Genomic DNA, 126,417 nt, shown 5'->3' on the forward strand with positions numbered 1-126,417 from the left:
AATTGATGTTACTTCTGTTTGATTGTCCTTTCAGGAGCAGTGATGTACTTCACTAAATGAATAAGCTTGGGCAACATTTCCAGAACTGTTTAAAACTACAAAATTAGGCAATTGCAATTCATGCAGTCTATGACAGAAGTGTTATTACTGTCAGAGAAACTACAGAACTTATGACTACAACTCATGATTTATTCTGCAGACTCAGTTGCACACAAACCAGTTGTAATATTTAAAGCATATTATCTGATATGTGTAAGAGAGACAGTCCAGATTTGGATGACTAGCAAAGAAAACTCCAACTACTATCACATTAGGGACATGAAGTACTTTTAACTGAAATAAGAAATTTTGTAGACAGTTCTTAAAAGTTGTTTGTACACAAATCCCTTTCTCCTGACGGGGATACAGTTACTTTGTTTAGATTCTAGGCAAAGAGCTTACAAACTGTCTACAAATAGGTCGTCAGTCCAGAAAGCATGGAAAAAGAGCAGTGACTTGCTCCAACTGCTCTGCAGTGGTTAGAAGAAATGAACATTATTCCCAGAAGCAGCTAGTGGAGTATAATGCTTAAACTAATGTGCCCTACAAAATTAGTTTGGGTGGGTGCAAGCTATAAGGATGCAGCTACACTGTCACTGTCTCCAGGCACACTTCATTTGCCATTAGCTGAACTATATTTGGACTATTTTCACAGCTAAATGTACAGCGTGTCCTATGTTTTTACAGTCCTTAGCAAAATGAAGCCCTGCTCTTGACTGACCTCTAGACTGCACAATGATACTAATAATAAATACCAGGGAAATAAATGATGACTTAACACATTTGATATATTTCCTCCAGTATGGAAGAGGAATATGAATATGTACACCAGCACACTGTAAGCAGATTCTGATATAAACTATATATTTTTAGCACAATGGCCTCGATCCAGACATTTATGACAACATCTTCTACTGTCTTTCATCATTTTGCAGTGAAGTTATGTCAGGTACTCTAGATTTGAGGTAGCTGTGGTCTAGAATTAAAATTAACGTTGGATAAAAATGTAGTTTAGTAGCACCCTTTCGACAACTGCTGTGCAAACAACTGTTTGTTAGCAAAAATAAATGACTGAATAGATGGCACAAATAACTTGTCCCACTGTTCATATGTTGTGCTGCAAAATAAACATAAGTCTAAAAGAGAAATTCACTTCCTCTGCTGCCTATTTTCTATCCTTTACTGTTTGTAAATAATTGCTTTTTTAAAAACTAATAAGAATATTTAGAATTCCATTGCTGTCCCTCTTATGATAAACTGCAAAAAACAGTTCAAGTAAATTGAGATGTGGTTGAGGACTCATGAAAAAGTTAAATACTGGTACTGATTATAGCAATATTTCTTATGACCTCTCATGAAGGGAAGTTATGGGACAGAAAATAATGAGATTGGTAAAGGAAGAATACTATTACTTTATTTAGCTGAGATGTAGTCAACATCCTAAATTGTCCTCATTCTCACTGTGTATTAAAATGGTCCTGAGAGGTTCCAACCAGGACTTAGCATTGGAGCGATACCGTAAGATTTTCACCAGTTTTACACACAGTCAGAGCAGGAATAGAGAAAAAGGGATTAAATGTGAAGTAGTTTTACAATGGGCCATAAACTGCTGTTAAATCTGTGGGTGGTATTTGATAATACCATAGTCTGAACTGGGAGAACTGATGAGGAAGAGGGAAAAAAAAGAATTGCAAGGATAGCAAAAAGGAAGTGCAGTTAGCAGGAAGTGAAGTGAAACTGAAGTGACTATACCCAACTGATCATTAAAAACATAATAATGTTGCAAAGAAAAGTACAGGAGGGAAAAAAAAATCATATGGTGATATTGTCAGTGAGTGCCTGATAATTCTTGCTGAAGCTGTCTCAGTAGCTTCATGTGCCAACCTAAAGCATCAGACAGAAGAATAACTGCCTGTAACAGCAATCTTGATTTGGTTCAAGGTGAAGCATGTGTGCTTTGAAGATGTTTTATCTTCACCTGCCTTCAAACACAAAAGAAAGGTGCTGTCAACATCTGTGCCAGTTTAAAATTATTCCTAGTAATAAACTTCTATTAGTCATCTTCAGATAAGAGTACAGAAAAAAATCCAAACAAAAAATGGAGTAATGATTAGAATTTCATGTACATAAAGTTATGACTTTGATTTAAAACACTTTCCAGGCACAGGAGTAAAGATATTCTTCCAAAACATCCAAGAGATTAAGAAAGCTCTCAGCAGAGATCAAAAGGAGTAGCAAAAAAATGCCAAAAATAAATAAGAGTTTTTACTCATGCAATTTGGCTAGGAAAGAAGTTCGTAGATCTGGTGGACTTGCTAAGGGTGCTTTGTGAGTACATGTTGCTTGACATCCTGAGTGTTTTATCTGGACTACTAACACATTCTCTTCCCTGGACTTACAAGATCCGACTCATCTCATATGCAGGCAAACTGCTCCTGCAGTTTTTTTTCTTTAGATCATCACTTTGGTATCTCACCTTAAGTTTGCCAAGCTCACTTAGTACTGAGGCAATTCTTTTTTCCATTTCGATCTTCACTCTGCATCTTTAAGAAGGATGATGGAATTAAGCCCCTGATGCCAGTGGTTGACGCTCTGCTCTCTGTCACGAGCAAACAACCTGGGTACATGGTAAAGAGTAGCCACTTGTTTGTGCAGTAGGTTGAAAGCACCTCTGCCAACACAGATATTTGAGTTGTTTGGAATCGCATTTAATCTTAAAAGATAATTAGTGTTGTCTTCTTTGTTATGCAACTGAAATCTATGGAAAGAGACTGATATCACATCTCACAGCTACAGCTGTAATTACTGTGGGAGGGTTAGAAGTCCCTGTGTGTTCATAGGCTTTGTGTGGTGTCTGTTCATAAAAGCAGTAATGCGCCTCAGTAGCTACAGACCTGACTTCCTGAGCATTCCTTCAGTGCCCCATTGTTAATAATTAAAAATAAAAAAAGGAATAGGGATTGCGTGCGTGAAAAAAAGGCCACCTGAGGTTTCACTGAAGAAGTTAGTAAGACTTGTGAGTAGAAAGAAACGTAAAAGATTGTTGGCCAAGCTGCTGTGAATACTTTACTTATTTGTATAAACCTATAGGCTATGTGTTTTTCTTCCATAAGATGTTAATTTTGTGCGCAAACTCATGGCTTTGGAGGGATGAACACTCATAGGCTCAAACTGTGACTGGACAAATGTGCTGAAGACCAATCCATTGAGTACTGTTAAACTCAATGATGCCATCTCAGGGTGTTTCTTCCCAGAGTTGCAAAGCATTCATGCTTGGCTTGTTAACTTTTCTTCTTTCATGACAATTATTAATGCTGAATCTTCATCCAGATGCTCACCCTTAAATAAACATCTCCTCCCTTTCAAATGAGACATCCTCCCAATATATTTCTCTTCCTCCCCACATAGATGGGGATTTGCATACAAATGCAGGAGAAATCACAGAACAATAAATGAAAGGAAGTGATATCAAGTTGTGACAGAAAAAGTTATTGGACATTAGGAATTACTTCTTCACAGAAAGGGTTGTCAAGCATTAGGACAAGTAGTTGACTCACCATTCCTGGAAGTATTTAAAGGATATGTTAGATGTGGCATGTGGGGACATGGTTTAGTAGTGGACTTGGCAATGCTGTATTTTCAGTTGGACTCAATGATTTTTAAGGGTATTTTCTGACCAAATTGGTTTCATGATTCTGTGAAAAAATGAGATGAATGAGAAGAAACAGCATAGAGCACTCTTCATTGCAATGACTATTTGTGGAGCAAGAGCTTAGGTCTGACTCAACACATCTGCTTTCAAGGTGTAGCTATAAAGCCTTATCAAGACAAATTAACTTTAGCTTTTCTCAAGAATGACAATACTTTGTTATTCCAAACAAATGGTTCTAGTCGAACAGGGTCAATAAACACTTCTCATGGTCTGCCACAGGCACTGCAAAATTAAAACTAAATATAAAAATTGCACTGTGAATCCCACTTGCTTTTGACAACAGATAACTAACTATGCAGCAGGAAAACGGGCAACCGTAATCGAACAGGAAGCGTCACAAAGAATTTCCACGGGGTCCGTAATTTTGCATCTACAGCAGTTGCGTTTTTTGTGCTCCCGCGGTAATTTTTCGGTCTCACTGTTGAAATGCATATTCGGAGGTCAAAAGCACAGCAGCCGCCAGCTGCCGGAGTACCCCTGTGCTTTACAGACTGGGTTTGGATTCAGGCAGTTTTACTCAGGGCGAGGAGCCAGGGCACTCGAGCTCCCGCTGGAGTATCCTGTGTGGGCCGGGGATCTGGGCGGCTCAGCCGCCGGGACATTCACCCGCCCTCCCCCGGATGCGGCCTCAGCCTCCGCGGGTGGCGGCGGCCGCCTCCTTGGGACGGGGCGGGCCAAAACCCGACGGCTGCGGGGGGACGGAGTGGGAGGGGAGGGAGGAGGTGACGAAGGAGGAGCCGGAGGAGCCGGCAGGGCGGTCCTGCGCCGAGCCGAGCGCGGCGGCCCGGGCCCGCCCCCGCCGTCTGGGGGCCGCCGCTCCGCCCCGCTCGCCCGCCCGGCCCGCGGCTGCCGGGAGCGGCTCCACGCGCTCGTGCCGGCAGTGCGCAGCCGCGGCGGAGCCCAGCCGGGAAGAGGAAGCGGCGCGCGAGGAGGGAGGCCGAGGCCGGCGGCGGTGGCGGCTCATGGCTCGGCGGGCGGGCGGGCGGCCGAGGCGTGCGGGCCGCTAGCGCTCCCCGAGGCGGCGGCTCCGGCGGGAGAGGAGACGAGGCGCCGCCGGCCCCTCCTGCGGCGGCGGCGGCGGCAGCTCCGACTCCGTGTCGGGGGCGCGGCGGTGGCAGCTCCGGCTCCGCGCCGCCTCCCCGCGGGCGGGTGTTATGGCCCCTTGGGGGAGCGCAGAGGGCTCCCCGGCTTGGAGGTCAGCGCAACTCCTGCTTCTCGTCGTCTCCTGCTGCGGTAGGTACCGGGCAGTGACGCCGCCCGTCCGCCTCCGTCTCGCGGGCCGGGAGGCGGCCGCGGGGGAGGGGGAACAAAGCGGCCTTTCTCCCGGCCGGCCTCGGCGGGGTCCCTGGAGCCTCCCAGGACCGCCGCCAGGCCCGGCTGGTGTCCCCGTACTTCTCTTCTCTGTCCCCAACCCCCTCTCCTCCTTCGAGCTCGACTGCTCCAGAATTCGCTCCGGGGTTTTTTGTTTGTTTTGTTTTGTTTGGGTTTTTTGGTGTGTTGTTAATATATTTGTTTATTTATTATTTGTGGGGGTGGACGGAAATCTCTTCTGGGAAGTCCTTAAAACTGGGGCCGGGATTCTGGGATTTGGCCCAGCTGCCCTGGGCTTGCTCTCCCGCAGATGTGCGTTGCCGGGAACTCCGGAGTTGGCGCGGGGCCGCACAAACAAGCCAGCCCCAAATCCTCTGAGTCACGAGTAATCGCTGCTTGTGGATAATAGGGATGGATGCTTGGGAGATGTTCCACGTCCGCCCAGGACGAACGAGGCCTGGTGTCGGGGGCAGGGAGGCCCGTCCGGGCCGCCGGGTCGGGGGCTGGCGCTGGTGATGAGTTTGTGAGACATCAGCACAGGCCTGGAAGATCTTCCAGGGACCTTTGCTTCTGCTCAGCCTATCTGCAGTTCATACCCGAATAGGGTTTCATCCCTGGGTATAAACCCATCTTTAAACAGAACTGCTAGTGAAAAATATTTGTGTAAATGTTCTGAGGTTGGTTTTCACAGTATAAAGGTGGCCCAGTAACACATGACAGATCAACACACAGATGCTTGACAAAGAGGGTCACCTCATGTTTTCTCAGGGAGTTGTGTTTGTTTTATGAAGTCGGGCATAGGTTGTGTCCATGAGCCTCAAGCAGGAGAAGCAGCCTTTGGCAGGGAGCTGGACATGTGCCTTGCCCTGAGGAGGACAGCGACGGGGGCCCTGCTTTAGTAGTTTCTGAAGTAGATGCCTTTGCTCTAAACACATGGTTGATCATAAGGAATTGGAATCTCTTTTGCTGTTAAAAAAGCAAGCTTATGTCTGGAACATCAAGGTATTTGGGATTTGCCTTTGCAAAGTGTTTTGTCCAGCACATGCCTGTGCCGCAACAATTAGTCCGTGCTCTAAAAATGTAGGTGTACTACATAAACTTGTGGGAGCATTTCCAATTTCATATTTACATGAGTAGAAAAGTAAGGAAGGCTTCTCAGAGCTGCAACTCTGCCAGTACCCGTAACCGGATAGTTACACTGGTAAAGTTTAATTTTTGAGCAGGTGTATTTGCATGAGCAAAGGGGGGTACTGACCGGTCTTTTAAATGCATATTAAGTAAGCAAGAGAGTTTCATGTCAAAAGGCAAACTACAAACGCAACTGAAAAGGAGTTAGATAATGGTGGAACCGGAAGTGGTAGCAAAAATCTCAAGTTTGGATATATTAAGCTGTTCTTCTGTTTGCATACTTAATGTACTTTAAAAATTTGATTTCTGTGAAAAGTTTTTTTTTACAAACTCAGTGTGCTGGTTTTATTATACTCGTCATAATTGAAATTAAAAGTCAAGATTATAATTGTGATATTCCTCCTCAGCCTGACCTAAGTAAAACGTTTTGAATTGTGAAACTGCAACTTAGGTGTTACTGTCAGCGTTTCTCTTACAAAAGCTTTAAATCACAAGTGTAATCTTTGGTTAGAGATAAACCAACCAAATTAAATTCTTTCAGAATAACATTTTTCATAGACCTTTAATCAAGACTTTTGAAAGTTCAGCTGAGAAGGCTTCATAAGTTTCTTCTGCCTTGCTAAGAAACACACCACCATCCATTAGTGCCACTGCCAGGAAGGAGGAGGTGCTTCTGATTTTGATCAGCACTCTGTGTCACTTCATCCTCATGAGGAATTAGTTTCTCTTAACAGTTTTTGTTAAAAATGTCTGAAGTTCTGACCGGTTTCACTGCTCAAAGGAAAGGAACTTTATCCTCCCCAGGCTTTAGTATTCAAAGCAAAAGCAAGTATTTACTGTATAGCATAGCCCTTTCTCTACTTTCGCTTTGATTTCTCCCATTTATTTATTTTGAGAGAAGAAAATGAGACTGGGAACTATGTCCTGTTAAAGTTTTTTACCTTCCTGTGCGACTGCTTTTAGCTCTTCCAGACGAAACTGATTTAGTATTGACATGAATTTGATCAAGACACTGCTGTCAGCATAGCTCTGGACTGTAATGTTGATCCTGAGTAAAGCCTTGCAGATATCATTGTGGTAAGGCTTTGAATGCAGTAGGCAGTACCCAAAGTAAATGCATGCTTGGAAAAGCAATGGTACATCACTTCAGTTGCCTTCCATTATGCAGTTACACAGCTAAAACGTCTAGAATTTTCTGCTAATCAAAATACTAAATTCACCAAGGTTGTTATGTGGGCATTGAGCTCTCCAGAGAATGTTTCTCTGTTTCCCTGTAGTTGGTGAATTTTTCAAACCTTCTTTCTGATGATGACTATAATTATAAAAATTTGAGAAGGAGGAATACTGATGAGTGGAATATTGGAATAGCACCGACTAACAAGAATTGGTAGGGCATTGGGCAACAATATTTTTTGGTTTATATTTCCAGCCTTCCAGTTGCCTGGAGAGTTTTATATCCAAGAGGTAATTGGTTTTATGTGTCTCTGTGTAATTCTGGCCTAGCTTTTCCTGGGACAAATATTGAGACATTTCTGCTTATCTCAAAGGCTATAACAGTTATCTGAGTTTAAAACAGAACCATATGTTGTACAACTAATTCTTTTAGGGGAGAAATGTCATTTGAGAAATCAGTCCTGTTCTTGAGGGAAGTATTTTTCAAACCAGAGTTCTGTGACTTATCAGCTGGAAATTAAGTAAATCTTGGAATCATAGAATCATATAGGTTAGAAAATACGTTCAAGATCATAAGAGTCCAACTGCAAATCCAGCACTTCCAAGCGTCGCATCTGCACATGTTTAAACTACCTCCAGGGATGCTGATCTTGTTTCTTTTCTTGCTAAAACATGAGCCTAGGTTAGATAACTGAGTTTCTGATGTTACCATTTTGTTTGGTTTTTATTTAACTCTTGACAAGATGTTGGTTTATATCTAATTAGTACTGTGATGGAGCACTTTCAGGACCAGTTTGAGAAGGATTGGTGTTCAGAGCAGAGGCTGAGTTATGAAAAGTCTCCGAGGTGGTATAATGCAGAAACTAGGACATGCCTTCCTTTTGAGTGAAGTCTGGGAGCATGGGTATTTGGCTTCTATAGATTTCTGAAAATTCGAATTTTATGTAGTCTTAACTATATAAATATAGTCAAGACTAAATATATTATATAATTATTTGAATTTCTGTCACACTGAGCAGAAGACTACAGGCGATTTCTATCAAGTTTTATACGGTTGGTAGCAGTCAGTGCAGTGGTACAGCAGATGAATCTTCCTGCTTCTGACTTCTAGAAGTAAAAGTGTGTCAAAGAAAAATATTTATAATAGTAGGACAGGGACACTAAAAGAGTTCCAAGGTAGAAGTGGCAGCAGCAGAGGTCAGTCTTAATTATCCTTATATTTGGTTGGTTTTTGGTTTGGTGGGTACCCTTGGAAGCACTAATAACTGAGTTATTAGTGGAGATCAGAAAAAGGATTATTCTCCAAAATTGTGACTGAAGCAATGTTTTATGTTAGACTACTGAGACTACAGTGCTACTGACAGTATTTTGTCCTGTTAGGGAAAAACATAGTACGCTTATATAAGCCTTAAACCATTTAATTTTGGATTAGAACCATTCCAGGTTTCTGTGGTACAGATGTTGCTTGAAATTATAACCATACTGTATATATATCTCATTCTTGATTTGGTGCTAAGGGAAAACAAGTAAAATGCTCATAAAAGTTCACTTTTCAGGACCCAAACTTGCATGTCGGATTACTGATGATGGTATGAGGAATAAATGGTTCTTTGGGTTCATTCACCTTGTTTGAAATAATATCCTGAATCATGTAAGCAAATAGTCTGCCAGCCAGTTTATTCAATTTTCTAAAGAAGCTGAACTCTAAAGCCAGAACAGACTGTCCTAAAGGAATTGCTTAACTTAATAAATTTTTGTTTCTTAAACTCTTGAATGTCAGTCTTTAGTGATATTTTGTGATATACTGAACGGGTATATTTTGCTAAGCTGTAAATTGTACTATTGGCAAAACCACTGCATTTAATTCATTAGAAGAGTTTTGTAGTCCTTTAAGAGAACATGTCCCAGTTTTAACAGTGTAGAAATTTATGTTGTCTGATAAGTTAATCGAATGTCAACTTGTCCAAGTATGTACACATTCAGCTGACTGTTCAGAGCCAATATTGCATCTATAGTCAAAATGTTTGAGAGGTCATGTGGACAGTATTTAAAGCAACATTCATTTGAGAGGAGGAGAAAAAAACCCATACCCTAGACAACTTCAGAGCAAAAACTTTGAAAATTGAATATAAGGTAGTCAGTGTGATTGTTATTATGCACTAAATGAGAATACTGTCAGCCAGAGGAAGAGCAGAGGTGTTCTTGTACCAGAATCATGACAGAAGCCATCTGACTCCATTCCTGTCATCGTAGCAAAGCATGTAATTAGCATGGCTTTTTCATCTGTTCTGTCATTGCTAGGAGAGGAAGAGCTCTACTGCATTAATGTTGGAAGGACCCTATAGGTGAATCTGTTTGATTCCTTTACTTCAGTCACTTCTGTTTTAATACCAAATAGATTGAAATTGTATCAATATTATTTTCAACTAAGCACTAAATATTTATTGTTTCGTACTAGGTCTGGCTAAAGCTTACAATTATTATCAGTCTTGTGGTTTGTTAGCAGATCTCAAATTTTTAAACTTTGTGCCTTTGGTGTGTTAGGTACATTCCTGCACACATTCCAGTTTCCCAAGGTGTAGACGTTATTTCCATGCTTATTAAGTATAATTCACTAATTTCCTTACGGGATTTTAAAAATTCATGAGTACTGTTTGTACTGTGTAAATAGTGTGGTTTCGCTTTCTCAGATGTCTCTGCATTTTCTAGTTTTAGTCTTCCATTTATACTGTCCCAGATAGTTAATGATTATGTTAAAATACTGGAACAGCTGAGATATCTAGCTGGGCAGTAATTGAGAGTGTGATTTGTTGACAGCCTGGGATGTTTGTAGCTTGTGTGCATTTTAGAATTACTTGCTGTGGCATTTTTGCAGTACCAGTTATTACTTGAGGTGTCTGTTGGTTGGTAAAACGGAGCTTTTATAGTTTATACATGGTTTTAATAAAACACTGGGTACTAGTGCATTGGATACTAAAAAATTTGGTTGTAGATTTGAGTTCCTGTGTTTATCCCCTCAGTGAAAATAAATGCTCAGAGTGCTTTATAGCAGGCTGTATGATTCCATACTCTGAAGAATTGCGTTGTTCTGTCTTCTTTTTTTGTTTCCTGCACTTGATTTTTTTGCTGCAGTTGTTACTTCACTGGTGATTCATCATGCAAAGCATTACAATTGCTTTGAAACGTGTTATTGATTCTTGTGAGTATCTAAGTTAAAACTATTAAATTCAGCATAATTGACAGATCAGTGCCAACACTTCAAAAAGCCCTAATCTAAATTGTGGTTCGGACTTGTTTCTCTGAGCAAATACTTTAAATTTGGATATACTGTAACTTTTGCTACATTGTGGTGGTGTCTTCTTATCAAGGCTAGCATATTTAAATAGCTACGTACAAGACTTTTTTTTTTCCCTGCTATTCTATTTGACATTTAATTTTAGGTTATGGGGGAATTTCTGTGTATCTTTCTCAGCTATTTGGTGAGGAACAACTTTCTGGAACTAGTCAGGAAGTTAGCAAGCAAAAATAACAGCCTCCCAAAAATTAAGAAAGCTTACCAGGTAGAGCATGTTTTAAGGGGGGGAAGGGAGTCACACAAAACCATTTGATTTAGTACCATGAGTCAAGGAGGTCTCTCACCTAAGCATCTTATGAGTTTTATTACTTATAGGACTTTCCCAGATGCATTTATTTGGTTGTGGAATTTTTTGTTGTGAGAGCTCAACGTGTTCACACTTAGTAAATTGTAAATTCCTCAAGGCAATGGAAGTGAACTAACTGTGTTTCTCTGTGAGCAGAAAGTACATTTGAACTATATACTGGGATGGGAGCTGCATGTTTCACCCATCTGATTGTCTGTAATTCATGACTTCCCTTTGCTTAACCTTGGAGATGTTTTCCTGGGACTCACTTGGGTAACTAGAGTGGACGTTCACAGTCACTTGTAGCCATAAAACAGTAGAGTGATCCTTTAATAAGCAGTGTGAGCACACTTTGGCATGTGGTGGAAGTCTGTAAGGAAGTTGCTTGTATTTAAAAGTTAAGAAAATATTAGTCTGCTAGAGGATCCTGTAACTTGGTTTTTTTACTCCAGCTTCATGTGACCTATTGGGAGATACAAATAAATCCCTCTGTAAGTACAGAAGGATTGTGAAAATAGTTCTTTTGTGGAAAAAGTAAGATTTTCTTCTAATTTATATCTAGTGTTACTAGAAATAAGTTTGTTTTAGTCAATGATATCTCTTAAAAAATTAATGATCCTACTCATTTAAGGAGCTGCTCCTTTAGAAAGAACTTTTCAATAACTGAAGGTAAGCAGTTTGGAACAGAAAAATGAAGTTTTGTTTGATGTGCCTTGTAGTGGGAAGGCACGCACTTACACTTATATGCTCTGGCTTCTAGATTTTAGCTGAGTATGAATTTTCATAAGACTTTTCTTAATGCCTTTTTTTTCTATGCTTCACAAAGGGTTTTATAATCCACTGAATTAGAATACCCTGGTAGGATGTTTTCTTTCTATGGAATTGTATGGAGTGTCTAAAAAGCTTCTGTTAGGGATATTGTAGTAACTGGGACTGAGATAATGAATAAATCACATGCAGTAAACAAATCCATATATATGTGCTTCTCTTATCACGTAGATTTAAGTGGAGACTTTAACCTTTCCTTTCTTTATTTCCTGCACATAAAGTTCAACAGAGTAATTTTCAAACAGAGATTCATTTTAGACTGCTAATTAAGCTGCTTTTTTGTTTATAATATTGTTGTATTTACTTCAGCCTGCTCTTCATATTACTAAAGAATTACATTTTTCCATTTGCTGTCTTCTAAAAAAGTGCTCAGGGAAAGTGCACAGGGATTTAACTAAAAATGTGTGTTTAAACCACACTAAAATATTTGTAATTGGACTTGAGAGAATATCTATTTCATGTTTTCCAATTTGTAATTTTTTAAAAGCATGGAGAAAGAAGATATGTCCTTTCCATGATCTAAACATCAGTTAAAATAATCTGAGAGAGATGTCTGCTCTTAAGTCAGGAAGATGAATGACATCAGACACATGACTCTTGATCACAGAAACTTGCAGCTGGAAGCACTGACAGGGATGGATTTGGGTGATTGTATAATTAGTAGAAATAGCTTCCCTTGTCAGGGCACCTCCCATTTGTCATGTTTCCTATCTAAAGGAACGAGCAGTCAGTTCCATGACTAAAGTTCAGCTGGTGTCTCTGGTTGGAGAGATTCATGAAGACAGGAGAACCGGGATGGCAAGGGAAGGAAAGTTTGGGGTGTCTTGTTAAGGCACATTCACAGCTAAAGGTGGCAGAACTGTTCTTCAGAGTGGAATAGGAGGCCAAGATGTCTGCAAGAACAGCTCTTTTTAAGAGGTTGGGCAAATAGAAGGGAGGAAAGGAACCAGCCTTTTATTTTGAGGGTGTTATGGAGGCTTGAGTGAGCATCTACTCAGTCTAAGAGGTTACTCTTTCAGGCAAGCCAAAAAAAAAAGGGTTTGAATATAGGAAGGGCTTGGAAATTGCTTGAGGTCTTGATCTCTGGCCTTCCAAGTATTCTCGGGCAGAGGGGTGTTACAGGAACATTGGATTCCTGCATTTGACCTGCACTTTAGCAAATAAGTGAATAAACAAGTAGAGATCTTTGAACATTTTGTAATTCAGCAAATGGCTTTCATCATTATTTTTAAGCATCCTTTTTTGTGATCCCTTTTCTGGGTGATACTGACATTTGGCATTTCTGCACTCCAGCAGCTTTACTGCAGGATGTGCCTGGGAGCTGCATGTTTATAGAGTCTAGTTACTAATGACCTACCTCCCTGTTGTTGCTGATCCAGCTAATGCTGTTTCCAGTGCCTGTTGCCTAGGTGTTGTGTAGTTTATCTCACTTCAGTTCCAGATTTTAAATTATCTGTTGTGTCTGTCATCTAGGCACACTGTAACAAAGCCCCAGTGGTATCACAGTTCTTATGAAAATGACAATCCAGTATACCACAGGTGAGCGCTAATGTTACTAACCTCTTTTTAGGTCCACAATACTAGCTTTCTGGTTTTCTTCATCCATTGTGGAAATGTGGGACAGTACACTTTTGCCTTTACACTGTGGATGGGTACATTTTCCTGGGGCAAAGAACTTTACCTTTATCCTCTTGCCTTAGTGAGGAGCACAGTTCATTTTCCCCACTGTCAACTGGAATTGTAAAACTTGTGTGCAGTGCTGTAGTGGGCTGACTGAACACCAGGCACCCACCAAAGCCACTCTTTTAACTCCCTTCTGCAACTGGACAGGGTAGGGAATGTATAACAAAGGGTTTATGGGTTGAGATAAGGTCCTTGAGGGAGATCACTCACCAAATACTGTCATAGACCAAACAGACTCATATTAGAGATATTAACTGAATTTAACCAATTCAGAGCAGGAAAATGAGAAGGAAAAACAGACCTTAAAACACCATCCAGTGCCCTTTCCTTTTTCTCAGCTCTACCTCATCCCCACCAGTGGCACAGGGAGACAGGGAATGGGGGTTAGGTCAATTCATCACAGTTCATTCCTGCCACTGCTCGGGAAGAGGAGTCCTTCCCCTGCTCCAGTGTGGGGTCCCTTGCATGAGAGACAGCTTTCCATTAACTTGTCCAGTGCGAGTCCTTCCCAGTTCTCTGCATTCTTCCTTGGGGTGCAGTCCTTAAAGAACAGCCTGCTCCAGCCTGGATTCCCCACAGGGTCACAAGTCCTAGCAGGATACCTCCAGTGTGAGCTTCTCTCTCTGTGGTGTTGGAGATCCCTGCCAGGAGCCTGCACCAGCATGGGCCTCCCATGGTGTCAAAGCCTCTTCTCCACATCTGCTCTGGTGTGGGTTTCCTCCACAGGTGCAGGTGGATCTCTGCATCCCTGTGGTCCTCCATGGGCTGCAGGGGCACTGCTACCTCACCATGGGCTGGCTGCACCATGGTCTGCTGAGGGATCTCAGCTCCAGTGCCTGGAGTACCTACTCCCCTTCCTTCTCCACTGCGCTTGGTGTCTTCAAAGTTGTTCCTTTTACATATTCTCACTCTGCTCTTCTCCGGCCGCAGTTACATCTGCACAATAACTTTTTTTTTTTCTTCTTGAAGAAGTTATCACTGAGGCTTAACCACCATTTCTGATGGGCTCAGCCTTAGCCAGCAGCACATCTGTCTTGGAGCTGGCTGGCATTGGCACTCCTGGACATGGTGGAAGCTTTCAGCAGCTCCTCCAGAAAGCCACTCCTGTAACCTCTCTGCTAACAAAACCTGGCCATGCAAACCCAATACATGTGCTTTTAGGGTCCGTGAGGAGTTTTCCTGGAATAAGAGATCCTGTTTTCTAACTGCAGGTTAGGAGGAGCAGCAGTGCAACTGTCCTACACAATGATGATATCTTTCAAGTCAGATCTGCCCAGAGAATAAAGTTAAGGTCATGGCTGGGGAGTTGAGAGACATCCCACACTCCTAACTAACAGAATGATTTATTAGAGCTTGATAGTGACTTTTTTGAATTAATATCTTGAAATATTCAGCTGTACATCAGTCTTAAAATGTTAAGTAAAAGCATGGAAGCCAGGAATATGAATGGGAGGATTAAGTGAATAGGTCTGTGTTTGACTTTCTCACCAGTGTTCTGAAACCATCTGTATTTTGAAGCTTTACAAAGGAGGTGGATCTGAAATCTGAGGTAGCAGTTCAAAGTGTTGGTCGTGAAGGAATTCAGCATAAAATGCAAAAGCTTTCAGAAATGATTAATGATTAAAATAAAGCTGAATTTAATTTTTTAATCTGAGATTTTACTGGGACCATACTGTGCATTTGAGAGCAATAAAGTACTCAAAGCACCTAATTTGAAATAAACATGCTGTTTCTCAGGCTTGTGTGTTGCTCAACTGAAATGATCACATCCAAAAAAATTTTTTTGAGGGAGATGAGTTACTGTAATGGGAAAGAGGTCTGAACTAGCTTTAAACTTAAATTGTTGAGTGTGGTGTATAAATTACTACCATGAACATAAGGATCATGGTGTTAGATTCTAACTAAGCAACTCCTTGATGCCTGTGCTGAAATACATTGTACTTTGATGTTTTTCTGAAGTGTCTTATGGACAGGTAATCAGAGTTTGGTTTGCACTTTATGGGGTTCCATTGTCCTGGGAGTGCTTTTCTCCCTATATCTGGAAATCTGCTCTTAAACAGGAAGGATATGTACTTAAATTAGCATTATACTTCGTTATATAAAGGCAGATAAATAGGAATTTGAATATGTAGGCATTATGTCTGACATTGATCTTGTACTTGTCACCATGCTGTGTCACATTTTTTGCTATTTTAAAATTCAGTGCCTCCCTTTAAAAAGGCTGTAGGAACAAGTGCTGAATTTTGTTATCAGGTTGGCTTTTAATAGAGTGAAACGTATGTAAATTGAAAGTATTTTTTTACTCTTTATTTTACAGCTGAATTAATGCATTGAAGCCTAATATACCTCTTTTCCTCTTCCAGCTACATTTCCTAAAAAGGAAAACTATAGCTGTTGGAGTCTTAGAACCGTTTTGAAGCAGAATAAAGTATCACCTGTTGTAGCATGATCCATGATTATTTAAAAAAGCCCAGAACACTCATACAGCACCTGTAAGGCGGTGAGGACAAAGGCTGACAGAAATGCCATCTGCGTGGTTGCCTTTAGCCACAGCAAGCCTAACCAGTTACCTTCTGGGGACTGAACCAGCTAAAATACTTCAAGTGAATACACAAATGTCTTGAGAAATCTCGTTGTCTTGGTGCCCTAACTGATAATGGCAGATACCATCTAAAAGTTGCCATGTAATGCCAGTACTGAGCCTCTGAGTACTTCTGCAGATGATCCAGAAAGGAAAAGGAAGTAAATAGTCAAGTGGATAACCATCAGTGTGAAGTATAAACAGTGTAAGAATTTGCAGGTATGCTGTCTTCACAATATCTGCTTTATCACAAATAAGCCTTGCTCTTCAGTGTTGTAATCTCTATCAGCTTGAAAATTCTCCTTAATTTTAGAAAGCTGTATATGCATCTACCATCAATAGCAGATGAGGAGTGGAAGACTCTGGTACAATGAAATATTCCAGGCTTCCTTTATATTTCTTTCCCAGAACTGAACATCTTCTAGAGATACCCTTTTCATTTCTCAAAGAGCCAAGACACAGCTAAGCCAATGCCCTTAAACTGTGGCTTAAGCTATTATTATTGTGCCCTTAAACTATTATTATTCATTAGGCAAAGTTACCAGTAAGGAATTGTAAGGGACGTAGTCTGCTTTCATCAATGCAAAAGTGTAACAGTGCTTTTCATGTGCATTGAAAAGGAGCTACATCCAAAAGAATACAACTGCCTATCGAGTTTGGTAAGTGGTAGTAACCTAAGAAAGTAATGTATTTTTCACTTAACTCTTTTTCCAAAACATTCTTCATCCCTTTCTTCAAAAAAACATTTTTTTTTCAGTCATACGCAGGTTGAATCTGAGTGTCCCAACAAATGGCTGTTGTTTCTTTCCCTAGTTGGCTGTTAACTTCATATGTGATCTCTCTTTACAAAAGAGCATGTATGTACCTAGTGGTGACTTGCTGGTACTAGGCTTTCTTCTTAAAAATAGGCTTACTCCAAAAGTATACTATAAACCTAACTTGCTTCTGAGTTTATTGTGCTCCAAGATGCGACATGGTTGGTACCAAACCTTCAATAAATATTTTTGTTTTAATGTATTTTTTGCATAATCTCCTAAAAGCTCTTTATTATCTGAGGTTTATTTGTTGAGGTAGACTGACAGTATTCCTGTTAAGTATATTGAGCAAGGTGGAAGCTAAAGCACAGAAAATAAGTAACTGTTTCAGGGTTGTGCATGCATAGAGTTTGTTACTCAACATTTCTGATCCGATACTGATTCTGTGTGAACGAAGTGGGGAGTCTTGGTTTGGCGTAATTTAAGGCAAGGTCAGTGTGGGAAAAGACTGGCTTATTAAAGGAATGTGAGGCAACAGGGGCGACTTAATGATCTGAACTTGACTTCAGAGTAGTCTCAATTCTCAGTGTAGGCACATTATTCTTGCCCTCAGAGGGAAGATAGAGAATGAAGAGCCATCCTAAATTATTTAAATGCCGACAGCATCCTTCTGGGAAATACCCAGTTGCCGAGTTTTTGTTGTGGAACTGGAAATAGGCTACTTTCAGAGCAGTATCTGTTGTACTTTATTTAAAACTTCAGCTCCTATCCTTGTCTGGTTTTACAGATGTTGCTTCCAACTGTTTTCCTCTCATCTGCTCGTTAGAAATGGTCTGTTGTATATGTCAGCTGTGTTTAAGTGAATGGATTCAGTGCTTTAAGAGGTTTAGTGATGATCTGCTGCTCCCACTTAAAGAGCTCCTTCAGATCAGAAAGATTTTCTTGGAAGCCGAGGTAGAATATTCTTTATCATGGATTACTGTAGTCTGTGTTACAATCTGTTACACTTAGTTACACTTAGTAACAAATTGACAATGAAACCTCTGTGTTGGAGTTCATATATAAATACAAGGGGTTTTTTATTTAAATTTTTATTAACTGGATCTTTTAGTACTGTTACTGTTTTGCCTAATGTAGAAATAGTCCAAAGCATTTGGGAGTTGTGGGGAGGGTGCAGATGTGCACAACTGAGTGATCCACAGGAAGTGAAGCTTGAATTGATAGTTACATTGTTGGGTAACAGCGAATATGCTCAAATTAAACAACTGAAGTGGCTTTTGGAGGATGACGTTGTGAACTGGATATAACTTGACCTTCAGTCATCTGCTGTTAATCAGAATGATTCTTGTCAGAGTTTTCCACAGAGAAAGTAATTTTTTATTTATTATCCCATGTATTTTAATGAGTTTTTTTAAAAAGCTGGATTGCAGAAAGAAAAAGTTTAAAATATCCTTAGGAAGTTTTAATGAAGTTAAAGTTAAAAACTTGTTTACGCAAGTTTTACTACTTGTGTAAACAAGTAGTGAGAGTGTTTTTTTGATCAAGAAAAGCATAGATCAGAAGAGCTTGTGTCAAAGAGATGAGGTGTACTAGGTGTAGGGATAGCAAACTGGAAGGTAATTATAAATATGAATGTAAGGGTATATGGTGATAAGGGTTTTGGAAATACCTGTTAGATGGCATTCTCTTCTCCAAGGTGTTCATTCCTCCTACTATGTTTAAACCTCTCTTCCTGTTTGTGCTTATGTCATTGGAAGTCTGTCCTAGAGCAAATGCCTCTGTGTGTGTGTGTGTGTGTGTGTGTGTGTGTGTGTGTGTGTGTATGTTTACTCGCGGCTGCCTGCTTTTCCCTCCCTGGGGAACTGATGGTTTGGTAAGGTTTTTCAGAGCACTGCAGTGTGATGCTCTTCAGTTTTCTCAGTGCACATTCCCAGGATGCAAGTTTCTCTGAACCTCCTTTCCTAGTTCTGCTGGTGGGATGGGCATGTGGGTGAGCCTGAGGAGTATTAGGAATAGGCAGCCTCATGCTGGCTGCATTGAAGCTGAGGGAGATGGTATGGTTCCAAGTATGGCTGTGTTTCAGTGAGAGGAGGAAGCTTATTTCTTTGTCATTCATCTCCATAGGCTTTTTCATTCCGTTGGTAACATTGAGGGGGAGTGGGCCAATTCACATCTCTGTAAATGTGCCTATTTCAACTACCTAACTTCCTGGAAACCTCTTTGCTCTTTTGAAGTGCAGTGAAATTATATCTAATACGTGATGGTTCAGAGTGCAATGTACCACCCCGTTTGAGTTAATTTGGCCATGAGATAATGAATTTTATATATATTTCCAATTCCTTGCAAAGCACTTTGATAGAAATTAGGTTCTGCTGCCCAGGACTGCATGGATGTAGTTGACAGACAGACGGGAATATCTGTGCATATTTAAGAAGGAAATCTGGAAGTAGTTCAAATTTCATGTTACATAAAAGAATGAAAGATTCTTGAATGCTTCGAGCTACTGTAATAAAATTTGAGATTTTGTGACCCATAAAATGTAAGACTTTTTCTTACCGACTACTGAGAGTAGGCACAGAAAGTGCATTTAGGGTCATACAAACAAGCTTTCATTTGTAAACTATGGCATCTGTTAGTAATTGTGATCCTTTAGTTTCTGTGACAAATACTTGCTATGTAAAAAGCCAGAACCAGAATCCATATAGCAAGTTGCTTGTGTGTCTGCTTTAACATAGTTGAAGTTTTTCAGGGGTAATTTATGAGTCTCAGGGATGCAATTTGATAGTGGAGAAATTACATACTTAAGTGTTTTGAAAAAGACTCCATTGTGTTCTCTTCGACCAATGTTACGTATACTATGGCTGTCTTGAGGTTGTGCTCTACTCTGCTGATCTGCAGCTGCCTAAACTGTCTCTATCTAGTCAAATGCTTATCTAGCTCTACAGAAAGGATTTTTTTTTCTTTATTTTGCAGTTGTGGAGTCATAGTAGTATCCAACACTCATGTTTGTAGCCCCTGATAATAGAAGATTGTGTTTATCTTTTCTAACTACTGGGAACCCCCCATGGCAAGAGGCTGTAGTACCTTACAGTCCTGTGCAATATGAGAAATAGTGTTCTGGTTGTCAGAACTGCAGTTGTTTCCAGTGCATACAAAGGTGGTAATGTTAACTGTCCTTATCTCGCAATTATTGTATTAAAAGTGTTTTCACATAATCTCTCTTGTCTCTGTTACCACCTCCAGGACAATCAACATAATTCAGGCTTTCCAAATGTTTCATAAAAGGGACAAGCCTTTCCCTTTGGTACTTAGAATTTTGTACTTTTTTTTCTCAGTGACTTGGGGGAGAGAGGGAAGGTGAAGCGCAATGAGGAGGTAGTTGTTAGCACAGGATACCTGTATGTCAGAGTTCTGTTTCACTTGGTTTTACTCTCCTGTTGTTCTGCTGTGTTTCTTTAGTACTGATAGCTTCATCACTTACCATTACTCAAGCCTAACCATTCTTTCCTCTGTGCTTCCCACCACCTCAGTAGTTTTGTCCATAGGAAACACCAAGTCATCTTATGTGTTTTCTTCAACCCCACCTGTCTCTGCTTTGCTTCCTGTAAAGCACTGCCATTTGATTATGTTTTGGAACATGATGGGCTGAGATTTCCAGTTGTTTCATGTACTGTATGTTGTTTTTATTGTCCTTTATCTGATAAAAATGTATCATACCCAGTTTCTACGAAAGAATGAGTTCTGCGGAACAAGAGTCGTTTTTCTTGTTTGTACAGTTCCTGACACAATAAAGCTATAATAGTGAAAAAAGCTTATTTGTACTGTTATGGGAAAAATAGCCATGCAGTGTTATGTTACTGTATCGTGAGCCAAGTAAAGAAGACTCCAAATTATCACAAATTTATTTTGAAAATTTATTTCTAAGATACTTCATGGTGTTTGAAATATATCAGGTGTACTCATGCTAGTGTGTGAGGTACAGCACCAGCATTATTCTTGCAGGACAAGAATTGCAGGATTCATAGCCGATAACATGGAAGGGAAGGAGGGGGAAAAAGGAAAAGATCTTTTCAAAGAGAGGGTGAGAATTTGGGTCTTAGTGGTATGCACCTATTTGTCTATTGGTTTTAATTTTTTTTAAATACATCTAGATGGTTTCTAGACTTCATTAAAATATCCATGAGGCTCTCTGGAGTTTCCTCTTTGGAATCAATGACTTGAATCAGTGCAGTAGCTGTAGCTCAGTTTTCTCAAAGAAGAATATAGATTTTGCATAAAACACTGGAGACAAAATAATTTTTACTAAATTATAAATTTTATTGGCTATTTCCCTTATCATTTGTTTGCTTTGATGAATCAAGTCTATTTGAACAAAAGAATCTAAAAATATCAAGGCTGCTATGCACAGAATTCTTTCATGGGTGTTGAGTGTACCCATGCAAGTATATCTGCAGACATTAGGAATGTGCTTTAGCAATTTCAAGATCTGATTCTTATTTAAAGAAGTTTCTAATCTGGGTAAAATAATTTTCATGTCTTGCAGGCAGTCTATCTTCTATTCATGTCTTGTCTTTTTTGACTTGTTGTGATTCACAGTACCTTTTGAGGAATGCAGTATGTTATGACCAGCAAGTTATAGCAAGTTCATCTCTTATTCTTCCTAAGTTCTGAGGATATTTAATAAATAGCATTGTTTAGACAATTCTAGAAAGGTAGTTTAGCTAATTAATAGCCTTTCCTATCATAGCAATTGGAATTTCCCATCTGACATTAGAGCAAGAACTGTGTCAATTCAATGTTTTTTTCAGTAGCGAGAATAGAAGCACCTACATGTTGTGGTTGCCTTGAAACTTGGTGACACCTCCACTTCTGTCTGCTGTAACTGGAGTAGATCAAATAGCTCATAATAAATAATGAAAATAATTTTGCACAAGGTTATATGCCTGAGATTAACAAAAGGCTTTGTTTCACAGGTGTTGAAGGGACAGGCAGAAAGAGTGCATCGCCTTAGGAGCTCTATCCCCCTTTGGCTGTGCTTTTCACTATGTTGTTGCAATCGTTGTGAATGGGTGCAGGGTTATACTATGCAAGGTAACTTCTACACTTTAATTAGTTCAGTGAAGCATTTACTAGGGACCAAGACTGTCTTGTGTTACTGGAAGGCAGCTGGGCAGACGTTTGGTTTAGGTTTAGGTTCAGTTTCAGTGTGAATAAGTGCGTGGGGTCTAAAAACTCCAGTTACCAGATTATGCATAAACAAGTCTGCACAAGTCTTAGCAAGGTCTGTATTTTCTGTGAACTGTCTTCATACGTTAAAGGAAACAAGTTTTCTTGGGAACTCTACAGCGCTTTTTAATTCTTTCAGAAAGAAAACAGAACACACAAAAGAGTATAAAAAAGTTGTCAAAATCAAAGTTTTATTTCTAGTAATAAGTAGCAAGAAGGAAAAAACCCACAGTTTTATCTTTCAAATGAGGATATTTTTCCTAGGTGCAGTAAACATGCAGTGTTTTTATGATTTTTATATTTGATATATGTGCAAAATGTGTTGTAAATATACTGTTGCTTTACTGCCTTTCCCAGTAATTTGCTTGCTTTCAAGTCACTTGTGTCACTACAGTGAATGCAGCTGGGATGTGTTGCAGTTAATTCTAATTTATTGTTACTGTCATAAAGCTGGAGTTGGAGCTCAGCAGCACTATACCACTGACTCCAGTATTCTCTGGTTTGCTCAGGCCAATGTTCCAAAAAGAATATAGCAGATCTATAATTGTGGTTTGATTTCTCAATCCCCTATTTTTGCTTCAATCAGAGCCATGAAATTTCCTCCTTGATCTCTGTCTGGATTGTGACATCATAGCCCTTCTGCTGAATAAAGACTTGAAATAAGTAGATGTTGTAACTTCATTAATCCAGTGAGCTTTCTGAATTTTGAAACCATTATTCTCTGGATGTATCTTTGGCCCTTTTTTTGAGATGTAGGCTCACTAATAAAGGTACAGCAGTAGAACAGTGTTTTCCTTCTTTTCAAAAACCCTCGTGATTCTCCCCCACCCTTCAATACCAAGTACTCCTACACTATTTCAGTCTTTTTTTGGAAAAAAACAAAACAGTTGTAAATCCAAGTCATACTATAATCTGGAACCAGAAGCTTGGATCTTTTGTGGGTTCCTGGTAGAGATTCATGGAGTAATAGCAGATTATATTTTCACTGTTTCAACCTCAAAGTAGGTTTTTGATGGTTGCAGTTACTATTTATGAATAATGATTTAATTTCTTATGTTAGCACTTTTTCAGGATGGCATGGGCCCAAATCGTGAGAGGAAAAGAGGATAACCAGCAGTATTATATTTTAAGAACATATGACCTGATGAAGTCCTGCTATTACCATCTAACTTGTGACGGAGTAGTGAAATCTTGTTTGTTTGTAGATGTTATGGGGTTTTGATTTTAATTTTTTGAAATGCGTTACACCAGCTCTATATCAGTTGTTGTGTGCGTTTGTTCCTGTACTTACAAAGAACTAAGATGAGAAATAATTTAGCATGATGAAAAAACAAAACTAATATTTTTTTTTACTGCAGGAGTGATTTAAAGAAGCCATTAGATAAAAGTACAAAACATGTGAAGAGTATGAATCAAATTTGCAATGCTCTTCCCTCTCTGTATAAGCACTGTGCAGCCCACACATCAAAATTTTCCCCTAGTCTGGCACTTCTCAAATGTGATGTAGTTTAAAATTCTGCAATGTGGTTTCAGAAAAGGATAGTTACTGCAGTCAAACGTACAAATGGGCTGAGCAGTTTTTTTGTAAAATAACGGAGTTTTAGGACTTTAAACATAGCTGTTTAAAATAGCTAGAAACTTGGGGGGTTTTCTAGTTTTTTATGTGATATAGCAGGGGAAGTTTCTGAATAGGAGGGTAAAGTGTTAGTTTCAAATTAATGTTGTGGTCTAATCAGATAAGAATAAGCTTCCAAGTCTCATGAAGGACACACCTTATTTAAGTATGGATAGGCAGTATAGTCTCTCTTGCTTCCCCTGTAGTTTCGGATCTATTCCCTTTTCCTCTGTTTTCCTGATTTTTTTTTTTTTCTCAAGTTCAGATTTAGCTGTAGTTTAGGTGACTGAATTCACTGTTTCACTTGTTTAATTTTGGTTTAGTAATCTGGGGTTTTTTTCTAATCTCTGTCTAATGCAAAGTGCTGCATGAGATTACCACATGATAACATGTACAACCTTCAGGCAGTGGTCAGTCAGGTAACCTCCTTTATACCTGGCTGGGCAGAATTGTAGGTGTAACATGAATAGAACTACTTATGTGCTTAAAATCAGGAATCTTGTTGAAGCTGAGCCAATGTCTCTGCTAGATTTCCAATTTCCACTGCTTGCTGCCAAGTATATTAGAGCTGTCTATAAATAGTTCATGGAATTTTTGACTGAGAATAAAAAATAATGTCGGGTTCTTTTCTGTCCCTGCCTTTTAAAACAACAATTGAGAAACTTTAACTGTTGTGGGTTTTTTTGTTCTGAAACTTTCACACAAATTTCTTTAAGTCAAATTAGTTTAGCTGCTACTTTAAAATTTTTTGTTTTAATGGTAGCAGACTCAAAATACAAGGAAGAGTGGAAAGTGGGAAGTCACACAGCTCAGGAATGTGAATCTTTTGTAGACTGCAGCACCTTCCAAACGTCTGCTTGATGTGTCCTGGATGGTGCTGTGGGCTCTGTTTGAAGACTCAAGCATCATCTGGCTGGCAGCATCTATGTCAAATTTGTATTATGCTAACATCTCAGATGATAGGGAATTTTAAGCATTTTCTTTTGTGTATTGCAATGGCATTCACAATTGATGTAATATTAGTGAATAATGTGTGCAGTGCCTAATGAATCCAGAATGAGAACTACTGTGGCTCACACTGAATGGGTGCAGAGGCTGAACTTATTCCTGAAATTGAGGTGGAGCCTCCCTGGCAGCACTGGAGCTGTAGTGTGCAGAGGACATGCTTCAGTTGTGTGCTGGTATATCCCACAGCTTGGCAAGAGGGGATTTGTGGAGCAAAACACGTGATGCTGAAGATGTAATTTTGTGCTTTATATGTTTCTAAAGGGTTTTTCTTGGACTAGATTTAATGTGGCCCAGAAAACTCAGTACCTGTTACAAGTAGGAGCTCTAAAAGAAATCCAGTTTGCTGGTTCCAAGGCCTCAGTGTAATCTGCACGAAAGCACAGGAATTGGAGCAGATGAGGAGATTCAGAAACATGCCCCTTACCTGAAATGAAATACTAATGTAGACAAATCCCAAGTTCACACCATAAAACTATCAGGAATAAAGGATGTATTATGTTTTGGTAGAGAAGCTAATAGATTTGTAATTTGTAAACTCAAAGCATTCACTGATGTAATGAATTTAGATTTTTAGAGTATGGGTTGTAATAGTCAATTTTTGAAGAAAGAATGCTGGCTTTTTTAGGTGTGAAGGTAATTACAATGCTAAGAAACGTAGAAGAACTAGGATATTTGTCTTTGGAGATTTTTAGTTCAGTGTTACAAGATTAAAAATCATATCATCATAGAATGGCCTATGCTATTAAAGGACCATCTCCTTCACCTGCTGTAGGCAGGGGACCTTCCACTAGACCAGGTTGCTCTAAGCCTCATCGAACATGACCCTGAGCACTTCCAGGGTTGGAGCATTTCTACAGGAGAAAACTTCTGTATTCCTCACCAGCCTCACAGTAAAGAATTTCCTCCTGGTATCCAGACTAAACCTGCTCTCTTTCGGCGTAGCCATTACCCCTTGTCTTGTCACTACAGGCCCTCCCCAGCTCTCCTGTAGTCCCCCTTCAGGTACTGAGATAACCACAGCTGAATAACCACAACTCTCAGCCTTTCCTCATAGGAGAGGTGCTCCAGCCCTCTGATCACCTTTGTGACCCTACTTATGGCGCTTACAAAGGTAGGTGTGATGTTCATTCAAGTACTCATTGACTTCTGAGTTTAGGCTTTTTAGAGCAAATTTAGGATTTGGAAGCTTCATGACTGTTTTATTCACCAAGAAATTAATAAAGACCTGTTTTTCAAAAGTGCCGTGAACATACATGATGTACACAAAGTCCCTCTGAGAGAAGGAAAGGACAGTGTGAGAGAGTGATTACAAGAAAACAGTGTTAGACAACTTTTGAGTATACAGTGCAGACTTTCAGCGGCACCGTACCCATTATTTTATACACAAGAATAGTTGTCTAAGCACAAAATGGTAGATACTGGTTGTTGGAAAAGGTAAAAAAAAAATCTAAAACCTACACAAAATCATTCCATTGCAGAATTGATCAGTTTTTGTCTTAGTTGACTAAATAAAGTTACAACACAGTTGGTCTAAAATAAAAATGGTGCCACATAAAATAACAGCATTGAATATTGTAAACAAATTCTGTGCTTTATCTGTTTTTACAGTGAAATTTTATGTAGTTATTTCTAGCTTTTGTATTGTTAAACATTTAAATAAGCCACTGTTTCAGTATAGTTTCATTTGTTAATCATTTTTTTTCTCAGTTAAATTATTTGTGCAATTGTAGTGTTTGCGTATACAACACTTGCTCATTTCGTGTGAACATTGGCTTTCACTGTTTGAAATTTTAGATGTATTAATGCTATCCTCTTTGTAGCAGATGTTCGTCTGTTACTGTAATTTGGAATAAAGGTTGTCACTGTTGCTCTGCTTGCCTTTAGTAGAAATTTCTGGTTGATGCCTGTATGGCAGTAAGGCTTTCTCTCAGTGTTTGTGTGTGTTGCATGTGTAATTTTATGTTAAAATAAATGGTTATTTAATCCATTCCTCACATAAAGGTTACTTTGCATCTTGCTGCCCATTTTACATCTGAGTTACAAATGATCACCTAAAATTCTGATTACTCTGGTACTCAAACCTAAGGAAATAAAAGTGAACTTAACTAGTTAATGCCAAACTAGTTAATGTTGATTTAAAAATAAATAATACAAAATTTGTCAATGACTCTTCCGGAGATCCTGCAGCTACACTGGAGATTATTGATCTGTTAATGCCTGAAAGTCAGGATCATCCCTCCTCAGGATGCTTTTTCAATTGCCTTTTGTCATGTGTTGCATGTTGCCCTTTGTCAAGGAAGTAAGCAGCAGTTGGGTGTAGGACAAAAATTACTGGTCAAAGTATAATGCGTTATGTAAAAAAAGACAATGAAGACTGGAAAATAATGAGATTACTGTGGTTTGTGTATCTTATTCAAATGGTGCACAAACTAACTTCATTTCACGTTTATTTCTAATAGAAGGGATGTAGTGATTGCACACTAAGCTGTCAGAAGGCGGAAAATAGTAAAATGGTGGTACCTGTAAAGGCTGGGACTGGTATTGTAGAAATTTGGGAATGATAACTACTGCTTTGCTTTTTTACTGGATATGGAGATACTACAAATGGTTGCCTGACTTCAGTGGACTGCATGGTCTGAGCTCTGCTGCACCTTAATTTGAAGCATTCCCTGTAGCAATAACTCTCTATTTCACAGACTGTTCTGGGAGGGTAAGTTTCAAACTATTAGATTGCTCCTATTTTTTTTTTTTCATTTTGCTCCACTGTTTGCTTCGCTTTCAGTTCCTTCACTCATGTAATTTGAAGTGCATATGCAGCTCTTCTGTCTTCTGAGGAAGGGAAAATTTGAATTTCTGTAGTTCGATTTAGCAGTGGTTGGAGAACACATGGTGCACAGATAGAAAAGAAACTACAGGAGGAACCATAATTTTAGAGAGTGAGTTATAAATGAGGAAGAAACATGTCTAGTCGTTTTTGCACACCATGTCCATCTGAGATTACAGAAGGTGTTTCTTCCAGTTGGTACTCTAAGTATACTGAATACTGCTCCTTCTGCAGTGCAGGAGAGCTTGGCAGCAGTATGGCTATATACCTATGCGTGTGTAGGTCTTGGGCTGTGGTTACAGCTTTAAATTCCTGCAGCTATACATTTTATGCACATTAGTTTAACAAATATAAGGAAAGTATTCAAGGTGAGGTTGTAAATGATGAGTCAAAAGACTGAGATGGCTCCTAACTGATTTTTTTGGCTCCTTAACTGCAGGTGGCCCACAAGTAAATAATTCAATAAAGTATTTTGGGTTACATACTGAACTAATGCTTTAATCATAGAATGGTTTGTGTTGGAAGGAACCTTTGTAGACCATCTAGTTTATCTGAAAAGTAGTAGTACTTGTTTTTCCATTGGTCTCCCACATGCCCTGCTCTGAGGTGTGTCATCATAACCATGGATTAACCATAGGTGTGGTGGGCAGGCAGTGGCCATTGCACTTTTCTCCCACAGCCTTGGCAGAGGAGCCTGACTGTGGTTCAGTGGGACACATGGCATCTTCAGTGGAAGCTTGTTTCTGCACAGCTGTGCTTGGGTGTTTGCAGGAAGTGGGCCACTGGCTGGGACTGTACAAAATGTGCTATCAAGAAGGGTCATTTGCAGGAAGCCTGATGGAATATTGCAGAGGCATCATGGATTTTTCCAGCTCCCATATTTGTAGATGAAGAAGGTTATTTTTATTTTTGAACTCAGTAGTCAAAGTACCATTGCTAAGTGGCTTTTTAGTGAGGTGATACAGGAGGCAGCACCAATTTGTTCATGAAAGCATATAGTACCCTTGTTTTGGTCAGTTAGAAGCAAAACTTGGTAAAGAATAATGCAAGGTAACTTCAGGTGTCAAGAGGCAGGTTTGTAAGGTACAGTGTGGGAGAGAATTTTGGGAGTAGGATGAAGAAAGGATGTGAAAGGTCATGAAATACATTGTCTAAAGTAAAGCAAGTTGTACACATACCACGATAAAGGGTGTTCAGAAGCACAATATGTACAGGAACTGTTGTTGATCTCTTGCCCTTGATAATTGTGGGTCAAGAAAAGTATCCTGTCCAGTGTGCTTATGTAGCATTCGTTATGCACCACAGTACCTTCTAACTCGAGGTAGTTTAGAAAAAGCTCTCTTCAGAGTCGTTCAGTTACACCACTTCTTCAATTTGTACAGTTCTATTTATAGGGGGTTGTAATTTGGCTGTTGAGGATAATGGCACAGGCTTAATCTTGATATAGTAGAATTTAGCTTCAATGAAGATAGGTGTGTGTGATTTTTCTTTGTGGACAGTAACTACTTAGTGTAACAGCAGAAATAAAGGTGACTTAAATAGCCTTTGCTACTATGATTTTTTTTTCCTTTTAATTTTTTCATTTCAACAATCAATTTTTCTGTAAAACACAATCTGGATTTAACTGAGTCTCTAGATACATGATGTTCTTTCAAACTTAAGTTATTGAGCTTGATTTTACAATCACAGTGGACAAAGTTGCATGTACCAGATCTTTGTGTGTGCTTTTGCAGTATTTATCTTTTCAGTGTATTGGATTAGTATTACTAATTTTAGTCAATTTGAAATCAAAATGGCTTCATTTAAGAGTCATTATTTGCTGCCTCAACTATATCAGCATTTAGGTAAACTTGTTCTTTGTCTAAAACCTTCAAGTTCATGTGTATACATATATATATATATATATATTAATACTAAGGGGCACTTAATTATAGGAGGATGGAGGTAAGTAGGGGGTCTGTTTGGCTATGCTTTTTGTAAATGCATGAATTTGGATAAAAATCAAAGGAGTAGCTCATATCAGCACCATAGGGTTAGTTTTGTGCTCTGAAGTTATATGCACATAATCCTTTGAGTCTGATACTCTTCCCATTTTGAGAGAGCTGTGCTCCATAGGCTATGGGGAGGGATGGATATAGGGGTGTAACATCCTAAAATGAAGGCTGCTGCAGTGTGCTTAGCCTTCACAGTGAGGCTCAGCATCACTGCAACTATCTGGGTTTCAAATATATAGAACTTGGCAGGTGATTTTTCCAAACATGTCGTGTTTTTCAAGTGTGAAAGCTTTCTTTTCCTTTGCTCTTTAGTTGAAGTGTTTGCTGCTGCCACATTTTTTTTGTTGCCAGCCCACTCCCCTGGCCTGTATTTCATCTCCTCTCTATGATGAAATTCAGAAGTAGTTAGTGAGTCAAATACCTTCCAAGGCAATGGGTTTTATCTTTTGTCTAGTTCTGTTATCCTCTCCAGACTACGTATAGGAGTCTTGCACCAGGATATTACAAACTGATGTTGTGACAGTGTCAGGATTTTCTGGGCGGGGTATGGGATGTTTACCATAGTTTCATGTGGATTTGTAGGGGAGAAATTCTCCAACTGCTGGAAAACCTGAAGACAGACCTAGTGTCATCTTGCTTGTTTCTGTGGCTGGTCAACTGTGAGACATGAATCAAAAGGAATTAATTCGAGTGTCTGTGGAACTACTTGTCTGTCTCTGCCTGCTCCTTAGATGATGTGGCATTGCAGCCCAGAGGATTTGAGTGGAACAGAAAAAAGTGATGGAGGTCAAAAGGTCTGGCTTTGTGCTGTGAAAGTAAAATAGAATTTTTTGGATATGTCTGTAAGAATGGGTGAACAACTTTGAACATAACCATTCTTCCTTTGAACACTAGGGAGATTTTAAAAAGTGTTGAATTCAGAAAGGCACCTTAAAAGTTGGAGGTTGTTCCATGATGTAAAACATTGTATCAAAAGTCCATCTCATTTAGTAACCAGTTGGGTGGGTTTTTTATATTGAAGTCAAGCAATCTTTAGAGATATTACCATGAATGGTGGCAACAAATTCGTGCACCTCAGTAGAAAGCTATTAAAAGCACTTTCCATGCTTTTCCCAGACCAGTAGGTTACCAGCAGTTAAATATCTCATATTCTATTTATGAATTTGTCTTATTTAGAAAAAGCATATAAAATGCTTGATTTTATCTTGATCTTTGTCCATTTGAATTTTTTAACTTATGTGCAGTTGCTGACCCTATCTTAAGCTGCAGGGCTAAAGTTGACATACATTTCTGTTTTGTATTTGTACAAATTATTTATAAAAGGATGTGAAAAAGATGGGTATATCCCTGGTTACACAAGTGATTCCTTTTAAGAAGTCACCAGAAAAAAATAATGATGGAAGATGTTGGTTAAAAAAACAAGCAAACACACAAAATCCTGGTTTCTCACAGGCAGCACAGAAGGCAGGAGCTTCTTAGTGTGTAGCTTCCAGTGCCGTCACATTCCTGTAACTGATACAGACAAGCCTAGTGCTAAGTTTTGTTAGGCGACACCTAACACCTTTCCTTATGACATAAAGAAATATAAAAACTTACTGGTCACCTAAGAAATTTTATTTTGCATTTTCATGTTTTGCTATGTTAAATAGACTAGCAGGAATTGGAAAGATAATTATGTTCCCATATCATAATGGAAATTACTGATCTGTTATATTGGTCTTCTAGTAGTCTAACTTTATATGGAACCATGTGATCATTTGTTGAGATCATATAAGGATAATTGCCTAAAAATTTCATAACAGTGTCAGCACTTAGTAACACTTAAATGGCATCTGAACACACTTTTTCAATGACAGTTTTCTATAAAAGAGGAAGTAATAATCTGACAGATTTCTCATGTTTAATGTATTGGGAGTTTATTATTTTTAAAAAAGACCTTATTTTGATACTGTAGTACTTGGATCTGAATTTAGGCTTCATCATCACACATTAATGCCACTTCTGACTAATCACTGAAGTTAGTTTGACAATAAATCTGACATCACTTTATCTTGAGAGATTAATTGTTAGATGGTAAAACATATTTAGATGGAAAATACTCAAGGGTTCTCTCTTTAGGTATGGACTTAAGTTTTCTTATCCCATTAATTCTGAATCAACACATACAGTATTCAGATGCAAGTTCCATTTTAGTATGCTTCTCATTATTACTGATTTATACTTTTTGTAAATCTTTGATATATATACTTTACTTTGTTTTCCATCACTTCTGTGTTATGTCAATCTTTTCATGTTTTATTGTATTTTTATCAGAGCTGGTTTCATTAGTATTCAGGGTTTTTTGTTTTACTGGTCTTTATGTACAGGCAGCTTGTCAGGAATTCACATTCTGGGAGCATCAATGGAGTGCTCAGATACTGTCTGTCTTCAATGTAATTACTTCTGGGTTTTACATATTTCTGGATGTTTGTGAGTTCTTTTTGTCATGATGTTCATTTTCAGTGTTCAATAACGACTACAGATACGGCTGTATCTGCTAATGCCCCTTTTTACAAGTAAAAAGGTGAATAATCCCTGGTGTATTTGAAAGGTGAAATGTCAGTAAGTTATTTTTAGGTTAGACAAGAAGTCTTGAAATGTGTTGATGTTTTCTTTATGCTGGTGGAAATAATGGAAAACAAAACAGTCAAATGTGCTTCTATGGAATTAGTTACAAGTAAAATAATTTGCCAGCAAAGATGTTTATTTTGTACATTGATAGCTAAGTGTTACCATACACACAAAATTAGAGTGGCAACATCACTTGGTATGTCAGTGAAATGCAAAGTGGAGAAATTATTTGGAGAACAGGTTTTTAAAACTTCGATGTATATTTTACTTTGAAAATAGTTTAATTGAAAAATAGTTGCTCACTAACACAATACTTGAAATAGCTTTTGTTTTAAAAATACTTCAGTGTTTGGAAATTGAGGAGAATTGTTGCAGCGTGGAATTTTTTTAACGATTGAGAGAAAGCAACTTGGTATGTAAATATATGCAGTGAAATTAGTACTTTGAAAATGGGGTGGGAAACATGTCACTTTGAAGAGCCGAGGAATTTAATTTTAAAAAATAATTAAACTTGATATTTTTCTACAAATTCTGATCATCAGGTTTCTAACTGTATTATGTCTTTAAGAAGGTAAAAATTACAGTTTTCTGATGTCAGCCCTGGGACCAATTTCTGAAACATCATATGTGTAAGAGGAGCACTGGAGTGCTGGCTTAGGTATACTATGTTCTTGGTAAACTCGTAACAGTCTTTAAATTGGTATAAAAGGAATTTGTGTTTTCTTCGTATATTTAAGGTTCATGTTACCCAGACATTGGTACACTGACATTGCAGTGCTGGTAGAACAACTGATGTCTCATGCGTGAAAATCTGTGTAACATGGCAAATCTTGAATATTACAAAACTTTGAAGGATTAAGAGTTGTGGTTTTGGGATTTGCTTAGTGAAGTATTTTACATTTTAGATTCACTACCTGTTTTCAAAGGAGTTTATGTGTCAAAGTATGCTCTTTGCTCCTGAAATTTCTGAAAGATTTTACTAAAATTTTGTTGTAAAGGTTAAAAGAAGAAATGACAGATAAAAGAGGGGAGAAATACACACAAATACAATTTGTTGTGTCACATCATGTACCAGGACTGCCACCTGCCAGAAAATGTGTTGGTTTTAGCAGACTTTTTTTTTACCTTGGAGAGTACAAAGCAGTATGGGGTTTGGAGGGATAACTTTTTTTTGGTCTCTTACTCTTGATGACCACGTGGTTCTTGTTCATCTTGGCAAGTCTACTTTGTTTTGATGAACATTGGTGGGGAGTTATTCTCAAAGGTAGCTGGTTCCCTGCTGTGTCTGAGCCGTCTTTCTGGATAAAGGGTGTAGGCTGCAGTTTTTATGAAATAGATGGGTATAGTCCCCTGGATGTCTTTATTTGCATAGCATTTACTTACAAATCTTGCTCCAGAAGGAGATGGGGAAGATGCACTGAAACTGACCTTTCTTGAAAATAAAATAGCACTTGATGCAAAATACAGAGTCTACCATCTAACATGCATAAAGTTCTCAAAACTGACAGTATCAGTCTCTGCTTGTTCCATAACTTTCTAGTATATCTCATTGTTCCTAGTAAACTAACAGTGATTGGGTGGGGGTTTTTTTATTGTATGGTAACTTTCTCTCTAGTTTTTCTCTAATTTATGATAAAACTTATGTAGGACCTTTCATGTTTAATATTAATTAAAATAACTTCAGGTTTGTTCGTTCTGTTCTGTAAAAAGGTATCTGAAGAATTTTTACAAATTTTATCTTGGAAATTAGCTTATTCATTATGTTTAATTTTAGGAAATGGTGCTCTTGCAGAACATTCTGAAAATGTGCATATTTCAGGAGTGTCAACGGGTAAGTCATTTTTTGTAATGTTTAAATTTCATGCATGACTTAAATAGTAAATATTGAAAGCCACCTGGTATCTTATGAAGAGATATTTGGCTATAAAAATTATTACTGCCTTTTGCAGCATGTAATAAGGAATGAAGCAACTGGAACATGGAAAAATTCTCATAAGATAAAACTGATACCTGCATGCTCATGAACAGATTATGCCTTTCTAAGTGGACTGCTTAATTATTTTTCCATACAAACATTGAACTAAGAGAAAAGTTGGTTTAAGTTGAATTGATATTTTCTTTCCACAGTAAAGTTTTTGTGAAATGAAATTTACTGAAATGTAATTTTGGACACTGCTAATATCAAATAACATAAATCCAAGAGTTATGCGTTTCACCTGATTAGATTTAACTGAAACGACTGTACACTTGACTGCACAGTTTCCTTAATACAAGAAAAAAAAATTAGAACTCGGAAACTGATGATATGCTGAGAGAGTATGGGGTATAAAAGCAGCACACACTGCTCAAAGGTTTCTGTGTTCTCTTCAAATAAGTCAGTTTTAGGCCTCTTCTGGGCCGCAGCTGCAGTCAAGTCTGTTGTGTGTTAGTGATGGGACTGTGTGGCCATTGAGGTGCACAGTCTTTGTTCTTCAGATGCTGTGCAGTATCAGCAGCTGCTGGGTGTGGTTTATCATACAGATACCCAGAATTTGTGCAAATAGGGAGATAAGGCTCCTCAGCAGGTAGCAGAATACAAGCCTGGTTCTTTCCTTAGGAAAGCTGTCTCTAATCCCTAGAATTCAAACTGATTTTCACACCCCCTTGGCCTAAAATAAGAGTCAAAACACAAAGTTGTCCTTTTTGAGAACAGCTTGTACATCTCACTGTAGTTATCCTTGCAGTATTGCTTTAAACATTTCGTTGCTACTTGTATGGTTGAGATTTTGGATAAATTTACGGTCAGTGGATGGTCTCTGTTACACCTACTGGTATCTATTTCCTTTTTATTGTTCACCACTCAAAGACTGTTAAAAGTCTATTTATAGAAGATCTTTCTTACCCATTCTTGTGCTGCATCATGAAGAATGCTGTTGCTTTGTGATAGTACTAGTGCACAAAGTATCACATGTACTGCATTTATGGCACACTGTAAATAATAAATATCAACATAGCTACTTGCCCCTCTTGGAGCAATTATTGCTGGAATTGAAATGGATGAGAGACACTAAGTTGAACTAAAATCTCACTATGCAGCTTTCAGGGTATGTTTTAACAACCCCTCATGCCTTTGTTTACTGCAAGGGTTGTGTCACAGGTCACAGTACAGGCAGAAAAGCATCTGCTGGGCAAGAGGTGGATGGAATTTTTGACTGTACTTCCAGTACTTTGGCCAGCATGCTTGAATAGAAGTGCCAAGAAGAGCAGAACACAATGTACTTTGTACGCAAGATAACAGCAACTGGTAGATAGAACTTTAAATACTGACAAGAAAGATCCATTTAGAAATTAAAAAAAAAAAAATAAAAACAACAAAACAAACAAAAAAAGTATCTCTGATGCTCTTGTGTTTTTAAATAGCTTTCCAGATGGGAAAAAATAAATCTATACTCCTAAGTTTCTTTTTTAATACGAAGTGCAAGTTTTTCACTGGGGAATTTCAAGGTAATGGGGACGGAGTGGTCTGTTAAGGACAACCTGAGGAAAGTATGTAGACTCACCCTGTAGGATTTTCCTTACTGCTCTTTGTATGTACATCTTAAATTTTAAGTGCATAGCCCAAATATAATAGATGGTGATAAATTAAATTATTTTTTTAGTACCTTTTAAATAAATCGGGTCTCCCAGAAATATTTTCAAACTTGCAGGTTGTATGTTTCATCAAGCATACCTGGGCAGCTTTATATTTAGCAGAGCAATTTTAAGCAGTGTTTCTGTAAAATAGAACCAAAGACATATGGCCTTTAATCTTTCTAAATCCAACTTTCACTTGGTGCTGAAACCAAGCAAGCGATTTTCTTGGAAAATTGTATGGAGATGGGATTCAAGATGAAGTTTTTGTCTTGATGGTAAATTTCCTGTCATGCTGCTGCTGTAAGACTACATGACCTACCTTACTAAATTATGTTTTAATAGCACAAACCTCTGTGGCCTTGGGTATTTATGCTTCTGCTGTATATTGTATTGCCAAGTTAAAGGTACCCTTCTAATAAATGAGCATACTTCTTTGCCAGCAGTAATTAGTGGAACACTGTCTCTTTGCATATAAGTTACCAGTACAGAACAAGTGTTTATACCTTTAAAATCTGAAGAGTTCAGAAATATTTTCAGGTCTGTCTTTGACCCATGTTGAGCCATAATTGTCTCAATTGCAAAACCAATTCCCCATCTCCCCAGCCCCTCACTCTGCATTTTAAAGAACTGCAGCACTGTTTTATATATATATATATTTAATGTTTTTTTTACTGAATATGTCTCTGTATTGCAGAGCAAAGGGCATTTTATATTAAAGCCTTTTGGCTTGGCCTCGAGCAAAGATTCCTATGCCTTCTTCCCCTGTAGTTCTCCACATAAGACTTTCAGTGGCTCCTGAGAGTTACAATGCAATAATTATCCTCCCTGTTCACGGTTTAGACTTTATCACAACATTATTCTCTTTTTACTCTAAGCTGTTTTAAACACCTTCAGATCATTTATCCAGCTGCATTCATGTCCTTACCGTGTCCAATATAATGCATACCTTATCACCCTGTGGTTCACATTGAAAGCTAATTCTTTTATCTTTTCAACTAATCTCCTGGCATTACTGTGAAGATAAATCCCTAATCTCCCTCTCCCTGCTTTTCTGAAGTGACTTTTTTCCTTGACATGTTGTTCACTCTTACTACAGGTACTTTACTTCTCTAGATCTCCCTACAAAATTTTTCTTAGGTTTCTTAATTATTCTATTGTTATAACTTGCTAGTTGAGTTTGGTACAGTAAACTTTTAATTGGCTCTTTTCTGTTTACTGGTTTGCATCCTGTAGTTTAGGATAATGTTCTGTAATGCGGGATTGTAAACAAATTTCAGGAAGAACGAAATAAGAAAAAGTGTTGCGTCTGTTTTTTTAAAAAAAGGAAAGTCCATATACAACAGAAAATTATGTGCAAGCTCTTTTGACCATTGTTTTACACTGTAATATATGGAACATCCTCCATCCTAATTGCAGTATTGCAATTTACTGAACAGTTATATCAGACTAACAAACAGAATTGCAAATAGATCTTTAATAGAATAAAGGTTATGAAAGAGTTTGAAACAGGTGGAAGATGGATGGGCAGAATTGTGCCAAAGAATACACGAGCATTGAAGGGAATGTAAGCAGAACAGTGTTCACATAGAAATGGTTGTGCAAGAGAAATTTGTTCCCCCCTCCAAATATTACAGCCACCAGCATGAGATTTGAGAACATCTTGGGCATGCATCACTGGGTGTCTTTCTTTTTCTACAAAGCAACCTTCTCAGTTTCTTTCCTGCTTCTGCCTTGGTTGCAGACTTGTTTCCTTCTATCCTGACTTGTCTAATTTTCATTCTGCTGTTCTCTTATGTATTTTTAATACTTTAAATAAATTATTCTAAACCTAATCAGTTTTCCTGTAATTTTAAGTTGTCCTAGACACAACTGACCTGTATGACAAATGCTTATAGGGTTGCTAGCAGTTGAGATTAAAAGTCCAAATTTTCCTCAACTTAAAGTAAGGATGTTTGCCTCTGTTGATGCATTTCTGTTTTATATGCTGCCAGTTGGATTTTTTTTATCCCATATCTTTCATGATGTTGCTTACATTCTGCATGTTTACAAATTTGTGAATAAAATGTATGTTACATTATAGTCTATAAAGGCATTGGAGAAACAAACACCCTAGTTAGGCGGAGAGCGACTGATTTTCAAGGTTTGCTGTTGTCTTTAGAAAGTATATTCCCTTTAAAGCTGTTCTATTTCAAAAGGTTATCTGTGATTTTAAAAATCTCTTTGAGAAATTATTCTCTCTCAGAAAGACAGCACTTCTGAAGTACAGCTTCTGCACAGTTGATCTTGATACATATGTCTTGCTTTTTTAAGCAAACGGGAGATTTCTGTTGTCTGCTGAGTAATAAATAGGAGATTTTTAGTGCATGAATACATACCAAGTATGCAGGTACATTTAGCTTGTCTAGCCAACTTGAAGTTAAGAAAGCTGTAATTTGCTTTTCAAGTCCATTCCCTTTTTTTTGAATCCCCACATAAATACTTTCTTCAGTGTTTTGTCTTCTACAGTACTTGTACAGTTTTGTTCACCCTGTATTGTTGTGCCTGTGCTCATTCTTGCTTCCTCGTGCCCTCCATAGTCTGCTTCTCTCTCCCCATATTGGATGGTGTTGCAGATGATCATCTTTTGCTCTTAGCTCTGTAGTGTGAGCTTTACTGGAAACAGAGAAAAGATACCTTAATAAAAGAATGTAGAAATTACAGGGATAAGGTTTGTTCTGGAAAGGATAAAAAAATCCTGAGTTTGAGTAAAACTGGAAGCTTTCGTGTGCTCTGAAAGCACTACCTTGGTTACACAGGATTTTCATGTGGAATTTCTTCCATTCATACTTGTGTTCAAGTACATTACTGTTTGCACTGATGTGGTCTTTAGCATGTTAATGTTTTTGGAGGTGAGCTCTGTAAAACTGAATGAACCCATGATGAGTGTATTGGGTTTTATGAATTTTAGTGCAAAGTTTCCTTTGTCAGGTAAACTTAATAGCTACCTTAGAGGTTCTCAGTGACAAAAATTTTGTCTGTCAGTTTCGAAATACCTGATAGCAGGTGTATGTTGTAGTGTGAATTTCACCTCCAGGCAACTTTTTTGAAACTGGGGACTATTTCAGTAGTAAGCAAGTAGTATGTGGAATTGTTGCCAGCATTTGCAAGCTTGATACAAACTATCTAGGCATTCTTCTACTTTTTTTGCATGTTTTTGTTCTGTATGTTTTTTGGGTTTTGTTAAAACTGCTATTTTACTTTAACAACTGAATAACCAGCTTTTCTTTCAAATCCTTACATTTATTGCCTGAACAAATGTTAAGTACCAGAAGATCACTAACACGGGAGCTGTGTTCCAAATTATCATGGTGTTAGAGCACCACCTATAGGGTTTGCACAAAAATTAAAAAAAAAGTGAATGATTGCATATTCAAATGAAATAATATCTTTCTGTATTTTTTGACTTTCATCCCGATATATTAGGGCAGCTCCTGTGTCCTACTGTTTAAAGCACTATTCTCTTACAGATATACAGGAAAATAGAAAATTTCCCGAGTTTTATTTTTGCTGTGGTATTTAAGTTAATATAGAAAATTTAGACATATGTCAACATTTTAATCTTTTAGTCATTCTAAAATATATTTTAAAGTGTATTTGGTATGCCATATAGAAATACTTTAAAGTAATAATAATTTAAGATTTTAATATTTTATGATTTCAGTCTATGTATTATTGCAAAATTATTTTAAAAGCTTGATTGTGTATAAAAATAGAAAAAACTAACCTGTCCACGAATTACATTATTACAACTTTTCCACTGTAATAAATGCTGTTCATTCTTCATCATGTTTGTTTATTCATCAGTTCTGATTGGCTATTTTAATCAAATAGGAATTCTAAAAGCTTTTGATGATCAGACTGGAAGTGCTTCCTTATTTGTAGTAGTTCTTTTGTTCAGACTACTGTGTGTAACTTACTGGAATACCAGTAACTTTGACAGCTTGGCAGATTTTGGACTATAAGTGATAAAATTGAAAAATAAAAGCACAAAGAGCAGTTACTTTTAATGTGTTTGCTTGCCACTGAGACTTCCTCGTAATTTGAAGCTCTGCAGTGAGAGCATTCTAGCCTGTTTATGTGAAGGTTGTGTATATGCTGTATGACAGGTATTGGATATGAGGCTGCTAAGAGGGGGGAAAAACAGGAAAACAAAATCCACAAAGTTAAGTGTAAGTACATTACCTCAAATAAAATCAGAAGAATTGAGAACACTTGAGCTGTGGAAGAAACAACAGCTGAGTTAAGGCCAGTGCAGAAAGCTACACTTATTATAAAGTAAGAGTACAAATGACTGAGTTACTTCAGTTGCATATAATTAGACCTATAAATATAAGCTTTCTTAATATAAGTCCATTATCAGAAATGTAGTTGTGCAGATCTCTCTGCTGCAGTAAGTGCTCTTTTCCTTTCAAGCATTTGGAATAGTGTATGGAGGTCATTTCCATGCCAAGATCTGGAAGGGGAAAGGTATTTAATTGATGGTCAAACACTGGATCTACCTAAGACAGGAAATTTCAGCTGCCTGAATATTTAGCTTTAATTTGTTTTTCACCTTCTAATGTGCTTCTCACTGTAAGGTCTTAATGCATGGTAAGGTCTTAATCTTTGTAAAGACTAAAAATAAAATTTAAAAATAAAAAAATCTTTACCTTAATAAAGTTGTCAAAGTCCACACAGAATAATCTTTTAAAATCTGTAATAGTAATTGACATAAGTAAAAACAGCTGCACTGGCAGTGTTGGAAAACATCTTTTGGCTGACATGTTCCATTACAAACTCCTTTAGAATTTGTGGGGTTTTTAATTGGTATGTCATCTAGCTCACTTTGATGTTCTCCCTGATTAAATGCTGATTGGTGGGGTGGGATTTTTTGTCCTATTGGCTTTTAAAAAAACGTAATTAATCAAGTTGCTTTCAATATATATGAATTTTTTAGCTTGTGGAGATATTCCAGAACAAATTCGATCACCAAGCGGAACAATCACAAGTCCAGGGTGGCCCTCTGAGTATCCTGCTCGAATTAACTGCAGCTGGTACATCCATGCCAACCCAGGGGAGATCATTACTATAAGGTAACAGTGCTCCTGTATTGTCCTTGTGGATTGAAGAAGTACTAACCAGACTTTAACTGTCAGTTGTGCACATACCAGTTTTCTCTTTCTTCCCGTAAGTGAAGGATTTCAGTTCTGTCTGGTTTTTACCTTTCCTTTGTCTGATTTGCTCGCACACAGCCATGTGGCATTTGCTTTTTGGCTGGAGAATCTGAGTAGAAAAAATTTCATTGTGCTCATTTATTTGAATTTTTTCAATGTGTCTGAAACATAGGAATTTTTCATTAAAAAGTGTGTAGACTAAATGGTGTAGTGCTTCATTGCTATGAGGTCTCTTGGTGTGCTTAAAAATGTCAGGAACAAAGAGCAAGTCAATATATATGACTGCAGTTTAGGAAAGGCTGAGTTTTGATGCAGAGAGCTTCTCACAGTTTCACATATCTTGTAACTTTTCTAAAGTAGTAATGTAAAAAACTTGTGGATTCAAGTTCTCATCAGTTCGTTTCTGATAACTAATTTCTTTTAGCATCAACATACAAGTTAGTACTGCTTCATAGACTTGATTATGAAACTGCATTACCTGCAGATTTTCTTCAGTTTCCGGTTCAGACTCGCTGACCCAAGAAACTGCTCTTCATGAAGTAATTGCTTTGACATCAGTTACTTATTTAAGTTCTGCTTCTAAATTTAAACAATCTTTCTACTTAATATTTAACTGGCATAAATGCAATGTAAAGTAAGTAAAGCTGTTAATCTACTAGAATGCTTTCTAAACTTTTCATACTGTTTATTTTTAATAAAACTCCTGTTTTCTTTCATGTTGTTTACTTCACTCATACATACCACATTTCAGTTCTGGTAGTGCTCTGTTGTCTGTACAGCCCTGTTTTGGACAGTCTCCCCTCACACATCATTACCGTGGCAGCTTGTCTTGACCTAGTGCAGCCATACCATGACAGTCCATGACATAATGCTTGGGTAGCTGAGTAGTGCAACTGGGAGAAAGTCTTATCTGAAAACATAATTTTGAACAATTTAGCTGCATTTGTAATGTCAAAACATAATACTGCCATAAGCATAACGTTGGCTAAAATTCTGGTGAAATTTGAGTTAAAATCACTTAGTAGTGTATGAAAGTCATTAAATAGAGACACATAAGGACAATTTCATGAACAGAATTTTATATTAAAACAATGTGGGTTATTGTAGCAAAATTGTGTTTCTTTAGAGGGTGGATGCAATATTTTATTTGACAGAATGGATACTTGCTGTCCTCGTAATATAAAAATATCAGCACAAGGTTAAATCCTATTTCTACATGGGTAGACAAGCTACTCTTTTTATTTCAGAAGTATTTCTTTATGTCAAAAAGAACTTCAAACTAATTTTTGAGTGTAGTAATTCAGCAGCTTTTGAGTGTAGTAATTCAGCAGCTTTTTTGTGTAATATTCAGTTCAGTAGCAATTTTGACCTTTTCTCTTTTTCAGCTTTCAAGATTTTGATGTTCAGGGATCTCGACGATGCAGCTCGGATTGGTTAACAATTGGAAGCTACAAGAACACTGAAGGTTATAGAGCATGTGGTTCTTCCATTCCGTCACCGTACATCTCTTCACAGGATCATGTTTGGATAAGGTTTCATTCAGATGATAGCATCTCCAGAAAAGGCTTCAGATTAGCCTACTTTGCTGGTATGTTTCAAATGTTACCTAGTATAATTTTATGGTTTCACTTTTGTTTCCTGTTTCAAGAATTACTTCCCTCTAACAGGGTACAGTACTGGCTACGGGTCTTTCCTGTAGTCAGCTCAAGGTCTGTTGAAATCAGAGAAATTTCAGATTAGGTAATGTATTTTGATCCTGTGTACAATTTCAATATTCAAAGTGGGAGTAGCAATAAGCAGATTGAATGATATTTGGGAAGAAAAGGTTAGCCAGTAGTAGTAGGCACCTGGAAGTTCTTTTAACATGGTAGGATTTGAAATGTTTTCATCAGACTAAAATTTGTTAAAATAGTTGGGTAAACTTCTGAGTATTATAAATACAGTGAGACAGTAAAGGAATAGCAGGATTTTTTTTTACATTTCTCACAGAATTTGCATTATTTTTCCCATCTCCAGAAGGCATACTGTCTTTTAAAAAATAAACCTAAAAAACCCTACTACATTAATATGATAGATTAATCCAGCCAAGTGCAGATATAATTCTGTACGTGCAAAATTTTTCTTGCGTAATTACAGGATGTGATAAAAACTAGTTACCCGGAGTGATAGTTTGAGACTGTTTTGTGAGCCATTTTTGTTCTATTAGAGGTTTCCAAGGGAGAGGAGGAAGCCAGTTGTGGGCCAAGACTAGTTTCAAACTTTTCCTGATTTTAAGAGTTATTACAGTTTTATGTAATAGCATGATTATGGTGTTCCACATCATGATCATCTTGAATACTGGATTAGATTTTTCTTGGTTTTCACAATGATTTCATGTTACCTTGCTCTCTCTGAGTGTGCCTATAACCACTCACTGGCCTGCTCCAGATCTCTGTGCACGTTGACTTTTGACTTCTCCATAAAACAATTCATACTTGTAAACATATGCAATGCTATCCAGCCTTCAAATCTGTTTCAACAAGATTCAGTAAATCTACCCCTGATCTCCTCTAGTCTAAGGCGTATTTACTCCTGGTTTGTACTGTGCACTCTTCTTACCTAGTAGCTTTCTCCACTACATCAGTCTCTCACAAACAAGTTTCCAAGCACACTTACCTCTCTCTATCACTGTTCTCAAGTCTACAAAAAAGCTCCTTTTGTGGTTCAGCTCCTTGCACTTCAGTAGGTCTTGAAGAAGTAATGCAGCCTTGCATTTGATGCTGGCCTAGCTTTTAGGGCAGTGTTCTACCTGGATTTTATGCACTGTCTCACCAAAAAACTTCAGGGAGAAGAGAAGAAGCCACTGGCTCATCAGTTATCCTGTGCTGCCAATGGCTCAGGTGAACACTGTTACCCTGTGTCAGGCATCAGTTTCTGCCCTTTTCACCTCTCTCTCGAAGCAGGTGCAGAGGAAAGGCAGCATTCCTTCCTAAGGGGTTTTGAGAAGAAAGTATTCCTTGGATAAGAGTGGTAGGGGAATAGGTAGGGGAGGTAAACCATGGGCTTTTGTAGAATTTTTCTGAAAACCCTTTCCTCTCTTTTTCTCTGATCTTGAGAGAATTTCATTATGTAACTCCTATTGGAAGAAGGGGTAACATTTTCAATAATAAGCAGTTTTTTCTGTTAATTGATTTCTTCTATTTTGTATTGTAGATTAGAGTGCTTAAGACTTTAATCCTATGTTTATAAACGTCATTTTTAAAAGAAATAAATTTTATTTTGGGGAGGTTTGTTCATTTTTTAACAAACAGGCCTTACTGAAACTTTGGCTTGAGTTTGCTCCCCATATTTGATAAATACTTAGGAAGTATTTCCTCACAACTGAGGTGAAAGTGTAGTATTTCAGCAATCAGAATGGTCTTTTAATCTTCTAAACTAACCTCTATATAGGAGAGGAGTTGACAGTTGCTTTAGTAATAATCTGGTCATTTCTGCCTTTGAGTGTCAAAAAAGGCTCCTGAAATGCTAACACTTTCGCCATGTGTGAACTGTGCCATTATGTTTGGTTTCTCTCATCGGCATTGTGCAGTAGTGCTCAGATTAACACCTCAATAGACTATTTCATTCAGTGTTTTTAAGGCTACTCTCAAAGTTGGCAAGTCATCCTAGAAAAAGGGGAAAAACAGTAATACATTATAGTTACTTGGATGCAAGTTAGGCCTATCTGTGCTGGAATGATAGAAACACTACAGACTCCAAGTGCAAAAGTGACCGTTAGGGAGCCCCATGTTTAAAATCTGATGTGGAAGATAGGTCATGTGAATTGTTTGAATTAATTCTTGTTTAAAGAAAACAATAGGTAAGTATTTATATTTAACTTAAAACAAACCAATAATAGGAAAGAAAGAAGCGTTACAGGTAGGAAGGATACTGGACTAGAAAGTAAATTTTGTGCCACTTTTACTTGTCTTTCTTCACTCTGTCTTCCTCCTGCTACTTATTATTTATCAGCCTTTTTAATTATGGGAGTTGAAATGGGATAGAGCTGACTAATGGTGATGTAGAGTGGAAAATAAAGTTATTAAAAGCACAGAGGTCAATGGCCACTGTAAATGCAGGGAAGAATTGTGTTAGTCCTTTGGCTATAACTGTATATGGGTGCTGCTAGTAATGATCTTGTGCTATCCTGAAGTCTTTTGTGGTACCACTCCCAAAGTTAGTCTTACTTAGTACATCTCTTATGATTTTAAGACTCTATGTTTTGATTCGTAGGTAAGTTTTCTTTGTGTGAGGATTGCAGGATTGCTGATTAAAAATGCTAAATCAGGATCAAGTATCCGAGCTCTTTTCTGGTATGTTTAAAAGCTTGCAGAAGGAAGTGCTTGGTTTGAAATTGTATCCTGTTTGTTACTGCGGTATTCCCATCAATATTTATAACTCCGTATTACAGCTTTCTTCTCAACCTCTTCCAGGTTCTGCAATGCAGAAGGACTGAGCTAGATTATAATCAGTACTTGAACAGGTTCAATGATGCATATTCTACTACCTCCTACCTCCTACCTACTATTCTATTACCTCCACCTATGGAGCATTGTCATTCAATGTAGGTAGGACTAGTCTAGCAGTTCAGTTCTACAGGTTTTAAATTTAAGGCCAAGGTTCCAACTTTGCCATGCTAATATTGTGAACCATATGTATGTGTGTGAGTGTACTATATATATATAAATACTTATATATCTGTAACAGAACAAGAAGATAGTATCGTTTATACTGCATCTGTTCTTCAGATTTTTTTTAGTGAAATGAACATGTTCTGAAAATGAGTCACTTGCAGCACATACATTTTGCTCTCCTTTCATTCTTCCGTCTTTGGAGGCAAATTTGTAGAATTAAACATTCTTTAGCGGTGCTTATAACATGTATCACTCTTGATGATTTCATTTTTTCCCGCATTCACTTTTTAGAAGTCTTAGAATTTGTGACATTTAAAAATTACGTGTTGTGCTTTTGTAAAGAAAAAATATTATTTTAAGTTATTTATTTTAATGCTTTCTAAGATACATTAAAATAGAAGAAAAGGAGAACAGAAATAAGATATGACTTGACCTATCACAGCCGATTAGTTGCAGCAAGGAAAATTCAAGCTAGCTGTGAAAACTTTATTCATATTGTATAGTAAATCACTGGAACTTTAAACATACTTGATTGGAGAAGGCCCTGAAGAGCCTAATCAAACACTAGTTGGCCTTGTTTTGAGAAGATGATTTTATTAGATGCTCTCCTTCCAATCTGAGTTGTTCTCTTGTAAAAAAAGATAAAACATGCTTCTCCTGGGAGCATCAGGATTTCAGTGAGCTCATCATGCCTTCCATTTCCTTATCAAAACCTTAGGTACAATGTTCCTTAGAATGAATGTATATTTGTCTAGTTTATTTTCTGAATTACTGCTGTGTAGGACCATGTGCATTGCAGACTTGTTTTAAACATTTTGACCATGACAGTTTGTTTTATAGCAAATTTTATGGTCTGTACTGTGGTTTGTAGAAATAACAGTGATTGAAAATGATACAGCAGTGTTTGATTCACCTGAGTTGTTGCAGAGCTGAAATAACTTGGATCCCAGGTATGCTTCTTTGTTCAACATGGCTGGAACTTTAAAAAAGTCAAGGCAAGGATGCATTTTTGCATTTCCTGCACTCCCATCTTAGTTGCTGCAGGAGAGGCAGGAGCGCTAACAGTGGGAAAAGGAGACGACAGAGGTTTCTTTCTTTGGTTGGTGGTAATAGGTAATCTTCAGCTGTCAGCTTCTCTCTTGCCTTAGATCCTTTGGTACAAAGTAGGAACCTCCAAAAGCAGAAGAGATTCTGACTGCTTTTCTGGGAAAGAATTTGAGGAGATAACTGATACTGCAGCACAAAATGTTTCTGTATTTTGAGTGATAGATGAGTGTTTTTCTAACTTATGTTCAGCATATTAGAAGTCAGATTTCTCCATAGCTATTAATGAGCATTGTTTTCTTGCTTGGGTTAAAGTTATTTGACTGAAATCAACTAAGGATAAGGTTCATGCTGATATGTTGATGAAATTTTGACTTGGAAAAACTGTTTTGTCTTGAAATTTGCTGAAAGTTGCCATGGTTTAAAGACACTTCAGGCATTTGCTTTGCCTTTCTGAAGTACCTGGTGCAGGCAAATAAATATGCAACACAAACCATAAAATGCTAAGCTCTAAGAATTTTATTTTTTTTTTCAGGAAAATCTGATGAACCAAGTTGTGATTGTGACCAGTTTCATTGTGCTAATGGGAAGTGTATTCCAGAAAGTTGGAAATGTAACAATATGGATGAATGTGGAGACAACTCAGACGAAGAAATCTGTGCCAAAGCTAATCCTCCAACAGCTTCTTCCTTTCAGCCTTGTGCAAACAATCAGTTCCAGTGTCTTTCCCACTTCACCAAGCTTTACACTTGCCTTCCAGAATCTTTAAAATGTGATGGTAACATTGATTGTCTTGACCTGGGAGATGAAATAGACTGTGATGTGCCAACATGTGGGCAGTGGTTAAAATACTTTTATGGTACTTTCAGTTCTCCCAACTATCCTGACTTCTATCCACCTGGCAGCAACTGCACCTGGCTGATAGACACTGGTGATCATCGCAAAGTAATCTTGCGATTCACCGACTTTAAACTTGATGGTACAGGTTATGGAGACTATGTCAAAATATATGATGGATTAGAGGAGAATCCACGGAGGCTGTTGCGTGTACTGACAGCATTTGACTCTCATGCTCCCCTCACAGTTGTTTCATCCTCTGGACAGATAAGAGTGCATTTTTGTGCTGACAAAGTGAATGCCGCAAGAGGGTTCAATGCAACCTATCAAGTTGATGGCTTCTGTTTGCCCTGGGAAATCCCATGCGGTGGAAATTGGGGGTGCTACACAGAGCAGCAACGCTGCGATGGCTACTGGCACTGTCCAAATGGAAGGGATGAAACCAACTGCACCATGTGCCAAAGAGATGAATTTCCCTGCTCTCGAAATGGTGTTTGCTACCCTCGTTCAGATCGCTGCAACTACCAGAATCATTGCCCTAATGGTTCAGATGAAAAGAATTGTTTCTTCTGTCAGCCAGGCAATTTTCACTGTAAAAATAACCGCTGTGTGTTTGAGAGCTGGGTTTGTGATTCTCAAGATGACTGTGGCGATGGCAGTGACGAAGAGAATTGCCCAGTCATTGTGCCCACTAGAGTGATAACTGCAGCTGTCATTGGGAGTCTTATCTGTGGTTTGCTGCTTGTCATTGCACTGGGATGCACTTGTAAATTGTACTCACTCAGGATGTTTGAGCGAAGGTAAGTAGAACTCAACCTTATTAAATGTTTTTGGTGTTTTCTGTTGTTTGTACTTAAAGTCGTTTTATTGCCATACGGGTATTGTTGGCATGTGATTTGTGAAGACATTGCTCCTTTTTCTTTGATAGTAAAAAGAGATTAGATAATCATAGAGTTGTCAGGTTGGAAGGGACCCTTAAGGAATATCAAGTCTAACTCCCTGCTTCTTGCAGGACATCTGAAGCTAAACTTTGCTAAGGCCTATGGCTGAGCATTGTCCAGATGCTCCTTGAACTCTGAAGGCTGGGTGCCATGACCCAGTTTCCTGGGGGGCCTGTTCCAGGGGCTGACTACTCCTCCAGTGAAGAAAAGAGGATAGAAGTATTCTGATCACTTCACTGTAGAGGGTTAAAGCTTTCAGATGGTGTTACTAAAAAGGAATTGTGGAGAAACTGCAGTTAATTAATTTGCAATTTATATCACGGTTCTTTATATAACTGCATGTAACATCTCTTGTAGGCTAGTTCATACCAGGATTACATATCCTTCAATCTTTTACAATAATATAAGCGTTATTCATGGTGCTTTTTATATTTAGCCCATGGATTGATTTGGACTGGTTTGTTTGTTTGTTTTTAAGAAACTTATTGTTGGGTTGGGGTTTTTTGCTCTCATTTCAGCTGGACAGACTCACAGGAATGGCTTTGTATTCTTTGCGAATTAAACTTCAATTAAATTAGCAAAACTTCATCTTCTGAAGTTTTTTATTTCAGATTATAGTAGTCTCAAGTACTTTCATTCTTTAATATATATGAATACATAAATCAGTGTTGTATGTATTCTAAAATCTCTTTTTTCTTTGAAAGATCATTTGAAACTCATTTGTCAAGGGTTGAGGCTGAACTGTTAAGACGAGAAGCTCCTCCATCCTATGGACAATTAATTGCCCAGGGTTTAATTCCACCAGTTGAAGATTTCCCTGTTTGTTCCCCAAATCAGGTAAGATTTCAAAATAGCAGGCACCTTTAAATTTTAAGGAGACTGAAATAAAGATATTTTAACTTTCATCTGCTTCCTTTTCCTTTACAGCATTTCCTTTTTCTTCTTTCAAGTCATTAAGTGTTATACAAATGATTAGGCCTTGAACAAAATCACGATATAGTAACACCACAATTTCATTTGCAGGCTTTCTTTTGTTGATTATGCCAGTAATACACACTGTAGAACCCCCTCTTGCATGAAAAGTAATAGATGGGTAGATCTAATTGTATGTTTTGTATTACTGTTGTGAAAGAAAAGATTGCAAGATGGCACTTTCCAGTTTGGGAAAGAAGACCTAAACTTCTAATGCACAATGGTATTTCACATGCACAGTGTGTAGGTGCGTTCATGCCTGCTGTGCATAATGAGATGATGGACAAGGGCAGGGTGTAACATCACACAGAATTATGAATGATAACAAAGCAAAAGCTAGTAAATGGCAGTTAATAGTTTCTAGTCATCCAGATTCAAAGGTGGATGATTAATGCATTTCTTACTTAGTTGATAATTTCTTTCAAGAAAACTTTTTAAATAGTTAAAAATATCTTTGGGTCATAAAGCTCTTGTGAGAAATGGAAGAAAAGTCTTAGTCTGGGAATCCTGCTGTGCTCTATTAGAGTTGGCATTAATTATATTGTGTTGCAGTTAATACAGCAAAGTTTATTGTGAGAAAAAATTACATTACTATCACATGTTCTTTCATGCTCACATGTTCACAAGCAGCTGGGATCTGTCACAAAATATTTTGCGGAGGAAAAATGGAAAATAAATTGCGATTTGCATGAGAGGCTTTAAAAAAACATTGTAAGGATTTTTTGTCTAGCTAAATTAGCACTGAACTTCATTAATGAATTTAATAAATGTCTGTAGTGAACACTGTAGAATCCCTTGTTCTTTTTCAGTGGTTTAGTGTGGTTATAATGAAGATCAGTATGTTGCTGCGTCAAACCAATTGTGTACTTTTGCAATTTTGGCTTGCTGTCCTCTTTTCCAAAAAAATTAACCTTCACCAGTTTATGATGGATCTGTGTTCACAAGTCTCTTGAGGTAGGGTTAGTTCAAGAAAGTCTCTGGAGACAGTGCAGTTGTCATGCCCAGAAGTGTAAGTCCTCTAGTACAGGTAACTTGCAGGAACAAACTAGTGTTTCCTGCAGATGCCTACCCTGTGTGGGACACTTCAGGTTTGGTGTACATAAATACATGTAGAAACAATCACAGTTGTTAGAAAAACCTAGCTTGCTCAGACCCCTTTTTCGTCTTGAAATCCCATAAAGGTGATGTCAAGATCTTGGGATTTACTAGAATGAGTAGAGAGTGAGTTAACAGTCCTCATAGAGAGGACAGTTCTGAAAAACCCAGACATGTAATGGCTGCAGTCAGGCTGGTACTGGAGCTTTTAAAAATCTGTAGCAACTGAAATTTTCTTTACTCTTTAGTTTGACTTACATTGAATTAACCACTGTTTCTTTGGATACATTTTAAGTTCATTTCAGAATATATTGCATATATATGGCAAACTTTTGGAATTAAACATAATAAAATGTAGTTGCTTCATAGTATTTCTATGTAATCATGATTTCCCACTTGATAAAATATTGATGGATGTACAATAGTTTTGAACAGTGACAGTGTTACTGAATTCCCATTATGAGCACCAGTATTTCAAATAACACGTGTGGCCTTGAAAACTGAAGTAACTATACTGAGCAATTAACTAGCATAGAAATAAGAAATGAGCAGGCCATCAAAAATAATAATAATGTCATTCTAGAACATTGATGCTTCCATGATAAAAAGTTTACTCATATTTAACCAGTGAAGTTGCATTGTTTAAAACCTTTGTTTTTCAGAGGAGACAACATTAGTAAAAATTCGAGGCAATGTAAACTGAATTCTGTAAATTATAAAACTCGATTTTCAATATGGTAAAGATTTGGGGAAGGGAGTCAGTATTAAGTCAAAGTGTGTTAAAATTTGTCTTCAGCAAAATACTCAAATTGCAAATCTGTGTAGGACTGAAGATAGTTATTCAAGCTCTAGGAGTGCTGTAGTGTTTTCTGCCTAAAACTGATAGATGACTTCAGAGCTGGATTTTCCATGAGTAGCAGTCTGTTTAGTAGCTTTTGAAAGTAAGGCTGCTGTACACACATACTGCATGCTTGAATTCAGTCATCCTGTGAACTAAGGGAAGGGGGAGAGGAAGGTCGTGCATGAAGTATTGTTCAGATATTCTGCTGTGCTGTTTGAAGGATGGTGGAAGGGAGATTAGCATGACAGCAGGAGAACGCTAAATTTCAGTTTTTATAAATGAAGGGAAATTCATGCATATATGTTAAGGGCTTAATCAGGGAATGGCTCTTCTGAAGAATGTTCTACTTTTTTGCCATAATCTTCATGAAAAGTTGTGAATACGGGCTTTATTCTCTAATTAAAAACATTTGTGAATATTTATAGAATGATGGGCATTTAGAAGATCTTCTACCATATTTGAGAATTGAACTACTTAGTTTTTTCTTAAATTTGAGTTAGGGATACCAAAGACAAAGGGGTTTGTGTTACCTTACAGTTGAAAAGTTTTAAACAGGAAAATTCAGGCATGCATTCTTCTGTAGCTGGATAACTGGAAAAACTATACTGAATTTGGGAAATTTGTAGTTTAGAACACATTAGATAATTTTATTTAAACAGAAGCATTAAAGCATTTTGAAACTGGAATTAACTGATAATACCAGAAAGAAAGGAAAAAATCAAACTATAAGCCTCTGTTGGAGATGATACTTAATTTAGTCCCTTTGAGGCGTCCCTGTGGTAGTGGATAAAGAAGGTAGCCAGCCACCTTTGTTAAATCTTTCTGGAAGGCTTCGTTTACGAATCCTAAACTTTTTGAGATGTGTTTCTATGTGTTGTACTCTAAAATCCACAGTGACTACCTTCTTGGTAAAACTGTAATAGATTTTGTATGCCTGCTCTACTGGCTCTGTGGTTGTACTTTTCTTTAATCAGTGTTCCATATCCAGGCTATAGGTCCTTGCTTTTCACATTGTCTTTATTTAGAGATCCTTGATTAGGGCAGAAATACGCCTTATATAGAAGTCATTGCTCTTTTATTACCTTTGCGTATGTATTTCCATTTAAATTGCCTGTTCATAATGTTTTTTCCTCTGGAGTATCTAGACTTTTATCATGCCCACTTTTTTTTTAATAGCCTATTGCTACATGTACAAGATCCTTATTAAGAACGATGCAACATTTTCTAATATTTAAGATTCTACATTTAACTTCTTTAAATGCTGTTTTGCACAATAGTTATCGTTCTTTCTTTGCTAGAACAGTACCAACAGACTGTCAATGCTTGATGGTTGTTTGTTTTCTCTTTTAGGCTTCAGTTCTGGAAAACCTGAGGCTGGCAGTACGATCTCAGCTTGGATTTACCTCAATCAGACTTCCTATTGCTGGCAGATCAAGTAACATTTGGAATCGAATTTTTAATTTTGCAAGGTCACGTCATTCTGGATCGTTGGCATTGGTCTCGGCGGATGGAGATGATGTTGCCAGCCAAAGTACTAGTAGAGAAGGTGAAAGAAATAATACTCACAGAAGTTTGTTTTCAGTTGAATCTGATGACACAGACACAGAAAATGAAAGAAGGGACACAGCAGGAGCAGTTGGTGGTGTTGCTGCCACCTTGCCTCAAAAAGTCCCTCCTGCAACAGCAATAGAAGCCACAGTGGGAGCGTGTGGGAGTTCCTCTGCTCAGACCAGCAGTGGGAGTACCACGGATGGTGGAAGAGAAGTGACAAGTGTAGAGCCCCCAAGCACAAGTCCCGCCCGCCACCAGCTCTCGAGCGCACTAAGCCGTATGACTCAAGGCTTACGCTGGGTACGCTTTACTTTAGGGAGATCAAGCTCAGTGAATCAGAACCAAAGTCCTTTGAGACAGCTCGATAATGGGGTAAGTGGAAGAGAAGAGGATGATGATGTTGAAATGTTAATTCCAGTCTCTGATGTAGCATCAGACTTTGACATGAATGACTGTTCAAGACCTCTACTTGATCTCAGCTCAGATCAAGGACCAGGGCTTAGACAGCCTTACAGTGCAACACACCACAGTGTAAGGTCATGCAGTCGAGATGGCCCCTGTGAGAGCTGTGGCATCGTACACACTGCCCAGATACCCGACACTTGCTTAGAGGCAACAGTGAAAAATGAAACTAGTGACGATGAGGCATTATTACTCTGCTAGGTACGGATTGTTTAGGAAAGATTGTGTACAAGTTGGAGCAATATCTGTCATTGTTTTGTACTTCACAGTTAAAATTAGTTTTTAGTTTTAAAAAATCCAGGACAACTTTATGTTAAAGCTATTTTAGCCTGTGTGGTTGATTAAACTTATACTGGATGACATTATGGAACGATAAGAGTGAATGTTTTAATGGCTCTGAATACACAATGTGTGTATCCAGTATAATCAGATTACTCTTTAAACTGAAGTTTTCTCCATTAGTTTCAAATTTAGTTTATCCTGGTACTATAGTTCAAACCTGAAACATGGCTGCTCAAGACTTACTGGCTGCCTGTTTAACCCCATATTAACAGGTGAATTTGTACAGAATTATTTTCCTTTAGGAATTGACTCTGTTGTATTATTGCCAACATACTTGTAACTTAATATACTAAATACTGGTAAGGATTGTTAATGTAAAATATGTACTTTTCTTTGAGTTTATTCAACACTTTGTCTAAATATTCTTGAATTTCATCATAATGTGAACTTACTTAAAGGGAGGAGAAACTTTCTCCAGGAGCATTCTTTTTCTTTCAGAAGTACAAAATGCAATGATATATGAAATTATTTAGGCACAGTAGATAAACTGATGGCAAAAGCTTTTTTAGCACTGACTTTCCTAAAACTGCAGTCTAATATGGTACAAGCCAAATAGTATGTAAAATCCCCAGTCATTAGTCTTTTTGATTTGAAGTAAAAAAGGGCCGAAGATATTACAATATGTATTGGTTCTTTAAATATCCAATATGTACAAATACACTACAGAATAAGTTCCAACTGGTAATAGATCTTTCCCTAATACTGTAGGGTATAAGGCTTGTTTGGACTCAAGGGATTTGCACTAAAATCATATTAAGGTCTCTAATGAGCTTAGTGCACAAGCACTATCACTTTAAGTACTATTATTGTCTAATATTGCAATGGCTATATATTTCCATGGCTCTTTTCTTGGGGTGTTGCGTTTTTGTTGCAATTGAATTTGCTTTACTAATTCCCTATTTATTCATTGTATTTAAAAAATGGTTTACTTGGTCGCAGACTGGTGTTTAAAAAAACCAAAAGAAAACCCTTTTAGTGTATTTTTTTTATGATATTACATGTTGGAGCAAAACAGATCAGTGAGAATAAAAGCTCATAACTTCCAATTTTGTGATAAGCAGGTTAATATGTGGCTACTAGTGTGACAACAAGAAACTACACCTTTTAAAAACAAAACTGTCAACTACTGTTTTATTTATTCTTTACCAGTCTGTTTTTAGTAGGCTTAAAGATCCAGTATGAAATGTATTTGTGTGTGATTGTATGCTATTTATTAAATTTTAAATACTTTGTTGAATGTCATTTTAAAGCATGTTTAAAGTCTTGTGCATTTCTGTCGTGTTATGCTGTCAGGCAGAACTGACTAAAATTTTAATATGTATCAAAATTAAATTGAATTTTTGTTATGTTTTTGAGGTACTTTTAAAGATAAATCCAAGGTCTGTCTGGCTTTTTATTTTTTTAAAATCCTCATCTCTGAAGTACAAATCACATGCAGAAGAAACAAACAATTGAATGGATTCTAAAGTGTATATATCTTCTCCCTCTTCTCTTCATTCACAGACACTGGGATGAGAAAAATAAATGATTTTACCATCTGGTTGATTTTTTTCATGAGAGTTAGCAGGTAAAATCTGAGTTCAGGATGCAGTTATGTAGATTTGTGCTTTTGAGGAACCTTATGTGCAATACAGTTGTAAAAGATTTTATTACAATGACCCATGCGGTTTCAAGTTTCAGAACAGATCACATCACACTGGTACCAGATCAGGTACAAGTTGGCCCATAATTACACATACTCAAGTAAAAGTCATCAATGGCCATTTTTATTCACATTGAATAATATCTAAATCTGTGGGTAATCTTTAGTCTGATTTCAGTCGCGTTGCTTATAGAGCAGGCAGCTTTGCAATAGGAACATGGTAACACACCTTGAAGTATATGTGAACAGTATGTCCTGGTATAAAATACTGGGTTTTTAAACCTTCCTAATTAATTGTCATTAGAAAGTGGTTGTGGAAATGCTTGTCCCTGAGGCAGATAAATTTTAAAGAGTCTTCACAGAATACCTTCGGTGTTTAACACACATAGTGATCTAAATTTGTTCCATTAGATGCCCCAAATAGCATGTACCTATGGACTCCATATTGCAGATGTAAAAAGAACACAATGTTTAATTTGTTTTAAAGGACAAATGCTACACATTTAACTGAGAAGTTGGATTTGATTGATAATTTGGAAAACTGTAAATAAAATTCATATTTGTATGAGGTGAATTTGTTGCAGTGATTTTTTTTCTCAGTCATATTAAAAGGAGTGATTGATTTTTCTCTTGACTAATGTATGAGTGATTGGTTGCATTTCTTTAGTTTGGTTTTATTGAGGTTTCCGGTTAGACATTACTATCCTTTTTCTTTTTATGCTGGAGAGCTTGAATTAGTCTTTTGTTTAATTGATTCTTGATATAGCTATGCTACAATATTAGGGCAGTTTGAAAAAAAGAATTATTTACTGTGGAATTATCTTGTTTTCTGTAATAAATCATTTTCATCTGCCAGCTTGGAAGAATCTAGGTTATTGTGAGGCAAGTTTTCTCCTCATGTTATTTAAACATGGAAAAGAGTTTGTCATCGTTCTTTTTCACATACCACACTTTTCATTTGATTTGCACTGAAACGTTGGGGGGGGGAGGGGCTGACTGAGCTTCTGATGGTGCAAGGGCTTGTTTTGTTTTCGAAGTAAAGTTCATTTTCAGTACAAGTTCAGCAAGTGTTGCTGATAACTCTTCTTTCAAAACACGTTGCTGGAGCGGATGCTGGAATTAGTTACTGCATTTTGTGTTCCACTTTCCGCCCAAATGCCAAAGCATGAACTTGTGCCAAAGCTTGGATCCAGTCCAGGGAAATCAAGTTCAGGTTGGGACAAAAATACTGTTTCAGTTAAGTTTATATAATAAATACTCACTGCAGATCAAATCATGGCTTTTCCTGTTGACATGAGGTTTTGCTTCCTTTCTGAAAAGTGTTTCATTCTCCTACATGCATCTCCAGATGTTCAGCTGTGACAGTTGTCCTGAGGAAGTGTTGCACATTTCCCATAAATCTTTGTTTCAGTCAGAAGTTCTAATCTTCCTCCAGCTGTGATGAAGCTTTTTGTGAAGCTTTTTGTCAGTGAGGGTTTTTTTGACTGCATCTCTTTTCTTCCTCTCTTGTGAGTTTCTGAAAATAAGCAGTTGGTAACTAAATTTCTTCAGGACATCAGCTACAACTGAATTGCCCAAAATATGGGGTGTGTTTGGAAAGGACAAGGGAGACGTCTGTCTTGTCCCTTTGCCAAGTCACCAAAAGTACATAGAGATGAGCAGATTGATAGTTAAAATTCTTTCCCTTCTATCCTCCACTGGGATCTCGTTGTAGTTAGCTTTTCCTTCATCCAAGTAAATTAAAATCCATAATTATGGGACTTGATACAGAGAAGTTTTATAGCACAACATTCACGTCAGTATGTCTAGTTGAGGTTTCTGTTTATATGCAGTATCCACTATCTGGTGAATAGTAACTTGGGGGAAGAGAATATGTTCACTAAACTGGAGCATTCCCTAAGCATTCAGATGGACAAGACTCCCCTCATCATCACTGGAGGAAATAAGAGACAACACTCTGAGCAGTGTCAGTTAGTGATTCCTAATCACATTTTGAGAAAGGGTATTTACAGTAAACAGAATTTAGCTAATCTTTGTGAATATTCAGGCACAAATTAGTGTTTGTGATATTTTTACATGCACACTGAAATCTAGGAGAAGAATTTAGTTTTCAGCATTAATTTCTCCTCGTTCGACCAAGTTGCATCCTGTTATCAAGAAACCAACTAAAAGACTCGTGCAAGTTAGGTTTTTCAGACTGAGTTTTTTTTCAGATCACAGTTACTCTGTATGCTGCTTCTACAAGAAAGAAATGGGTGGAAAACACAGGAAGAAAAAAAAAAAAAGAGCCATGGGAATTTGAATTTTGGAAATGTTGTAGTAAAACAGACTAGAAACTCTAAAGAAATATAATTGTATTACACTGCACAAAGAATTTTTTTTGAGACAGACAATTGAAGGAGACCTTCCCAAAAATTAGTCATAATGGGTAGGACATGTAAGATCCGGAACATAGAAAGAAAGGACTTATGGTTCAGTGTGGACTTCATAACAGATAATAAGGGTTTCTTATGCAAAATGTAAAGGACAAGGAAATAAACTTGTTTCAAGGAATAAGGACATGATCCCTGAAATAAGCATACATTGTGCATATTATCTAACAGAGGCAGGTGTCTGGATTCAGAGCAGATATCTCGGATTTCATCACAGCATTGTTGACTTGTCGTGTTACAGAGGTTTAGTAGAATTGCATTTGTACCTCTGCAATGAAATAATTGTGCATTTCATGATTAAGGTATGCCAACAGAAATTAAGAAATAGGTTTATCTGCTTCTCCAGGTGTATAAAATAACTGGTAAAATGTATTGGTTTAAATCTGTTGTCTTTCCTTTGGTTAGTTAAGAACCACCTTGAACAGTCACAGTTGGAGGAAGAAGTTCTGGTGCACCAGAGGAAGAACAGGAGCAATATACAGGGTAGTGAGGAATGTCATGAACTGACATCGTATTTTTGCAGTGGCATAGCTGTTCAGTTTTGCTTTCTCTTCCCTACTGTGTTGGCCAGCAGTTACAGTTCTGACTTTGCGTTCCTTTAGTAGATGTTGAGTTTGAGAGTTGGGGAAAATACGGCTAATATTTTGCAGTGTTTTTTAGATAGTGCATTAGTAAAAATAACCGTTTCCAAAGATAACTGATCCCTGTGCTTTTGTTTGTGGTTTTTTTTCTTGGAGTTTGGAAAAATCCCACTAAGAACTTAGTTTCTTTGACTGAGATTATACACCAGGAAGTAACTGGCAGGTATGATGAGGGATTTTTTCCCAGACCATTGTGAGAATTAGAATTACACTGCCTGAGTTGAACTGTCACACATATTTAGAAACTGGACTTTTTATCGGACCATTATTGAGCCAATGAATAGTGAAAAAAAACAAAGAGCACGGTATGAGGGTTTCTTAGTTGCTCCTGTGCTGGATTCCTGGTCGTTCTTTTTTTCTGTATTGGTTGTACAGTCTGTGTTTCACCATTTGTGTTGATCAAAGAGGAGGAGGAGGCAGTTGGTGTTACAGAAATGAGAGAACAGTCACTACTTATTGTTGCTCTAAAAAGTAGGATGGTCTTCAGCATGTGCACACCTTTGGCTGCCTTCCTTTGTGTCACATGTGTGGGACCCAAGGCTGGGTGCTAATGGGCTGCATCACTGCTAATGTTTGTGGGGAAAGACTGGCACTAGGATCTTGGATGTAAATATGCTCTCCAGTATTTAGGAGTGCATATTTATAGTAGTTCAGGTGATGTGGAGCTAGAGAATTGAACACCTTTCTTAACATTTTTAGCCTTGTTTTATTATAGAAAACTATAGGGCATGCTTGCTAGTTTTGGAAAGCTTTTACAACTGAAGAAATCTTTAGAGATCAGGTTTTGAAACCTCATCACTTGTTTGTGTCTGAAAATATATCTCATGAAAGTAGCCAGCAGACTCTTCTGAAAACTTGGGGAGGTTTTGACAAGGGCACCTGACTGGTGTCACAATTATGAAGACTTTACAGGTGCAATTACATTTAGACCATCTGGTTTTCTTGAATGAGTATTAAATTCCCACTGCAGAGAAGAGGAGTGTGAAAGTAAATCCCAGGTCAACAGACATTACGGATTTTTTAATAGGAGTTGCAAAGAAATGCCTACCAAGTATTCAGTCCTTCCGACTTTCTGAATATGGGAAAAGATAACCATTCTTTCCTTTCTTCAAATCCAGAGTGCACCTCAAATTGACACATTTTTATACAAATTCTCCAAAACCTAGTGCATTATCCATCATTACTGAGAGTTGTTGGTACCATTTTTGTTAATTTTCTCACACTGCAGATGTGGTGCATGATCCAGTCTTTCTTCCTTGGAGGAAAGTCATCAAAAATAAATAATATTAATTGCACATCTTCATTAGCTGACCTTTCTTCCTGCTGCTCATTGTCAGTCTCTAGTTTCCTTCACGAAATGTGTCTGTTCAAAAGCCTATTTGTCTGCTGCTCCTGCATTTTGAGATACATTTCAGCTTCACCAACTTTAATTTGAAGGTTAATGCCAGCAAGAGTCCTGGAGTTCAGAAAAAGCCGAAGACTGTGTGATAATAGAAGAGCTTTACAACACTAGGGTATGGTAAGAAGAATGTGAAATTGAAGCAAAGGGGGGAAGATAAGAGTAAGGTGTGATAATTAAAGGTGAAGTTTAAAATTAATAGTATTTTATGTGGGGATGCAGCAGGTAAAGGTTCCAGGATGAAGTGGGTGAGAGTATTTGTGTCTTAGAAGACTTTAAACTGATTGTGTCTGCATTATAATGGTTTTAGAAGATGTCCTCAAGTCTGCTGGATGTTCCTAACCTCAGTCCTGTTTCTTGCAAACTTTTCCCTAAATTTTCCCTAAATTATTTTCATTTGGTAAATCAAAGATACGGATTGTATTTTCTTCAGAGTCATTCAAATGGAATCAGTTAATCATTAGGCTACTGAGAAACCTCTGATGATTGCACTTCTCTGATAGCCACACTAAACAAGACACTCCATGTTTAGATTTCTAGGATTATTTGCTTTGGTAGACACAACAAAGTCATTATCATATGATTCAACTTCAGATTTGTGAGCTTGGGAAGACTTTAGCAATGGCTCTCAAATCTTTGAGCTACTATGTAACATTTGATGTTCAGTAAATGTTTCCTAACAGGAAATGTCTCTGCAGGGTTGTGGTTTAAGCCCAGCTGGTATCTGATAGCTGCACAGCCACTCAATCGATTTGGAAGGGTGATAGTGTGAAAACTCATGGGTTTGAGATAATGACGGTTTAATAGGTAAAGCAAAAGCTGCACTTGTGAGTGAAGCAAAACAAAGGAATTCATTCCTCACTTCCCAGGTGCAGGGAGGTGTTCTGCCATCTCCAGGAAAGCAGGGCTCCACCATCCACTAATGAAGACTTGGGAAGACAAGCGCTATATATGCCGAGTGTCCCTCCCCTTCCTTGTTTCTTCAGCTTTATGTGTTGACCATGGCACCATACAGCCTGGGGTATCCCTGTGGTCAACTGGGGTCAACTGTCCTGGCATTGTCCCCTTCCAGCTTCTCATGCACCCCCAGCCTCCTCGCTGGTAGTGCAGTATGAGATGCAGAAAAGCCCTCAGTGTAGTGCAAGTGCTACTCAGCAGTGATGAGAACTTCCCTCTGTTGCCAACACTGATCTCAGCACAGATGCAAAACACAGAGCAATACCAGCTACTATGACAGAGTTCAACTCTCTGCCAGCACAGACCAGTGCAACCGTGCAGAGTCAAACATTGATTATGGAGCAAAGATTAGTTTTAAACTCTGCAAAGAGAAGGATAAAAAAGTAAAATGTTTTGTGGGTAGGTAAATACTACAAAGTCTGTTAGGAGCCAGAAGCCCTGTTGGTGCAGCAGTAGATACTCAATAATCACTAAGAATGTAGGGCCAGTTGTCTTCTCTCAGTGTTTTAAGTATTATTTCTTTTCCACCAGTGGTGTTTCAGGCTATTTTTCCCAGGGACAGCTGAGTTGTGAAATATTAAATATTTACCAAATATGCATAAATGCTGCTTAGACAGAGTCTTGTTATATACCAATACATTATTTAATGTATTCAAAACCACCTGTGGGATAAATTCATTTTTCCTAGGCACAGAATTCTAAGACGTTACGTTGCTGGTTTGTGGGCAGCTCTGCAGTTCTGAGCTAGGCATGAAGTTACAGATAGGAAGGTTGTGGATCCTATTCTTAAATGCCTAAAAGTCTAAATTATCCAGGAAGAAATCGGAGGGGAAACAAAGTTCAAGCCTGTTCTTGCTCAGAAACAGACAAAAATAGGATTTTGAGCTGTGCTACTCTTTATGCATTTATGTATCAAAGTTGTATCAGCTCTTTGTCGTGCAACACACACAAAAAGGGAACTGGATATCCCAGTGCACGCTGTCTGCTGTGATGTGGCTTATCTGCTTTCAGATCTCCCTCTGCCCAATTTGGTGGAAGGATTTGAGCAGTAACAGTTTGCAACTGCCACTAGCCCAAGAGCCTACTCAGAGGTGACTATCTGTTTTCTATGAAACTCCTTTCATAGAAAATATTAAGTAATCATTGGCCAGGGAGAAATTATGGGAAAGTGACTGTTTTTGGTTGGCAGTTTAGGTACTGGAGTGGTACTGAAACTTCAGGGTGAAGTCTCTTTGCCAGTAAATACTGCAAAATCTGTTGATGCTGTTCTACATCAAATCATTAAATATCCATTGGGGTGGCATAGGAACTTGACTGCTACACCGCACATGACTACATGATCAAATGAACCTCTGACTTTGCTACCCCTCTCGTCACTTAACAAAGGTCACTTAACAAAGGTCACTTAATCTATACAAAGTGAGACTGCTTTTCCAAATTAGTTTTGACCTGTTCTGATGCTGTGTCCAGTTATGAATCCCAGTGGGTCTCTGTCCTGTTGCTCAAACGTGAGGTGTAGGACAAGATTCTTTGTGATGGGCAGATAGAAAGGCAAATGTATGGTAATGCTCTCCTACCCATCATGAGGGAAGGAACAAAGGTGACCTGCTGATGGGAAGGTGAGTTTTTTTCCGAATCTTGTGTCCCTTGTCTGAATGGCTTTTTGGTACCCTATATGTGCACCCTCTCACAGCCCTCAGACACAATGTTCTATCTCGCTAAATCATCACCACTGAACTGGAAGTGGTGAGGGGATGAAGATGCAAGTGCTCAGCAGATTTAGGGACACACCTGAGCAGTGTCATGTCACTGCTGAGTATGTAAATCCAGGGTTATGGGAGAAAAGAAGTGGGAAAATGCCATAGTAACTAGTGCCTCTCAGATGGTACAGAGCAGGTCTTTCCTTTTCAGCTCCAAACTTTTAGCTCATTTTCCAGCTGTCTTCCTTTTATTTTCCCACCTTTTTTTCCAGGTCTATATTCTGAAACACAGACAAACCACATCTTGCCAAGGTCACACCAGCCTTGTGTGAAACCCACCACAGAAGATCCTGACTTTCCCCTGGCCCTGGGGAAGAGCTCCCCTGGGGCAGGGAGGCTCGAGGGGCCAGCCCGGCCAGGGCCGGCAGTGGCTGTGTGGGCAGCAGTGTGGGAGAGTGGTGAGCACAGGCTGGGCCTGCCAAGCGGGCAGAGCAGGGCCATGGGGCAGATGGAGCAGGGCATCAGGTACTGAAATGTGATTTTCACATGGATGTTGGCACACATACCCCGGCTTGCTCCTCAGGCTGGAGCGCCATCCATGTAGTGTCATTGCAGGGGCGAGCTGTGTTTGGATGCTGAGGGTGGTGTGTCCCAAATCCTTTGAGAAACAGCTTGGGAGCGGTGTGGACCCCTCCATCTCCACTGAGAAAGCTGCAACACTTGGGTCACCAGAGCACTGCACTCTGCCTTTACCTCTGCACAGGCTGGACCCACAGGCTCCTCAGACGTGGCTGCAGGAAGCTCAGGTCATCCCTGGACTCTCTGGCTTCTTCTGTGGAGACCTCAGGTCACCCTTGGTTTCCTCAAATGCAGCTGCAAAGCATTTAGTTTGCTTTTGTGCATCACAAGGTAAAAAAATAGCCACATTTTCAAAGCAGCTCAGCAAGTTGCAAACCGTCAGACACACGGGGAGCGAGTGCAATGAGAACAGCCCAGAGCCCCTGAAAGCATGGCTCCCTTGTCCAGGCAGAGTCCGGAGCAGAAAGGGCCCAGCGGCAGTGCTCTGCTCCCATGCGGGTCACTGGGCTGCTCAGGAGTGGGAGGTGGAGCTACTGGGAGCAGAGGGGGCCGTTCCTCCAGTGTCTGTTTAAAGAGCATGGTGTGGTGTGTGTTTCGGGCTATTTGGAGATAACTGCTGCTCTGGGAGGAGGGGGCAGTGAAGTACTCTGAGGACAGAGCAACTTTCTGAGCTGAGGCCTCACTCTCACCTGTTAGCATGCCACCCCAAACCCAGGCTCAGCAGAGACTTTTGATCAAAGGGGGAAAAGTTGTGAATGATGACCTCTCTGTGGTGGCTGATGTGTACGTGGAAGATGGAGTGGTGCAGCAGATTGGACCAAACCTGAACCTGCAGCCCTCAACTGGACTTGTTGTGCTGGATGCAACCAACAAGCTGGTGATCCCTGGGGGCATTGATACTCACACACACATGGAGTTCCCTTTTATGGGTAGCAGGTCAAAAGATGACTTCTATACTGGAACCAAGGTGAGTGCACATGTGCACATCTGTGTGTGCATCTGAGCTTTCTCAGAGAGAGATGTCTGCTGGTCATCCAGTATTACTTCTAAAAGTGAGAATAGAGTGTAAATCAAGCATGGCCAATTGTTCCTGTCCCTTTGACTGGGATATTGTCATACAGCAGTTGGGGTACTCAGTGGACCCCCTCAACCGGTATGTTATTTGGGTTCCTTCAGAAACTACTGTGATTGCGGGGGTGAAGTGGGGCATGCATTTACCCTGGCTGTCAGCATGCAGACTGCAACCTGCTTTGGTACATGCATCAAGTTTCATACTTTCCTGAGCAAAGGTTAACTAAAGAAACAGTTTAACTCCCCACTGCTGTTTGAGCACTTCTGTGGTAATCTGTTCTTTCTCCTCTGTTGGCATGTGGGAATGCAGGCTTTTCTTCTGTCATTTTGCTGCTTACTGTATCCCTCAATGAAAGTCCACTTCAAATACGCTTTATAAAAATACCTAATTTCTCCCAGTTTTACAGTTCTTCAGCTTTTTTGCTGATCTTTTTATATTCCCATGAATACATATGAATAGTGTATTGATTACTCTCATTGACAGTATGCAATACATACAGTTTCCATAACTAAAATTTTCAAGGCATTTTCTAAGAGCTTTGTTGTGCAGACTGAAATGTTTTATTGATAGAAAGGATCACATTGCCCTACTTGGCTTGTCTGCTAGACATCACCTTCACAGACACTGTTATACCCAGTTCCTCTCACAGGAGAACTGGGGTTTACTAAAAAGCAGAAAATAGGTTTTTAAGGTTTCCTGAGTAACTCTGAGGTACTTTTAGGAGAGGGAAGCTGCAAAACGGAGGCTACATACACAAAACAGGATGTCCAGATAGTCACTTCAGTGCCTACAAGAAGATCCTAGATCCAACTTAGCAATTAGTTGTCAAAAAGTTAGATATTGTGGATGTTCTTAACCCAGGTCAAAGTGTGGAAAGTGTTCAGACCTATTCACTGAGGGTCATTATCTGACAAATATTTTGGCAAGAAATTCAGGGCAACAGAGTTGTATTCCAACTATTGCAAAATATGCTACAATGATTAGCTAAGATTTACCCATTCAGTTGAATAAGTAAAGGCAGCTCTCTTTACAGATAGAGGGAAGAAAAAGATGTAGGGAATAAAAAGATACTTTCAGTGGAGTTGTGGAACCCATGATATTTTCTTTCTTGAAGTCTATAAATTTTCTTTAAATCATGTTTAACAAATAAGTCAATCTTGTTGAAAAATATTTGATAGTTTGAACAACTTTTCCTGGAGAAAACGTTTTGCTCAATTCATTAGAGATTTACAAATACTTGTGTCACTCTTCAAACTTCTCTTTTTGCAAAATATACTGACAGACTTACAATTATTCTTCTGATTTCTAAATGAACAGAATAAAGGAAGAAGGAAACTAATTGTTGCAGAAAAAGGAAGATTAATATAGCATAAGGGACCTGGACAGGGTGGATAGATGGGCTGTGTCCAACAATATAAGGTTTAAAAGTACAAGTGCCACATCCTGCACTTTAGCCACAACAACCCCCTGCAGCTGGGGACAGAGTGGCTGGACAGAGTCCAGGCAGAAGGGGACCTTGGGCTGCTGGTTGACAACAGACTGAACGTGAGCCATTGTGAGTCCAGGCAGCCAAGAAAGCCAATGGCATCCTGGCCTGGATCAGCAATAGTGTGGCCAACAGGACCAGGGCAGGGATCGTTGCCCTGTACTGGGTGAGGCCACACCTTGAGTGCTATGTCCAGTTCTGGGCCCCTCAGTTCAGGGAGGACATTCAGGTGCTCAAATGCATCCAGAGAAAGGCAACAAGGGTGGTAAAGGGCCTGGAACTCAAGCCCTGTCAGGAGCAGCTGAGGGAGCTGGGGTTGTTGAGCCTGGAGGAGGCTCAGGCGAGAGCTCATCTCTCTCTACAACTCCCTGAAAGGAGGGTGCAGCCAGGTTGGGCTTGGTCTCCCAGGAAACCAGTGACAGAACAAGAGGATGCAGACTTAATCTGCACCAGGAGAAGTTTAGGCTGCACATTAGGAAAAAAATCTCCACAGAAAGACTGTGACTGGGCATTGGAATGGGCTGCCTAGGGAGGTGGTGGAGTCACTGTTCCCTCAAGGTGTTTAAAAAAAAGACTGAATGTGTCACTTAGTGCCATGGTTTAACTGATAAGGTGGTGTTAGGTCATAGCTTAGACTTGATCTCAAAGCCTAGCTAATGAATTCTGTGATTCTCTGATCCTGTGAATTTGAATTGTGCATATTTTGATCTGAATTGGTTGCTACTGTTTTGCAAAGGGACATTGTTTAGAGCAATAGCGAGGATTTATTTTGCTAATCTGGAAGAAAGCGACAATTTCAATAAAGGAATTTCTGTATTGGATCAATTTCTTTTATTGATCCAATAAATAGTCAAGGATCTCGCATCTGAGTAACTTTTATCCCCTGCAAAGGCAAGAAAATTAATAATTCAGTTGTCCATAAAGGAGAGTGGAAATTATTGGTTAAAAAGCAATTTTTGATCACCATTCAGCTATTAAGTAAGGTTGTATTTTACTTATTTGCTTGACAACATTTATGTAGAGGATGTAAATTCTTCATTCTATTTAAAACCCTCTATACAGTTTTACTAAATTATATCCTGTTCCTAATAAAAATACACTTTTAAACACTTTTAAAATATTTTGGTGTTAGACAAGCTTTTGGGGCTTTTCATATTGCATTTTCAAACTCAGTGGGGTTTGTTGTTGTTAATGTTGTTGTGTATTTGCCCCTTAATACTTGCCTGTCACTCAGGCTTGTTTTTTCTACTATACAGACTCTGAGGAAGCATGTCTCAAGTTGACAATGCTCTTCTAGTGCTCTCCTTCCTCAGTGATTCCACACACTTGACGAAACTCACTGATGCAAAAACACTACCGACACATCTCCAAATCTTTGACCAGTTTTTGTACACGAAAAGAAGCCTCTCCTCCAGTGTGTGAATTTCACTTGGGTTCTCCTGAACATGCTTTTGAGAATATTTTTCTCAAAGCAAATGAAATTGATCTCCGTAATAATTTTTCAGGTCTGTACTTTACTCAGGGGAACTCCTCAGTGGCTTTTGGTTTTTCAGTGTATCCAGATTAATTGATGTAAGGGAGTTGGAGAGGGTAGGAGGAAATTTGCATTGTTTCTGATTGCTAAATATTAATTTTCTTCTTTCCAGGCAGCTATAGCAGGAGGAACCACTATGATCATCGACTTTGCCATCCCTCAGAAAGGTTGTTCTCTTATTGAAGCTTTTGATACATGGAAAAGCTGGGCAGACCCTAAAGTCTGCTGTGATTATTCATTGCATGTGGCAGTTACATGGTGGAGCAACAAGGTAGACACAAGAGTTGATTTAAATTCCATAAATTTGTACCACACCTGCTTTGAATTAGTCTTCACACGCTAAATATAGCTTGCTGGTTAGTGTTTTTGTGATTAAAAAAAAACATTTGAAATAGCCCACACCCTTCTGAGAGTAATGTATTTGAAAAAAAATCCGGGGATAGTCTATATCTCTGGAAAATACTGCACAAAGTTAAAGGCAGGGATTGTGCAAAACCAAGACAAGGCAGGTCAGAGGGGGAAAGAGGTTTTTACACTAGTTTTGTCTTCTGTTGCTTGAACACTTCGTATGTTATGCTTCTGATGAGTTTTGGTGGTTTTAGTTGTTTGTTTGTTTGTTTGGTGTTTTGTTGGGTTTTTTTTAATAAGGGTATAGATGAAAAATATGGTACTTGACTTCATTTGTAGAGGAAGACTTTTTTCCTGGGTGACTGCAGTAATACCCCCTAAAAAGTAAAGCAGGACTGTAGCCAATAGTACACTGAAAGTGAAATAATCTAAAAAACCTTTTTTGAATTTACATATGGGAGAATCCCCTTTGCTGAGTGAATGTTTGCTGATAGCCTGAAAGCTTTACTGATAAATTAATTTTTCAGGTGCTTGATATCTATCAGAATGAGACCCATGTTTTACAAGATGACTTTGGATTTTTGGAGAACTGTGTGTGCCTCAGTACACAGATATATTAAGTAAATTCCTATTTTATATATGAGTACTTATTCTAATTTTTAAATTCTAAAATATATGCACCAAAGCCTTCACTCTGCAAACAACACATTTTTGGTATTCTGTATACTAAGTGCTAAAATAGGCTCACCACAACTTCTAACTTAAGGCAAAGACATGAAATAAATTCTCCAATGAAGTATAAGTAATGTTCCTTTGAAACAGCCTCAGCAGACAATAGTGGAATTGTACTGACAAATCCAATAAAACTGGGCAGTGTAAATCAATGAAATGTTCTAGTTTATATTAAGAATGTAACTGTTTTTAAAGGTCAAGATTAATAGAAATAGAAAGCTTGGATATTTTGTAGCTGTAAAAGGCCTGGGTGAGGAAGACTGGTATTATATGCCCATGTGATCAGCTCTCATCTCATCAGGATTTGAAGTAATTATTAAAAGCATACATTCTTTACAATGCCTTCTGTTAGTTGTAGTAAATAGTGAAGAGGATAAATGACATGCCTCTATATTTGAGCAGGGCCTTTGGTCAGGTATTTATTTGATAACTTCCACTCAAGATATGCTCCCATCCCTCCTGTGGATAACTAAAAGAAATTTCCTTGAATTTTTTGTGTGTCTTACCCTTCTTGGGCAGACCCAACCAGATTATTAGAGAGAAGATAAAAAGTAATATTTTACTTTTTGAAAGCAATTAATCCCATGGAAATTGCAATAGCATTACAGATACATGTAAATTACTGTAACCATCATTTTACTGGGAAGGGAGATCCAAAGTCATGTAATATATGTTTCTAGCTAACCAGTCGTGCAAGAAGCCTTGAGATGAAAATATGTGTCTTTCTTCCTTTGTTATGTAATGCTTTGCTGGGCTTTATAGGCTCTAGCAGAAGCAGGGAATCCTACCAAGTAGTGAATACAACAAAAAAACAAACAATCAACAAAAAAAACCCCACATTGAAAATCTAGCAGGACTGTACTTACTGTTTTGGAGCTGTTTTGTTTGACAATAAAATGTTTCAAAAGGCTGTGTGTGTTGTTTAGAGTCAGGACAAAGCTCTAAAAGATGAAATCTTTTCTGTCACTGTGTTGTTTGCTAGAAGCTGCAGCCCATTGCAATACAATTTTGAAATTCAGTTTTGCACAAATGTCCATGTTATGTGAGTTGGACACATTGACTGTAAGATTAGAATGGGTGTTTTCAGTATCAGGAGGTTTATTTGAAATAAAATTCTTCTTCGTTGCCTTTTGTAAAAAGCATTTCCTCCCGCAATTAGCTTGTTCTTCCATTATTTGCACTGCAGTACTACTTTTTATATACTTTCAAAATCAATTTGATACAAGAAGAATAGTCTAAGTCAGTCTTTAAATATGTGACTTGGGCTATTTGTACTGAACACACATTTGATGGGTGAGCGAAGGCTCACCCTTCATACTTACAATTTCTTTATACAAAATTAACATGTAAAATACAATTGCTGTATTTTTCAGGTGAAGCAAGAAATGGAAACTCTTGTTCAAAACAAAGGTGTCAACTCCTTCAAGATGTTTATGGCCTATAAAGATATATACATGGTCAATGATGAGGAACTGTATGAAGCCTTTTCCTGCTGTAAAGAACTTGGAGCAGTTGCTCAAGTCCATGCGGAGAATGGGGAACTAATTGCACAGGTGCACATTTGACATTTTGTCCATCAAAGTCAGGAATATAGATGGTCCTAACCCTAGGTCTCTCCAGACATTGTCAGCTCATGTAACAGAAGCAAATCCAGAAGTATGGAGAAAGCTTCACTGACAGGGCACAGAAGTCTCAACCTCCCTCTGTTCATAATTAGCTTCATTTCATACCTGCTACTCCCACCTTAGTGCTGTGTGAAGGCACTGAGAGTTCTGAGACCCTGAGGGTATAAACTGCTCTGGTTGTACTCCACATCAGTGATAACTCAAGTGACTGTAATAGAATAGTTTCTTCAACTCTTCCAGTCAACAGTGCTTTGACTCTTCCCCAGGCCCCGTAATGGAAATTAATTTATTGTCAAATAATCTCAAATCAGCAGATCTTAAATTCCTGGAACAAAGTAGGGACAGTAGGCCCTGGATATGCATCTTTGTGCTTAGTAATTATTTTTCCTTTTTTTTTTCTCCAATGAGGGTTAGTAGCATCATTTGACAGCATTGGCTATGATATTTAAGTGTACCTATTGAGAGAGAGATAGGGTTTTCAAGAGCAGTGATTTAATCCTGCAAGCCGGTGAAGTGTGTTCTCTGCATTTACTTAGGTATTCTGAGACCTGAGTTTATTGAGATAATCTAAGGTATTAGATTTCAGATACAATTACAGTAACTTATTTTGGAAAAAAATAGTAAGTGCCTGGTTATTTTTTTTCCTTGAACTGGCTGCAGTGGCTGGTTCAGAATCCATTTGACTGACAGCATGTTCATGACACCATAGGTACACTTTAACTGGCTCTTACATGCTTTTGTGTGGTCTTCAGGGTGCAAAGAAGATGCTGGCAATGGGAATAACTGGCCCTGAGGGTCATGAACTGTGTCGTCCTGAAGAAGTGGAGGCTGAAGCTACACAAAGAGCAATTACCATAGCAAATGCTGTAAACTGCCCCCTTTATGTAGTCCATGTAATGAGTAAATCTTCAGCAAAGGTGATCAGTAATGCACGAAGAGAAGGTAAAAGTCCTAATTCTTTTATGCTTGGACAGTGGCACTGGGGGAAGGGTCATGGAAAACCACACACAGCATTAGTGTTTTACTTTTCAGGGGTGTCATAAGCCTCAGATCATGGGTGAATTTCTTGGAGTGGGATGTCTAAGTGATGGGGGGGTGTGTCTGTGTGTGTTGAGCCCAACAGTATGCAACAGGGAGCAGAATGGAAGAACAGCAACCAGAATTGAGACTGTTCCTTCTCCCCAGAGCAAACTTTTTTCTCTTTGTACTGTACCTCCAAGGTCAAAGTGATGGCCAGGGGAGCATTATTTCATTAAAAATTATGTGACAAGTTCAAGACAATAAATACTCTACTGTTCTCCTGAGTTTGTTTGCAAGACTTTACCAGATACCTTGATGAGAAATTATATAACAGAGGCCACACCATATTTTTACAGACAGTGTTATGATCGAACCATGACTCCTATTCACTAGGCACTTAAAAGCCACGTTGAAGATGACAGTGTCTGAAAGCCTTGATTTCCACCAGTGCAGGTTGCTCAGGTTTGCACTGCAGTGTTCACAAATAATTCTGGTCAGCCGAGGGGGCCTGATATCCCTGACCATCTGTTAGGTAGACTAGAAGCAGCCTGAAGGCCATAGGTATTGAGGGTGTTTTATCTCCTTATCTATAAGTTCATCCAGAGCAGCACATGGAACAACAGCAGTGTGAGGAAACATTATCAAGGTGGAAGGAGCAGGGCAGGAGCCCAAAATTTGGAGGACCTAAAATTATCTGTCCTCATTATCTTTTTACACCTCTTTTACTATGTTTTTACATGTTTTGAATTTACAGCTTGTTTTCACCTGACTTGATATGAAGTTCATATAGATCTCAGTTTCCCTATTTCTTGTCTTTAGATAATGCCTACACAGGGGGCATGGAATTTTAATATTAAAATGTAGAGTATGAGACCATGACAAATCAAAGCAGTGTGATGTCATTGTGCTAATACAGATGGATATGTTTATACACAATATGTATGACCATGAATTATAGTAAGATTTTTCAGTTATTCAAGTTTGCAAAAGAATTTACCAGAATATATTTTATTGGCACGTCTTTTTATGCTGTGCTATACTGGATTCCTCCACTAGGTGCCAGTGCTGCCAGGAATGTGGATTATACCCATCGGTTGTTTGTATATTCACAGGCATCGTGTGAACATTAACTACAAGAAGCTATGACAAGAGTTGAAATACCCAGATTAAAAATGAAAAACTGACTGTGAACATAAAAGGGCTAAGACAGTGTTTTATAATACACTGTTCAAGTAAAGAATTTTATGCTGACAGTAAATACTGTAAAACATTGCTTAGGTGTATGGCGTACGAATAGTCTGCGGTACCAGTTTGATTACTGAGGAGAGATGTATGCTTTTCCAATATGTACTAAGAACAAATTGGGACAACTGATGCACATTGTGGTGCAAATTGTATTTCATAGCTTCCTGAGCTGATGCAGATTCACCAATGCTTTCCTTTGTGCAGAGCAACATATAACATATCTTCATAGTTCATATTGCTCTGCACAGAAGTATACTGTTTAGAAAAAAAAAATCTAAGATTGATTAAGAAACTTCAAAAGATAACTTGAGTACCACAAAGGTAGTTACAAGAATTGTAGTTTTTCATGAGATTGATCTGTATAAATTTTGGTAATTGGAAATTCACTATTGTTGGTATCAGTAGGAGTTATTTTCCTTTTTTCAGTAAAGAGTGGTAATAAAAAGCAAGGAGTTCCAGGCATAAAAATATATTCTCAAAGTCTTGTATGAATGACATAAACAAAACTCAAATATTTTGGTGAAAGACACTCAATTTGGACAGGTTAAAAACCACTCTAATGTGAAAGTTGTGTAAACTCTTAAATACTGGAAGCCACCCAAGCATTTGAAACATTCACTGTAAAACAGTTTATTCATCTTTTCAAGATTATTTCTCCATGTCTTGATGCTAGCTACCTGCTATTCGCAATTGTGAAATTTTTCATGTTCTTTTCAAGCATTTAACATGAAATACAGAGAGTGTGTGTTTATTCATCCCTGCTCATGTCAGAGGAAGGTTGATATCCATTCCAATTCAATCACTGACCTCAGAAGAGGAAAAAGGGATCTTCAGTGAGTGAAATCTATTTTCTGGTTGACAGTCTGATACCAGAATTGAAGCATTGCTTCTCAAATTCTGTGGGATAGCGATTTTCCTAGTCAAAAATGTAAGTCAGAGCCCAGTTCTTTCTTGTCCCTCATTTAGCTGTCCAAGGTGAGAGCTAATATTAGAGGCTGAAGACCTGATAGAGCTTGGTCAAGACAGTAGGCATAATTCTGTTGTCTTCAGTGAGCTATGGCTCAGACCTTGAAGATTAAAATCAGTCATACACACTGTAAAGAAACACCAGCTCTTATTCTAGATTAAGCAAACTTTGAGAGAAGGAGGTGAGCGGAAGTCTTTCCTTCTCTCTTCCATGCCAGAGTTCACCATCTATGTCTGCTCTGACCTCCAGCAACACCACTCAAGGAAGGAAACTTCCAGATTATAGCAGCATGTTTTTCACGTACATCTGTAATACATGCTGAATGTTCAACAGGAAATCCAAAATCCCACATTGTGACCATTGTTGGAGAGGGACAGGCTAACTCATGCCCCCATCCTGTTCTATCTGAGGGGCCCTACCAGCCTGTTTGCCAAAAGCAATGGCTCATCAATTCTCCACTGAGCGGGTCAAAGACAGCACCTCTCTGTGAGAACCGTCCTTGCTTGTCTCAGTGGGCTGTTTCTTCATCCCTGTGCAAACATGGCCTTGAATCTTGACAGAGTAGGTAGAGGAACTGTATTCTTTTACAGAAGGGCAGTCTGGGAGTGCATGACACTCTCACTCCCACAAGTGGGAAGACAAAAGGGATTCTCTTCCTGCTATTGTGTAAAATCTTCCCTCCAGTGAGAATACAAGGCTATAGAACTCTGGTATGAGGCAGTGCAGCACCTTCTCCCTATTAGGATTACCTGATGTGAACTTACTGGGGAAAATTAATGTGGCCTTGTCACCCATTCCTGCCACCGGAATGTGTGGTTTTTGGAGAGAGCAAGGCTAATAAAATGTGATTTAGGGGTGATTTACACTCTCTCCCCCTAAACATTGCTTTCAATCTAAGCTAAATCTCAGCTAAAGCTGGAGACCATAGAATCATAGAATGGGTTGGAAAGGACCTCAAAGATCATCCAGTGTGATGATTAAATATCCGGTCCCTTTCGTCATTTAATGTGCTGCTACAGCCAGGAAAATTGGACTTTCTAGTCGAGACCTGGAGAGCACAATCTTACTGAAATGTCATTTTTTTAAAAAAGTTTCTCCTTCTTTAAAAAGTGCATACAAAAATGTGTCCTTGGCCAGATTCTAAGAAGCTTGCTTAGGCTTACAGGATTGGTTCCTATCAACAGTCACAAGTTATGTCTCTTCTTAGCGAGAGGGAAGGCATGTCCATTGTTGAGGGAATAAAAATTCTCAAGCTGATTCTGAGCAGAGGAATGCAACTAAAAATGTCAACTTTTTAGCTGTCTCATGCAGGACGGCTCAGGTCCAGACTGTATATAGCCTAATGGATGCAATGCTATCCCTGATTCAATAAACCCTGCCTTGCAGTTCTGCTCCTTTCAGAGCATAACTTCTGAGTATCTTTGCCCCATATGACCTTATCTTAATTGCTTCTAAAACATCTACTAGAATAAGAACATATGGACCAGTTTTTCAAATCTGTAAATGTTAGTTGGTGTGTATCAGTATTGCAACTCTTTTTGAGTTCTGGTATGTGGAAAAAGAAATTGCAATTGAATGCTCTTCTTTTTGATAAAGTAATCTATTAAAAATAGCTCTGGCTAGGCAGTTTGGGCATCTGATAAAACAGTCACCAAATACACAGCTATTTACCAGCTGCTCAGAGGTGTCAGGAAGACCAAACAGCAGAACACTTGGTGGTTCCTTCTTTTTATTGAATGCTGGAAAACATAACAATTTGAAAGACATGATTTATTACTGCTTTACTTCACTTCTATGCCTATAGGTAGAAGCCAATATAGCTAAAAGAACCTTAATGCAGAATTTCCTTGTTGCCAGTTGAGATAAAGAGCCTTAATGCAGAATTTCCTTTTTACTAGGTTTAAAGCAGAATCTTGATATTATTGTACCCTTCAGTCTGGCTAGTCATGGCCTAAATGAAATGCAAGAAATTGGACATTCAGCAGAACTGCCCAGAGGTAGTCTGTTGAAACAGCAGTGTTCAGACTCAAAATCACTTGAGGGAATAACTTCTTTTCCTCCCCACTCATGGGAACAAAGGGAGCTGGTCAGCTCAAACTCTGCAGAAATACTGTCATCAGCTATGGTACATGAGTTAGAATCAGTACAGCATATCCAACTGGGAGCTTGGAAACTTCTATTCATTTTCATGTTGTGAAACTATGATGAGAAAATTATTTTCTTATTATTCTTTGAAGTATTGAACAAGGAAAAATGTAGTTTTTTCCTGCAATTTTAACTTTAATAATTTGTAGCTATGTCCTATTGATTCATAGCTCAGGTTTACTTTGGATGAAAGCTTCTTTAGCTTGTTTAAATGCAGTAGGAGAGACACAAATCACACTTCCCTCTCCCTCCCCGGTGGCTTTGATCCTGAAAAATCTGTCAAAAGACTAATTGGTAAACATGACAGATTGGTTATATGTAACAGACTTTCTCTATACACATCTAGATTGGTGGCAGCCTACCCCCAAATACAGTGTTTGGAGCTGGCCAGGGAAGGCCAGGAGTTCCTGCAAGAGTCAGGGAAGACCCTGAACTAAGGTGAATCAGGTTTCAACCTAATTTCATCCATTCTCCTGGTTTTATCCATGTCTCTTCTTAGGTTTCATCATTTAGCTCTGAACTAAGAAAACACTAATCTTCTCAAATGTCTTCATCAGTGAGTGGTCATATCACTTCCATGCATGGCCTCACAGTCAGTGCTTTTGAGTTCTTAAAAAAAAAAAAGATGCAAAAAACCCAGTAAATAACTGCCAAAGTCATGTTTTCAAGTCTAAAAATGGTGATTTTCCTCTGAGCTCAAGTATTAATCTGTAACATATGTCAATAAATGGGACTGTGAAGTTAAAATGCTCCAAGCCAAAGCATCAATATGAGACAGGCACATTCACCATGTCAGAGGTGGTTGTAGGAAATCAGTAGTGCTAATAGGGAGTCTTTAGGCGGTGGACAAAGTTGTATTAGGTAGTACTTGGAATAAATGTACAACACACTAACACCAAAGCAGACCTTGGCACCACGTAGAAATAAGATTGTATGAGGCTTTTTTTGCAAATCTAGCACCAAAGATTTCAGGAATGGCACTAGTGCAATAACAAAATTATTTTGAAAATAATTGAGCTCCTCAGTAGCTACCTATGCCAGTACAGGAGTTACAGTCCAGTAGCTCACAGAAGTAGCAGTCTAATATACAGAGAGAAATCTGCAAACCTTTGCTTTTTGTTTCCCAGCAGTACCATGATTGTGTGACATACACACAGAAAGTCAGACAAAGGTCACAGCCTTGTATCAACTAGCAATCACCAGATGTGGCCCTGCTGGAGCAATGCAGTGATGGTTCTAATAAAAACTGTGCCTGGAGTGAAATCTGGCCTGCAAAGCAAAATACCCACTGTCTGTAGGGATCAGGGGAGGCAGAAAAGCTCTTGCTGGGACCCAGCAGAGGCTGCCTTTAACCAGCACCCACCAGCCTCTGAGCTGGTGTGGAAGGTCCCAGCTCATTCTGGTGCTTTAGTGACCATTGTAGTTGGAGGCATCACCACCTGCCAGCTACAGAACTGCAAAGTGTCTGGACCACTCACTCAAGGAGTGAAACATCTTGTTCTGATGAGTTTCAAACCCATGTTTCCTAGGAGAAAAAGCAGTTAAAATAAGCTAGCTTTGTCCAAAGGCTAACAGCTAATCTGGGTTGGTGTCCTCTTATGAGGAAAACAGGATAATGCGCAGCAAAGGATAAAAGATTAAAATTTGGGAGATATCTTTTAAAATTATTTATAGCTTTTGATTTTGGAAATCTTTCTATAGTCTCAGGGTTATGTCTCCTGCCCTATTGTTCTTTCTGGCATAATTATAGCTTGACAATTAAAAGTGCCACCTTGCAAAGTCTGTATGCTGTATATATTAACTTACACTGTTATGCAGTCAGTAATTTCAGAGCACTAAACAGGTGCTACCAAGTATATGAATCTTAAACATAATTAATGCAACTGAGAACTGTGTTCCTTTGGAAATCTCAATCACATTCCTAGTAAACAATGTGTAAAACCCATTATAGTATATCAGTCAACAATTTAATTAAAAAACTTGCCCAAGCAATGTTCTTAGGAGGAAATATATTGGGAAATCACTAGCAGAATATTCAGAACAAAGATGCTGTGTTATAGCTTAGTTTATTATGTCCTTCCATATGTTGGTGTTTAATTTGAAAAACTCATTCAAATTTAAATTCATTGCCACCAAGAAGATCCTCAACAGAGGAAGTACAAGTTATGCATTTTTATGTTGTTTGATGATGATGTCTTTGCTTTACCTTTTTTCAGGAAAGGTGGTTTATGGGGAGCCTATTGCTGCAAGTCTTGGCACCGATGGCACCAACTACTGGAATAAAGACTGGGCTCATGCTGCAGCATATGTGATGGGACCCCCACTGAGACCAGACCCAGCTACTCCTGGTTTCCTCATGAACTTACTGGCCAAGTAAGCAGATGAACAAACAGTGACCGCTGATACCCAAATGTACAGCAAATTTTGTCAGGAGTACATAATAGCAGGCTGATGCTCTGGAGATTCTCTAAGTACAGAATGTTACATTATGAGAAAGAAGAAACGGAAGGTGAAATCACGGATGAAAAAATTTTCCGTTTTCATATTTTATTTCTCTGAACTCTTATGGCTTCCTGTCCACATCTGATTTTATTCAAAAAGCCTTGCCTTGCTCATACTACAGCAAAAATTGTAGCATGACCAGTAAGGCTGTAAGTCAGTGAGAAATGTGTAAAATATGAGGTCACAGCTAGATTTTCTGGGGTTTATTGTCAGCTGCCTTTTTCACTTGAAATTCAAATACTGCAAAAAAACCTAAGCCTGCTAACTTCTGAAGTTACATGTAAGATATCCACTTCCTAACATCAACTTCAGAACAAAGTAGAAAAAGAAGTATCTTTCAAATAGCTGCACTTAACAAGATGTGTGGTTGGCGGGTATTTCATTACCAATGAAGGTTAAACAAAAGGTTGAATTTGACCAAAGAGCATGTAAAGGTATGCCTGAGCACTGACCAACTGTTGTGCAGATCCGTAGTAATTTCAGAGGTCATATGGAGTGACACAGACTAAAATTGCCCGAAGTGAGGATGAAACCAAGCCACTTACTCTGGGCAAAGTGGACAGTCCTCCATTTGTGGGATGTCCTTGACATATCCAGAGTCAGTGTTGGTGCTTTTCTCCTTCTGAGGGTTTTCTGAAGAGGAAACTGCTTCATAGGGCAACTGGCTGTTACTGTGGAGCCAGGATTGGAGGAAGGGACTGAAGGCAGGCTGGCAGGGCATATCAGTTTTTGTTGTGAAGGTTGGATGTCTTGATCTACCTAGCCTTACAACAGGTTTTCCTCTATGGTACTGCCTGGTACATGGTCTGATTCATAATGAACTTTGTCTCTCTGCAGTGATGACCTATCTGTGACAGGGACTGACAATTGCACCTTTGACATATGCCAGAAAGCTCTGGGTAAAGATGACTTCACTAAAATCCCTAATGGAGTGAATGGTGTGGAGGACAGGATGTCAGTCATATGGGAAAAAGGCGTTGTAAGTATATCAAATTGTCCAAACATAGAAGTAATTGATTTCTCCAACCAAACATAATCCCTCAGCAGGTATTAACTCTTCAGTTTTATCAACTGTGTTTATCATCGGATAACTCATTCAATTGAAAACTGTAACAGTCCTTTTTAGCTCTCAATTTATGCCCCTGGAAGACGGGAGAAGATGCTTGATGTTTAAAATATTTCACTAAAGAATCATTTCTATTATTTAGCAGTAAGGGATTGCTATTGTTTCAGTGGTACTGCAAGCATATTTCCTTGAAGCATTTTTTTCAACTCATGAAATGAAAATAAAAGGAAAGAGGTGCTAGAGTTTCAACTCTATCAGTAGTGTATTTTTTCTTCTTTGATCTCTCTCAAACTTAGCCATTGGAGGAGTTTCCACAGTGGTGTGCCTATCAATTTCTAGTTTATGCTTTAAGAAATGCTTCTGTAATGTGTGGTTCAGTCATGTGGTAAGACAAAATGAACACCTTCAAGTCCCACTGACTTCAGATTCTCAGTACCAATACAAGAATGGTTAGTGCTTCTCAGAAAATATCTGATGAGGGGTGAGGTAAGGAAATCTCTCAAGAAATCTGCTGGATACTAGCTGTTATGTTTGCTCTGGCTAATGCAGATTTGTTATGTTCTGGAAGCTCTAGTTCTTTTTAAGTTCTCTAGCAGTAGTGAAGTCACGTTGACAATGCACTGTGAAGCACATTCATTTGTCACAGTATAATTACCTACCTCACACACTTGGTAAGAATGTGGTTCATTATGCCTCTTGTTTATCTGTCTTTGGGATTCAGCTCCAGCTGATATGTACAAAACACACACACTTGTGCCTACACTCACCTGTGGCACAGCTCCAGGGGGATTTCTTATGGTGTAAACAGAAATCTAATGGTTCGTATGAAACTGAGACATGAATGTGTTCATCAGTGCTGCTTTTGAACAGTGCATCCTGTTGGGCAAGATAATTTTTTAGAAATTCTTCGATTGATAATATCCTCCCTTTTTCACTTGTAAAACATTACTCAGCTGTGTGAGTTTGTCTGAACAGCTTTCCTCCCTTCCCACACACTATTACTTATAAGAGCAGTGTTCACCATTTTCATTGTACTTTTCATCTCAGATGACTGCTCACAGGCCACCATAAACATGTTTTAATGACATTCTGATTCCTAGACTGACCAATATTTCTATTGGTCAATATTACTGCCAGTGTAGGTGGCTTTCCAAACAAACAACATTCTTAGAAGCTGGAGTAAATTAGTTACACATCAGTGGACAGTCCCAAGACACACGTATATCCATTGTTATTTGCTATTTTGCTAAAATGTCACATCAGCAAATCTGTTTTTTAAACTACTTGATTGCAGCATTTACTGATTACTGCTATGCTCTGTGTCATTGCTAGTGAAATTTGCCAATCCGTTTTCCAGTATGACACATTGTACCTTGCCTTGCTGTTATCACCTTCTAGGCTCCCCTTAATACTGTGTCACCATTTTCCAAAACCGAGATCCTTGAGAGATGTTACTTTTCCTGAGGAAAATGCTGGGCAGGACTACAGATGTACAGCCAGCTGAAACATTTCATTACAGTTGACTTGAGGCTGGATCCACAGAGTATTTTGTTTAAAGCTGTCCTTTGTTTTTTTTCTCTTTGCTGTGGGATAAAGTAAGATGAAGTTTCTGTATTTAGTACAAGTACATTGCATTATGGGCATCTGAGACAAATAGTTACTTTTACTTCTAAACTCTTCAGTCTGACATTTTAAAAAACTGATATGATGTCAGTCATCATAGTTTTTCAACCAGAAGAGAATTTTTTCATTCCTTGTTTAAAAAAGAAATGGGTTTGCTTTTGTGTACTCTTTTACAGCACAGTGGAAAAATGGATGAAAACAGATTTGTAGCTGTTACCAGCACAAATGCAGCAAAAATCTTTAACCTTTACCCAAAGAAGGGCAGAATTGCTGTGGGCTCTGATGCTGACATTGTAATTTGGGATCCTAAAGCTACAAGGTATGTATAGGAAGTTATTTCCCACCTCCCTCAATCCAGCCTTTCTGCAGGAAAAAAGTGTCACAAAGCCTTTGTCCAACATTAAGCCTTTGGGTGAGGTTATGGTGATTTTAAATAGCACCTCATGTGAATTAATTAAAGGGTTTTCTCTCCTACAATAGTGTATGTAAGGAGAGATCTTTGATCTCTAGATGGATTAAAAAGCATTCTCTCTGATTGCTGACTAAGTGCAAAAATTAAAAAGTCTGTACATTATGCAACCAGGGCTTGGTATCCTAAGAGTAAAACTAACTCCTTTGGGATTTTAGTGCAACTCTTTTTAGTGCTGGAGTATGTCTGAATTCCTCTACTGCAAAGGGCAGGGGGAAGAGCCTGCTGCAGCATGATCCATTACAAATGTGTTTTGAACTTAGACCCACTTAAAACATGTTCAAAAGTGGATTGAATTTACTTCTGGAACTCAATCTGTTCATGTTTATGCTTTTATTTCAAGAGTTTTCTGATTGTGTGCAGTAATTCTGCTAGAATAGAACTCATTGCACCAACAGATGCACAAACAGTGTCCTGGTGTCTCACCCTGCATAACTTGATACCGTGGTACATTTTTGCTAGAAAGGGCATGAAGTATCTTTCTAGAAGCATCAACTCACACAACATACTGTGCATTACAGTTGATTCCTGTGCTCAGGTGTATTCACACCATCAGCCAACTTCATAATCAGGACTCTATAAATGTTTCAGGAATTACGTCTTGAGTCTTGCTCTGGCTCTTGTGCCCATCCTGGTCTTGTTTAAACTTCCTGGAAATGGTCTGACAGCTCTCTGTCACGGAGCCAGATCACCTGGGGGGTTGTCCCTCAGCTGAGATGCCTATGAGCTCTGTGAGTGCATCTCCACTCTTCCAGTGCTGTGCAGGGTAACTTAACCATGCAGGAACTTTAAGAGCCAAGCCCTGCCTCTGACCACCCGTACACACAGCAGCAGCAGCAGGTCAGGAAGTGTTCTGGGGTGGCAGTCTTCTTCCTGGGCTCAGCTCTAGTGAGCACTGTGACCATAAAACTCTGCTTTCAGCCTTTGATTTTTGAAAAGAGTTGAATACTCTGCTCATGGTGTAGGAAAGTTCTGAAACGTAACTGGATGTGTCAGCTTTTGGTAGACAAATGGATAACATGCTCCGCCCCCCGCCCAATCCTAGATTTACCGTACACAAACAAAAGTCTTTTGATCAATCTTCTGGTTTTTTGATTTTTGATATGTAATTCTCACTCATTTCAGTATATTAATGAGAACCAAAAACATGTGAAAGTGTGAAGTCTTCTGTGTTTTAAGCTACAACATTTGAGGTTATGGAGGTTGTTATTCAGAAGTCCCACAAAAAAACTGACAGCACCAGCAAAAGAAGTTTCAGGAGTGTCAACAACCCAAATAAATACAGAGGCCTGCCCAGGGCTGGGTCAGGGAGATTAGCATGTGCATTATGCCTTCTGGCATGTTGAGCAAGCACATTTTGAGATACCAGCACTGAGCTATTTCAGGACTGTGAAGCTATGAACTCTGATTGCAAAAAAAAACCCCCTGAAGGATTGTTTTCTGAACTGTCTTCTGCTCTGCCTGGGGACAAATGAATCTAGAAGGATAGCAGAGTTCTGACAATGTTCTCAAGGTGCTTTGTCAGCTCCTGTAATTATTAATCTTTTTGCCTCTCAAACATTCCTTCTGCTTCTCTTCACTCTCTCCTGAGTACCCTAATTGCCTTTTCACCCACTCCAGCTGTGAAGAATTTTTTAAACATTTAAACTATATCTTCTTACTGAGCAAGCTTATTTAAAGTTCAGCCAATATTTTTCTTCCTGATCTGGTACTGTTCCCATTGTTTATCCATTTGGGTTTGCTGGGGACAGTCTCTCTGCAGGTAATATTTTGTGAACTGTATGAGAAAGTATAAATAAAACTCACTGGAACTTGTCTATTAATTTCACTACAAATCCTGAAGAGGGCATGAACAGCCCAGCAGAAAAGAGAGATCTAGCTAACGGATTTCAGCCATTTAAGATGTTACACAAGGCACAGCCTCGTGTGCTTTGTTGATTCTGGGGAGTGATTTTCAGTTTCACAATAGGCTTGTTCCTGTTACTTGCTAAGTTCTTCCTCTTTTGTGCATGACTTTTTTTCTTGTTTGCAACCATAAGTCTTGCAAGAGGGAAATGCAATTTTCCAGTTCTGGTTTGAGGTTGTTTTTCTGTAGTCTTTAAATTCTGATTGATACCAGCCTAACGAGTTAGACAGTTGCTGAAGTATTGCTGTTAGGAATTAATCTTATCTCAATCTGTCAGAGGAAGTCTATACAGAAGATTCTAGAGTAATTTAGAAAGGTAGTGCAGTTCTTTAGTACAAAAACTTGTATCCCTACAAAATCATCTGTGTTTCCCTGCCCACATCATTGCACAATAACATGTTGGGTGCTATCTGAGCATTCAGGATTTCTCTTTCTAGGTTACAAAACCTTAGTGAATTCAACATGACAGCTCTGTAAACTGGGAGCAATTATAATTTAAGGTTCTGCTTCCAGCACTCTGCTGCTCTAGCTGAGTCTTTCCTTTTAAGTGTCAACTTCATTGACTGGCCTATTTCTGTAGCATTTTCTGGTAATTTCTGCAGAAAACATATCAGAATTTATCACACTTGCTATTGTGTTTAAAAGCATTTGAATATTGATTTTAGCAAGTCTGCATGACAGCAAGCATTATTGGGAAGAAACATTAAATGTACAAATTGTTTAGATCTGCATTACAAAAGATGGATTGAGTCCTGCCAAAGTAAGTCTTTTTGTTAGCCTTCTTATACTTATTCCATTCATTAAAGGCCACAAAAATACAAAAGGGATCTGTTGGTTTGTTGCAAGCCATGTGCTACCAAATATCATATTGCAGACCTCAACACCTTCAACACCCTCAGCATCCCAAGTACAGTCTGTGCAAACAGGATTGTTCTGTGAAAACTCCTTGAGAAAATACATGTGGGCAGCAAATGTGTACTCACTGTACCATCTTATTTTAATCTGTGCTTTGACCAAGACTGTTCAGTGACTTCTTTCAGCTGCACACAAATAATATAAAAGCCCCAAGTCTGTGAAACAAAAGCAACTGTAAAGACTTTTTCAGGAGGAGAGAACAATGTAAGGGAAAGGGAATTTCACCTGTCAGCAAGACAGTGTCCTCTACAGCTGATGCCTTTAGCGATTTGAAAGCAAGCAAGAGTACAATATCTCTAGAGTTTGTTTCAGAAATGCTCAGCAAGGAATTTAATACTGCAGTACCCAACTCAGGCAGTGAAAAGAGCTGAGCATCCCTTGTAAAACAGGTGCAGAAGGTCCTAAAGACCTCATAAAGAGACATCCAGCTCCCAGCAGATATTAGGGCTCAATTAATTCACTGTAGCCTGTTGGAGCCTTGCAAGTAAAGTCTGGGTCAGGTCCCAAAGGCAAGATCAAACACCCACAAGGATAAAAAACTTGTCTCGAATAGAGTTTAACTTTCTAAGTCCAGCCACTTCATTATAACAACATGTAAATCGGGAAGCCACACTCCCCAGGGTTTTTCCCTCATTAAATATAGCTGAGAAGCTAGATACTTCTGATTGCGAAAGCAGAGCTGGCTGTGCAGGTAGCACCATCTTCTTTGGGCTTTGCTGGAGTGGCCCACTTTGGCAGGCCCAGCGTGTGACCCACGTGTGCTGGTGGAGCTGGGCTCAAGCCCTGAGCAGAGCAGTGGTGGCTGCAGCCCCACTATAGCTGCCAGAGAGGGGCCCTGCAAGAAATGTGGGAAGCCTGAGGTGGGCATGGGAGGGAGGAAAAGGACAGGTCACTCCAATATCTACCTGCCTGACATGACAGAGAAAGACGTGTTTTCTATTTTTGCAGATTAAGGGAAACAGTGGCTGGATGTGAATCAGCAAAATGTCAGAGTTCCCCTGTCTGCTGGCATTTGTTCCCTCAATGCCTTTGCTTGCATGTGGATATGTTCATGGCTAAATCTTTTGCATTTGTTAGAACCAAAATCTGCAGCCTATGTCTGTCTCATTTGTAGTCAAGTCTTCAGCCTCAGAGGCTTAAGTGGGGATGTTACAACATTTAAGCACTCTGCCAAGTAACTGCCTGTAATTTTTAGTAACATAAGAGAGGAAGAAACCAAGATGTTAGCAGAAGATTAGAATAAATAATGCTGCAACTGTCTTACTCTTTTGATAAATAAGTATAATTTTGAATACTGAATATACGGATGACTGCATCTAGTCACAATGAGTCAAAATGAAGTAATGTGACGTACAAATATCTATGCATAGGACAAGTATGTTCAGGCATTTTCCATAGCCCCATGCTCTTTTGCACAAGTGAAAGAGGTGTGCATGCATGAATGTACACTAATTCACCAGAATCCTGCCAAAGATGTCTTATCTCAAATTAAGAAAATGGAGAGAAGGAAACAATAGGCACAAATTAAAATATAGGAAATTTCATTTCAACATAATAATATTGTTTTTCTGTGATGGTGATCAAACAGTGCCACATGTTGTCCATAGAGATTGTAGATTTCCTCTTTGGAGGCACTTAAAACCCAATTTAACTCAGTCCTGAGAAGCCTACTTTGACTGACCCTGATCAGAACAGAAGGCTTGGAGTAGATGAACTCCAGAGATGCTTTCCAACCTCAGTGACACTCTGGTTCTGTGAACTGTAATGAGATAAGGCTCTCTGAGAGTGTATGATGTGTGTTTCCCTAGTAACTTGTTGTCTCCAAAATGTCACTTGGTCTCTTTAAAGAAGTGAATCTCGGAAATGTTACCCAAAAAATCAAATCGTTCTTTATTTTCCCCTTTCATAATTTTGAGTTTTTTCCCTTGTAAACACTTCAAGATCTTCTCTAGTCATTGAATAGACTAATTTGTTTTCTTCTCTCTTTGTAAGATTTTCTCCAAGCTAATTTCTCATTACTGCTTCTCCCCTGCCCACAGTTTTTTACAAATGTTTACTTCATCCTGTATCAGCTTGGAACAATTAGTAGGACCAGACTGGATAATATTGTTGACAAATGAGCTACTTACCATAATAAAAAAATTATTTTGTTGTCATTCTCTACCCCCCTTAAAATGATGAATTTTAGGAGATATGATTGCATGAAATAAAGATCCCATTACTTCAGATAAGTCATTTTGATCTGAAGCTCCCAAACATTAACTTCCTGCCTCTTCTTGCATCTTTTTTTATCTACAAATCTTCTCAATTCATATGACTACTCAAAAGTAATGTTTATTGAAGGTGTTTTTTAAGAGGCTAGGAACACAACTTTATGAATAGTTGTCTGCATATATTTGCATATATGCAGTATGTTGCAATACCTTAATATAAAGTAGGCCATGAGGTTTTTAATCCAGATTATAGGCTTATAGCCAGCATTTTTATGCATGGATTTTAAGACTTATTTTCCTCTATTTTCTTTTTCCTGTTCTTTGCTTTTCTTTTCAATAAAACTTTTAATTATAATTATAAATGAGTGGTGACTCAGAAAACACAGAGAGGTGAAAGATTTTTTTTTCTAGAGTTTAGAAAAGCAGGTTAATAAGATGTAGCGCTCAAACGCATCTGAAAGTGATGAGAAGAGACAACTTGCAAAGGCTGATACTGTCCTTAGCAAAGTGACATTTCTTACCTACCCCCAGCTCTGAAAAGCTCAGAGATACTGCACTATAGGCATTGAGAGAAGTTACAGTTCAGATACTGACTCCTACATATGGTGGTTTTCCTTGGCAGCTGTCAACAAAGAAGCTGTTTTCAATTACAGACTTTATTACTATGTTTTAAATTAGGTAATTAATTGATTATAAAATAGGTGTCCTCTCTTTACTGAGATGTTGAACAGCTATTGTTGCCTAAGGTCTGTTGTCTACAGCATTCCTTCATACTCATACCTGAAATTTAAAAAGTAATCTGGGTGAGTTATGAGCCATTTCCATTGAATGTAATTAAATTCTTCATTTGCTTGCTTATGTGACCGTGAAAATTAAAGGGACAATTCTTATGGTAGTCAAAGTTTTGGTTCTAGAGCTGATGGAGTTTCATGTCCTATGCATTACGAAAGGTATAAGATCATTCTAATGGTTTCCCTTCACCCATTTCCCCCTATTGCCCAATTGTAACTCACTGTTTACTGTTTCATTCTCTGACTGAAGCATAGACATGTTTGTTGAGATGAAAACCGGTCCCTCTAACTCCTTAACAAAGTTTAAGGTCATAAATTGAGCTGATTACCTGTATAGTCTTGAATATCACCCTACATGTTGCTGCACTAGTCTCAGCTGCTTCTCTTTTCCAAGTTTCAAGCTGCAGTCTGTATTTTATTTAGTTACAGTATTCTAGATGTGGCTGTAAAGTCCTTTCTCACACAGAGCACAAATAAATACAGTACTACTACTGACTGAATCTTCACACAGAGCAAATCTGTTAGTTGTTCTTCTCAGCCTTCAAATTACTCTTTGACTCTAAATTAGTTGGACAGAAGTATGGTGGTGAAAAAGACAAATTTAGAAGCATGTCTTCCTCTTTGGTACTAGGGAATGGCAGTGTATATATTAATAGCTTCAAACAGCTTTGCAAGCCAGGTGTATCAAACGCAGCTGAAGTGAACTGCATGGAAACACTGATGTAAGAACAATATAGGACCTGATGTCATTAGAATGTCCTCTTTGTAGAGGAGAATGTTGTTTTAAATGTGGAAGTAATTGTTTTAAACTCAGTCTCCATTTGAGAAAAGGGTTGTTTGAAACAAGAGCCACTGCAATTTATAACCAGAATTTGAGAATTTTTCCAAAGTTTATTTTAAAAATACAATGAAATTTTTTGAAACCTGGACTCAGAATCTGTTCTTATGCTAAGTAACCCCTTATGCCAGACATCATTTAGGATGCTGGAGGCAGCTGTTAAATTGTACTCTACCATGGTGGTAGTCTTGGTTTCTTGGATTATTAGTAGATTACAACTGTTTTTGCTATTAGCTGAGAACAAACATCAGAAATTTGCTAAGTTTCCTGCTACTGAAATTGGTGATACAGCTGTAAACATTCTGTTGCATAAGATTGTAGAACAGAGAGCTTCAGACCCAAACATACCATCTAGTTCTGTTTGGTTGCTTGCTTGCTACTTGAAACTTTTACTGACATTGATAATGTCAAAGGGTTAAATCACAGACGAATTTTGGTGACTTCCATCAGGGAAAATTCAATTCACCTTCAGAAAGGGCAGCATGATCTACAGCTTGTTTCAACAGAAGAGTTATAAATTAATTCTACTGAGGTTTATTGTTAAGGCAACCTCTGGAAATGTGTTTTGTCCTATTGCAAGGTTTAGCTGTACAAATGGATATTACTTTTAAATGTGCCAACTTCCATTCATTTTGTATTTTTAAATGAAGGACGTACTTACCTCTGAGGCATGGTTACCTCTAGTGATCCTGTTCTAGCACATTTAAACAGCTCACATATCGATGAAGGATCTTACTTATTTTTTTGTGTTTCCTCAAATTACCTTCTCAATTTTTCTTTTCATGTCCCGGTGCTATTGTGCAAGTAGATAAGATATACATGCAGAGAATGCTAAAGATTATTATATTACAGTTGTTCTTACTTACTGTTCTAGTAATTGGACCCATAAGGGTAATGCAATAAGCTAGAGGAGTATGTTCACAAACTCCTAATAGGGCTGTTCTAACAACCATGGATAAATTTGTTTGACAGCATTCAATAGGACCAGTGAAAACAAGAGAGGTTTGATTTTTCCCAGTGTGAACCTACAAGATGATGCTGATAGTGGTGAGCAGACATGCATAAGTTTTCCATCCAAGGTGTGTTGTATAAGGCAAAGTTTTTATTCCTACGGGTAGACTGGTCATAGACAGTATTTACATATATATAGCCTTTGAAATGTCAGTTACCACCAATTTTAAATGTCGCCCTTAGCAGAACCAATTACTCTTAGTTCAACAGAATTATATGAAAGGAAATTAAGTATCCTTCCTTGAATTATTTTTTCCTCTTTATAAGTAATAATTTTGAATATTTAATATGATTATTTTTGAAAATGACTATTCTTCAAGTATTTTTTGTGGTTTTCTCATTTTGATAAGAATACTGACTAAAGTTTTTTAAAAAATCTTCTCCAAATTGATTGATGTTTTAATCTATTAATATTTCATATTGCTTTTGACTATGATAATTCCTTTGCAAAAAGATGTAATCTCTGGAATAAAATGAATGCATGTATATGCACTGTAATATATGCATGATAGGTTTTTGATTACGTGAGCACCCATCCTGGAAAAAGCTAGACTGGTAGCCAAAAGCATGAATCTTTTCTTTTCAGAAACTATAAATGACATTAAAAATACAAACTCTTTAATAATAGATATAAACTTTAGTTTGGATACCGGAAGTTATTAAAATAACTGAAATTCAAAGTTTGTAATTACAGCATACAGTAAGTAGCTTAGTAGGGAAAATAGACAATAAAGGAAGTGCCCACAGCCTGGAGTCCCAGATAGTAATGTCAGATCTAGCATTGGCTCTGCCTTTAAAGTAACTAGTTAGAGTTGGAAAAATTGTCTAGAAAAATGGAAATCATACAGAATGAGGTCTATATACAAAATATATACAATAAGCATATACAAAAAGCAATAATACCATCATTCAAATGAGTACTGTCAAAGTCTGAAATTATAATTTACTTAATACCCTTGGAGGAAAGGTATGTAGAAATGTGATGTCGTTATTATTGAGCAGCATTAAGATATTTGGGCAGTCATTGAAGCAATCTAGCTCACATTAAGCATTACCAAAAATCATTACCATCTACTGACTTTCCAATGAAATTGTCTTTGTGTTATTTGTGAGACTCAGTCTTCTAAACATTGCAGCCATGTTTTTCAAACTGGAAATTGCAAGTCATTCCTGCTAAAAGGTCAGAGCTTTTTCTGATTGAATTGTGCATAGATATTTGCTTGACAAGGCAAAATGAAATCATGTTATCCAAAGAAAATATTACAACATGATTTTTTTTCGCACTGATCTCTTTTGTAGTGGAAAATTTTGCATTTAAAGGCTGCTGAGTTCTGTCCTTTTGACTCCCTCTTCATTCTTTTGAAATGCAATTACTGTTCAATGAAATGTTATTGCGCTATCCTATTTTTACAGCTGCTCTATGATGTACTGTACAGTGTCGTAGTTAAATAATGTTGCTAAATTTTCTTCTTATATCAATTTATCAAAATTATATAATGAAGTCAAATGCAAGGATCAGAGTAATTTTATGTGTTGTATTTTGTATGCTGTTTTTGTAAACACAGGACAATATCTGCAAAGACACATCACCAGGCAAATAACTTCAATATATTTGAAGGAATGGTCTGCCATGGAGTTCCAGTTGTGACAGTTTCAAGAGGCAAAGTGGTTTATGAAGGTGGAGTTTTCAATGTCACAGCAGGAGAAGGCAAATATGTCTCCCGTCCACCATTCCCTCCATATGTCTACCAAAGAGTCAAGCAGCGGGAACAGGTTAATTAAACTAATAAATCTCTGTAATGCCTTGTACAACATGAGGATAACTAGCTCTTGGGAAGAGAAGTTTGGGGATTCAATGGTAATTTTCCTTACTAATCAAAATAAGTCAAGGTGGGAGGAAAAGAAAAGAAGACTCACTCAAATTTTATTGCTCTTTATCTTACAGAAAAATATCATATACTAGTTCCTGCTCTTACAGTAGTCTGTACAGCTCGTGAACTAAGCCTCAGTACTTTTAAAAATAAACATGTCCTATTTGCAATGAAAGTGGAAAAAGTTTTGCTTCTGAGCAAAGCTTCTAGCTGCTACATTTCATCACTGCTTTCACTGAAAATCAGAGAGCCCAAATTTCATATGCAGGAGCAAATATTGCACCAAGGAAGAAATCAAAAATTTTCTAATTCTTTCATGGATCAGTTATTTTGAACTAAATCCTGAGGGATGTTAAACATTTTCCTGTGTTCCAGCAAGAATGTGTTAAAAACTGAACATGTGCGAAGGCCACTGCTGCGCCAAGCAAGATAGCTCTGTTCAAGCTTTTGTTCTCTTCTATTTTCTAAAGAGAAATATTCCAAATACATAAAGATTAGCGTTTCAGTGCCTATTTACTATGCAAGCATTCATGATTCTTTTGCATCCTTAGTGTACTGTGAATAGGATTTTCAAAAGCACCCTGAGTAAGTATGTTTTAAAATCACCACCTGAATCAGTGGGATTCACTGCAGGGTCTAAAAGTTGAATCAGACTGTGAAAAACAGACTAGTATTCATGTGAAATAAGGTCCAGTGGAATGCCCCCAAGATAATTCTGTATATTTCTTTCTCCTGTTGTCTTAATGGACTGAGAAGGGCATGTAAAAGCGGCTGAATGACGCTTTCCTCCAAAGACCACAATTTCACTGGATGTAGTGAGCTGTCTGCATGTTCATACACATAATAGAGTATCAAAACTAAACTGAAATTTATAAGAAATCTGATAATTACACAATTCTGAAAGACTTCCATGAGCATAGTGGTTTCCATTTCCCAATAAAGCTAGAGAGAATTTTCCCTTAACCTAAATATCAATTGCAGCATGTTTTCAGAAGTGATTTCTCAACCAACTCAACCTCCTGTAGTCAGCAGCTAGAAAAGTGAGTGATAGATAACCACACAAGGCAGAATTTGCTTTGTTTCAGTGATATTTATTTACTTCTCTTACCTGACATATCAGAAACATTACTGGAAAATGTGAATATTCTAACAAATAGAAGAATCCATAAAATGAGGTGGAACATGTTGTTGTTTCTTTAAAAAAATGGATTTAGAATTGGATTGTTACAGTGTTGAACAGATTTAGCCACCCAGCTCCTGATGAAAACTGAGAACTGAACAGTTTAATCCCAGTGCATGGGATCTTTTCCGTAGAGAAGTTAGATGATGAAAGTATTGGGATGCATTTCATAGAAAGATGGATTATCATAGGACTTCTATTTCAATTTTGTCCAATTAGAAATTGCAAGAGAAGAGAAAGATTTAAAACATTTTATTGCAGGTATGTCAACCTGTTCCTGTCAAGAGGGCACCATATACAGGCACGGTCTCAGGAATATCTGTCACCCGAAAATAATGGGCTCATTCCCCAGTTTTGGCTGTTGCAGGTAAAAATCTCTTTTGGTTAATGAAAATTACTTAATGCTTCTCTGAAACTTCAAGAAAACTAAAGTGTAGCAGGCTGTCTATCTGATGACAGGCTTGTCTGAAATAAACCCTCTCAGAAGTTGATTTGTCTTGGTATTTGTAAATTTGACAAAAAAGCGTAGCAGCCTTGGAGAAACTCTTTTTGATTGGAACCTCATTTAAAAGTTCAGTCAAAAGAAACTGCCAGAGTTTAACTGCTAGACTGGGACATGGGTGTGAAGGCCCATACAAAACCTGAGTTGAGGTAGCAACAGGAGTACAAAATGAAGCATGATTCTTTGAGTTGCAAATTTACAGAAAAAAAACCCAAAACCACAAACAAAACCAGCTTGTTGTGAAAAAATAAATTTGTTAGTTCCCCTGTGTTACAGACAATAACCCCCCAACAAATGTGCTGTTTGGGTTAAGCTGACAGATTTGTTTTGTGAAAACAAAAGCTGTCTTCATGAAAAGAAAAGGCTCCAGAGAGACCTTGGAGCAGCCTTTCAGGATCTAAAGGAAGCCTATAAGAGAGCTGGAGAGGGCTTTTTTTTTTTTTACAAGGGCACAGAGTAGTAGGACAAGGTAGAATGGCTTTACACTGAAAGTGAAAGTAGGTTTAGATTACATGTTAGGAAGGAATTCTTTACTGAGAAGTTGGTAAGGAACTGGACCAGGTTACCCAGGAAATTTGTGGATGCCCCATCCCCAGAAGTGTTCAAGGCCAGGTTGGATGGGGATCTGAGCAGCCTGGTCTAATGGAAGGCGTCCCTGCCCATGGCAGAGGAGTTGGACTTAGATGATCTGTAAGGTTCCTTCCAACCCATGCCATTCTGTGATTCCATGAATAAAAGTGCAGCGGCCAGTGCCAGCAGTGTTTGAATTAGTGTGAGCTCATCACTGCTAACAGGAGTAATACTCAGCATCTGCCCTTCTCTCCAGTGTTCACAGTGTGTAACTTGGTTATTGACAGTCCTTGTATATGCCCTGGTGCTTGGCAGACCTTTCTGTGAGCAGAAAACAATTAGCTTTGTTTTCTGGGTTAGTTTTGTGTTGCCTTGGTGAGTTGAAGTGTCTCACAGAAGAACCAAGCGAAGATCAATGCAGTGCAGCAAATGAGTGGGGTGATGCAGCTGGGGGCAAGGACTAGTGAACGCACCTCACTTTCTGTTCAACAAGCAGAGGAAATGCTTCAGGAAAAGTTAAATTAGGCAAGTCCTTCAGCAAGCACAGTCGAGCCACGCTGCTGCTGTGTGCCAACTGCAGCTGAAATGTTGTATGCTCCAGCAGGGGAGTTGATTGATAAGGGTTGGGGGAACAGTGAGTGACAGGAAGCATGCCAAAATCCGAGCTGAAGTTTTGGGTGAATATGTGTACCAACAATGAGATCAGCTAGTTTGAGAAATGATTTCCCAGTAGGTGAACAGAAACCCCCAGTCTGCACCTCACATAAAATGAGTCTGTTCTTAGTGCTAATTAATATGGGACAGGAACAAACCTGCTACGGTAGGAAGGTGAAATTAGCTTTTCCACGTTTCATGATATCATTACTTTAAAGCTACCTTAGAGTGAACCTCATCCAGGGCATCAGTAGTAGCAACTGAGCATGGTATCCTATTCGTTTTTCTCAGTCCTAAGGGAAAAGCTTTTCTAATAGAGAGGACTAAAGGCTAAAGCTTCAGTAGAGTGAGGGAGCCATAAACATTCTTTCTAGCTCCTAGCACTCCTTCTCCATTATTACCTCTGAGTGACAAATTGCAAAGAAGAGATTTTCTTTTGAAAGATGATATCGTATTGTCTTTTTCTTCTCTGTAGATAAAAGGAAATGAAAATGACCTTGCTTCCCCCACCAGCAGTTCCTTCTGGGTCCAGCAATCAATCCACAATCAGCTTCTCAAGAACCAACATGAAACAACAGTAACCAATAAGCATTATACTTGGTTTCCTACATAAAATTGTCATTGAAATTTATCTTTGAAAAGACTTTTGCTGTAAGAATTGGAAAATTCTTTTTAGGAAATGGAATAATAATAAAAAAGCCCCTACAGTTATAATATGGCAACAGTTCTGTACATTCTCAAAAGTATGTAAGTTTTGGGATAGTATTTCTTTATTTTTATCTTTAGAAGGTATCAGTTACCCAATAAAGTAAAAGCAATGAACAATGGTGTTTAAGAACATTTTTTAAACTCCTGCTCTGTTGGGTCCCAGGAGATGAATTCTAATTCTCTAATTTTGTACGTTAGAAAGATCTCTGTTGTGCTTGGCAATGCAGAGAATTCTGAAAGCAGATGCTGATGGGTTTTTTTTGGTGGTGGTGTTCTGGTTGTTGTTTTTGGTTTTTGGGGTTTTTTTTGTTGTTGTTGTTTGGTTGGTTTTTTTTTTCCCCTATCTGGAGGAGGTCAGTACAGAAATATGCTGATTCAGGAGAGCACTCACTATTTTGGAGCTGCTGCCACATCTCCATGTCACTGTCTTCAAAGAACTTTATATATTTTGTCCCTGCCAACTGCACCGCAAAGATTTTTTTGGTGGGTTCAACTATTTCCTTTGTTGCATCCTAGGCAAACCTATGCCAGCCATACTCATGAACTCACCTACAGTAATAGTTTATGTTCTGGCTTTATGGAGAAATACACACCCATCACCTGAAGGCTTATGAAGTGAGATCACCAGAGCAAAGCCATAATGCATTAATGTAAAAAAACCTTTTAAACTGAAAATGTGAGTTTTTTCCCAATGTAACTAATACTTTGTTTTTTATAAGATAGGATTTCTAATTTTAAAAATAAAATCTCTTTCGCTCAATTTATCTAATTTTCATTTTCAGAGGTTGTTGTACTTTCAGAAGCATGATTCTACTACCATGTCTAGACAAATTTTTATTTGGAGAACTTGAATGTTGTTTAAAGTTGCACTTCCGTATGTAATTGCTCTTTTTTTCAAGTAGCTGTCACTGGGAAAAATTTAAGAGTGTAATGGTTTAATGCCAACTGGCAGCTTAGTGCCACACAAGCATTCACTCAATTTCCCACTCAGTTAGATGGGGAAGAGAATCAGAAGAGTAAAAATCAGAAAACTCTTAGGCTGGGATGATGACAGTTTAGTAGGTAAAGCCGAAGCCGTGCACACAAGCAAAGCAAAACAAGAGGTTCACTCCCCATCATCAAGCAGGTGTTCAGGCATCCCCAGGAAAGCACTCTGAATGTACCCCCTGCTTCTTCCCCCAGCTTTACATGCTGAGCATGACCATACGGTCTAAGGTGTTCCTGGGGCCAGCTGAGGTCACCCGTCCTGGCTGTGTTCCATCCCATCTCCTTGTGCATCCTCAGCCCTGTTGCTGATGGGATGGGGTGAGAAACAGACAAGGCCTTGATGCTTTGTAAGCATTGTTCATTGATGATGACAATATCCTTGGATTATCAATTCTCTTTCCAACACAAATCCAGAACATAACCCCACACTAGCCACTGTGAGGAATATTAACTCTACCCCAACCAAAAATATCATAGAGAGAAACGAGGCCCGCATAAAATCACCTCTACAGCGAGTTGGCTGTGCTATGTGTAGAAATAATGTAACCTGTACTGTGCAACCCGCAGGCCAAGAAGGCACATAAGGTGCTGCATATTTTAAGACATACACATTAGACATATGATAATTACTATTATTTTTGACAGTGGAAAGTAGACTTGCAGTTTCTGCTATATTCATAGGCATACAGTGATGTATGAGCTTGTATGGAAAACAAACTCCTATTAGATCATTAGTTCCCGTGTCTCTAAACAGCAAAAGAGGGATTTCTTTGTAAGATGATGGAGGATAATCATGGGTACGGTGGAGAAGGTCAAGCACTAGTTCCCATTTCTCAGGTTTGTCTTTGGGGTGGCTGAACATCAGAACAAAAAATCCAGCACTATTACAATGACTATAACGAGGAAACAGAGTTCACTGCTCAGTACAGACTTCTGAATTGCCATGCTCTGCATCTCAGTTTGCTGTCCAGTCTCTCTTTACAATCAACAGCGAAGGAGATGCTTCTGCAACTTTTTTTGTCTCTGCATCAAGATCTCACACAGGTTAGATGAATCAGTCTGGAGCTGTTCTTTGGGATGAGGTGGGCAGTTTTCTTGCAATGCTGGTCTGTCTCCATTGGCCACAAAGATTATACAGGCTGTGTAACTGTGGTGCAGATTTCTACTCTGCAGCTGCCTTCCACTCAGCCCATCTTTGCCTCTCAGAACTGGAACTTTCTTGTACGAAGAATGCCTGTCTTATGTTTTGTCTCATCAACAGTGCAGGTCAACAATGAATCCATTCTTTCTAATTAATCTTTTGCTACATGGGAAGAAGACCAGAAATTTGATAACAGTAATCTCCAAACTATGAATATGTATTAGTTATGGAAAAATGTATGATATTTTAGGTGTCCTACTCATTTTTATTAGATTAAAAATGAATGAGCTTCCTCCTGTACAATTAACAAAGAATTCCTGTTCCCTATGTTGGTACTTACTGCTCTGTGTCATGGACTCTTCTTTCTATTGGGCTATACTATTTTTGGTTAAGAAACATCTACTTTTTAATTCCAATGAGTCTTAACTATTGTGCAGATGAAAGAAATTACCTGCATATTGCAAACTGGGGTTTACACCAAATCGTCTGCTGTATTTTCACCTCCTTGGGTGCAACAAGCTATTGAGCATGTCAGGTTTGTTATGTTTATGAATGTTTGTTTTGCCACAGCATGTGCTGGCCCTAGTACCTGAATCCTGCCTCAAGCCACAAGGTAATAGCCCTTGAGGAGCTGTGTGACTTCGAAAGAATTTCAACTGTGCCATTCAGGCATCCCTACTAAAGTTGAAACACTCAGACTGCAAATCTCTGTGATCCTTGTTCTTTTTACACTTACATGGGCTAGGCTGTAATGGTGGGATCTTCATAGGGATGTAATTTTGGGACTGCCCATGTCTCCCAAAACACTGTTAAGGAGTGACAGCAGAGCCCAAAAGAGTAGCGTGGGATTTTTTTTAGTAGACATATAGTTTGGGATTCAATGGGATTACAGTTATGTCAGGACAGATCCTGAACTGGAGCACTGGAAGGAGCGCTGACTGGTCTCTCAGCTGTACCTCAGTCTCTAGACCCTGACAAGACTTCTGAATTCATTCCACAGTCTTGTCCCTGAGCTATCACTTGCTCATTGCATTCTCAAGTTGTTGCCCTGTCTGTTCTAAAACTGTTGTGCTAAGACAACAGATGCCACACACCAGGTTGGAAAGGTGGTTTAGAGATGACTTCTGCAGCCCACACAGTTCTTTTGGGCCTTTCATGGGAAAGTAAGACAAAAATTGCTTTTCCCAGATGTCTGAATCCTAGCTCATTTAGCCATAATCCTCAGGCTTCTCCACCACCTACTTAGAAAAATGTTTGATTGCTTTGACTCTTCCTTCAATCTGTTGGTTACTCTGATTGCTTTGAGAGGTTATACTGCTGCATTAAAACCCATTTTTATCTGGAGCATAGTCTATGCAGAGGAAGCAAGGAACTGTTTTGTCAAGGCTAAAACAAAGAACATTCTTTCTTTGCTTAACACTTCTCCTTGGAATGCTACTGGTTTCCCCTCTTTCTTGTATGGTAAGGTGGAAGATTCAAACACTTTGTTAAAGTAAGGCAAAAATTCTATTAACCATATTTTCTGTTAACCATCTCTCTCCCCACCCAGACAGAAATTCAGGATCTTTAGTACTCCATTCTCCCTGGTGAGGCAGGAGCAGAAAAGCAGTTTGGGAGATCTTACTCCTGCATGAACAATTCTGCTTTCATTCCCACCATTCGCCAGAGAAAGGCTCGTATAGACAGTATGTGTTTATCGCTGGCACTCAGCTCACCACCCGTGAAACTCACGGCTGGGGTGCTAACACCCACTCACACCTGCAGCGCTTCTCTCTTCCGCCCGAAGCATCAGGGAGGGGACCTCTGCAGAGCAGCAATCCCGGGCCCTGTAGCTGCTCTGGGCCACTGGAGGGCAGGGCAGGAAAGATGTTTCAGCAGTGAAACGAGGAGGAAGGTGCTGCCGTGCACAGCGCCACCCGTGAAGCACTCTCGTTTTGAAATCTGTGCTCCTAAAGTGGACAGTAACATCCCTGTTTTCAGGTTTTGTTTCATCAGAAGTAGAGAGTGGTCTTTTGATCCTTACTCTCCACTTTTGCGATGTAAAACAGAAATAGAGGGAAAGCTTTGATTATTCATTTCTTTTTTTAACTGCATCTCTGGCCTATTTAAATTGCGATGAAAACAGCAAGTCAATGTGATAATATTGACAGAACAGGGGGCATGGTGGCAGCAGTTATAAACCCACCATCCTCTGACTTTGCACACCCAGCTGCTCACATGAAATGCTGCAACAAAACTAGCACAGAGGAAAAGAAGCCTTTAGCTTGGCTTGGCTTTCTAAGCCAGGTTGGGGGGTATGGAGCGGTGATAAGGAGAGGTCCATAAACACGGTTGTGCTGAAAGGAAATGTCCTTGTTTGTATTTCACTCCAGGAGGGTCAGGAGCACTAGCATGTCTCTCTGAATTACCTTCACAAGACAATCGGGTCAGCCTTTCATTAATTTTACAAACCATATTTGATCCAATTGGAGGATTTTTCACAGTAAATCAAACAGCTCTTCCACTTGTGAAGGACTTCTAAAAAGGAAGTTGAGTTCTGCTGTGAGCTGAGAAAAGGACAGGGATGACTGCATCAAAAGCCAAATCCAGACTCCTCACACTCTTGTTCTTAGTGCTGAATGTGTTTCTGACAAGCCCTAGAGAGTAATTTAGAGACAAAGCCCAGTAACATGATATTACTAGATATTAAAAATCTCTATTACACCAACAAATGAATAAAAATCCTAGTTTTAACTGCACCTATAGTTCCCTTGTGCTCAGCAGAAAGAAAAACGTTGCATGCTTTTGTGGATGAGAGAGAATGATCTGTTTGAGATGAAGAAAACATACTAAAAGAGGAAAGAAAGAAGTCTATGAAGGACAGAAGAAAAGAGCCAAAATAAAATGTAGGAAATCTGAGGAGAGGGCAGACAAGAAGAGGAATAGAAATAATTGTGGGTGGAATGCTGGGTTTTTTTAAATTGTAACTTGCAGGTGGTGTTTTTTGTTTTGGTTTGGTTTTGATTTTTGTTTGTTTGTTTGTTTGTTTGTTTGTTTGTTTGTTTGTTTGTTTTAAGAAAAAAGAAAACTGAGTCCTGTGGTTGAGGGTTATGGTTAACAGAGGGACCAAGGAAATAGCTGAACAACTTGCAGAGGAAACAGCTTAAGATAAACAAATCCTAGACTTCCCCTGCTCATAGGACAGAAACAAATGGAAGAAAACAAAAAGAAAATGAGGTCTAGAGAGAATGAGAAGTATGTCTCTGTGTAATTTCAGGGGAGCCACAAACCTGCCTTTTCATCTGTACAGCTAAAGAAAGACACTGGGCAGCTGAAGGAATAGGTCTAGTACTGTAGGTCAGGATAAGAACTGTCCTGCCACAGAGATAAAACTCAATGCCTTTGAGGCATAGAAGGTAGACTTGATGTAGAAATAAAAAAATATTTTTTAAAAAGGTGCAGAATGTTCTGTTTTCCCTGATAAACCAGGTTTAGGGAGATGGGGGAGAGCAAACTTATCTCCTTTGCCAGTCATTCAGCTCATGTTCAGCATACAGGTATTCATGTGTGTGATCACAGAAACAAAGTGTGCATTAGTCCACTCAAGTATGTGTCTCTTGTATGAGTGAAATGGTAACAATAATTGCCAGGTGGCACCCTTGATGCTGGCACAGCATATTCACAAATTAAAACAAGCTGTTGCTGTGTATACCTAGTATTTTTCCTGCAATGTGCTGTGTTAAAGTCAATAATCACAGAATGGCTGAGGCTGTTGGGTAGCTCTAGAGATATCCGCTCCAGTTTTGCTGCTCTGAGGTGCTCAGAGCCTTGTCTAATGGGTTTTGAGTATCTCCAAGGATGGAGATTCCAAAACCTCTTTGGGCATCCCATTCCAGTGTTTGACCACCCTCAGAGTAAAAAAGCTTTTCTTGTTTTTCTGTGATATACCAGTCAACTTCCCGGCCTTTATATTTGGAAGCAGCTACCAAGGGAAATTGTACCATCACCTTCCCACAGGTTGAGATGAGTCTGACAAATTTGGAGTTTCTCAGATTTTCTTTCTTGCCCTGCTTGAAAATGGGAGTGATATGTGCTTTCTTCCAGTCCTCAGTAATCCCTCCTGATCACCATGACCTTTTACAAAAATCAAGACACCTTTCAGGGACATCAGCCAGTACCCCGATAACCCGGATACCTCCGATCATGTCTTAGGGTGTTTGAGTGCTCCTGTGTGTTTGAGTGCTCTCTAACTACAAGGGGTAAGTCTTCCTTGCTCCACCCTTTCCTTCAAGTTTGAGAGGTCTTCTATGAGTCGTCTTACCTGCAAAGACCAGGACAAAGAAGTACCTTGGGCTTTTCCATGCCTTCTGTCAGTGGACATGGGGTCAAGCATCTACGTAAAATCTTTACCAGAACTGAACATATTGTGCAGAATTACAATTAGTTACCCAAGAAGGATTGTTTTTTATCGGTTTGAAGGGCAATCTAAACAATATTTAATTGTCCTGACAGGTAAGGGGGGAGCATCCACATTCAACATTGGCTGAATTTCCTTAAGTAAATGAAAAACGCACACATTTCATTGTCCTGAGAGTGTACTACAGAACTCAAAATCCTAACAGATGTAGGCATCTCTCCCAATGATTGGCTAACGTCTGAGTCATTTTGATGAACCATTTCAATGGACTACAAAGCTTTCACTTGCTCCTTGTGGAACAAGAGTGAAAAGTTATTCTGAGAGGCAACACCATGAAACAGGAAAGGCAGTAAACTCCAAACCAAAGTTTTCCTCCTGATAAGTGCATGTTGTTTTGTGGTAGTGCTGTCAATCAGACTTGCCCCCATACTTGAGCTTTACACCAACTTGTCCTTTGGGATTGAAAGGAGCACATCCAACTCCTGCCAGCAATTAGTCAGAACTCTGCCAAAAATATTCACCTCTTATTGACATGTAACTCTTCCCCTTTCATTTGCAATGATAACAAGAGTGTAATCCTCTTATCAATAGTACCTGGATAGATATTCTGTTCTCTTAGCCCACATTTAGAGCAACCTTCTAATTGCTTCTCTCTCACCACAATGCATCTTGCTACTGGTGCTTGACAGTAGCACCTAAAATACAAGCTGACATTCTGCTACAATTCAGGGCTGTCCCACTTAAGAAAAAAGGACATATTCAGGCCTCTCAAAGACATTCAGCACAACCCTCAATAATGCATGGCTTTAATCCAGCACCATTTCCCAAAGACAAGTTGTTGTCACACCAGCAACCTGAAAGCCCTGCATGCATGGAGAAGTGAGAATTTGGAAGGCCCAAAGAAAAACAGTCTTCATGTTTTTCAGTAGTTTTAGTGGAAAGTAACTTCTGACACTTGCTACTGGAGAACTTTAGTCTTAATTCATTCAGATAACAGAGGCATTGATCAATGGCTGTCCTAAAACCATGCATGTATTATAGAGGAAGAGAGCAGAATTTCCTATTATCTAGACTAAAAAAGGAAATTGGCTGTGGCTGAAAATCAGAAATGCACTGCCTGTTGGGTACATTTTTTAGCTCTACATTAAATCTCTAAAGCTACATAAGTCATTTCTACGTCTTTAGGCATTTTGCATTTGTTCTTGTATCATATGAAGGTCACATCACCAAAGTTGGTTGAACAGGTGAAGCACTTCACTATTGACTCAGTTTTATTTCATTGAAGTCAATGGTGCTTATGCAACATAATTAAATCCATTTTTGTCTCACCTGCAAGATTTGAAAAATTGTTTACTACTTGCATGCCTCACCGTTTAAAGATACCTTGTTTGCACCCACAGCACCTGATTCCTAGTTCCTGTGACCATTTTCACTTCTACCTGTTACATGACCTCTCTCATGATTATCAAAGGCATTGTACAATTTGCACTAGTAATACAGTCTATGGATATGTGGAAGTGGGACACTAAGACCAAGTAAGGAATTCTGGGTGGGAGACTAGGTAGGAGACTAGAAGCTAGGGATGGCAAAGATCCAGGCTGGAGGGCTTGAGGCTTGAGAAATAGATAAAAATGTCTAGAAACATCTAAGTCCTGGTTCTTAGCCATCCCAGAAGGCAATGGACAGCCTCTGCTGTGTCTTCTATCTTCAGTGTCTGGCAAATGTGAAGAAGACAAACCTGCAGCTGCCATTACATCCTCTATCAGCTCAGCCCAAAGACATTTTTATCTGTAGTCCTAAAAGCTCCAAACTGTTTTATTGCTTTTAGACAGAAGAACAGATCATCCATGATTTTCTCAAGTACCAGATAATGAAAACCCTAAGTTGAAAAACAACTGTTAATGCATTCCAGAGCAATCTGTGGTGAAGTGCACACTAACCACCATGGCACCTTTTCCAAAATACTGCTGCTCAGCCTTTGAGTGTGAAATTTTTACATTGTAGAATTGACATTTCATAGGAAAGATGGTGCAAAACACAGGTGGAGCTAAAGCATCTCAGCCATATTCAAAGATTCGCTTGATCTTATTCACATCATCCCATCATTCTGCTACAGTCCTTTCTTTCTTCCTCACTGCCTCTCTTGCCTGGAGTATTGGAAACCAAAAGTTGACCTGAAAAGACAGAAATGTGATCTATAAGATAGTATTACTGAATTAAGATCACCCAGACACTAATACCCTATATAGCCAGTATTGAAGGCTGTAAAAAACCCCAAACTTAAATAAACTGCATATGTCTGCTACTTTCTGTCTGGATATGCCATAGGTATATGCATATATGCATGTGTTTTAGTTGTTTCCATTACTGTGTCTGTGTGTGTGTGTGCACATATACATATATATATATATATACAGGATAATTGTTTTTGCAAGCAAAAGTATGTTTCCTAATGGTATTGGTAGTCACATTGTGTTTTAAAACAGAAATAGATCACTTTTCATATTGCTAAGCAATACTGGAACATCTTTCTCTACATTTAGGGCTGCTCTTACTGCCTAGCACTTGCTGTCTAGATTGCAGAAATATTCTAAATGCTTTTTATATGTTCATGAAAACAAAGTTTTTCTCTGGAGGACTCTGAATCTGAGAAGTATTTTCTTGCCAGCACATAGTCATTTAAGCATACCAATATCATGTCTGAGGCATGTGTGCTGAAGTACAGAACAAAACAATTAAATGATCTAATCTTACCATCAGGCAACGTGTCTTTGGCTTCTGAGCATTGGGGAAAGTGTATTATCACATAATTGAAGTTAACAAGTGTTTAAGTATTTCCTGGATCTGGCTACCACCCAGTAGGAAGATTCATTTTTTTCCCCAGAGTTCACGGCTTACCGTTCTTGCAAACATGTTCTTCCCAGTTTTCCCTTGCAGCTTTGCTCTTTTCTTGAGTAATTTTGCATGTAAATAATGTATCCGTTTCATCTCAGTATCAGGATAAAAGGAAGTTGACACAAGTATTTTAAGTTGGGTCAGGAGGCCAGAGAATAATCCAAAAATTATTAAGAAGAAGATGATGACTCCAAGCTGAATCCATGTTGTGGAGAGAGCAAACTCTGGATGAGGGATGCAGTTATGCTTAAACAAAGGGATCTTGAAAGAATCAGTCTTTGAAATATGCTCTTTCATTGAAATTATATAGCTTTTCTCATTCTTCTGCACAAGAAAAGAGAAAAAAAGTGTTGGTTATAATACAGATTCCCTCTTTTTTTAATATTTCTCTTTCAGTGGCCATTCAGATTTACAAAGGACCTGAACCATGTAGACCATCCAATGTCTATATACAGTGTGCTCAAAACAATATATTTATTGGCTATTTATAAATGTTTTGCACTCTATTTTCATAATGTCTCTTGGGACAATGTCCAGAATTTTGGACCATTAAAAACTTACCTTCTCAGTGGTTCTGATAGGGAAATATTTTACTAATCAGGTCATAATAGTTTACCATTTTTTTCACTCTGCTCAGATTCCCCTTTGGAGGGTCTTTTGCTGAGAGTAAAACTGCAGGGCAGAGCATCTTTCCCTTTGGTTTTGTCTCAGCAAACGATCAGCAGTGCTTCCACACCACCCAGAAATTAAACTCCAAATAAGCTTCTCCCCTTCCAGTAAGAGAGGGACAAATGCAGAGATTATGGGTTGAGATAACAAGTTACTGAAAGCAGGAAGCAATGGAATAAGAGATGCAGAGTAACAGCAGCAATATTATTAACAAAAGTATATGAAAAGAAAAGGTGGTTTACCTACAAAAGATATTCACCATCTCGACTTAGTTCCATGTGGCCCTGGGATAAAGCCAAGATGGTGGCTCTTCCTATGCCCAGCACCACATGGCTGTCCCTAGAAAAAGACAAGGTGGTAGGCACTCACCACAGCACTCACTCTGTCCCTGAGCTCCAGATAGCAGAAAACAATGACAGACAAACCCCTGAAAGCATGACTGCCCCTGCCACACTGTGCCACAACTTTGAATGCTGGACTCAACTCTGTGCAGCTGCTTCCAAGACCAGCCCTGGCGCTATTGACTGCTCCAGCCAGCTCCACTCAGCTCCTTCCAGCTCAGCTCAGCCTTGGCTGGGCTCAGGTCACCTCCGCCCCTTTGTTCCCTGCAGCCGCCTCCTGCACCAGTGCTGGTTTTCAGCTCCGTATGCCTGAGACAAGTCTTGGATGAACAGGAAGGAATTGGGCAGCAGAGGACGGGGGATGCAGGGTCAGGGCTGATCAACCTTCCCAATGGAGAGAGGGAGGCAAACACTGCACGTTCAGGGGTGCTCGCCCTTTCTTCCACCTAAAACCACGCCTACAGTGATGTTGTGGGTTGTATAGGAGAGCGACCCAGCCATGTCCATGTGGCACTAAGCCTTGTCCCCTCTCTGCAGCCACACACTGGCCCAGGCAGTGCTCTGACCAAAGACTGTCACACAAACGAGGCTGCCTGACCTCCTCTTGTAGCTGCCTTTACTTAGCTGATGTCTTTCACTGCTTACGGACTGAAATGCTCAATAAAAAAGGGTAAAATAGACATGCTGCTGGGAACATATTGGCAGGCAGCTTTCTGTTCTGCGTGTAAGAACACTGTAGGGACACTGAACAACCCAGCCTCTTTTCTGATCATAATCAGAAGAATAATAAACGCTTCCTTGTAGCTTTTCTAGTCACTCTCCAGAGGTCAGGCACTTCTGTTAGGTGTTCATTTGAGAAATCAAGTTCCCAAAGCATGCTACTCATCTTCAGCCTGTTAGCCTTTCCTTGACATTATCCTGTTCCAAACTATCTCAGGACGTTTTATCCCTAAACTGAACTGATGTAAAGGCAAGAAAAATCTTTATTAGGAACTCAATATAAAACAGGGGTACTAGTGCATGAAGAACTTTATTGTTCATGCTAATTAATAAACATCTCAAGTCTCTGAATCTGTCCTGCTCACCCAGCTTCCTGGACTCCATGAGATCAGCAACCCTGAGGCTTGATAGAACAAATCTGTTGAGATTAAATTTTACATTTTAATGTAATTAGCATTCCTTGGGGAACTAGAAACAATCTGATGATGGCATTAGTTTTCTCTTTCGAAGGAGTCAACCAGCTTTCCACATGAATAAACAATGCACATAAAGAGAGCAAATTCATAGTATGGGAGCCATGAATCAGCCAGACATGGTAAGGCTCAGGACTTCCGTCTGTGGGTAGTGGGACTAAGCTCCTTTGCCCTGATTAGGGTCACACCCAAGGCAGGTCATGATAAGAGGCTGCCATCAAGGTACAAAGGATAGAAACACAGGCAAAACCACAAACACCAGTACACAGCAAACAGTGAGGCTATAACAGGTTGATTAGGGTTGTGATCGGTTGTGTTCTTATTATCTCCAGGAATGGAGATCCCACAACCTATCTCAGAAACTTGTTGTACTGTTTGATCACCTGAAGAGTAAACAAAACAAAAAAAAATGTATTTCTTACAATTTGTCCTAATTTTCTCTTCTCTCTGCACTGTGCACCACTGAAAAGTCACAGAATCATAGAACAATTAAGGTTGGAAAAGATCTCCAAGATCATTGAGTCCAATTTTTGACCAAACAACACCATAAAAACTAAGTTATTTCTTCAACACTTCTAGGGATGGTTACTCCATTACTTCATTGGGCAGCGCACTCCAATTCTTGACAACTCTTTAGTTGAAGAAATTTTTCCTGTGTCTGGTTCCTCTTTCTTACCCACCCCCCATCACTTTTTTACACACACTTATAAGACCCCTCTGAAGCATCTCTCCTTCAGCCTGAACAGTCCCCACCTCTTCTCATGTGACAGATGCTTTAGTCCCTTAATCATCTTCCTGACCCTTTCCTTGATTCCTCACTCTATTATATGCCCCTCTTGTACTGAGTCTCAGCAGTGCTAAGCAGAGAGGAAGAATCACAACGTACAGCTTGCTGACAATGCTCTGCCTAATGCAGCCCAAATTAGCACCTTCTTTGCCATAAGGACACATTGCAGGCTTGTGATCAACTTGGTGTCCAACTTTCAGGGCCTTTTTGAGCAAAGCAAATTCCCAGTCAGTTAGCTCCCAACATGTAAGTGCATGGAGTTATTTCTCTTCAAGGACTGCAAGACATGGCATGTTCCTTTGCAGAACATTGTGAGGTTCCTCTTGGCCCAGTTCTCTTCTGAAAGACAGAACAACCCACTGGCATTTCAGACACTCTGCCCAGTTCTGTATTGTCTGCAGGTTTGTTTGGCTACAATCTGTCTGCCTTTACAGGTCATTAATGAAGAGGTTAAACAGTGTACATTCCAGTGCCTACTCCTGGGGGACATCAGAAATGGCTGTGTACCACAAGTCAGAACTTTTTGAGTCCAAGAGTTCAGCCAATTTTCAGTTCATGCTATTTTCCTTCTATCTAGCCCACACTGCATCAGATTGTCCATGAAGATGCTGTGTTCCAGTGTTCCAGTAGTGGAAGCCTTAATAAAAGCACAATCAACATCCTCTGCTCTCCCTTCCTTCAGCAATCCAGTGTTTTTATCATAGAAAACTGTTAGATTGGTCAAGTATGATCTAGCCTTTATAAATCCATCCTTAATACTCCTAATAGATTTCCTGACCTTCACATGTATGAAAATGGCTTCCATGATTATATCCTCTGTCACCATCCCAGGGAAAAAGGTGAGTGTGACCTGGATCCTCCTTCCCCTTCTTGAAGATGGAAGTAACATCTGCTTTCTTCCATTCTCCAGGAACCTCTCCCAAGCCCCATGACGTTTCAAAGACAATCAAAAGTGGCCTTTCAGTGACATCACCCAGCACCCTCAGCACCCATGCGTGCCTCCCATCAGGTCCCATCGTTGCACATTTGCTTAAATGTGCCCTAACATGATTCTCCTTCACCAAGGGTAAGTCTTCCTTGCTCCACACTTGCCCTTGTCTCAAAGACCTGGGATTCCTAAAGGCTGGTCTTCCTAGTAAAGGGACAGCTTTAAGATAGCATTTCTGTGTCCTTTGTTGCCATCAAGACCCTTCTGCTCTTCACAGTGGACCTACATTTCCCCATGTCTTTCTTTTTCTGCTTATGGACCTTTGTGCTGCCTTTCACCTGCCTCACCTGATTCAGCTCCATGTGGACTTTAGCTTTCCTGCCTTCATCCTAATACAGTCAGACAGTGTATCTCCATTTCTCCTGGGACTGGTGTCCCTTCTTTCACCTATTCTGTGGTTTTGCCGAAGCTCCTTGCTCACTCATGTTGGCCTCCTGCTGCCCTTGCTTGATTTAGTTGGGAAGAATAATTCTTGAGCTATCAAACCAGGTAGCCTTACTTTGCATTAAAGGCATGACTCCATTGGTGAAATCTCCACCTTTAGGAATATTCAGACAAGATCCTGAGCAATCTAGTCTGTCTCTGAAGTTTGCCACAGAAACAGAGAATATTCTGTGTTGGAAGGGACTCACAAGAATCATCAAGTCCAACTCTTAAGTGAATGGCCCATATGGGGCTCAAACCCACAACCTTGGTGTTACTAGCACTGTGCTGTAACTGGTTATCCTTGTTTTGAGCATGAGGTTGGTCTTGATGGCCTCCAGACTTATCTTCCAACCTAGTTAATCTATGGTTCTCTATGTTGCTGCTGCTCCTGCAAGAGGAACCTGGAGATTTTGGCAACAAGATATTATGTCAAATGTATGTGCCCATGCATACAAGTGATGAGCTCCTCACACTACTCTATACAAGTAGTGCTGCATATGAAAAATATCAGTTTTGTGAGTTTCCAGTTTCAAGCTTCTGGTTTTCCTATGTATATTTAAATGGAAGAATGAAAGACCTTCTTCTAAGATTTACCATTCTCTAGAAATATGACAAAGCTCTGGAAAGAACTGTCTGGTTCCATCCAACATATGTATCTGTAGAGGCAAAGGCCCTTTTTGAAATGAATGATATTTCAGGAAAGAACTGATGGCTCATTACTATATGTTAGCTCTTGCAGCTGCTGAAGATGAAGGGAAATTTTTCAACACTAAACTAAGAAATATATGGTACTGATAAGTACTTACATTCTGAAAGAGACTGAGTTGAATGTCTAGATCCGGTACTTCCTGGAGATATTTGTTCACAGAAATAATTAACAAATAAAACAAAGAGTCTACTGCAGCAAACAGAAGCCAGATGCAAAGATGAATAATTACAGGGAGAAAAGAATACAGAATTTTTTTCCTGTCCTTTCTTGTGAAGAAGAAGGATGGGATTATCATGTAATCTTGTCTCTCTTTTCTGTTAAGTGGCAGGAGACAGGGTCTTTGCTGTTGCTTTTGGTGCTCATCAAATGCAATGAACCGTTTTGTGATATAGGTATTCTTAAATTTGGTACTATGAGAACCCACAAATTCCTTGATAAAGAGGCCAGTTCCAAAAGAAACTAGAAAAACCCCAAATATAGGCAATACTTTCTGGCCTATATAGGGCAGCATAGTCAACATAAAAGATATCTGGTTGGTAATTCTCTGGATTTCTTGCTCTGTGTCATTTAGCTCTTGTTTTAATGCATCATCTGAAATTGAATAAGATGGTGTGAATTCGTGCTTTAGGACCACTATATCTTCGGGTAGCTCACCAGGAAGCTTGGCCACCTCATAAATCCATTTTATTGCCTCAACATAATATTTTATCAAGGCAAATTGCTCAAGCTTTAAATGACAGGTTATACTGTCTGCCAGAATCTTTAGATTGTGAAAAATATTTTGAATGTTGCTGGCCACCACAACACCTGTGCCAGCAGTAATAAGAGCATCCCTGCCATTTTTCAGTCCACAAGAAAGGAGGAACAGAATACTAAAACAGCGCAGGTGCTTGAAACAGAAGAGCATGATAGAAAGCAAAATCCAGATGAATCCAGAAATCAGTAAGGGCCCCAAAGAGTGGTGTGCCAAGGAGAAATGCATGCTAAGGAAAAATAGAAAGCTGGAAGGAAAGCCAACTGCAGAGCAAACTGCGAAAAGCTGCATGTGATACTTCCAGCCAGGCTTCCTTTCAGATATAAAAATCTCCCATGTGTTCCGAGCTATTGAGATGAATTTTTGCATTTTCTTCTGATTGCTGCTGACACTGCAATGGCTCAAACTAAAAGGAAATGAAAAGAAAAACACTGTTATTTACAGGGTCACACTGCTGGGAATGATGTGCTTTCAACTGCCATCTGATACTTCTTCACACTGTAAAATATGCAGGTCTGACTCCCATGGGGTGAACCACCACACGAGACCAAAATATTTGTCCCCAACGTCACAGATATAAACATTGAAGAGGTGACTCTAAAAGGATTCTTATCTTTTGTCCTTTTATATTTTGCACCCTTTGATTTCTCATTAGCTACATGGAGATAATGTTCATGTGAACCTGTATGTGTGGGTGTGGGTGTGAGTGTATGTATGAGAGACACCAGCCTCCTGTGGCATCCACTGCTCCCCACAGATACTAGCTTTGCCTTGTAGGCACCAAGAAGAGAAAGAGAGCGGCACAGAAACTTCCTGTCGGTAGCCCCATGAAGGGGAGCATGGCTTGATCTGCAGGGAGCAGCCAGAGCAGCTTCCAGGGAGGAAGGAGCTGGTAAAGCAGCATTTCCACACTGCCCAGGGATGGGGAATGAAGCACACCTTCTTCAGGTGGAAGTAGGTTAGTGCAGAGCAAAGAAAGCGTGCCTCAGAGGCACCATTCCTTCCTTGGGTCTCTCCTGGGATAGCACACCTACAAATTAGTCCATATACAACAAGGTGTCTATGAGCCAGCAGTGTGCCTCATAGCCAGGAAGGCCAATAGTATCCTGGGGTGCATTAAGAACATTCACAGCAGGTTGGGGGAGGTGATCCTGCCCTTCTGCTCAGCCCTGGTGAGGCACATATGGAGTTCCATGCACAGTTCTGGGCTCCTCAGTACAAGAGAGACATGGAGCTCCTGAAACAGGCTGAGTGAAGGGCTATGAAGATGATGAGGGAATTGATGGGGGAATCTCTCTTAGGACAGGCTGAAGGAGCTGAGCCTGTTCAGCCTTGAGAAGAGATGACTGAGAGGGGAATCTCATCAATGTATATAAGTATCTGAAGGAAAGGTGTCAAGAGGATGAAGCCAGGCTCTTCTCAGTGGTGCCAAGCAACAGGACAAGAGCCAATGGGCAGAAACTTATGCACAGGAAGTTCCACCAGAACTTGACGAAAAACTTCTTTACTCCTGTAAGGTCCACAAAAACCTTGCTCAACATGGCTCTTAAAAGGGCTTAGAGTTGTTCATGCAAGCTCTGAGTTAGACACACGGGACAGATATGGACAAGATATGGACAGATATGGACAAGAGGTAAAACAACTAAAAAACTTAACTGGCAACTTAAGAAAATCAGAGAACTTTGGCAAAAGATTTAGTGCAACATTCAATCCACATAAAACACTTCTCAAAGCATTAACTTAGCAAACTCTAAGCCCGTTTGAAGCTAAGTTACACAAAAATTCTGAGAAGAAAGAATTAGAAACAGAAAGACAGAAAATACATAAAAGAGGAGCCACATAACTACCACTCCTGGTTTCCAGTGGTGTGCAGCTGATAGAAATTCCAAGAAGAGGTAGAGTCAAGACATGCTTGCCTCATGTTCCACATTAAACACCCCTTGGCCCATCCCCTAGGTGGGACTTCCAGCCATTTGGCCACTTAGGAGCTGGGTGAGGGGCTCCAGAGGAGGGGTGTGACACTGACTGGCAGCCACTGCCAGGCTGCAATAAAGGAGTGGGGGGTGTAGGGCAGGGCACTGCCTCACCAGGGCAAGGCTCGACCTGCCCTATCCCCACACACATGTGCCCTAAAATGTCTCGAGACGTTAATCATTCCAGCCACTCATATCTGTGAGGGTGACCAGGCACTGGAAAAGCCTGCCAGAGAGGTTATGGCATCTCCCTCGCTGGAGAGACTCAAGAACCACCTGGACACAATCCTGTGCCATGTGTACTGGAATGATCCTGCCTGAGCATGGAGGTTAGACCAGATGACTCACTGTGGTCCTGTCCAACCTTACCATCCTTCAATTTTGTTTTTAACCCTTTTTAAGCCTAATAGCTTGTGCTTGTCACCATCTCTCCTGCTTACCAACATGCCTGTTACGTAAATTACAGAGTATTTATGTGATTCAAATCAGTTTGATGGGAGACATTTCAATGCTCATATCTTTCCTTGGTTTTTTTTGTAATATATTTATAGTGCAATGTGTCCAAAGATGCAAGGTCAATTCCTAAGCATATTAGCATTTTGACATTCTAGAACAAACAAGATATTAATTAAATAAACAGTGGTAACTTTATCTAAAATAGGGAACAGTTGTCTTTGTAAAACTCATCCTGAAGATATTACTTTGTCTTTTGCTTAGCTTGAACACAGCAGGTAGCCAGGAACTAAACTATAATTTTGTATACATACTGTATTTTTTTAGCATTAGACTTAATGAATCCTGCTAGCATTCACTGCACCATTTCCCCCTCCTTCTCATAGTAATTAGTTAATAGTTGTGTCATTATCTCCTTTGTGTGCAACAGGGGCTGAATATTATGGGAGCAAGCATCCATCACTAGCTGGGACCTTCTTGTACTGATGTGCTGCTTTTCCTTGACCTTACTTGGCCTGATCCTTTATAGTGCTGAGGACAATCCTGAAAATGTTAGGTGTTTTTTGCATTTAACAACTTCAGCACAGGTGAACAGTGGGCAGTTCTGGATGGGCTTTATTCCTGGCACTATCACAGGGCCTGGGAAAGCTGAGAAAATTGCTCCCCTCCAGTCTCCTCCAGTGAACTCAGCTGTAAATGAAGTACAAGACCACTTAACAGCTCCTTCACAGGAGCAAAATTAATTAATTAATGTCCCAGAAGTAAGTAGAAGTTACCATGTTTGGGAAGATGCTTCAAGTGAAATGAGGAGGAGAGTTAGCATAGGAGCCACTTGACCCCAGTTCTGCTGTGAGCAGAGCTGCCCTTCAGCCTATGTGGATGGTCTGCTTTGTCCTCTTTTTACTGAAAGACATTTCTAGGAAACATAATCAAACAGGAGATGCTTATGATCCTGAAATCAAGCAGAACCAGACCTAACAGCCAGCAAACCTTGTCAGCAAATCCTGTACCTCTGTGATCTAATCGTTGAACAGCGTGCGCTGCCACAACTTCTCTGAAGATCAAAGAAAAATTGCCTTGCACAGTGAATACATCTGGCATTCTCTTCTTGATTTAAGAAACCTTAACAAAATAAAATGCAAGAAGGATAGCATTTATCTAATATTGTCCAAAACATCTGTGTAAGAAAGTAACGCATTTTGAGTTTTCTTTAGTAGCACCAATTTCACAGCTGTTCTCAGGCACAGTTTTTACATTGTTTTGAGTGTTTGTATGTATGGGTATGGAGAATTTGGGTTAACGCTTATAAGCATTTAGTAAATGGCAGCAATACGTGACTGGGATTTTGGCATGACTGCATCCTTAGATCTCATAAAAGTACCTCTGGACTGGGAGACTGGAGACTTGCAAAATATGGACAGAACTTGAAAAGAATCAAAAAGTCTCCTTTTCTGATCAGATTCAATCTGTTACATGAGATCCCTGCAGTACTCAGAACAAACATGGTAGGTTTGTCCCTAACGTGAATGAATCCCAAGCTTTAAGGCAGGAAAGGCATTGTAAGGACACAGTGAATTTTGGAGGCTGTGGCATGGATGCTCATGTGTCTCTCCATGGTCACTGAAGGTTGCAAACGCAGCATTCTCATCCACTCAACAGCCCATCTCTAAGCTAAAACTTTTCCAGGGTAAGAATCAGGCTCGCAGTGTGCATTTCTGTGGCTTGTGTGACACCTCAGTTTTTCCCACATAAGGCATCAGCAACAGGCACAGATATTCAGCATTGGGTACAGGAGAATCACTCAAAGGATGAAAATTCTAAATCTAAAAAAAATGTTTGAAGGCTGAACATTCTTATATCTCCAGCCACTTAAACAGCTGTGAATGCTTGGGAAGGAAAATAATAGTCTGATTTAGAGGTAGAAATAAATTTTTGGCATCACTAAAGAGGTTAATTCAGAACTTAAAGAAATAGTAAACTTTGAGAGCTTTCTGGAATGATTCCTCTTAAAAACATAAATTACAAAAGCTTTCCTGAAGTTGTTCAGTGCAGTTAGGAGGCTGACAAGAACAAAATCTTCATTTCAATTGCAGTCTGAAGCAAAGTACTATTTCTTCTGTCCTGTAATATGAACTAAGGTGGAGGCTGCTACCATTATTTGTGTAGCACAAGGAAATAATTATTCTTGGAAAGCTGTTTCTTGCTCTGAACTGCCAGTTTCTTTCCACCATAGTTTCTAGTGATGAAAAACTCCCACTTCCACAGAGGGGAGCTGGAAAATCTTGTGCTCTAGTTCTGCTTCCAAAACTGATTTTTTAGTTGGGTCCAAGGGGAATCTCTCTATGTTTTAGTTTCCCTCTCTAGGAAATATTTACTCAGCTCTTGAAGCATGATATTCTTCTACCATATGGCATGCTGGCAGGAGTAATTATAAAAAAACCGAATTCTCCAAAGGAGCTTCTCTGGCAAGGAGGTTGGGCCACAGTTCTTAAGACTTGTGATGTACTGAATTTAATGCACCACATTTAGAAGGTATTTTTCTAGTTTAATTTTAAAATAAACAAGAAAAATATATTTATTTATTTTTTATTTATTTTAAATACTTTATTTATTTATTTATTTATTTAAAATAAGAAAAAGAACTTATTTTAAGCAAGAATATCTGCTTGTGATATTTCAGATATGGCTACAGGTTTGAGGAAGCAGAAGATAAGTACATGGCATCAAGAATCCCTAGAAAATGTCCTTCCAGCTCAGCCATGAGCCCTCTGCTAGAGCTAAGTAATTTTTTTATAGTATGTGCTTATGCTCTTCATGATATCTTCCCTGCCTTCTATGGAGACACTTCCATATTCATCCTCCAGGTAATTATGGCTGCCTCTGCTACCAGCTTGGTCCTGTCCTACTCCCTTGCTCACCCTGCAGCTGATGATAGGTTTCGACAGAAAGAATGGACTAGAACCGGGCAATTGAGTTGGAAGATGCCAATAACAACCATCTAGTCCAACTGCAATAGATTGAAACTCTAAATATTTGCAGGGTATCTGTGAAACCTTTTCTACCTGTTGCTTGCTTGAGGTGAATAGCAGGTCTACATGTCTAGTATATGGATTAGTCACCCATGCAAACACCTTGCCAATTTTTAATATAATGGAAAAAGCAGGTATCTCCTAAAAATATATAGTGGGTAAAAGAATGGGATTTACTGAATAATCAGGGTTTTTTTAAAAGAGAAACAGCTGATTTGGCAAAGCATGACAAAAGGAGTCAGATCCCTAAGTCTACTTTCTATTTTGACACAGACCTAAGTCAGGAAAAGTGACTGGGCCCTACAAGTGCCATTGCGTTAGGACTAAACAGTACCACCCAGTTTTTGCACCTTCACACCAATTCTGATATCACTTTCTCTGCACAGCACTGTTCTTTGTGCTGATCTCAGGAGGAGTATGGAAGTTTGGCAGGCCCTTTGCCCAGAATAGTGTGCAGGATCCTTATACATAAAAGCAAAGTCTCATTAAGAGAAACATTAGGTTAAATGGGAAACTTAGATCCCATTGATGCCCAGCTTCATAGTGATCTTTGCCTTGCTTCAGCTACACAGTGATCTTGCCTCATAAATCCTGTCAGGATTTTATACAGGAATTAAAAAAGAGAAAGCACACAGTAAGAATATAAAAACAAATATTTCCCTTTTTTTGTCAATTTCGGGACCCTTCTTTTCTAGCCTCAATCGGTTACATTGAAATATAAGAAAATTACTTCCCTTTTTTGGATGCTGTCAAAAAATCCAGCGCTGAACTATGGCATAGTAAAAGCAAAAATACAAGAGGGAGTCCCACATTATTTCCTTTGTTCAATGCAGGGCATTCAACAGAGAAATAAAAGCCCAATCAAACATCCAGCAACATTACTGCAACTATCTCCAGGACTTCATTGACACCCTCATAATTTCTCAAGTTCACATTATTTGCTTTTGACTGAATGAGGAAGTAAAGTAAATGGTACTGAACACATTAAACAGAAGAGATGACTAAAATGTCTAATCATATATGTGCACATAAGAACTTGAAACACCAAACAACACAGTAATGCAAATACAACAATTTATACACTAGGAAAAACAAACAAACAAGGAAAAATAGCAATTGAGTGAGATCTCTTTTTCTTCATGTATTGAAAATAGATAGCTTGGGATAATTCTGAACACTGCAAGATATTACAGGTTTTTCAGGATGCCACAAATGTATTAAATGTCATCTAATATGAGATGTCTAATACACTGGAGGTTGGACTTGATGATTTTTAAAAAGGGTTCCTCCAACCCAACTCTGTGATTCTGTGATGTCCACATCTGAGCTGTCTATATGTCAAGAAAGAGAAAAGGGTAGTTACCCAGAACCGTTACTTCAGACCTGCTTGAGAAGTCCAGCCTCACAGAAGATGGATTGCATTCTATGAGAACTTTAGCTCAACTGTGAAAAGTGTCTGGGTTACTCAGAGCTATCCAAAGCCTAGGAAGATTAACCTCACCCTGTGTCTCCTAATTGTCAGCACAGGTTGTATTTCACTAAGCTGGACGCTCAGAGAAGGGTACAGAAAATGCGTGGTGGACAGCCGTAGAATATGGACAGCTATGTAAGGGACATAGAACAAGAAATCAAAATTTCTCACAACTCTACGGCCATGTTAGGAAGCTGTGATACAACAAACCCACAGACATATTCTTCCCTTAAAACACAGGAAGGGATGTAGGCACAGTTTGGGAAACTCAAATGGCAATTTGTCTATTGCCAAAAACAACTCTACAAAGCACAGAAAATTTCAGTGTGAGGAAAGGAAGGGAACATACGAGATTACACTGTCTCTCCTACACAAAATGGCTCTATACATACCTTTGGGAGAGTTTAGGAGTAAATTGTTTCACAAACTTTAGGAATAGACCCTCCAATCAGTAAGGTGACAACAGCTAACTTAAAGCAAGTCCTTTTACCTTAGAACAGCTAGCTCAGTCCATGATTACTGTCCCAAGTTCCTTGATATTAACCTTAAAGTGTTACTTACAGGCACTCCTGAAAAGCGCTTGAAGGTTCTTCACAGTGCTGTGTGTCTCTTGACTTTGGTGGGGAACTGAGATAGACAGTAGTAAAAAATCTCACATGAGTAATTTTTTTCCTCTACCCTCCCTCAATGAGTCAGACACACTACAATTTTGAAATTGTTCTGATTTTGACAAAGATTCATGAGGAAGTAACTTATGCACAAGACCAGAATAGTATGTAATTTGCAAGTGCCACTTTCCACCTTTCTTTCTGGCAGAATAATAGATATCAGCAAATGAGATCAGGGCCCAAATTTCAACCATTTAATATTATGTTAAGTAATGCCTTAGGTCTAGAACATTTTAGCTATTTTGGTACTTCCTTTGAAAGTAGCAGCAATTCAATACCCAAATAAATTTAAAGCTCCAATAATTTGCACCTCAAAAATGTTCCTACTGAGGTCTGTGCAAATACTTTTGAACAGTCTGTCAGAATATGGTCCTTAGAATAAGACACACCTTAAATATACAATAAAGACACAAGTTGTATGCAATAAAGATAATTTATTTAGAGGAGGGTAGAACTGCCATGCAGAGGAACTTTTGCTTTAACTTTGGCACTTCTATTTTAAATCTACTCTTGGTATCTGCAGGCACAGTTTGCATGCGCATTTGAGTGTACAGGGGAGAAAGACAATTCTGGACATCCATCCTCCCCACTTGAAATGGGTCACACACATCCTACCAATTTTTGGATTGATCTATTGAACCAGTCAGTCCTTTTATTCAGTTGTCAGCAGGACCATCTGATAAAGAGGACAACAGATTTAAAGCAAATCAAAGGCTGATACACAGCTTCACAAGGACAACAGCAACAAAAAGAATAAGAGGATTGTTACATACCTATGATACTTTTTCAGTAACATCCTTCATACACTGCCTTTTTCAGCCATTTTCAGAACTAGCTTGCAATTATGGTTTTACTGTTTATGTTTAACCTTTCAGATTAATTTTTCTCAGAAATGTCGTAGGTGGTTTCGTCCATTGCAGAGATGTTACCTGCTACACATAAGGAATTCTAAATTGGAGACTGACTATCATTTAGACTCTGATTTCAAAGATCCAGAGCTGTACACTAGTCTTGGTTCTGTCCTCGGACTCTATGCAGAATCCAATCAGCAACCACTTTAGAGCTGGCATGCACATTATCTATTTGCCCTTTGTTATAATGTCTCTCCATGTAATTTTCCATTCAGCTGGTTTTACAGCAGATTCTGAGCACTGAAGTAGCAGGTTGAGCCCAGGTTTCCCCTCCACAGGGCAGCCATACCCCTGCTCTTCCAAAAGCAGCTACTGAACAAGTCCCGAAAGTGGCAGACAGAAAGGTGAACATAGCACAGTGTTCATAGCATCTAAATTATGCATAATGTAGGGCTATAATTAGATCCAGTGGACCATCTATAACTGGAGAAAGTCTCTGATTATTGTAGGATGAATGGATGAAATGATCTTATAGCAGAACATATTGTTCATATTATTAAATAAGGGAATATTCTGTCAAGGGATGCAGGTAAGTGCATATATGTCAGATCAAGCCTCCATGGAACCCAGCATCTCAGCCTTGATAGCATATCAAGATATAGATAACATGTAGCAGATGTTTACAGAATCACACAATGAGGAATATGGACCATTTGGACATGGTCTAGGTGACCCTGCATGGGGGGGGGGAGGCGGTGGGGACAGAGGGGCAGAGATGACTTCCAGAGGTCCCTTCCAACCTCAACTATTTGATTCCATGACCATTGAGATTCCTCTTTTCATTTTTCCAGCCTCTGAGGCCAATCCAAATGGCAGCACAAGCATCTGGAGTATCAGGAACTCCTCTTAGGTTATTATCATCTGCAAAGCTTCTGAGGGTGCAGCCCTTCCAGGTCAGTAATGATGTTATACTGTATTGGCCCCAGTATCAACCCATGGGACACACCACTAGTGAACTTTGTGTAACTGAACTTTGTGTTGCTGATCCCTGGGCCCAGTAGTTCATCCAGTTTCCAATTCAACTCACTGTCCATTTATCTACCCAATACTTTGTCAGCTTGTCTATGAGAATATTATGGGACACTGTGGAAAGCCTTTCTGAAGGTGAGGCAAACAGCATCCACTGCTCTGCCCTCCCCCACTTAGTTAGTCACCTCATTGCAGTCTGCCACGTTGGGTAACCATGAATTCCCCTTTGTAAATACATGCTGAATACTCACTGCAAATGGTTTCCAAGATTAGTTGTTTTGTAACCTTCCCAGGGATCAAAATGAAGCTGTCTAGTTCCCTGGATCATCCTCCTTCCCTTCTCAAAGATGGAGTAATATCTGCTTTCTTCCACTCTCCAGGAACCTCTCCCAGGCCCTATGATGTTTCAAAGACAATCAAAAGTGGCCTTGCAGTGACATCAGCCAGCATCCTGAGCACCCAAGCATGCTTCCCATCAGGTTCCATGGTTGCACTTTTGCTTAAATGTGCCCTAATATGATTCTCCTCCACCAAGGGTAGGTCTTCCTTGCTCCATACTTGCGCTTGTCTAGAAGGCCTGGGATTCCTAAAGGCTGGTCTTCCTAGTAAAGGCACAGTTGAAGAAAGGCATTTTTGCATTCTCTTGGGCTATATGTGAGAAAGAAAGTAGTTTCTGTTCATCTGGAGGGCCTATTTTCACCCGTTGTTTTCAAGAATAAGGAGTCGTATAGGCAGGCTTTACTCATATCCACCTATTTGGATCAAGTGCTGGCAGTGACTGGCAGCACTTCTAGTGTCTCCTAGAGAATCAAATATGCCGTAAAGTACATACAGACCATATAGAAATCAACCCCACAGTCTGAAAGCTACCTAAGGCCATAGGTCCCTCCAGAGATACAGCATTTTCATAAAGAGCTTCAGCTGGTCTTTCTCAACCCATATGCTGCAATCAGATGTGGTAGTGTCACTGTATTTTTTTCGCAGGTTTTAAAACACAGAATATTTTAGTGACCCACTCACAACATACCCTCACAAACTCTTGTCAGTACCACATTTTCTGGGATCAAGGTGGATGCCTGCTGGCTGGTGGTGGCTGAGGGGGGATAATATTCCTTCTCTTGGGGGAATATTGCCTCTAACTAACATCAGCTGCTGGGGCTGTCTGGTTCCTGGACTTTCCTGACATTGTCGACTACGGGCCACTGATAAATGGGAGGAACTGACAGTGCACAAATTTGAACAACAGTACTATAATGGCTGCTGTTTTTTCTTCTGCTCCATCTGATAGTACAGTGTAGATGCTTCTGCACTCAAAAAAGTGAGGATTCTTTCAAATTTAGTGCATTTATGTCCATTTCCCCAATTTTCTTCTTAATCCCTGCAGAATGACTAGCAAAACTTGCTTGCACATAAAAGGTATTAAAAATTTCACTGCTGGAGATCGTACTGTTCTGGAAGTTGTTCAATGCCTTTGAACAGATAATGATGTGAGTAACACAGTGTGTGTGTTAATGTCAACCATGATTGGCACAGTTTGGATAACACTGTGCTTAAACCGTTGTAACATGCAGGCTGGATGAGGTTTTTTGGGGGTTTTTCTTTCGGGGGCTGAAGATTGCTTCCATTTGTGGCAGCTGTGTGTGGGAAAAATAAAGCAAGTTCAGAGCTCTGAACACCACATGTCATTGAAAACACTCCCTATTCTGCTTTGCTCCCTCCTACCTAAGGAAGATCAGTTAGCAACTGATAGACCTTCCTGGTGGCTGGCTCCCAGAGAGCAGAGAAAGAAACAAACATAAGCATTTGCAAATATTTGCACCCTTGTTTTCGAGTTATAGCTCTAATTATTGTTTCTGTTTTACTGCTACAGCAGAAATTTCGATTAAAAAAAGACAATTGTATTTCATTTTCTAAATATCTGAGGAAATGAAATAATGACAGTGGATTGTTATTCCCAATGAGCGGAGCTCCACCGGATGAGCAGTATGTCTGGAGCCAGCAACAAAACAGCTATGAGTAAATGGTTCTTGGATTGAATCAGGATTGTAGAAACTCAGTTCTGAGGGGCCTCATTGAAAAAGCCAATTCAAATAGTGATGAGCTTGGGTAAAGTTTATATTTAATGCTGGTAGCTGAAACTAATATTTATATGAAATACAAGTATTTTTTGAATCTTTGAAAACCCTGACTGAATGTTTGCTATTTAGAACTATTCCTGTAGGCAGAGCTGAGGAAGGCTCCTAAAATTCTTCAGGAAATTAGTTAAGCAGGGAGTTTTCAGCTGATAGGGAGTTGTCATTGATAACGATATAAATGCTTCTGACCTGGTACCAGGAAAATGAGATCTTGATATCTCTCTATGGAGTCTTGATTGAATGTCCAACAGATATCATGAAGTAGCTGCCCAAGGCACAGTTTTATCACATCCTTCTTTTCATGAAAGCTGGAAGTGTCTCTCTTTGCTGCTTAAAATATGTTACTTTACTTTGTTTATATTTCATAACCTCTTCTATATAGGATATGCCACTTTCAAAAAATTATAGAGCCAGCTACAGCTGCTACCTTCAAAATGCCGAGAGAATAGGCATTTCAAATGGAACATAAAATGAAAGTTTAAAAAAGCACTTCTAGCAGTTTCACAGTTATAATGAGGAGCTGCACCTGCCAAACTAAGTCTTCCAGAAAACAGGATACAGCATGTGTGAGATCCTGGGTTAAGGGATCTGTAACAACAACCTTATTTGGAAATAAACATTGGTTGATGCATGGCTGCCTGTGGGATTCCTGCCCTTCACTACACAGACTAAACCATTGAGCAGATTCATGGGCACATACTTTAGGGCTAGAGTTTTGCCTAGTGCAGTCATGTACCTTGTTTTGGACTCACATGAGTCCCTGGCCTGAGCCTTTCCACCCTCCTTAACACTATGTACCCAGCTGCTCATCTAGTCCTGCTTTAACTCATTACAAAATCACATTGATTAGAAAAAATATATTATTAGAACCCCTTAAAATAAGTGGTATCACTTTGACACTGTTAGACTGTCTAGAGATTAATAGATAATTCCAGAAAATTTGAGAGGGGAAGTATTCTCTGCTGAGCCACAATAATGGGAGTGGGCCGGGAAAAACGCAGAACGTTCTCAGGCTGAAGATGCTGTGTGCACTCCTGCTTGATGGTGGTACACCTGGCGATGCTCACAAGGCACATTTCCAAGAAGTGGCTTCCAGATTGTTTTCAGTTTAAAGTGACCCTCAAACTATTCATACATTGATAACTGATTTTTCATTTTTTTTTCTCCTTTGTGTTGTCATTCAAGTCATTACTCAATATCCTTTTAGCTTTTACACCAAAGCAAAATTACACCAGACATAAGAATTGAATCCTTTAAAAGACTCAAAGGAAATGAAAAACATATAGGATGTGCTACAAAAAGTTTTCAACCCAGACAGTTACACTGTAATGAAATACCAAACAATTCCAATCTAATTTTTCTATAACATATGCTATTCCAGATAACTGAAGCCAGATTTGCTCCAGTGAAGATGCCCAAAGAGCAAAGGCTGAAAAAATTATAAAGGAAAAAGGTATATGGACAAAAGAGAAAAATATAATAACAGCATTGTTGGATCATATCTTACCAGGAAATCTGATACAGTGCTAATAAATTTCTTACTGTATGCTATGAAAAGAGTCAGTGAGATAAGGAAAGAAATAATATATCCAAGGAACAGCAACTAGATAGCAAACTTAGCTTAGAATAATGTAAGTTGAATTTATAATGGCTCTATCAAAGTGTTTGGCAATGTTACTATAAAACAGGTCTGGCATTTCCATCTTTATCTCTGTTACTTTGAAACTATTTATAACTTTGCTAACTGGCTTGAAACTTGCAGTAAAGTATTATTTTCCAGTCTTGCTTGGATGTTTGGGTACTGTAAGCAACTAATAAGAAAGTGCCTTCTGACAAGAAAAACCAAACAAACAACAACAACAACAACAACAAAAAACAAAAAAAAAAAAAAAAAAACAAACAAACAAACAAACAAAAAAAAAAAAAAAAAAAACAACAAAAAAAAACAACAAAAAAAAAAACAAAAAAACAAACAAACAAAAAAAAAAAACAGAAGAAGAAGAAGAAATAAAGCAGCCTGAGGCTTACAAGACAATGATTGCACAGTTCTTTCCAAAGCTCTTCCTTGTTTTGCCTACTTCTCACCAAAGACTGAAATTTGTCTTCTGGTTTCTGCCATTCATATGGTTGTGCTAAAGAATGGCTTCTTTATATTAAAAAAAAATTACAAAGGAGGAAGTGGTTGATGCAATGAAGCTAGCTCTTGTGCATAATGAATATATGATACTAAAACCAGTGTAGAAATAGAGTTTTTTGAGAAAGAAGAAGTGGTAAAACAAAGGGGAAGACAGAATGAAACCCACAATGCATTGTAAAACAAAACTCAACACATATGAGTTTGTAGAGTTATGGCAATAGTTGGACTCTCATGAGAAATTAATTTACGGGTTCCCATCTGCCCTGTTACTTTACAGGATGTGCCATCTCCCAGGATAATTATTGCTTTGGGTTGGAAGGGACCTTAAAGACCATTTAGTTCCACCTCCCCTGCCATGGGCAGGAGATGCCCCACTCGACCAGGTTCCTCAAAGCCCCATCCGGCCTGGCCTTGAACTCTTCCAAGGAGGAGGAGAGATGACCACAACTTCTTATGTGCCTCACCACACTCACAGTGAAGATTTTCTTCCTAATATCTGATCCAAATCTACTCCCTGTCAGTTTAAAATATGCCATTCCTTATGGAAGCAAGTAAATAGAGATGGCACACAGCCTACCAACATGAAGTTGGAGCTCATGACAGTACCGGTCAGGAGGAAGATAACTCAAATATGGAGAAGTAAATGTTTATTTATAGTTTGTATTATAACACTAGTAAAAAGTGAGGTCCCAGTGTGAAAAAATCAAAGGTGGGATCCTGCTTTTCTTCTGACCTATACAGAATTTTTTTGAGCCCGACATTTACTAATAAAATCAGAGGATTAGCTGTATGACACCCTAAAAGAAATTTGGTGTAATGAAAAAAAAAAAGAAAAGCATTTTTTTATTGATGATATAAATACTGCTAGTTGTCTGCAAAGAGTGGAAAATTTCCCGTGGTTATACACTTTTTTTTTCTTTTTTTTAATCTTAAACTGATCCATTATAAGTTTTAAGTAAGTCTGGTACAGTGATTGCAGCAATTAATTATTTAAGTTGTTACAGGTAAACAGTATACATCAAAATGAAGCAAAATAAGAAACCAAACATTAAATGGTAAAGTAGCTGATTCACAAGAAAAGGAGTTTCCCTTCTTGCAGATGTACTTCCTTCTGCATTTTTATGAAAAACAACATTCAGGCTTCCCATATATTATCCTTTGTCCAGTAATCAAAACTTCAATTAGCATTTGTCAACATTTGGACCTTGTTAGGAAGAAAACAGCTTATGAGCCATTTCCTTTCCTGCAATCAGGCAAAGATTGTGTTCAGGATGAGACAAGCTGATTTGGGACTACAAAAGTTTCGGTAAATATGGGGAAAATTGGGGGGAACATGTTGCAGCACGAAAGATTTCTCAGGTAATAGGACATTTGGCAGAAAGCAGGGGAGTAAGGAGGCTTTTAGGAAGACAGTTTTCCAGCTGAAGTTTTCCAGTCAGAGCCTGAGTTTTTTGCAAGTACTCAAACAACACAGATCATATGCCAACACTAGGCGAACATAGTTTAAAACTGATTTTAACAAAAAGATTTGTAGGAAAGGTAGATGTCTTGAGGACACTTTTGCATTGCACTGTAATTGCTAATGGGATGAATTATACTGTGCTGAAAGAGCTCAATAACAGCCATGACACTATTAAGGATTGTTTAGAGTCACCAGCCAAACCTCCTGGAAGCAGGACAGGGAGCAAGCCTGAGGCTGCTTCCTCCCTCCCCTGTGGGAACCTGAGGCAGTATAGAAGAGATTTTGCAAAGAGAGTTAGCCTGGGATGTGCTCAAAATGTGAAATGTAGATTATACTATATTTTAAAAGCTCTACTATAGGATAATTAAAGTCAATAATTCCTGCTGAAAAACTTGCTACTAGCTGGCAAATGCCCTATTTTATACTTTTCAGTGTTCCCAAAGAAAATATCAGTGCTACGATTTAATTATTGCATTTTCTTTGCTTTTGGCATGCTGTAAATGTTTTACTCAATTGGATGAGAATAAAGGAAGATGCTCAATACACTGTAATTACTTTTCCTATTTCTTGATTTAGCAGTTCTCAATGGATCTTCACTCTCCATCACAATTATACTTAAAGATCTTTATTTCTATATCTTTTCTATAGAGATTGTTTAAATATGAATGAGATTAAATGACTGTAAAAGGAAGTGCAACCAAGTCTTTTCAGTAAGTCAGTGAATTTCCTCGTTTCACATAAGTTTCATAACAAGATTTGTATCTTAGTTACTGGAAATAAAAAAATCCTTGTCATATCTTTAGTCAAATTGATTTGCTTCCATTTATTCAGGACAACAGTGCCATGGAGAGTTTAATCTTGCTGTAGTATAATGACTAACTATTGAAGTCTGTTATGTATGAACCCTGTATTTCTTGTAGTTTGCTAAATATTCATTAAAATGCAATTAGCTTGTTTCATTTTTTTAATGGAAAAACTTTTTTTTTCCTAAGTACCACTGCTCCAATGTCCCTAGAAGGGAAAGACCTAACCCACATTTAGTGGAATTTATGTAGGTGGTAGTCAGTCTAGGCTCTGATTTAGACACATGATGTCTCATAGCCACACAAACTATTTCAACATTTCCAATGCACTAATGATTCCGTTCTTCATGCAACCCAAACAAACCATAATGCAGACAAAACAATAATATACACCTTTCCATGCCTCCATGCTTCCCCACTCCTAACTGTTCTTCGGGCTTTCTCCTTGGGAAGCAAACCCCATGTTCCACACCAGGCATTTTCTTCAAATCATGAAGCATCTCATATCCTCTCATACCCTTCTCCCTTTCTAAAACATCCAAACTTCCTTTCTGTACAGTTTATAATCCATATCAGGATGAAGTCATGAAAAAACCCTTTTCACATTGTTGTTACTGACCCCACCAGACCTTTAGCTTAGCTATCAGCCAACCCTGGTGCCTTCTTGGTCTGGCCATGCCCTTGTCCAGAGATTCAAGCAGAAGTGTTTTAGAGCTTCACAAAAGCCTGATTTAAGTCCTGTGTCACCACCTGTGTTCCAAAAATTGTATTCCAAAAATTGTGTTCCTATGTAGAACCACCTGTGTTCCAAAAATTTCAGTCAAAGGGGAAGACAAACAACTTGCAGATTTGGCTACTTCAGTAATCAAGATCACAGTGGCAGCTCATGACTTCAGCTGGAAATATCACCAAAAATTGGCTAGAGATCACAAAATTGCAATGCAGACCTGGTGGTTGTATTCTTCAGCCTGGACACATTAGAAACTGGCTGAAAATGGGCCTGTCTCCAGTGGTCATGTGAAATGACCCAGGCCAGATCTGCCATGGTGGACAGATTTCCTTAAACCCTGCTACAGGGTCAGAGCTGTGACATGCATCACAGGACCAC

At 38.9% G+C, this 126,417-nt stretch overlaps 3 protein-coding genes across 3 annotated transcripts; 2 read left to right on the forward strand and 1 right to left on the reverse strand.

Annotated features, from left to right (window-relative positions):
* The first annotated feature begins 4,668 nt into the window (after positions 1–4,668).
* LRP12 (LDL receptor related protein 12) lies at positions 4,669–55,885 on the forward strand. The gene is made up of 7 exons (XM_066177447.1): positions 4,669–4,984; positions 33,903–33,959; positions 40,716–40,851; positions 42,318–42,520; positions 47,164–48,265; positions 49,111–49,243; positions 52,665–55,885. Exons 1-7 carry the CDS (start codon positions 4,906–4,908, stop codon positions 53,526–53,528), a joined length of 2,574 nt encoding a protein of 857 aa, XP_066033544.1. The 5' UTR covers positions 4,669–4,905; the 3' UTR covers positions 53,529–55,885.
* Positions 55,886–63,610: 7,725 nt separating this feature from the next.
* On the forward strand, positions 63,611–94,122 carry DPYS (dihydropyrimidinase). Its single transcript, XM_066177455.1, has 10 exons — positions 63,611–63,986; positions 67,224–67,382; positions 69,565–69,744; positions 70,569–70,758; positions 77,410–77,566; positions 78,533–78,674; positions 80,561–80,703; positions 90,093–90,300; positions 91,840–91,945; positions 93,780–94,122. The coding sequence occupies exons 1-9, from the start codon at positions 63,717–63,719 to the stop codon at positions 91,912–91,914; spliced, it is 1,524 nt and encodes a 507-aa protein (XP_066033552.1). The 5' UTR covers positions 63,611–63,716; the 3' UTR covers positions 91,915–91,945; positions 93,780–94,122.
* An 8,195-nt stretch (positions 94,123–102,317) lies between these two features.
* Positions 102,318–116,826, reverse strand: DCSTAMP (dendrocyte expressed seven transmembrane protein). Its single transcript, XM_066204565.1, has 4 exons — positions 116,786–116,826; positions 108,642–109,704; positions 103,435–103,755; positions 102,318–102,710 (listed from the first exon to the last, which is right to left on the reverse strand). Exons 2-4 carry the CDS (start codon positions 109,665–109,667, stop codon positions 102,639–102,641), a joined length of 1,419 nt encoding a protein of 472 aa, XP_066060662.1. The 5' UTR covers positions 109,668–109,704; positions 116,786–116,826; the 3' UTR covers positions 102,318–102,638.
* Positions 116,827–126,417: the final 9,591 nt, after the last annotated feature.

The sequence above is a fragment of the Chamaea fasciata genome, unplaced genomic scaffold (assembly GCF_029207755.1).
Source record: "Chamaea fasciata isolate MVZ Bird 193981 ecotype frontalis unplaced genomic scaffold, bChaFas1.0.hap1 SCAF_1, whole genome shotgun sequence".
NCBI classification, from domain to species: Eukaryota; Metazoa; Chordata; class Aves; order Passeriformes; family Sylviidae; genus Chamaea; species Chamaea fasciata.

Bases quoted from the DNA above. Each gene is read 5' to 3' on its own strand.
- DPYS (XM_066177455.1), top strand. From the start codon at position 63,717: ATGCCACCCCAAACCCAGGCTCAGCAGAGACTTTTGATCAAAGGGGGA. The intron at 67,383-69,564 runs GTAGACACAAGA...TGTATTTTTCAG, and splicing joins TTACATGGTGGAGCAACAAG to GTGAAGCAAGAAATGGAAAC. The intron at 70,759-77,409 runs GTAAAAGTCCTA...ACCTTTTTTCAG, and splicing joins CAGTAATGCACGAAGAGAAG to GAAAGGTGGTTTATGGGGAG.
- DCSTAMP (XM_066204565.1), bottom strand. From the start codon at position 109,667: ATGCAAAAATTCATCTCAATAGCTCGGAACACATGGGAGATTTTTATA. The intron at 103,756-108,641 runs GTAAGTACTTAT...TTTCTTGTGCAG, and splicing joins AACTCAGTCTCTTTCAGAAT to AAGAATGAGAAAAGCTATAT. The intron at 102,711-103,434 runs GTAAGCCGTGAA...CTGTCTTTTCAG, and splicing joins AGAACATGTTTGCAAGAACG to GTCAACTTTTGGTTTCCAAT.
- LRP12 (XM_066177447.1), top strand. From the start codon at position 4,906: ATGGCCCCTTGGGGGAGCGCAGAGGGCTCCCCGGCTTGGAGGTCAGCG. The intron at 40,852-42,317 runs GTAACAGTGCTC...TCTCTTTTTCAG, and splicing joins GGGGAGATCATTACTATAAG to CTTTCAAGATTTTGATGTTC. The intron at 48,266-49,110 runs GTAAGTAGAACT...TTTCTTTGAAAG, and splicing joins CTCAGGATGTTTGAGCGAAG to ATCATTTGAAACTCATTTGT.